Genomic DNA, 144,179 nt, shown 5'->3' on the forward strand with positions numbered 1-144,179 from the left:
TTTATAAGTTTCTTCTCTTTTATTCCTTTCTCATCCAGTCTCTGTCATCCCTTCGGAACTGTTAGCTTGTGGTGGAATCCACTGCCTCCCCTATTGCTGATGACAAGAGCCTTGGGAACCACTGACACAGAAATACGACTCTTCTAAAATAGGAAATGAGTCCCAGGACCTATGAATTACCATATAGTCTTTAAGTCTGATCTAGTTACATTTTTTTCACCCTATTTTCTTCTCCCAGGCACTCTGTGGCTTAACTTTTTTTTCTTTTTTTTTTTTTTTTTTTGAGAATCCATCTCTTTGCAGGACTCATGCCTCAATGTGGCCTCTTGCTATATAAGCAGGCCTTTCCCTGTCTGTTCTTGGAGTCTTACTTATATGGCTAAAACAGAACGTATTCTCCCTGCAGTTCTATGCTGCTGCCCTTTCTTACCTCCTATTTTGGACAGGACTCCTAGCCAGCCCATGATGTTCTATCTCTTTAAACATAAGGCAAACTTCTTTAGCTACTTTTCTATACCATGACACTCCTTCTCCTCCTCCTCCTCATCTCCACTTTTGAAAAAACAAATTCATATGCTTTTATGATTACAAGGAGGAAGGTATAAAAGAATATTGTGAATTGCCATTTTATTGTGTATTCACATCTTTTTACATGTATATTTTAAAAATGAATTTTATTAGTTTTAGCCTGAGCTCATAACATTACTATTTAAACATTTAAAACAATAGATATTTTACAAATATCATATTCTATTCTTCCGAGTGTTCCCTGGGTTGAAATTTGTGACCTAATCACTTATTGACGACCTTTACTCAAACAGGACAACTCCTTAATTGAGACTATTCTATCAGATTCTATCTAGGTAAGCTCAGACATGCCTGCATATACACATATTATATAGATATTTTTAAAGTCTTTGGTATTTATGTTAAATCAATCAATGTACTTGATAAAGTAATACAATTAATAAGAAACCCTTACCTCCCTTTTAAGATGCAGACTCTCCTCCCCCTCCCGTTGTATAAATGATTTGTAAAGAACCCTAGAGTTTGGCCTGCAGTTCATTTCATTCCCAGTCAGAGTGGCTGGGAGGGAAACATCTGTTTGAAATGTGGTTTTTCTTTTTGTTTACATTTGTTGACTTTGCCACAATGTTTTCTGAAGACCATGAACGGTAACATAGCTCAGTCATTTTTTCTTTTCCAGTAGTTATAATTATTGTTTCTTTAATTAAATCTCTGCAAACTATGAATTATTGAGTTACTTGCAGTTATTGGATTTCTTTTTCTTGCCTACCCAGAACTCACATTTCGAATCACAGAGCAGGCTGCATTTCCTCTGCGTTTCCCTCCCTTCACTATATCTTACTTGACAAAACCAATATAAAAAATATGAAGAAATCTATAATCCTAACATAATACATTTGAATTTCCTTTTTTATATAGAAAAATATGGATTTATAATTTATTTTTATATTTGTTTTCATTTCTTTCCTAGAATGATGATTTTTCTCAAGGGATATGCTGGTATCAAAGCCCTAAATAAAATCCTTTTACTCACATTTCAAATTTCCTATAGATTTTTAATAGCTTATAACCAATGTTAGAGTCTCTCACTTTCATAAAACATTTTGCTTATTTCTTACATCCCACTCCCTGTGCGAAGCTCATGCTCCCTTTGGTCGTGTGTATATATTCAGTTTTTCATTAGAATTTATAAGGCAGGGTAAAGTGCAGAGCCAATACTTTTTGTTTTAGGTAGAGAGACGTTTAACATAAAGCTTTGTCCGTTTCATTAGTTCTTTCTCAAGTTTGGTTTTATTTGATTGTTAAATTTCTCCACATAAGTTCTTCTTAAATTTTACTGTGCTTCAAGACTATTGTAATAATCCAGTTCATTTTCTATATTATTTGAAACTAAATAATATTTGAATCTATATTTTCACATAAAAATTATATTATTTTTTAGCTGTTTCTTAGACTTAATCTTGACATGAACAAGTTTTTCCATTATGTTATTCAGGCTCACTAAATAATCATCCTCTTTTATTAAGATGTTTTTCCTTCCAGTTGATATCAGTCTGGCTAAATTACACAATTTTATTATGCCTCGTTATTAAAAAGGAGATCATTTCAGCCATTATTAAGCTTTTTTGATATTTTGCTAGCTAGCTGCAAGTTTTTGTTGGAATATTTCTTATTGATGTCAGTGATATTTTAAAATATGTATTACATGAAATTCTTTTTGTGTATTAAAATCTTGATCAGTTTCTTTATTAGGTAAACACATATTGATGTTTTTTCTAATTCTGAGAGTTACATTCATTCAATTTTGGAAGACATTTCATTGTCTCCTGGTTTGCATTGTTGATAATTATGAATTTTCTGTCAAGCTAATTGTCATTTCTTTTCTCTCTGAATGGCTGTTTAAAGTTCCATTCTTTAATTTTGATGTTCCATAATTTTACTACTAGGTGTTATGTTGTGGATTTTTAAAACATTTATCCTGTTTCAAGTTTTTGTACTACCTGAATTTTAGGACTTATATATTTAATCGATTATGGGAATTTCTTAGCTAATATATTTTTAAATATTGCAACTAATCCATTATCTCTATACTTTTTCTTGCACTTAAATTGAGTGCACATGGCAAATTTTCTCGCTCTATCCTCTTTATCTCTTAAACCATCTCTTTTACTATTTTTTAGTTTATATCTTTGTGCTGCATTCTGTGCAATTTTAAAGATCTATTTTGTAATTCACTAATTATCTTTTCAGCAATATCCAGTGATATTTAATTGCCCGTGGAGATTATTTTAAATAAATAAATTAACTAATTAATTTTTAAATACTATACTTCATTTTTTAGAGAAGTTTTAGGTTGAGCAGAAAGTAAAAAGAGTTCCCATATACTTCCTCTCCTTTTGCCCACAGTTTCGTGTATTATTAACATTTTGCATGGGTGTAGTACATTTGTTACAGTTGTGATACATGATTATTAATTACAATCCATAGTTTACATTATCATTTACTCTTTGTATCGTACAGTTGTATGGATTTTGACAAACGCATAATGTCATTATCCAATATTACAATACATACAGATTAATTTCACCACCCTAAAAATCCCTTTTTCTCTGCCTATTTATTCCTCTTCATTCTTCCCTCCCATCCCGCCACCTAAACCCCACCAAACACTTGGAAAACACTGATCTTTCTAATGTCTCTATAGTTTTGCTTTTTTCCAGAACGTCATATAGTTGGAATCATACAAGGTGAACCTTTTCAGACTGGCTTCTTTTACCTAGCAATGTACATTTAAGCTTCCTCCTTGTCTTTTCATGGCTTGATAGCACATTTCTTTTTATCATTAAGTAATTAATATTCCATTGTATGGACGTACCACAGTTTGTTCATACGTTCACCAATTGAAGACTGTGTTGGTTGCTTCCAAGTTTTGGCAATTATGAATAAAGCTGCTGTAAACATTTATTTACAACTTTTTGTGTGAACATAAGTTTTCAAATCATTTGGGTAAATACCAAGGAGCGTGATTGTTGGATTGTATGGCAAGACTATGTCTAGCTTTATAAGAAATAGATAACTCTCCTCCACAGTTACAGTACCATTTTGCATTCCCACCAGCAATGAATGAGAGTTTCTGTTGCTCCATATCCTCATCAGCATTTAGTGTTGTTTGTGTTTTGGATTTTAGCCATTCTAATAGGTGTGCACTGGTAACTCGTTATTTTAATTTGAAATTCTCTGATGATGTGATTTTGAGCATCTTTCATATGCTTAATTGCAATCCATGTATCTTGTTAATGAGATGTCTGTACGTATCTTTTGCCCATTTTCTAGTTAGGTTGTTTTTATTAATTGTTGAGTTTGAAGAGTTATTTGTATATTTTGAATCTTTTTCAGGTAAGTGCTTTGCAAATTCTTTCTCTCATCTGTGGCTTATCTTTTCATTTCCATGAGACTGTCTTTTCCAGAGCAGTTTTTAATTTTAATACAGTCTAACTTATCAATATTTCTTTCATGGGTCATACTTTTGGTATTATATTTAAGAACTCATTGCCAAACCCAAAGTCATCTAGATTTTCTCTTATGTTATTTTCTAGAAGATTTTTAGTTTTGCATTTTACATTTTGGTCAATGATTAATTTTGAATTAATTTTTTTGAAGCTTGTAAATTCAGTGTCTAGATTAATTTTTTTTTTTTTTGCATGTGGATGTCCAGTTGTTCCTGCACCATTTGTTGAAGAGACTGTCCTTTCTCCATTGGATTGCCCTCGCTTCTTTGTCAAAGATCAGACGGCTATATTTATGTGGATCTATTTTTGGGCTCTATCACTGTTCTATTGATCCATTTATCTATTCTTTCACAATACCACACTGTTTTGATTACTGTAAGTAATATAGTAAGTCTTAAAGTTTAGAAGTAAGTCTTAAAGTTAGGTAGCATCTGTCCTCTGACTTTGTTCTTCTTCAATATTGTGTTGGCTATTCTGGCTATTCTTTGCCTTTCCATGTAAACTTCAGAATCAGTTTCTTGATATCCACATCCATTGAGATTTAAATTCTAATGTCATCTAATGATTTCATACATAGACAGAGATGGAGATATTTAGAAGTCCTATTCAGTTTGTGTGTGTGTGTGTGTGTATCTCTTCAAATCTTACTTATTTATAGACACATTCTTTGTCTATTTAATTAATTTAAATATTTTAAATATCATTAGTCTATATGATGCATCAGATAATTCAAATGTATGACATCCTAGAGGGTCTAATTGTGCTGCTCATTGTTTCTGTTGACTCTCATGCATGATAGCTTCTTTTTTCATGTGTTTTGTTATTGTGGATCATGAACTCATATTCATCACATTTTAAATGTGGGAAAATATCAGACTTTGATTAGGCAGGCGTTCCTTCACGGAGAATTTTTTTTGTATCTGAAAGGACTGAGGCACATAGGAGTATTACCAACATGTATCATATAAAGTTAATTTTTGAAGTTTATTTTGGAGTTTTTCCATATGATTTTTCTGGACCACATAGGCAATATGTGTACAAATTTTAAACCCATATGATGGTAGGCCTCTGGTTACAAATACTCAGAGAATTTTTCATCACTCAAATTTCAGTACAAGAGGACTAGTTTTTTGTTCATTTGATGGCAGGATAGTTTTATCTCCCACTGTCATAGATCAGGTACCCTAGATACAGAGTGTGAGATGGAGATCTTTGTTAATATGATTTATTGGGGAAGTTCTCTCAGGAAAAGAGGAGTGAAGGGAGCAGAATAGGGTAGATGAACTCGTCCTGCAACCTGCTTGTTTAACGACTCTTCTCCATAAGATAGTCTCTCATGGAAAAATGCTCACGATTTGTACCCAGTCTCATAGTTCCATCCGCATATTTCTTCCGCAATCTTTCAATATTGTTCCTTTCAGGCTCCTGATCAACCTTCTAAGGCATTTGCTACTGCTCAAGGATCTGAGTATACCTTTGGCCACTTCTTTTTCCAGATAAAATGGATAACTTGATTCATTGTCCAAAACTCAGCCCTTCAGGAGGATTTTCCCTCACTGTGGTCCTTCAGGGCACTTCCAAATGGGGTAGTCCAACAGTAGTTCATTTTTGGCTTGCACCTACATACCATGCTGATCCGTCTTTGAACTAAGATGGATCTTAGTTCCTCTTTCTTCCTCTGTCAGTTCATCACAGGGGGAAACCCCCTTAGGGACATGCATGTGAGCTGAGGGAGAGGCATCAGTGAAAGTGGGTGAGGGATATGGAGGGTCCTCACCTCCTATTTTCGCAGCTTACTTGTGGTCTCTAGACTTGCTTAATCACAATTGCAAATATACCACTTGCATATCATGAGAGATTATTGCATAGCTTCCCCTCTTCCCTGATCTTGTGACTTGGTGGGTATCTTAGTCCATTTAAGCTGCTATAATAGAATACTATAGATTGGGTATTTTGTAAACAACAGAAATTTGTTTTTCACAGCTCTGGAGGCTAGAAGTCCAAGATCAATGTGCCAGTAGATTTAGTGTCTGATGAGAGACCGCTTCCTGCCTCATAGATAGCCATCTTCTCACTGTGTCCTTGCATGGTGGAAGGGGCAAGAGAGCTCTCTGGGTGTCTTTCATAAGGGCACTAAACCCATTCATGAGGGTTCCACCTTCATGACCTAATCACCCCTAAAGCCTCCACCTCCAGGTACCATCACATTGGGGATTAGTTTCAACATACGAACTTTGGGGGCATGGAAACATTCAGTCTATTGCAGTGGGTTTGTTAACACCTACTTCATTTATTTATTTATTTTTTGTGAGGAAGATCAGCCCCGAGCTAACATCCATGCTAATCCTCCTCTTTTTGCTGAGGAAGACCGGCTCTGAGCTAACATTTATTGCCAATCCTCCTCCTTTTTTTTTTTTCCTCAAAGCCCCAGTAGATAGTTGTGTGTCATAGTTGCACATCCTTCTAGTTGCTGTACATGGGATGCGGCCTCAGCACGGCTGGAGAAGTGGTGCGTTGGTGTGCGCCCGGGATCCGAACCCAGGTCCCCAGTAGCGGAGCGCGTGCACTTAACCGCTAAGCCATGGGGTGGGCCCGACACCTACTTCATAATGAGCACTTCTGGCTGCATGGTGCTGTGATTGATGTCTTGTGGTCAGTCACTCAGCTTCTATCAGAGCTCATTAGCATAACAAGAGCTATTTCTCAAATGATGTATTGTTCTCTGCTATGGATGGCACGGTTTTGTTCCAGGATCCAAGTGGTTGCATTGCATATATCCTACTAGAATTTGCCAAAACCTCCACATGGTACTTTCTGTACCGCGGGTACTTATACTACCATGGAATATTTCGAATCATTTGTCCTAAGCTACAGGGCCCTGTGTTAGGCCCGGTCAGAGCTGTGCCCTCCTACCTCCTCCAATAAGTGGGCCAGGGCAGTATTGCTAAGTACAATATATGCTGCTTCCAAATCTCAAAGAGGTCTACTAAGTGTTCTGCTTTCTTCTTAGTGGTGTGAGGTGCAAGGTGCAGAACTTGTCCTTTACTTTGACTTCACTGATATACCAGGCCTGTGAATCTTTTTACTGCTTACTTCTCTTTAGAGTGCATGTATCTTATTAAGGTATTCAAAACCCTTGCCATTTCTTGTTCATCAGAATCAATTACATAATATCATCAATATAGTGGATTAATGCATTATCCACTGAATGAATTATATTCATTCATATGCCCAGGTAGTTCTCGTTCCTTCACAGAATATTATGATAGAGAACAAGATAATTAACAGCCTTCAGGCAATACCAGAAATATATATTGTTGCTTATTCCAGGTGAATGCAAAATGATTCTGATTTTTCCTCTTAATGATTAGTGAAAAGAAAATTCTCACCAGATCAATAGCCACACACTATGTAAAAAAAATTGTGTCAATTTGCTCTAGAAGAGATACTACATCTAGTGCAGCTGTTACAATTGGGGCTATCACTTGGTTAAGTTTGCAGTGGGCTACTGTTATGCACCTGATTCATTCAGTTTTTGCACTGACCAGACTAGGAATTAAATGGGGCTACTACTCCTCTACCATTTAAGTCTTTGAGAGTATTATTAATCCCTACCATCCCCCTAGAATGCGTTATGGATTTCCTCATTTGCCAGAGGGAAGATATTTCAGGGGCTTTTACTTGGCTCTTAACTTGCAGGTAAGGTTCTGCCCTGTGACCATTTTGCCAACATCTAAGTTATGTCTGTTCCAAATACACGTTTAGAAACTAGGGAAATGATCCATGTATGGGTTTGTGGACCCAGTGAACTCAGTGAGAGATGAGACATGTGAGGAAATAAGACATCATGTTAGAAAATCAAGAGAAACAAACAAACAAAAAACTGTAAAGATTCCCACAGAGGATCTGAATAATATAATATCAATTACAGACATTAAAATAGCTAGCTTAATATGATCAAAGGAACAGAAGACAAACTTGAGAATTTTAGTAGAGAACTAAAAAATATAGTATGAAACAAGAAGATATTATAAAATAGAAAAAAATAAAATGACTAAAAGAAATAATTTAATTGATATGGTTAACAGTAGATTAGAAACTGCTGCAAGATAGAACTGAAGAAAATTACCAGAATGAAGCATAGAGAGACAAAAGAATGGAAAATAGAGAAGAGAAAGAGAGTAAGATTTGCAGAGAAGAGATCTAATATTCATGTAACTAGAATTCTAGAAAGAGAGGAGAGGAGGGAATAGGACAGAACCAATATTTGAAAAGATAATGGATGAAATTTTTCCAAAAATGAAGAAAGATTTTAAGTTAAAAATTTAAGAAGACTTATAAGATCAGAAGCAATATAGTAAATTTTCATAGTAAAACTGTGAAGTAAAGAGAAAGTAGATATTAGGAGAAGCCAGAGGAAAAAAAGACATTATTTTCAAAAAAATAACAATCATTCCAACAGCTGACTTCTCATTGGAAACAATGAAAGCAGAAGACATTGGAATAATATCTTCAAAGTGCTGAAAGAAAAATAACCTATCCAGTGAAAAACATCCTTCAAAAAGGAAGCTGAGAGATCATAATGAAGAAGCTTGTATATGACAGCAATTATAAAAGATTGACAAAAAAATAACATCAAAAGAAAACTATTGTTGGGCTCTGAAGGACAATAAAACAAGAAGGAATCTGCAGGGATGAAATTCTTGAAAGAATTTAAGCACTTGAGATGAACTTCACACTTATGAATTTTCCCTTGAAAACATTTTCTAGTTTCTGAGTGCACTAGGGAAAAATGTTTAAATTTGAGATTTATTGTATTCTTACTAGACTGAGGAGACCAAAGTTAGAGTTTGGGGACACCAATATGACTGGAAGTTGAGGGACAAAATCCAGGAGAGAAGGGAGCCTCAGAAAATGCTTTTTCAAGTATAGGCATTCTGATATGCTCTTATTTCTTATTCCAATTCTTGGATTTTATGCCAAAATATTTTTCTTGAGTATGGAGCACAAAAGACCTTCCTTTATTTCCTTTTCTCATATATTAACTATATTTTCTCATTTTTTCTATTCTTGGTGCTCTGACATTTGTGGCCTGGAGGACTGCAGGACCACCCCTACGAGGGTTAACTAATTCCTAGAGATAACAAACAACTTGGCTGCCATCATGTCTTTGATATGCAAACCAAGCATCCCCAGCCTGGAGTCCATACCCCCACCCTCCCACCCCCCCAAAGTCAACTTTTATCAGACTTCTATAATCTGGGACTCTATCCCCTGCCCTAATCACTACAGGACCAGGTAATGGACAACTGGGAACCTCCCCTATAGCCATAGCCCGCTGAAATTATTCCAAGTAACTAATCATAATTTGTACCACTTGCTTATCTTGCTTTGCTCGTTCCTTTCCTGGAAAACAGAAACGTCAAGGAAGGCCCCGTGCCCTTAGTTCCTCTGTCTATCTGCCTGCTCATCTTGCTTAGGTGCTTCCCCACGTGATGCGCATGCCCTCTGTTTCTACGGAACTGCAAGTATAATAAAAAAACTTCTTCCTTCATGGCAATCATTTTTGTGTCTGTGTGTCTTACTATGCCTTCTCAAAACAAGTCAGGGGTACGTTTTTAGAACACTCTTCAATTTTAAGCAGCCAGCTTTTTTTCCCAATAAACTAAAAACTTTCTCTTGACTTGATGGAAGCACCAACTTACAGATCTCTTCTACTTCGATCTGAAATATGTGGACTGAAAATGCACAGAATTGGCCTACTACTGTACCAGTTTTATCCCTTCTAGCCAATTTGCGTTTTAGTATGATTAAACCATCCCTGATTGGGACCATTCAATTCTCCATATGGGCACAAAGAATCTCATATTTCCCAGCCCTTGGGGTAACTTAGGCGGGCTATTCACCGAATGTTTGTACAAGTTGGATCACCCTTCCTTTCTATAAATAGCACAAAAGAATATCCTGGTAAAATCTGATCTGGGATTCTGAGAAACAGAATAAAATTAAAACAAGAAACCAGATTGCAAAATACCTTGTGGAAACATCAAGAAATTGGCTGAAGATGCACTTGACGGGAATCTTATACCTTGTTTCTTTTTTCTGCTGCTCTTTGAAAAAGCTAGCTAACTGACTTACCTCTGGATAAAGGAAACAATTAATTCAACCAAATGGAGATTTACTGCCCACGCTCTCACCCCTTTTTGTCTTCTCTGAAAGTATGGATGCTGCCTTCCTCTTTGGCTTAGTATTCTTTTACTTATGTGCCCAAAATGTGTTTCACTCATAGCCTGGATTATGGATTTATTTTTATTGCAACAACTCATCAAAATAGATGGGGGAAATAAATATTTTGATTTAGATAGAGTATTCAAAGTTATAGCTATAACATTAGCATTATAGTGTAGGCCTTCATCTAATTATTTGGATTTTACAGCAATTTGAAAGTATACACTTAAGAACCATAAAGACAATCTGTTTTTGGAAATATTTTATGTTGCTTAAATATATTTCATTTTTCAAAAAATATTTTTCATTGTTTGACCACACTTCACCTGAGTTTGTGAGACTTTGTAGTAGAAACATTTATTTGTGCTTTGTATGATTTGAAAATGAGTGTACAATTAAGGCAAACAATAATAGTTATGACTAAGACATACTGAGCCCTTACTATGTGTCCATCCCTGAGGTAAATACTTTGTGTACATTACTCAAAACAACCCTCTGATCTAGGTCTCAACAGCATTCTTTTTTAAAAAAAAAAAAAAAAATTGGGTCATTGTTATTCTAATTTTTTAAGACTTTAAATTATTTTGAGAGCAGTTTTAAGTTCACAGCAAAATGGAGAGGAAGGTACAGAGATTGCCTATATACTCCCTGGCCCTACACATGCATAGACTCCTCTATTATCAACATCACTCCAGAGTGGTACATTTGTTACAATTGATGAACCTACATGGACACATTATAATCACCCAAAGTCCATAGTTTACATTAGAGTTCACTCTTGGTGTTGTACATTCTATGAGTCTGGACAAATGTACAATGATATGTATCCATCGTTATAGCATTATACAGAGTATTTTTACTGCCCTAAAAATCCTCTGTGCTTTGACTACTCATCCCACCACCACTCTCCCTAACCTCTGGCAACTGCTGATCTTTTTACTGTCTCCATATTTTTTGCCTTTTCCAGAATGTCATAGTTGGAATCATGCAGTATGTAGTCTTTTCAGATTTTGTTCTTTCACTTAGTGATATGATAAGCTTCTTCCATGTCGTTTCATGGTCTGATAGCTCATTTCTTGTTAGCGCTGAACAACAACTAAAGAATGTACTACCATTGATGTCTCCCTTCACCTATTGAAGCACATCCTGGTTGCTTCCAAGCTTTGGCAATTATAAATAAAGCTGCAATAAGCATCTGTGTGCAGGTTTCTGGGTGGACATTGGTTTTCAATTCTTTTGGGTAAATGTCAGGGAGCACAATTGCTGGATTGTATGGTAAGCATGTTTAGTTTTGTAAGAAACTGCCAAACTGTCTTTCAAAGTGGCTGTACCATCTTGCACCCCCAGCAGCAATGAATGAGAGTTCCTGTTGCTCCACATCCTCACCAGCATTTGGTGTTGTCAGTGTTCTGGATTATGGTCACTGTAATAGTTGTGTAGTGGTATCTCATTGTTGTTTTATTTTGCATTTCTCTGATGACATATGATGTGGAGCATCTTTTCATATGCTTACTTGCCATATGTATATCTTCTTTGGTGAGGTGTCTGTTAAGGTCTTTGGCTCATTTAATTGTGTTGTTTGTTTTTTTATTGTTGAGTTTTAAGAGTTCTTTGTATATTTTGGATAATACTTCTTTATCATATGTGTCGTTTGCAAATATTTTCTCCTTGTCTATGGCTTGTCTTCTAATTCTCTTGACATTGTTTTTAATTTTAATGAAGTCCAGTTTTTCAATTATTTCTTTCATGGATTGTGCCTTTGGTGTTGGATCTAAAAGGTCATTGCCATTCCAAAGATCATCTAAGTTTTCTCCTATGCTATCTTCTAGGAGTTTTATAGTTTTGCATTTTACATTTAGGTCTGTGATCCATTTTGAATTAATTTTTGTGAAAGGTATAAAGTTTTTGTTTAGATTTATTTATTTGCATGTGGATTCCAGTTGTTCCAGTACCATTTGTTCACAAGACTATCCTTTCTCTATAATATTGCCTTTGCTCCTTCATGAAAGACCAGTTGGCTATATTCATGTGGGTCTATTTCTGGGCTCCCCTCTGTTCCATTGATCTATTTGTCTGTTCTTTCCCAAATGCCACATTGTCTTGATTACTGTAGCTTTAAAGTAAGTATTAACATTGGGTGGTGTCAGTCCTACAACTTTGTTCTTCTCCTTCCCTATTATGATGACTATTCTTATATTTTATTTTTCACTCTATAAGAGAAACACCTACAAAAAGGAAGTATGAGAGAGCCTATATGTGTATACCTGAATGGTACTGCCAGGATGAGTGTTTCTGTGGATGTACTAGTCTGTCAGAGTAAGTAGATATGGTGACACATGTGTTTAAAAATCATTTAAAAAAATATCTTCTGTATTCATACCCCTGTGCCGTGTGTCAGTAGCTGGGGAAGGATATAAAAATGAATGGCATAAACTTATCTTCAATGAGCCACAATTCCAGTAGGACAGATAGATTTATAGCCCTCTCTCCACATGGATTCCATGACACTGCACTTGTCTGATTTTCCTCCTGCTTCTGTGCCCATACCTTTCATTTTCCTTAGGAGATTTGTTCTTAGGAGATTTCTACTTTGCTTCCAGAATGATGTTTTCAAAACATAAAGCAGATAATATTGAACATATCAAACTGCTACCCATCTGCCCCACCCCCAAACATGTACAGGTAATCAATATCCCCTTTGCTCTAAGAAAATCATAAAACTCACTAATGTAAAGCCTTATGTCTGGCATCTCCTCATTTTCCAGCCTCATCTCTGCTTCAGTCTCTGTGCCAACCACTGGAGAGTGTATTTTTTTCAGATCCTCATCCTCACCGTGCTCCTTCCTGCTATGGGGCTCTGCTGTATGCTTCCTTCTTGTCTGATGCAACCTTTCCTCCTACTCTTTATCCTCCAGCTCTTCAGTTCTATGTCACTTCCTCAGGGAAGTTTTCCCTGGCCCTCCTGGCTAGGAAAACTCTTTCTTTCCTAAGTTACTATAGCATTTTCCCTTCATGGCACTTATCATAGTTACAATGTTACATTTATCTTGTGATTCATTCACTAACGTCTGCCTTCCCCCATAAAATTGCAAGCTGCATTAGGGAAATTCCTTGCCTACTTTCACTCAATATTGTATGCCCAGTAACTACAAAGGCTGGCATATGGCTGACAATCAATGCATGTATGTTGAAGGAATGAATGAATTTAAACAGATGCATATGGTACCACATGAATAAAATGATAGTAAACATATAAAGTGGACAGAGTAATACTTGGCAGGATCAAATCTGGGTAAATGTCTGTTCAAGACTCAGTTGCATATTGCAGGATCTTAGGGTCTCAGCAGGAAACATGTCATGCTCTCCTGTTGAGTATTTAGACAGTTTGCTTACTTACATGGGTTTGGGCAGTGTTTAAAGAAACCAATACAGGATGTGCAGGGTGGCCACGAGGCCTGAAGGAGAGAGGATGGAGTGATTACTGGATCCTAGTGAAACTAGCTACATGAGAGGGGCCATTTGACAGGAGTTGTGGCCTTCAGTAGAGAAACTCACTCAGCAGATTGCAAACTTGCAGAGAGGGAGCTGAGGGAAGAAATATCCTGTGCTCGCTCTGTGTATTCGTTTCCTATTGTTGCTGTAACAAATCTCCACAAACTGAGTGGCTTACAACACGAATTTATTATGTTACAGACCTGTAGGTCCGAAGTCCTACATGGGTCTCACTGGGCTAAAACAAGGTGTTAACAGAGCTGTGTACCTTCTGGAGACTCCAGGCATCAATCTATTCCCTTGCCTTTTCCAGCTTCTAGAGAACACCTGCATTCCATGACTCATGGCCCCTTCTTCTATCTTCAAAGCCGGTAGCATAGCATCTTCAAATTTCTCTCTGCCTCTCAGACTTCTGCTTCTTTCCTCACATTGCCTTCTCAATTTCTCTCTCTGTCTGTATTGCTCTCTCTCGTGCTCTCGCTCTCTTTCTCTGACTCTAATCCTCCTGCCTCCCTCTTACAAAGAACCTTGTGAATACATTGGGTCTGCTGGGATAACCCAGAATAATCTCTCCATCTCAAAAATCCTTAACTTAATCACATTTGCCCGTTCTTTTTTCAGATAAAGTAACATATTCACAGGTTCTGGGGATTAGGATGTGGACACCTTTGAGGGGCCATTACTCACACTACCACATTCTCTTTGCCCTCTGTTCTCCTGCCAGTGCCTCCCATTAGCCAAACCCAGCTGTAAGCAGAGGGAAAGGGAACCCGTTGATATATTCTGTATGATTAGCCTCCTAGGGTACACTGTTTGATGGATTTGGAAGGGCAAACGGAATAAATGCAGAGAAGCCCGTATGTAGGATTAATATTATTACTCAGTTGTCTTCGGTTCTACCCTACCCATTTTATGACCTGAGTAGGTTCTTAATTCATATCTTCAATTTTTTAATAACATGTGCTATGCTTCAACTATATATTTTTTAAAATTTAAAATGGCAATGAACATAAAGAAGTTGTCTAGAATGTCAACATTTGATTTAATTTATTTGAGTTTTATTCCTCTCAAAAATTTCCTAGATCCAGAAAAACAGGAAAAAAGTCAGCTCATTACACTATTCTCTGACTTCAAATATTTTAAAAGACACAATCATTTAGATAGTTTGAATAAAATATGGCAACAATATGTTTGATGCATTGGATAGAGATCTTGTTCCTCTCATCTAAGATAATTGCAATTATGTCATTGGGTTCTAGAAAATTATTTTAAATTTAAATAAATATGTTCATATTTATGTGGGAAATTCTTAGACCAGATGTAGACTAATATCTTCAAATATTTAAGGCATATAAACCCAAGAAATATATAAAAAGTCATAAATTGAAACCAGTGTAAAGAATATTTTAAGGGGACAGTTCAGAAAAGAATAAAAGAGAATGGAAAGATTTTCTTGATTTGAGATTGAAAAGTGAAAGACTCATCTTGGAACTAAAGCAATGATTAATTAAATAGCCAAAGTGATACTTGTAAACAATTTTCTATTGACCAGGAGAGTGTTGGATAATTTAGCTTCCTTTTGCAATCTGGCTTCTCTGTCATGAAGGACTCTTGGTTTGCATGGTAATAGCTGTTATCTTATGAATTGTGGCTCAAGCTCCTGAGGATGTTTGTGAAATGTGTTACTGTAGTTATGAATCATCCTAGTTACTGCCAATATCTCTTCATTTTCAGGAGTTAGAGGAAAATGATTCAGTTAAGCCAACCTAATTGATGTAGCACATTGGTGAGGATTTATCATTATGGACAACTATTCTTGAATATTGTCTTTCTCTGGTCCCCCTCCCTTTTGGGGGGGCATATTTCCCTAGTATGTGGAGGTCTTTCATGCAAATTACTTCTTCTCTTAGGAAGTTAACAGACTAACCATAGGTATTGAAACGTTTAAACCTACCTGATTCTATAAGTAGGCTTGCTGGTACAATCAGAAACCAGTTTCCTCTGTCAACATTTCCATAATTTACACATAACTCATAATAACTGTACCTAAGAATCACTAAGATACACTTTGCTTCCAAAGATCTAGTCTTTTAATTCTTCTTTCTTACTCTAATCTTTCTTCTGATGTCTAGATGCTTGGTGGATATCAATTAAACCTTTCTTTCACACTTAAGGTTTGGCAAAATTATTTACCTCTCACAATTTTCTTTTTCATATATTTTTCTCTAAATATTTTCTAAATTTTATACCATTTATCTTATTCTATTATATTTCAGGGTGATAAAGAAGAAACAACATAATTATTACTTGTCTATTAATTGAAAGCTTCTATACATAAATTCATGTATTCAAGATGGACAAATCCATCTGGTATTGTTTCACACCTAACAATTATTCAAAATTATTATAACCATTCCAAGACGAAGGCAGAAACAATTTATTTTTCTCTGTTTTCATTTATTCATTCCATAAACATTGTCACATAGGTACTATGTACTTGCCCTGTAATATGATGTTCCCCTCTTTGTGGGGAGGGATATATTTAATAAATATTTTTGTTTCTGAAGGTGTCCATTTTACAACTTACATGTACATATTGTGTAATGTTTTCTTTTTACCCTCAAAGCTGGAGTTAGGTTTAAGTGAATTTAGTAATCAGTGGTATTGTACAATTAAGGAACCAAGGGATCAGGTACGGATAAGATGGTACTTTGTTACCTCAAAAGAGATAAGTAAATAGATGATTTATAATTCAGTTGATAATTTCAGTGACAGAGAAAACCATAGGTATTTATGGGAGGACGTAGAAAGAGGAGTCAAGAAAAAGAGAGGTCAATGGAGAGAACTTCTGCTAGGCTATACCATTTACCCTGCATTTTCAAGGATAATTAAGGCCAAGTGGGAAGGGGAAATAGTGATAAACTTGACGGGTATCGCTTGTTCATGAAACTAAAATATGCTAGCAGGGGTGACATGCAGGATTTGAGGAGAAAGGGAGGCTAGCTCCCAAAGAGACCAAGGACCATATCAGGGCAAGTCTTGTATGCTAAGCCAAATATCCCTGTTTAAACCTCTGGGAGGATGTGTGACTAGTGACAAGGCATTTACCCCTCTGAGCTGCAATGTCCTTATATAAAAAATGTGGATAATAATGCTGGCTACCTCAAAGGGTACTTGTGAGAATAGAATGATTTTACATATATCTCTCATAAAACAGTACCTGGCATGGTAAGTACTGGATAGAGGCCAAGTTAACTATTGAAGAATGTAAAGCAGAAAAATGGCACCATATATAAAATCTCAACCAGAGTGCATGTCTTTCTTTATGATATGTTTGGTATTTCCTTTATCATTCTGTAATTTTCCTGGTTTTCTTAGAATAATAGGGTAAACTAAGTGAAGAATTGCTTAATCACTAGGAAATTCATTAAAAATGGCTTAATTGAAATTAAATTTTAAGACCACTTAATATCACTCAAACTTTTCCTGTTAAGGATAATTTATTATGTTTTCCACAGTCTATATTTGGACAGCTACTATAAACACCGTTTGATCAGCTCAATATTCTCCATAAATCTAACAGAAACCAGAGGTTCTCTGGCTGTATGTTTCCTGAAGAGAACAGTTCATGCCACGTTTCTGTGGCAAAGGTCGGTGCTTAGCAGATGCTGTGGTACGCTTGGTAAACCTATGAAGTCCTGGATGTTAAACCACAACTTGGAATCACAACCCTATTTTTCACATGCATTCTCTTGCACATAGATTTAGATGCATAAACAGATTTCCTAAACGTTTCCACTTCTTTTCTTTCAAATGTATGCCATATAAAAAAAGATATGTTTTTGAGTTGTTTCCACCAATGCCACCCTTGTTTCTTTTATTTTCAGACTCTTTCAATGTAAAATTAGATTAGTAATTGCAAAGAAAAAGAAATCTCTTTATTGAATAACAAAGCACAATGGTTAGTGCTTTTCAAAACTATGTGAGAATAAAGGCAGCCCTGCTTAAGGCATTGCAAAATCTTCCCTTCCCTTCCCTTCTCTCTATATGAAATCATCTCTGTAGACAGAACTCTGATATTTATTCCATTAAGATGCTGGATGTTTTCCAAATCATTTTCCATCCAAAATTATAAAGGAGTAATTGAAAAACAATCAAATATATCATATTTACAATATATTTACAAATATGTAAAACATTCCACTTAAAGAAGAAATATTTGGAACTTTCTATAGCATGTTTACTCATAAATTAGGTGTTGTATATTGAGATGAATGTATGTTTATGTATATATCCTAATTAGGGCAATAAGATGATTTTTCCGATGATAAAGATGCTCTTTCCCACTCCATTTGATTGTCTTTTATACTTAAGTGAAAAAAGAAAGAATACTTTCTGTCCATAACATTGGAATTTGAATTGAGATTGTAGAGAATATGGCTAGCGCAGTGAAATTGCTAGAGGTGCTCTTTTGATTTCATATCTATTGATTGAATAGATTGCACTTGAATGGCGTCTATGTGAAATCTGATTATAGCTTTGAATAAAAAAGGGAAACAATCCAGTCTAGCTGAATTTTTAGTAATGTTCTTACACCATAGAACTGAAAAGACCCTAGGAGATCATCTAGCCCCACCCCCATAAGGAGAGATGAGGACACTAAGAACCAGGAAGGTGAGGTTGACCGCCATTGTTGTTGGAGTGTGGGGCCCCTACCTCAGATGGAAGGAAGGAACATTCCCAGGCTGCTGCCAAGTCCATCTGGTCTTTCCTCCTGTTTCCTTGATGGTCTTTACTTTCAACTTTAAAAATATTTATAAAGTAATACGTGCATTTCCATAAAGACAATGGATTATTTCTTTCTCACTCTGCCTGTTCCAATAGCCTGTCATGAGGTACTTTTTCAACTTTCAGGGAGAAGGTGACAAAATTCAAGCACCTTCCAGCTGCTCAGCTAATCATCCTCCAATCTCCTTATGTTATGTCCATCATTCTATAGTACACACTTGGAGGAGACTTTCATTTGATGGGACTTGAAACTATACTAATAATGTTGGGCACTGCCCTATTTTTTTACTTAGAATAATTTCTTCTTTTCCATTTTTCTAGTTAACTTCTTCTTACAGTCAAAGAAATAAAAACTTCTATTATTGCCTTTCCAACATCAAGAACACATACTAACTAACTAATGTATTACTCAGAACCATAAAAAATATTAGCTAGTCTGAAACTGTAGGATGGAACTTGATTTAGGAGGGCAATTTTTATGCCATGGGAATAGGAAAAGAAATATAAATAAAAAATAATATAATCTAACATGCTGAATATCTATGGAGGCATGTTGATCTATTTTATATGCATAAAATAAAACTGATATTATTGATTGTAAGACTAAATCTTCAAATTTTGTGTGCATGGGAATTTGTTTATCATGAAGTGCTCAACTCACTAAATCTCATAAAAAATGTTACATGATATAAATGAATAGAGTTAATGTGGTTTCCTGACTTCTGGCTCGTATGGACATTTCTACAACATCCAGAAGGAGAGAGTAAGGAGATAAAGAAGAATCAGAGTTCAGTGAGTGTATCATTTATCTAATTCCAACTTTTAAAACGTTAATTGAGAACATGAGCAATGAGAGAGGAGCTGGGGCATAGAGGCTCAAAACAGGCTGACCTTGGAGAAAGCCGAGAGTTCTTTAGTGGGTAGCACGCAATGTGATGTGCGAGGAACAGCTCTGAGAGTGAAGACTAGAGAATGAATCCAGGCCCCTACTGTAGATGGCCTCGTTGGCCACATTAAGGGACCTGGATTCTTTTTTCCCCTGATATTCATCTCTGCTTTTTTACATTTATTTTCCATTTTATAGGAGTATATCTTTAAATATACTTTTTTTTTAATCGATACCTGGGAAGGAAAATTTCTGAGGAAAGTTCTCATGCGTTTTCTTAATTATCTTCATTTTCTCTGGAAGACAGCATTTTATCTTGTTCATCCTAGGTTTTCTCTTTTCTAATGCTGGTTTGCATCAAATGTCCGGTGGTCATTGTTTGTTTCTTCATATTTATAAATGAAGAATTAGGTAGATTCATAGATACCCTCTGCTATTATTGGCTTTTCATCTGACAGCTCTATGTTAGCAAGCTATAGTGACTGTGAGGTTCCAGGTAGGATCCTGTGTCCTCTTAGCATCCAAAGCCACAACAGTATCTTATCCCAAGTTCTTTTGTAATGTGACCCTTCCAGGCTGAGTTAGTGGGTCCACTGAGAAGTAGATATCAAGATTGGATTACAGGTGTAAGAGATTAACTGGGGGAAAACATCTATAAGGAGGACAGAGGAGAGAGAAGAAGAAGATGGAGTGAGCGTTCAGAGCATGAGGCAGTCCTGACCCCAGTGATAGAGAAAGGGAAAGAAAGAACATCAAGTAGATCTTAGAAAAGTTGTGTCAGGTTCTTGAGGAGGTTTCAGGCCAACGTATCCTATCAGAGGATTCCCATATCATGTAGGAGGGGCCTGCTGTGGTGTCTCTGCCACTCTCAGTCATTGGCTGGGAGCGCCCACAGGAAGTGTGGCCTTTGCATGTACATGGTGGTGGATTCAGAGTACAACAGCTGAGAATCTCAATCAATGACTCTCCCTGTAGCAGAAGATCCAAGTGTTGCATTTTCATGGTTGCTATACATGTTCCCATCAAATGTAGAATTTATTTCCCTTCTACCCAGCAGTCTATGCTGGGCCTATGAGCTGTTTGGGCCGGTAGAATGTAACAGAAGTGACTGTGTGTAGCTTCTGGAACTGAGCCTTAGGTCTGTAATGTCTTCTTCACCACTTGTAACACTCTCCTTTGAAATTGAGATGCCTCATAAGAAGTCTGAATACCCTGAGATGACCATGAAGAAGCCCACTTTAGCCATATACAGAAAGAAAGTCCACATGGAAGGGCATGGTGGTGCCAAACATGTGAACAAAGCTTTTTGGAATTTCTTGCCCAGTCCAGATACCAGCAAATGCAGCTGAGAGCCTGACCCCAGACAACACTGCGTGGAGCAGAAGTACTGCTCGGCCAAGCCCTGCTCAAAATCCTGATCCAAAGAATCATGAAAAAATACAATGGTTGTGGTTTTATACCACTGAATTTGGGGTGCATTTGTTACTATATGGATGGACCTGCCTTAGCATCCCTGCCACACACAGTCATTGGCTATAAGCAGCCTGCAGGAGGCATAGCCTTTGCACAAATATCATGGTGCATTCAGAGTGCAGCAGCTGTGGATGCCAATCATCACACACAGGTAATCAACTGAAATAGAAGTCAGTGTCTTCTGCACTAACAAAAACTTTAAATATGTGTCATTGGCTTACGGACCAAATACAGGTGAAGGCCTATGAGAAGGAGAGGAGCCTGTTGCAGAGAATAGAAAGGCAGTGTTGAAGTTGTAATTGGAGGCTGGAGAAAATCTTGCCTGTTTTATTTGTTGGTAGAGTGTTTCACAACACTGTTATCTATGGTACCCTGGAAGATAGGAATATATCTAATTAACCTGTGGATCTGTCTAAGGGAGTTTCCAGGCAGAATATTGAAAATGTTAACTGACTTCATGTAACTGACTATTTTAAAGTAAGGTAAGAGAAATCAACAACAACAACAACAACAAAAAAGTAGCTTCTACATTTTTAAGCAGAATTTAGAAGAAGTATTTCTAATCTAACATACCAAGTCTCTTATTCCCAACTTCTCCAGCTGGTACCAACTCCTTAAAGTAGAAAATGGACACAGAGCCAAGATCAAATCTAGGTGCTGCCTATAGAATGTGGCCTCAGGGTCAATATTAAGTCAAGAGTTTTCTTGGAAGACTCTTTGTTAAGACTTCAGAAAATTTGGAATGGTAGTGCTTTGACCTCTTGGCTTGATAAAAAGGCTTCTAAAAATCTTAAGTGATTTGTACCATGGCATCCTGATTCACAACCCAAAGTCGAGGGGAGCGTGTCTTAAAGATATTTGTGGATTGGATTTTTGTCTAATGCAGTGTATTATAATTTGATGTATAAGAAAGGTACATTTCTTTTATAGGAAATGTACCAGTTTGGACTGAAAGGGACAAGAGAGTTCAAAATGAAAAGAGGCCTCTGGGCCCCCAAACTTCTACAGGCAGGAAGCAAACAGAGAAAACCACTCAACTGCAAACATGGACAATATCTTATGGAACATAAAGCAGAGGGCAGAATAAAGTTCCAAGGAGAACCACTTCCTGGGAGTAGAGATGGACTGTAATCAATATGCATTCTTTGTCCCCAGAGCAGTGGGAATTAGTGACATATGCTCAGTGGATTTCAAAATTGCTAAGGGTGAGTGACTGCTGTGTGCCTCTTGTTTTCCCTGCATTTTGAGTAAGAGGGTCTATTGCAGTTACTCTCTCTCTGTTTTCCCATTATGTGGGGTGTGCATGGAGGAACACACCTTTTCTCTTTTTATTCGTATATCCCTGAAGCTAAGATGCTGCACCCAAAGAAATGCACCCTCAAAAATTTATTCTCGTCTGGACCCGATTTAGTTAAAGAAATCCTGAAATCAGAAAATCTGAATCAGAGATTTCCAACCAAAGCTGTTTATATACAATGTAGTTAACATGAAAATTGTGGCAAAGGATCTTTGCCTGGGTCAGATACTTACTCTGCTCCTCCACAGCTGTGATAACATGATTTAGATTGTGAACTGAGCTGCCACTTAGTCTGATTCATTAAACATTTTAAAAATAGACACTGAAGTAGTAACATGAAATCTTAGCAAATGGCTGTTAATGGAGATCTAAAAACCCATTATCTGGTAACTTACTCATATTTTTTTCTGATAAAAATAGATTATTCAGACCATAGGTATCTCTTAATTGCATTTAAAGGAGTTCACTGAAAGAACTCATTTCTAGTGAAAATGCAGTGAAATTCTTTTAGCCTTAATCCCAAGAAAATCAGAAAAAAATGGTTGTGATGTTTCAAATTAAAACTAATTTCTTCAATTTTGTGGACAATTTTAAAAAATATATACAACACATGTACCTGAATTATCTGAAAAGGAATCCCACTGGATTACTAATAATTCTAATCTGATTAGTGTTTCTGGATCTTTATGCCACATATTATTTCATTGCTTCAAAACTTTCTGAATTGTTAACTTTTCTCCCACCTTACTTACTCCAGGCTTCTTACCTGTAGGTCTTCCTCTCTTTAGTATGTAGGTTTCACCTGTTGTCCACTTATAAAAACCTCCTTTCTATAAGAGATAAAAATCTTATTCAATGTTATGACTGAGTAAGAGATAAATGGATCTCTGGTGTCCTAAGCCTTGAAATCCTAGACAAAAATCAACTTTTTCTGAAGTGCAAAATAATCTTTTATTTCTTTTATCTTCATGTCACTCTGCCTTCTAATGAAACTAGGTTATGTTAAGGTGTCAATGGCTGGTATTTCTCCCTGGAGGGTGTTGGCATTTCAAAATCTTTTTGAACAAACTTCTAAAATGTTGAAATAAGAGTTTTTGGAAGATCTTAAAGCATAAAATTTAAGAAGTATGGAACAGATGAGAAATTGTCAACTCGAAATTTCATGAAGTAAGTTGTCTGGGGAAAGGAGTTTCATAAATGGGGAACAAGTTTGGGGAAACAGGGTCTTCCCAGATTTTGAAATCATATCATACTGGGAACTATGTACTTTTCCAATTTATAAAGGCACTATTTGGCCGGCTAGCCATAGTTCCTTGGATTTATGTTATGTCACCCAAACCATCTGAAATTTAACTTGAAATAGACTAGTGAAGTTATGGAGAATTATGAAGTTATGGAATTATGAAGAAAAATTAGACAAGGAAAATACCTTTGCTGAGAATCAATGAGAGTATTAGCACTTCTCTCTCCTTATGAATGCCATGCTATTGGGACATGGAGAGAGTTGATAGTGTAACCTGGAAATAGGGGCATACTATTAGATATGGGCATAAGAAAAATAAATGCACAATATGGATTTAAAATATTGACTTACACTAGGGAAATAAAATGGCAAGTGGCAATGTTTTATCATTGTACTATTAAAACGAATCTCCCAAATGTCCAACACAAACAATTCTAATATTAAGAAATCTCATTAGCAATTTATCATAAGAGTATATAGACACAAATGAGATTAGAAATAATATTTCTGGAAGGTACTTTAGCTCTATATCTGCATGGACATAGAAGCCTTGATCAAATTAACGTGACCTCTTGTAATTAAAACCCAGCCAAGATAGGGCACTAAAGACAATTTATGGGATTGGACTTGTATAAGAGCTACATAACCTGATGAATCATTTCCCCAATCTTTACTACTGTTCCATGGCTCTCATTATTATTCTAGTGATAAAAGCACCTAATGAATCAGTTCCAATGAGGAAGCATGTTTATCAAACTTTACTAATTGTATTATCCTTTGACCATCGATAGCTGAGACCTTAGGGGAAGACTGTCTACCATCAAAGGAAGACTCTGCTTCTTCTCTACTTAAAAGGAGTAATTTTTCTCCTCTAAAAAAGTTGGCAGTGAGGAGAAGATTATTCTTTTCTTTCAATCCAGGAGAAACTTTAACCTCAAACTAAAAAATAGTAAAAAGGTGTCTTTACCACTTCTTCCCTAATTTATGCCCCTTTGGCCACACTCCACTGGTTGAGCCATTAGTCCTAAATTCAGAGTAAAATAAAAGCTACATATCTGGATTTATTTTTAACTATTCAACTTGGTAAAGGTACATTAAAGCACAAATATAATATGCTATTTCAATAAGCCTTGTAAAATTTATACCCAGTATTTTCTGCTTCTCCTCTCCTTGATTTTATTTATAGATTCAGAGAAAAGCAAATGGAATTGAAAATAGGATTTTAAAAAATATATTTTTGAAGTCAGGTTTATTTAGGTATGATTTACATATGGTAAAATTCACCTTTTTTAGGTGTTCAGTTCTATGAGTTTTGACAGACATAAAGAGCTGTGTGGCCACCACGACAATCAAGCTATAGCATATCAAAATAGGATATTTGTTTTAAAAACTTCTTAAAGAAGTGGTGAGTTGAGGAATGATTGAAGGGGTAAAGTAGAGTAAGTTGATTAGAGTGAGTGGGGCCATGAGAAAATAAGGCTGAGAGCACAGAGGCAGGAAGAGAGAGGTGGTTAAGAGAGAAAAGGAAAATGAAAGGGAAGACAGAGTCAATAAAGGAGGTGGGCTGCGAGAATGGCATGCGTGTGATGAGGGTTGGGGATTTGGACCCCGTGAAGGAGACCATATATGTGTTGTCTCCCTACTACCCCTCTTGTGTTTTCCAGTTTTCTCTGTTTATCTTTCCTCTTAATGAGTCCTACATGTAGGACACTGCTTTAAGCCACCTATTCTTTACGTTGATTGTCTAATCCAATTACTATATGATGAGCAGTAATTTTCAAACTTTAGTATGATTCCAAATTGTCTGTGGAGCATGTAAAAATATATATGAATCGACCCAATTCCCGAAGATCAAGATTCAATATTTCTTATGTGGGACCTCTTTTGAAAAGTTGAAGAAACACTGCAGTTAGATGTTGCAAAAACAAAGTACTTTAGTATCAAGAATACTTAAAGACACAAAATATGCCATGAAGTGATTACACAGTGAGACCTATTCCTGTTAAGATGCTAAGATGTGCACCTACACAGAGAAGACCCCTCCAGGCCTGGCTGTTACTCCTCACCTCACACAGAGGAGGATGAGTTGGGTAAGTGGCTGCAGAATTGGAAAAGCTGCCAATTAGTTATTGGGGTCTTTACTCTTTAAATATACTTCCTGATGGAGAAAAGAGCTGGTAGTCATTTAAGTCAGATGAATACTCATTCATTTTGGTTTATTAAAATTCATTTAGTTTATTAAATTTCTTATTAGCATTTTCTAGCTATTTACCTCTAATTAAGAAAACAAAAAATATTTAAACTTTTATTAAAACAGGGACCACAAAACAGAAGCTTGCCAAATGATTGTGTGTTTTATTTGGTAAACATTTTTAAAAATAATTTGAATTAGGTGCCAATATTTAAAGATGAAGATTTTGACCAAAAAATATAAATATCTTCCTTGGTAAAATGTCTTTAATGTAAAATACTTCAGGGTAAGCAATACAAACATATTTGCATGTTAGTTTAATTTTTTTTTTTTTTTTTTGGTGAAGAACATCAGCCCTGAGCTAACATCTGTACCCATCTTCCTCTATTTTGTATATGGGATGTCATCACAGCGTAGCTCGATGAGTGGCGTATGTCCACGCCCAGGATCTGAACCTGCGAATCCTGGGCCACTGAAGTGGAGCGTGCAAACTTAGTCACTACACCACCAGGCCAGCCCCATGTTTAATTTTAATTGTAGGCATGGTCAGCCAAAGCTATTAATTCACAGGAAGGGCCATGCACCTGAGATAGCTGTTTAAGCCTCTTTTTTGCTTCCTTTCAAAAATGAATTTTTATCAGTGAAACTTTGGTATTTTTACTTGGCTTGAATGAATGTTAGAATTGGATTTGAGCAGTGACATTAAAGGCGTTCAGCAGGATATGCGCACTGGCTGCTCATATGTGTTTTTAAATCCTGCACAGATGATTATGAATCGTACCTGAGCCTGTGTCCTGCATCCCACTGGGGTGGACCCCAGGTTGGTCTCTCTGTTCTATGTATAGCCATTGCCTTAGGAGCTGCTAGGGTTGCATCATGCCAACAAGCGGGCACAGAACACTACCTCAGGAATCTCACAGTTTCTGCCTTGAGTAAACCTTTCCGAAGGCTGTGACCAGAGCACCTAAAGGCCAGAGTGTGGCTTCTATAAAGAGCATACTGTATTAACTTTTTTTCTTGCTTGCAACTTAGTGTTTGTTTAAAAAAAAAGTCTGTATGTCGCAGATTTTGGTCTGAAAGCTGCTTTCCTTATAACCTGATAGTGAGTTTGTGGGTGAGAAGCTAACCTTCATCACTCTAGACTTCTTTGTCAGCCACTTGTGTCAGAAAAAACCTAAGAATTGTGCATGTCCAAACTCGATTAGGTCCGTTTGCAGCACTCCTCTTGAAAAATAAGAAAACTAAGCAACACTGAGCCCCCATTATTTGAAAGGAAACAATCAGAAAGCTCTGAGAAGCAGCTGCATCCTTTACTGGGACAGGTAGTCTCTGCCTCCCACAATAAACACCACCTACTTTTGCCTTAATCCCAGCCTGGTGCTCTTATTTACATTTTCTGCCTGGCCCCTTGGGGATTGGGACCTGTGATCCCTGAACTGAAGAAATTTCAGATCCTGTTAAACAGATGTGGGAGCAGCTTTAAGCTAAGGCCACTTCCCTTGGTGTTCAAAATCATGTAAATGAATAATTCTAAAGATAATCTTGTGTTTATTCATTTTGGTTCTTAGAGGGAATGAGTTAGACAGGCATTCAGGACCACTGAACTGTCTGCATTCTCTTTCTTTCTCTTTCCTTTCCCTTTATCTTAATCTTTCCTATCCTCTGTCCCTAATAACACAAAGCTGGGGGTCCAGAGATCTTGCCCTCTCTCCCCCCATGGTGCTAATGGCAGCCAATGGAAGCCATCCTTAGCCCAATGGCCCATGGCTTTCAGTAGGCTGGCAACTAGGGCACCAGAGCTCAGAATGAGTAGTTGCTCCCAAAAGCCTTTAATGAGTGTCTGGGGGAGGGTGCATCAAAGGGAAGGACAGGGGCCCAGGACAAACACTACAGCTGGTGGGAAATCAGGTCAGGAGTCCGTGACCTAATGTGTGTGTGTGAATTACGGTGAAGTTGAAAGAGTATGCAGATACATGGGCACGGGGTCAGGGAAAATTTGAAGTTTAAATATTGAATGATTAAAATGAGAAGAGAAAACTAGGTATTACTTTACTATACAAAGTAAATGTTCATCTCTACCTTTTGAGTAAGCTGCCTTTCATGTATTCTTAAATCCCATTGGGACCATGGTTACGTATATCATTAAATATAAGCATAATTGTTATATTATTGATTTAAACAGAAATATCTCCCTTTATTGCCATTCTCAACATTTGTTGCTTGTTTGATATAGTCCCGTACAAGACTACATGAGCGATTATTTACAAGATATATAAGATCCATGCAAGTAGGGATTTGGTTTGGTGTATTCATAGTATCCTCAGTGCCTCGACTAGTTCTTGGCACATAGCGTGATGGATTCTTTTTTTTAATGAATGAATGACTGTGTATGTGATTGTGTGAGTGTGTGTGTGTGTGTGTGTGTGTGTGTGTGTGTGACAAAGAGAGAGAAGTATCTGAGCATTAGAGAAATATAATTATGTCTTGTTGCATTATTAGGTAAAATTATGGAATAAAAAGTATTTCAGTTCCTATGTACATGTTTCTTTACATAAAGATTCAAATTGTTTAATATTTGCACAATGATAATATTAAATATAAAATGTGTCTTCTTTTATTTGCAAATATAAGTTTTAGGTCATGAAATAGAAGTACCAAATCCTCACAGAGAATACTTTCCACTCAGGAGCTGCATGGTGGTAAACAGGTGTTCTGAGTTAGATCTCAGAAAGCAGAGCTCTTCTTCCCTTCCCCAAACAAAACAAAACAGTTGGTGGTGTAATCTTGAAATCATTTTCATCTTTTCGTCTGGGAGGGGGTGAATGAGTATGAAATGGTCATTATTTAGTGCGTGCTTGAGCTCTTTCAGTGAAAGACGTTAATTGGTACAAAATGCCATCATTCGCTAGCACTCTTGAAAATTAGTGTTGTACTGAATTCAAATTCTCATCATTTGATTGACATGTGTGTCAGAAATCTAGCCCCGTGGAATCCAAAGTTATGATTTGTAGTATTTTTCATATCGATCATCCTTGCCTTAAGACCTCAAAATATCGGGAGGAAAAAATTTAACATTGATTTTGAGCACTCTGCCAATGTGCTGCCAGCTCAGAGTGTGGAGAAGTGTAAAACAGGGAGAGATAAGAGAAAGGAAAAATCCAGAGGACAGGATTTAAGGCTCCTAAAAGTAGAAAAGGATACTTTGTTGTTTGTTTTCTTTTCTTATGCCACCTACACCTCTGTACTCAGGTGACAGCGCCCCTGTTCTATCTCTGCCCTGGCTCCAGGGAAACCTGGTTTACTCTGTCCCACTAGGGCACAGGGAGGCGTCCCTCTCCCACAGCCCTGCTGTTTTCCTCAGTGTCTAGGGCCCGACCCTCCACGTAAGAGGATTATGAGTGTCCTGGGCCATTGAAAAGGCAAACAGTCCAGAATAATTCAATGAAGCTGAAAAAAGTCTCAGGGGAGATATAAGAGGCTCTGATGCACAAATTAGGAGGTCTTCACCATGCAGCACCCATACACAAGCCAGAATGGCTCTTTGCTCCTAGCACTAGAGAGTGTACACTCGGAGGCACCCGGATCTGTGGGTGCTGTTTCAGCTTCCCTTTGGCTCAGCAAAGACAGACGCTGCAGGCCCAGGTGGAGGCAGTGCACTCTCTCCTGGCCTTGTGGACCTTCCAGCTAGTTTATTTCTTTTTCTCACCAACTTCTGTCATTTATTGCCTCCCCTATTTTTTCCCCCTTACCTCTAACCTGTGAAATACTATTTTTTCTAGCGGGTAGGTATCCGGGCTTCTTCTGTTTTCTCAACCTATGTTTATGGCACTAACTTTGTGTCCTGAGTTTTTCAGGGCTTGGGGTTTTGAAACTCACAAAGCCCAGTCTCAGTGGTGACATTCTGAGTTAGTTTAAGTTCAGTGCTATACGTATCCAGGGTGTAGTGATAACTGCGGACTTATTGAGAGATCCTGCTTACTTGATTTTTATTTATTTATTTATTTATTTTTTATTTATTTATTTTTTTTTGTGAGGAAGATCATCTCTGAGCTAACATCCAGTGCCAATCCTTCTCTTTTTCACTGAGGAAGATTGGCCCTGGGCTAACATCCATGGCCATCTTCCTCTACTTGATATGGGACACAGCCACAGAATGGCTTGACATAGTCTTTGCATTCCTGGGGAGCGATCCTGCGAACCCCGGGCTGCGGGGTTCGCAGGTTAACCTTAACCTTAACACTTAACCACTGCGCCACCAGGCCAGCCCTGTACTTGATTTTTAAAAATGTAGTACTTGATAAAAGGTCATTTATTGTCAATAAGTTAATATTTAATTATAACAATTATCATTGAAATCTAATTACAAGTTCAGTTTATTATAAGCAACATAAGATATAATAATTATTATACATGTAATTTTGGAATAATGTTTACACTTCAAATTATGCTTATTGGACAACAATCATGTATCAACTTTAGGTTTGTAATTATTCTTAAGAAATTATTATTATTTTCTTCCTAATACTAAATATTGTCCTATGTATAAAAAAGGGAGAGTTACCTCTACAGAAAGGACACTACAAAACTATTCACTAAACACAAAGACCAAACACGTCTTTGAATTAAGAGTAGATAACAGAGAATAGCAGATGAATGAAGAGAAGGGAAGGAAAATAGAGAAATGGGTGGATAGAAAAGCATGTAAAAAGTCAGAGACTGAGTGATTCCAAGATAAATCAGAGAGAGAGAAACACATTTCCTTAACCACACATAGAGGAAAGGAGACAGAAGATAACGAATGATCCACCGAGACACACAAAGAATGGGTTTAGCTCAGTGCACGAAGCATATTAGAAACTCAGCACATGTTTATTAACCGAGAGAATGAAAGAAATACAGGCAGAGAAAAATAACTTCATGAAATAAAAGGATCCACACTGTGACCTTTATATTGCATCTGAAGACTTAAATGCTGATGTGATGTTACAAATACTGTTTAGGCATAAATGCCTTTCAGGATTTGCAGTACAGTCTGGTTCATGTACAAGAAAAAGCTGTAGGGGCTGGCCCTGGTGGCGCAAACAGTTGAGTGCGCGCGCTCCGCTGTGGCGGCCCGGGGTTCACCGGTTCGGATCCCCGCGTGCACCGACTCACTGCTTGTCAAGCCATGCTGTGGCGGCGTCCCATATAAAGTGGAGGAAGATGGGCACGGATACTAGCCCAGGGACAGTCTTCCTCAGAAAAAAAAGAGGAGGATTGGCAGTTGTTAGCACAGGGCTGAACTTCCTCACAAAAATAAATAAATAAATAAATAAATAAAAGAAATATATAAAATAAAAGGCTGTGCTTGTTTAACCATAGTCAAGTTTTGACAATCTCTGATGTTAGAAGGAGAAAAACATGTGTCATTTAATACAGAAGATAATTTAAAGCCTTTTTAAAAGTACATCGTGAAGCAGTGTCCATAGTTACACATACATAAATTATCATGTTAATGGACTTTTCTCTGTTAATCATGATTTCCATAGGAAAATATTAACATTACTATTGTTTTTCTCTGGGACATAATGTTATTGGGTAAGGCACTTTAGAAAACTAAAAAGTCAACCTTGTCCAAAAAATTATCATAAAAGTAAATGTCCAAACGTTGAGAAATGGTTATATAAATAATGTTATATCAACTTAATTAAATTTTAAAGGATATGTAACCAATTATAAACATTCTTACAAAGAATAATGTTACAACTATGTATAAGAATAAATGCAAATACACAAAGGTTGGGAGAAAAATTGGAAAAAATAAAAATATTTAATTTATTAAAAGGGGAGGATTTGAGTTTTCCTGTTTTTATTTCTGACTGACATATTTGTTCCATAAAAAATGAAGAGTTGTCAAAGACTATTCACAAAATTTATTTTCTGTGCACGAATTTCCCAAAGTTGACATTTGCTATATGTTCCTTTGAAAAATTCTGAAGTGAAATTATTACATGAAATTAAACCTTCCAACTATGGAACTCACAGTTTTTCATTAGATGAATAAATGACTGTCCTTTTGTTTAGTGCTGGTGAGATCTAGCATTTACCTTTAAGGGCATTTTCCAATGTCTATTTCCTCTAGTGAATTTCTGATGCAGACAAGGTCAGGTATTTTCAAACCTTATCCTTCCTTCGGTCATATTTTGGTTGTTTAAGGTCATCACTCTGATGGACGAGAAAGATGATAGGTTCTTCAGAGGTGAAAAGGAAAATTAGTTTAATGTCATGTCATCAATATTCCTTATGCAAATTATAGAGCTGTGTAATTTTTACTACAATTATTGGTAAGTAGTTAATCTAACCTTTGGCATCAGTATGTGCAGTGAGCTGGAGGCATTTGTTTAAAAAATCAATGTTATTTTTTTTTCCTGAAATACAATCCAATAAATTAATGCTTATAATTATCCAGTTACAGAATTCTCATTACTTAGACATAAAACAAAACATCTCTACATTATCAGCACAAAGCTTATATTGTGACAGTGATATTAACAGATAGAATTGACACTTGGTCCTAATGGAACCTAGCAAATATACTTAAAAATCATTAACTTCTCTAAAATTGTTTTTGACTTGAGCAATTGTCATTAACTCCACCTCCATTTATCAGTGACACCACCTTTCCTCCTTGGTGCTCTGTTTCCTTTAATAGTTCTTGAGATCTGTAGATCACCAGATTCAATGAGAACCGGACAGCATCAAACAGAGTCGCAAGATGAAGGAGAAGCAGAGAAGGCGCTCTTGATTTTGTCCTGTTTAATTTTATTTATCTCAAAGATTAAGTTTCATTACATTTGAAATATATATTTAGAGTTTTAAGAATAAAGATATCTGATCTTGAACGTTAAACAAGTTAAGGTGAGCCTGGTGAAAATGGGAGGCCGTAGAAGACATGAAAAACTAAGAGGATGATGAAAGTTAACATAAATTGAGGTAGAGCACAATTATTAAAAAACAAAGGTGTTTGACAATAAGTTTTCTCATGTCTTGGATATAATAGGCATGATGCAACTATTACTTGGGTCTATTTAAGTAGCATCCAGCTCAGAACACTCAGTTTAATTCTGTTGATTATCAATCTAGTCTGCTTTGTAGATTGAGGATCTGAGCCACTCTTCAGTGTGATGGCTGCCTTGGGTGTCGTATGAGTAAATGTGGGTGTAATAAGAGGGAGGAAGATAAGCCAGGTCATTCTACTTTAATACACATACATTAGAGTCTGGGCTTTAGCTCTACAATCAAAATTTAAAAACATCATGAATGTTCATACTCAAACCCTCTATATCTGATATGTGATTATTTGACTATGGACACCAGGTCCACAGACTTTAGATACTGGTCAGCAATTATTCTTTATTACATTCTATTTTATCCCTCCTGTGTTCTTATAGTTAGTGACCATCTTCATCAAAAATGAATGATTTTTCTATTTTTGTATTTCAGGAGATTTTTTTTTAAGATCTGGAAGAGTTATTTTTAACTATACAGGATTTAGAATTTTACATATCTCTTTTCTCCTCCTTCCTTAATTAATCAGATTTTTTTTTTAGTCATCTGTATTCTACTTGGCTAAAGATATGAGAAAGGATGGGGATGAGAGAGTTTACTTGAAGGAGACACCTCACTGAAATGTGGTTAGAAGTAGGGACTCTGGGTAATATTTAATCTGGCAGATGTGAAACAAAAGATGAGTTTTTTGGAAAGTATAATCTGACCTACAGTTGCAAGTCAGTTATTTAATAAGAGTTTGTCAGAAGTTTTCTGTGATCTTGCTTCAGAAATGCATGAACCAAACATTTACATTTTTTATATAAATTAGTGAAGTCTTTAAAATATGCCTACTCTCTGAATGCTCTCTTTGAAAACTTAATGTTACGAGGTGCATTCATTAAAATTTATCTTTTGGTTTTGGAAAATAATGTGCATTTTATGAGATACTTAAACACATATTTAATAGCTATATATATATACATGTATATATATATAAACAAACATGCTGATCAACCTTTTTAGAACTTTGTCATAGTATACAGGTATGGTTTTCAGTACTTAACTACAGAGATTAAAAATATCTATGCTTAAACTAAACTCCTAGAAACCTTATTTAATGACTCTGAACTGGGGCCCAGAAATGTCTAGAGTCATGTGTTGCTTAATGACAGGGGTATGTTCTGAGAAATGCACCATTAGGTGATTTCATCATTGTGCGAACATCATAGAGTATACTCACACAAACCTAGATGGTATAGCCTACTACACACTTAGACCATATGGTACCAATCTTACGGGACCACCGTCATATATGCAGTCTGTCATTGACTGAAACAACATTATGTGGCACATGACTGTATTTTTAAGAAGGTTTATGAGTAACTACACAGATAGATTTGAGGCATACTGATTTACATAATGTCAATAGTCCAAACATTTTGGGATCATTTGATTATTGCTTTGTTCTATTTATTAAGGAAATCATTACATGTATGTATAGCTTTATATAACATTATAATGTATGCGTGTGTATAGCTCTATAAAACACTATATATATATAATTAAAGTTATCTACTACTTTATATAACTTTAGGTGTATATATCTCACCTATTATTTTCTGAGCACAGTGGGAGATAATTATAATTGTGGATCAGAGGACCATCGTATGTTTCTTGTGGCTGCTGCAACAAATTACTACACACTTGGTGGCTAAAACAACATAAATTGATTCTCTCACATTTTTGGAGGCCAGAAGTCTGAAATCGAGGTGCTGGGAAGACCACGCTCCCTCTGAAGTCTCTAGCAGGGAAGGAAAACTTCTTTGCACCTACCAGCTTCTGGTAGCTCCTGGCATTCCTTGGCTTGAGGCTGTATGACTCCAATCTCTGCCTCCATCTTCACATGGCTCCTCCCCTGTGTGTCTCAAATCCCCCTCACCTTTCTCTTGTAAGGAAATAGACATTGGATTTAGGGTCCAGCACAATTTTATTTTGAGATCCTTAATTATATCTGCAAAAGCCCTATTTCCAAGTAAGGTCACATTTACAGGTACCCAGGATCAGGATTTGGACTTATCTTTTGGGGGGACACAATTCAACCCACTACAACTGTATATTACATATGGTTATTTTCATTTTAAGCCAACTTGCATCAATCATTTGAGCAATCCATGGCTTTTCTCAGTTATTAAACAATAGTAGTGGCCCATTCCTTTAAAAAGTATCTGACTTACAAATCATTTATTTGTATTTCATCCAGTTCCTACCAAATAACCTGGATTATTAACAGCATTTTTTTATACCTGCTTCTGCACAGGACCATGAAGAATGTGGCAAGTGAAATTTGCTGGAAATGGCCAGCGTGTATTTGCAGGATACTGGTACATGGAAATCATGGATTTCCTCTTGATGCTAAGCTATCACAGGATCTTTTTTACAACTTTAGAAAACTGGAAAAACAGGACATTTATAAAAGAAGTAAACAACGGTCTTGTAAGAAATATGTAAGTAACTCATTTGTGAAGTTGTAATTTTACAAACCATTGGTAGAGATGCCCATCATTTCCTCCCTGCTTACACCACTCATTTTAGAAATGATATCATGTCTTAGACATAGATAATTGCATCAGGGGAGAATGAGAATTTCTAGTTCAATAGGATTATGTGTCCAAGAAATTCAAAAGTAACCTTCAGGTACAAATCAATTGCAGGGTGTTAGGTACTGGGTGAAAGATCATGGTGAGATCAGGCCAGATTTGATGATCTGGCAACACAAAACCACTTGAAAAGTTTACTGATGGGGAAGCAAAACATGAACACTTTGCTGAGGAAGCTGGATTCAGAAGGGTGAATGAAACCCACAAACGCGCACATGTGCACATGAGCAGGCATGAGATTCCCTGTGATGTGAGAGTAGCTGCCTGATAATGCTTCAGCTCCTGTGAGATTTCACAGGACCTCCTATGACTGGGGCCTCTGAGACTTCCCTAGATCCTTACCCCAAATCTGGTTTGAGTTGGTTTCTGCTCAGCAGCTAAGCTATTCCCAAGATCAAGTTTGACACCCAAAGTGCAAACCTCTAGAAGATCGAAATAGCTAAAAGAAAAAAAGCACTTAAAATTGGGGGAAGAAAAATCGTATAAATAAAAATGGATTTAATACCTTGACATGACTGTGTTTACTTGAAGTAAATGGTGAATATTATTACCAATAGTTAAGTCCTACCTGGCTGCTTTAAGAGAGACAAGTCTTATACAAAGCATACAATAATTGAAAGCAAATGGATGCTCACATTTAGTATAAAGTGTTTGAAAACAGCTTGCCCACCAGGAAGTTGAGCACTTCCTCTTTACATATTTACAGTATATACTTGCTTTTCAAAACATTTTTCACAAATAGCAAAAACGTAAATTTATATTCCATCCATGTCAAATAATCACAGCTCTTTACTTTTTGTAATAATAGTAACAGTGATATAATAAAAATATAATAGTAAGTATCATGTGTTATTGAGAGCTTACTAAGTGCCAGGTCCTGAAAATGCACTATGTCATTAATACTCAAAAGAAATCTCTGAGGGGCTGGCCCCGTGGCATAGTGGTTAAATTCATGTGCTCTGCTTTGTCAGCTCAGGGTTTGCTGGTTCAGATCCCCGGTGCGGTCCTATGCACCACTCATCAAGCCATGCTGTGGCGGCTTCCCACATACAAAATGGAGGAAGATTGGCACCAATGTCAGCTCAGGGACAATCTTCCTCAAGCAAAAAGAGGAAGATTGGCAATGGATGTTAGCCCAGGGCCAATCTTCCTCACCAAAAAAAAAACAATTCTCTGATAAGGTAATATTGTGTGTGACAAGGTAAAATGGTAAAATCATTTTTACCTGATAAGGTAAAAATGTGTGCTCACATTTACCAGATGAAGAAACTGATATTAGGAGATTTAAAACACTAACCCGTGGATACTAAGCTGAAACACAATAGAGCTGTGATATGGACCCTTGTGATTGCAAGTCGCATACTGTACTGCCCCACCAACATCACTGAGCTTTCATAACAACTCACATCAATATCACTCCATGAGTGTATTGAAATTACATTCAGGAACAAAAATGAAGAAAGCATTCAACTAGCTTCAGGAGACAAATATTGAGAGTAAATCTGGGAAACATCGAGCTGGAAGAGATTTGAGAAGATATTAGCTCCCACTCCATTCCTCTTTTACTGGACTAATTAGATGAGTTGATGGTAGGAATTAAGCTAACATTTTAGTTTTTAATAACAATATATAGTGTTTCTTTAGAAATGAAATAGTCACCATTAGTTCAAATTGGATGCTATCATATAGACCAAAAGCTTCCCTAATAAAAATGTGGGAACTGCTAGAAGGGAAGAGAAGCAGAGATCAATGAGTTCTTGTCCCAAATTTACCATATATGACCTTGAGCATACCTAATGACCTCTGCGACTCTCAGTTCTTTGGGTGTAAAACAGGATAATTAATTTTACTAGCCTTGTCTAGGTTTTGTGAAGATTAATGAGTTAATAATGTCCAGAACACACTCTGTAATTCTTTAATGACAAGTACATGAAAAATGTTTGGTACAATATTGAGACTAAGAAAGAAGGCTGTATTTATCATGCATACTATCTAATGGGCTGCCATAGGGGTTAGGATTAAGTTCTTTCCTTTTTAATGTTACTGATGGGAGTAAACTCTTCATAATGACAAGACCCTGCAAGAATGTTTGTGAGGTGGCTGGAAGGGAGTACACCACTCAAAGTAACTCTACAGTCAAAGTGCCCAAGTTCTAATCCTGGCTCTGCCACTAAATAGCAACCTAACAGCAGGCAATTTCCTCTACATTTCCAGGTCTTGGATTCTATTGTTGTAAAGTGAGAACAATAATGCCTATCTCAGGGGGCGTTTATGCCAATTGATTAGCACACGTTTGTTATCTACCATATTATCACATGCTGTTTAAGGTGCAAGGGACAAGGAGAGGGACAAAAAATCCTTACCCTAAAAAAAGCTTACATTCTAAAATAAAGAGAATAAAGAAGAGGAAAATAAATGAACAATATGTTTTCAGAAATAACAAAAACTACAAAGAAAATAAAACAAGTTAAGGGGAAGGGAGAATGATGTATGTTAGGAAGGATAGTTTATATATGGTCAGGGTGGCCTGAATGATGCAAATAAATAGGCCATATGAAGACCTACAGATGGAGTGTTCCAGACAGAGGGAGCAACAAGGGAAAGGTTCTGAGGTAGGCAGGAGCTTGACCTCTTTGTGGAAAAGCAAGAAGGCTGTAGTGTGTTTGGAGCAGCGTATGTAAGAGGGAGATTGTGGGAGATGAGGGGAGAGTGGCAGCTAAAAACCACAGGGCCTTCTGCACCTAGTAAAGAGTTTCTGTTTTATTCTAAGTGTTGTGAGAATCAACTGGAAGGTTTTAGCACAGGAAGAAGTTTCATAAAGGGTTTTCTGGCTGTGGGGTTGAGCATAGATACACAAGAACAAGAATAGAAAAACCACTGTAGTGATCCAGATGAAATGTGCTGGTGAATTGGATTGGGGGAGCAGTTAGGGAGATGATGGGTAGCTGTAAGACCTGGGGTGTATATGAAGTTTGAGTAGATGGTTCATTCAGATGGGTTAATGAGGGGATGAGAGAAAAAGAGGAATCAAAGATGGTACTTTGGTTTTTGTCCTGAGCCTAGGAGATAATAACTTAAAACAAATACATGCAAAAGTTTGTATGATAAAAAAATAGAAGCTGTGCCAATCCTCAACAAAAAACAAGCAAAAAAAGAGAAGACCCATGTTAGCAAAAATGCAAATATTGGGGTACTTTGGATCATGCAAAGCAACTTTGAATTCTTCCACACACATATGTACACAACAGCAAGCAATCATTTGTGAAAATAGATTCAGAGATGAAAGATGCCAATTATGTAACATGCAAAATGCTTCAACCATATAAAACTTTCTCACAATTTGTATCTTAAATTGTTAAATTGAAGTTGAAACTTCAAAACAAATTAAAAAAACTTACCAGTAAATATCAGATAGAGAGAAATTTGAATAAAAAAGAAAGAAAACAACTCCTGATGTGATATTCTGGTTTACAGAATATGGTTTGTTCTGTATCTGGTAGATTCCATATAGACATCTGCTAACCAGGAGAATATATTCATTTATCTGTCATTTTGGAGGTCTAGTCTAAAGGGCCATAAGTGATAATTTGTATAGTCGGAAAACAAAAGGCCGACATGTCACAAATAAACAATAGAGTTTGATTTGATCACAGGTGTTTGAAAGAATTAATATAGTTAGCAAACATGTATCTACAATGTAATTGGAGAAAAAATTCCCACACTAAAAAAAGAAAAAAAGACAGAAAGAGAGACGTAAATTAAGATCAAAAAAGAAAAAAAAAAAAAAAAGAAAAGAAACACTACTGGCTTTGGCTTATAAACAAAAAAAAATGATTTTTAATAGATATGAATGTTAGTCTCTCTTTTCACTTAAACACATCTGAAACATGCCAGTCTGCTGTTGGGAGAATGTGAAATTAGGGAAGATATAGCTTAGCTGGAAAACATTTAAGAAAAAACAAAAATGGTGTACAAGTGAAAAGGGGAAATAGTCACTGAAAATCTGTTTTTGACTCAAAAATTTCCCAAATTCGTACAGATGAGCCAGAACCATGAATCCAGTAGTTCAATACATTCCAGGACAGTTAAAACAATGTGTAAATTAGACACAGAGGCATAGAAGTAGGTGACAAATAGCAATCCTTCGATACACGTAAGCAGACAGAACAGGTAAAAGAGATTGCTACAGTGTGGGAATAAATTTGCTTACAATATGATCATCCACATCTTTCCTCAATGCAGTCTTGTATTTTCCTTCACTAATAATTTACTAGTATCTCAAAATTTGATATGCCACTATGGGTAAAGAGATATACAGACAATTTACATCTTTTATGGAAATAATATCCCTCTACTAGTTGTGAATGGGAAAAATATTTGCAAATAATAATATAAATTAAATATAAGCAGTTGAAAGCTATTATTCATTTTTCCTGAAAACCTAGAACTAAAAGTTTATAAAATCTCATTTTATGATAGAAAAATCAGAGTTTTTCATATTATAAATTAAATATTGAGGTTACGTGGTGGATAATGATCACAATTTTGGGCTCCTAGCTTGGTTTTCTACTTTTTATTTAAGAATATAGAATTAGTGAACATTCTGGAGATGGTGGCATGGGAGTGATGCTTTGGATTATCAAAAAAGATGTATATATGTTTATTAACTGGTTATATACCGCTGGTAGCATTGCCATTTATTTTTATTAAATAGTTTTTAATGGACTGTTTCTAAGAGGCAAGATATCTGTTACATTTTTCTGTTTCAGTCAAAGACCCATATTCTATACTCAGGGTCCATTCTACCAATGTAAGTGATTCTGATAAATAGAAATGGAAGTTTAGTGTATGCAAAAGATATAAAAATATTTCTCATTCTATCTGCTGCACATACATTTTCATCTTTATTTAACTGAGGGCATATTTCTGATTCTATTGAGGACATTTTGTATCAATCCAAAAATATGAGCAAGAATAAAATTTAGTATATTTTATTGGTGGTCCTGGTTCAGCCTAAGCTGGGGGCTGGAGTCCATTTACATAAATAACTTATATGAAGAATACAGGATAGGCCTATAACGAGAATGTTTTCTGAAGATATCGTTTGAGGCAAATAAAAGGTGGGGGTAGAGGATAGACTAGAAGTGGAAAGAAGATCATGTAGTCCCAACCTGGACTCAGGGATTTTTTCTGACTGCGCCAGAGAGAAGAATTTTCTCCATTTCTCTTAAGGTAGTATGGCTCTGCTCAGTGAGGAATGCAGGGAATGGAGCACAATCTTGGCACCCCTAACCCTCATGCTTTTGCACTGGGTAAACATGGGGAAAGTATGGACTGAGAAGGGTAGTGCTATTCTTGGAGAATCCATGGTGAGTGGGAAGACCATGACATGGTAAGGAGAAGATGAACCCTGTCAGGAAAGAAGTAGCAGCAGTGGGATAGAATAGCATCCAGGCATTAATATCATGTAAAGTAGTTATTAAGCACCTACCACATGCTAGACAGTAAACCAGGGACCGGAGATAAAGCACTGAATATGACATATCAAATTTCTGCTCTCAAAGAGTATATTAGTCTGGAAGAGAAGGGGAGAAGGAATAAGTATGAGTAAATGTGGACATATAATACTCATATTAAATAGTGTGATAGAGTATGTTCTGCGAGAACATAAAAGGAGCAAATAATCTAGTTTAGGAGATCAAGGATGGATTGTTGAAGTTCTATTATCAAATGGCTAGGGGTTGAGTAGGATTTTGCCTGGGAAAAGGGAGAGTATTCCAGATAAAGAAAACATCTTATACAAAAAATTACCGGTAAGAGGGAGTGTGGAGAGTTTAAGAAATTAAATGTTTGCCTGGAAAGCTGTAGTGTAATGTGCTGGTGGTGGTGGAGTAAAAGTAGTTAAAGATGAGAACAGAGAAGTAGTCAGGTGTTGGATCATGGAACTGTGCAGCCATAAGAAGGAGATTGTGCTTATCCAAAGAAGAATTAGAAGCCACAGAATGGTTTTAAAGCAGAGGAGGATTTGGTTAGATTTGTGTTTTATGGAGACAACTCGGAGTGGAATCTTGAGAATGTTTTGGGAAGAAGTTAGGGGCAAGAAACCAGGATGCAAGTTGCTTTAACAATAGTACAAGAGCAAATGGTGATCAATGAAAACTCACATCACAGGAAGAGTCTCATTGAGACTGGACAATCCAGCACTACAGTCTGGAGATGCTGGGAGCCACAGCTGCCATCATCAGTGTTAGAATGAATTCTAAACCATCTCCTGCTTCTTTGGGCCACTGACTCCAGATTCCGAGGCCATTGGCTTCTTCCCATTTCTAAGGCCTGTTTCCTCTTCTTTTCTATTGACAATGATGTTGGGGATAGCAATGAAGAGAAATAAATGTATTTGAGATATAGCGAGTAGAATGAGCATGACTTGGTGATTGGATGTTAGGGATGAAGGAGAGAAAGAATCAAAGGAAAAGACAGATTTGGCATGTAAAATGTCATGATTTTGGAACGTGTCAGTGCACTAGGTATGTGGGTTGAGGAAATGTGTATTTGGTTTGGGACTTTACAGTCGAATTTCATCACTTTTATTTACTCACCATCTGAACACCAATTAGAAGAAAACTTTAATATGGAAAGGAAATAGGGGAGGAAATATTTTTCCAAGCTTCTCGTCATCCAGAGCCCAGGTATATGAGCTGAACTTAGTCAACTGGATGCTGTCACCCAAGCCTCTGAATCTACAATTCAAGATTATTTGACTGTGTCAAACTCTGGAAGAAATAAGATACATAAGAATTGAAACATGGCCCTTGCTTTTAGAACAGGTTTTCCCAACCTCCACACATTTTGAGCTGGATAATTCTTTGTTTTGAAAGTTGTTGTCCTGTGCATTATAGTATGTTTAGCAGCATCCCTGTCCTCTACCTGCTAGATGCCAGTAGTATCCCTCAGTTGTGACAACTAAACTGTCTTCAGATGTTGCCAAATGTCCCGTGGGGATGTTAGAATCATCCCTGGATATTTGTGAGCTTGACAAGAACAGTTCTAGTGGCGTGATTGAGATGGAAACCGGACAGCAGCAAGCTGAGGAGGGAGGTGGGGGAGAGGGCAGGCAGACTGATGGTTATTGTAGATTGTTCTTTCAAACTATCTTGCTAAAAAGTGGAGCTGAGCTATACAATGGTGGTTGGAAGGGAGAAACATGAGCTTGCTTAAATGTTAATGAGAAGAAGTCATTAGAGGAGGAAAAGGATACAGGAGAGAGGATAATTAATATATCCAGGTCCCTGAAAAGATGGGAGTTGCCACACACTCATAAATGTTACTCAACTCAGGTCTAAGAACTGGTGCTGGGTCATCCACTTTTTTACTGATCTGTGATGCTGATGTACAGAAGTTGAGGATAAACATTTAGAAACTATAGTAATTTGACAGTTATTTTATATAAGTCGAATATAGTAAAAATTTTGGCTGGCATTTTGTACCTATGTTTTATTTTGTTTTTCTAGTTATTCACTTTTGTTGAATATTTTAAAAAGTGTAGGCCCATGATGGATTGACAATAAGAAAAATATAATTCTTTAAAGAGACTTTGAGAAACACTGCTGTAGAGCACAGGTAGAGTGATTAGACAAATACCTCACTCTAAATCAAGAGAAGGAGGAAAGAACAGTACAAGAAAAAGAAAGTATTATTGACTTCTATTTTCTTTGCAAAGTAGGCTAAATGTCATCTGTTGAAAGCGAGGCAGGAAGTGGCTGAGTCAATGGTCTGGGGGCGTGGAGTTTGGAGTACAGGAGAGCACCCTGACCAGAGGGATAAGGAAAACATGCCTGGTTTTTGAGGGCTCTCTGGAGGTCAGATCCATGCATTTACAGTGCTACCAATCAAGATGCCCAGGAAGACTTCCAGAAATGGTTAGGAGAAATGCTGTAGAGGGTAATACCATGTGTGAGCAAGTGGGAGATAATAAACCAATAAAATTGGTGAATAAATGCTAACGTAACTTTGGTTCATAACACGTTGGTAAGGAAGGAGAACAAATTTTTAAAATTATTTTAACATGCTTATTTAGATATATTACATACCAGGATCAGTGGTAGGTGTTTAAATGTTGTATTTTATCAAGTCTTGTGAAATACGCATTTTATACACATCTATAATCTAAAAACCAAGGTTCGAGAGACTGAGTATCCCTGTAGTCATGCGGTAAACTAGAAGTAAAACTAGGATCGATTCCAGATTTCTGCTTCCCTATCTTGGACTCATTTTTATAGTCCATATCCTGTGACAAAATAAAGGCACAAGTTCTTTTCAATGAGAAAGATGTCTGCGAGTTTTCTCAAAATTATTTTTTCAGATTGCTCATTGTGCTTAATGTTTCAAATACAAAAGACACCTGCGAATCAGCTCCAGAGTGTTAACGTTCATTGTCTTCTAAGAATGCCGCTTTACAATAGATTGAGCTGCCATTCTTCTGGTGTACAGTCAGGAGCATATAATAATGATAATAACACCTTCCATTTATATACTGCTTCACAGTTTCCTAAGTACTTTCACATACATTATCTTATATGAACCTCATCACAGCCCAGTGAATATATTTCTGATGCTTTGTTTTATTCATGACTGTCATATTGATATTAGTCAGACACCTTTCCCTTATTCATATGGTTGGTTGGCTACGAAAAGCTTTATTCAGACAAACAGAAAGATACAAAGCAAAGAGAAGTTAAAGTGTTATCTGTAGCTCTGAATTGCTTGGTTCCCTTCTTTTATTTGTTTAAACCATCAAAAGCATGCCTTATGCCTCTTTAGGAATTAGCATTATTTAAATACAAATTCTTCACATCTGGTCAGAGCTCCGCAGATCATTTACAGGGTAGTGACTGAATGAATATTTAAAAATTGAAAGCCATTTTCAAGGTATTATTTTTAAATTTGGAACAGTAATTATTTTAATAAGATATTGAAAAATTTCAGAAAAATATATTTTAGAATTTTGTTTCTCATTATGTAGGAAACTCATAGTTACCCAAAACTTTTGAAGAATATGATATTACTATTAATTAAAAGATTGCTTTTCAAGATTAGTCCCAGTGTACCAAGATCTTTCATTTGCATTAAAAAGAAATACAAGTCTAAAGTTATTCTAAGTATAATTTATTCTTTCTTTAAAATTCAGAAAGAACTATGATATCTTGAAAAATAATTAACAAAATACAGCAATGTAAAGTAAATCTGGTTGAATTTTCAGGCTATTTAAACATTCGTTTTTACATAGAGATTAACTTTTCAGTTTTTCTCCCCTTTTTTAGTGCAGGTTCATACTAACAGTAGACAGAAAAATTTTGGATTTATTTTTCTTTTTTTGTCTCATATTTCAGGGGAAAATATGTTTGAGCACAGTGGGCTGAAAAAACAATCTCAATGTTCTTTTCATTTATTTATTACTGGATTAATTAATTGCAGGATGGTCTCATAGTCTTTGTATGAAATTTGAAATACGAAAAAACGGCTAGTTGATGGAATGAGATGTTGATTTATTATCAAAATATCTCTTTCAAATTTGTGACCCTAAATATTGTTGAATGTACTCTTAAGCTGCATTAGGAAGTTATCCATTTCCCTGTAGAATGGTATTAATGAACACTATTTGAAAGAAACAATAGCCTACCCATTCGAAACTAATTAATGCTTAATTATTAAATTATTTAGAGTTCTTTCTATCAAAGTATTTTTTCCAGAATATTATATCATAAAATTAACCTTAGTGACTGGAGATAGGTCATAAAAATATTAAACAGATTTCAACACCCTTGGAAAACAATTGTTATTTATAAACATTATTTTTCATTGGGTTAACAGTGTGGAAAGAGTTTTGCCAATTTTGAATATATTGGCAGTGTGGAAAGAGTTAGCTATATTTTAGTCATTAGTAAAACAGAAAAGCTTTTGATAATCTCTTAGAATCCTGCTAATTGGTCTGAACTGTACTAAAAGATATTTTAATAGAAAACTGTAGCTATGCAGTTTAATATCTGACCCTCAAAATTTGATAGAAAAGAGATCATAGGTGTCATGAGGCTTGAATAATGCCCCTAATGTAAATAACCAAAGAACAAATTACATCATGAATTATCTCAATATACTCTAACTTCTTTCTTCCTGTATAGATTTATATTTATCATAGAAAATGGTAATACGTTTGGAACAAAATTCTGTATTTGATTTCAGTTGTAGTCAATGTTTGTAAAGAGGTATTCTTTCTGCATACTTTTAAATTCATGTAAATTAATAGGGATTTTAAAGAGTTTATGAAAAGAGATGACTATGGAAACATATAATTACTCTAAATTTTTATCTTTCCTTTGAAAATAAATCTCTCTTGAATTCATTCAGAATTGTTAAACAACTTGTCCTCTAGCTTTGACAAAATGGACCAAACCTGGTATCTACAAATAGACGCTGGCGCCTGCACATCAACTGCATAAAGAGCGGCAAAGTGGAGTCTGTGAAAGATGGAAGATGTTTAAAGTGATAAGAGGGTAAAATATTATTGCTTTGTGGATAAATTATGAATCCTCCTCTAAGCATCTAGTTAATGTCAAAATTTAAACAATTCAATGATTATTTTGGGGGCGAAATTGATTCCATTGCTGTTCTGTTACTTTTTGCTCTAGCTGTAAAAGAGCAGATGTTTGACTCACATATGAATTATTTTAATAGTTTTCATTAGGTCTTTATCTGTGATTTGTCAATGTGGTTCTACAGATACAGTCAACCATCTGTTCTTTGGATCTGTGCTTCATGTGACTTAACGGGAGTGTATTAATCTTATTGGATCAGTCATTAACACAATCAGAAGTTTGTTTACCCTGGGTGTGTTCCAAAAAAGACAGACTTCACCAATAAAAAATATCCAGTCTTTTGCTAAATGATCTTTCTACTTTTTATATAGTTTCTCCTATTTATTTAACAGTCACAGATTTTGAAAAAGTATGTTACAGAGTAGATTTGGTTTCTAGACTTTAAAATTCATTTTCCTCAGAGCTTCCATGAGCAATACTCAGAAACATCCACAGCCAGTACTTTTAAGAATTTGCTTTTTGCGGGAAAAGCTGTAACGTAATTTTCTATCTTTGTTATCACTTTCACATCCATTTCTGAAATGGCACAGTGAGGCCTTTATGGAATACTGTGGATTTCTGACGGGACAAATTTAAATGTGTGAGATGTGATATTTATCATAAAGGCAGTTCTCTCAAGATCTCAGTTCTACAGACTAGTGAATGAGACACCACTGGAAACAGCATCTGCCCCCTCAGTAACTGGGCTGTTGCCCAGAACTAGGCAAAATTAATCCTATCTTTCAGAAATTCGCTGCTAACACTGGTGGAGAATAATCTTAGGTCAGGCCTTTCTCTTGAGTAGCCTGCATATCTCGGTGTTCCCCAACTTTCTGAAGTCACTCACTCCTTGCTTTAGGCTTTGTAGGTGATGCCTTGAGTTCCCAGGCGCACACTAGAGGAAGTCTCATCTAATATTTTGATGAGTTTCCAAGGGGCTCATCTCATCCTGGTCTGTCTGGTCTGACCTGCTTCCTACCTATTATTCTCTCTGCCCTTTAAGAAGATTTTTCTGAGTATTTATTTAAACAAACCAGCCTGAAAACTTTTTGGATTCCTTCATTTCTCCCAAATTTCCCCAACACAAAGCTAGTTTTAACGGACTTTTGCTGTTGGTTTGGGAATAACAGAAAGAGGTTACAAGCAACAATATAAAACGGAATATTAAGCATCACTACCCTAAAATGCCATCAGGCATTCCCGGCTGTGGGAAATTTCTGCTCTTAGGCCTTGACTCTTAACTTCCATTTTCTTGAGCTCCTTTATATCTTTCTCTCCAGAAATCTCTCCTCCAAGCTCTTGAATCCCATTTCTTTCTTATGCAAAGTTGTCTACATCTTCACCTCATGCATCCTAAGCTCAGGACGGGTTTTTACATTGTCCAAAGTTGATGAAGGTTCTCTGCTAAACAAACGACTATTTATTTTGGATCCTCACCCTTCAGCATCAATAAAGAAAGAGCAGAAGCTTTGGTATTCATTTCTTTCATTTATAAAATTCTTATGCAGTGATCCCTCATTCCAATCTATGTAAGTGATAAAGATTTCTTTTTCCTCTAGCCAGAGCAAGTCCTTGCATTTTTACTATATAGTACATTCTTAGGATTGTACTAAGAATCCTGTACAAGCACAGGATTTAGCATCAGGCAGATAGGCTGTGTAGCTTTCAGAAATTTATTTAACTTCTCTGAGCTTGTTTCCTTTTCAGCAAAACAAGTGAAGTATATAACTTTCAAGAATGTTGAGAAACTAAAAATACTAAATGTAATGTAAAAACTCAGCAATATGATCTTTCTCTCCCCCTACTTCTTAGCCCAGGTGTCATTTTACTAATTAGAAATACTTTTTTTCTTCCTAGACATTATACTCCTAGTTTCCCAAACGCACAGCGCCTCCTCATCTCAGGACAACAGATCACTGACCCAGCCCAATCCAGAGCCTGAGAAGTCACCTGTGTCAGCTTTAGTTCTTGCCTCCTTGATTACTTGGAGCCAGTTTGTGGTCTTTGCATGAAAAAACTCACTCCAACTCTGGGATTTTAAATTCTTCTGGAAGAATGAGACCTTTTAAATTTCTTCTTTCTACAAATAACCTCCATTTCCTTCCTCTTTCTCCTACCTCTCTTTATTACAGTTGAATTCCTATTTATATCTCTTTGGCTAGGTGATTTTTTAATTACTGTCAGATGTAAACTCTGGATTAATTAATCCCACCAGATGGACCCTTAAGATTCATGAGTATTATATTTAAAGCATTAGCCCTGCTCATAAGACAATCCTGGTAATAATATGTAGTGCTCCATCCCTGGTGCTGAGCCTCAGTTGCCCCTGATTTTAAGCCTGACTCAGGTCTAAGGATTGAATGGCTTGTAATTATTTCCATTTGCCTCTGAGCAAGACCTGGTTAGCACAGTTCGTCTTACTTTACACTCACGTGTTTTAGTTTCACCAATAATTCTACACTAATTGTTCTCAATTTCCCATATTTTAAAATTAGGTATAATTTAAGGGCTCATATAGTCTTATTTTTAAAAATAGAAGCATATGATTAATATATCCTAGCAAGTTTCCTTGGATTATTATTTTATCCAGTGCTTAGGTAAGCATAACCAGTTTTAAGAGGTAACCATTAAAACTTAGTCACAAATCCAGACATTTCTGAGTAACTTGGAAATTATGGGGCAAACAGGCAGCTGCATCTGGGCCTTCCCAAATGAGAGAGTTGCCCTCTGAGTACAGAAGCATTGACCTATCTCTGTGCCATTTCTTTACCAGGATGAACATATTAAGACCTCAGTGGTGTCAATCATGAGATCCAGTTGTGCATATTGATTCCCAACTCTGAGTTCAGTGATGTCACATTCTTACCTAGAAATTGGCCATAGTGGTAGCTTGAAATTGGCAGCAGCTACAAATCTGATTGGTTTGTTTTTAATACCCCAGGTGGCCAGTTGTTTATCATTTATAAGCATACCACTGACCCTAAGAGATAGGCATGTGAGATTTCTAAGACTCGTTCCTTAGAAGTACTTCTTCCCTGCTTTTAAGTTGTGTCTGTAATAACTTTTCTGATCCCTGCTGGTGAGTGAGAGACTCCAGAGAGATATTTTAATGAGAAATTCTCAAACTTTAGTGATGCACATACAGCATTCTCAGAGAAGTGGTAAACCAAATAGCATGCCTCTGTATATCCTGAAATTCCTTTCCTGAAATGCTCATGATTATAATTTGGATAGAAAGGAAGTTATTACATACACGTGATGATAAAATTAGTAAAAGTTGGTGAAGCATGTGGACGTTAGCACAGATCAGAGAGAGGAAAAAGTCTATGTAAGAGTTTCCTCATTTTCCTCCTTTGACCCTTTGTTAGTAGTGAAAAAAATCTATGTGATTCTCTGTAAGCATAAACTTGATTCCCAGCACCCCTTGAGCTCCTGTCTCTGGCTTCCAAATTGTAGCAAGAGTTCACAGTTCTGAACCTACCTGCAGTAAGAATGGCTAAGTTTTATCAAGGTTCATAATGAATTGTGCTTAACTGAATCCATCAGAGATGTGTGGACACCACAGGCACACCAATAACCTGGGGCCCTTCAAATGAATATTCTTGAAATATTTGCCCAACATCTTTTCAGATGAAGAAAGAGAGCAGAGAAAGGACCACCGAGGACAATTCCAACTTTCATGCTCCACACACTAAAACCAAAGTCCTACTCTTTACCAGTTTAACGTCAATTGGAAAGCCAGTTAGTGACTGTTTTTACCTGGGTGTGCTTCAAGGAGCCTCACACTCATGATTCAATGCGTTTTATCAAAGTATTCCTTCCTATCTACTCAAGACAATTCTCCTAAGATGAATTACAATTCCACTTTCTCCATCACCCTTTCAGAGATATTTTATTGTTCTGTATAATTGTTGAGATAATAGCTTATGCAATGAGATTTTCATCTCAGCTGCCTTATTTGCTAGCCTGGTGATTTGGAAAGTTATCTAGACTTCATTGTACCTTAGTATCCCCATGCAAAAGTGGGGATCATTAAAACTTACAACATAGGCTTTAGGCAGATCTAATCATATGGTTATTATATGATGTGCCTTGCATATAGTAGGTATATAATTCAAAACATAATAGCTAGAGATTGGTGTCTCTGTCAACTGCACAGCTGATCTGTTTCATCTGGTGCTGATTGTCACTATGTTCTGCTGCCTCAGCTCTGCCTTCTCCTCACCGCTACAATGGCCTTTGTGGTATCTCTAGGGAAACCTAACTATGCATACTGCAAAAGAATTTTCCTCAAGAAAAATAATTTCTTTCTATTACTTCTCTTCTCAATGGTTTCTTACTCACTCAGGAAGAGTTTTCAAGAACGTTTGATATTCCCAGGCAATCTCCTTCCTTATGAATCTTCCATTCTAGCCAGACTTGTCTACTCACTATCTTTGTAACTTTTCTCACGACCTAATCACTCAATATGTCTCCCTCCTAACCATTTATTTAATCTTACTATCCCTAAAAGTGTAACTCAAGTCTTATTTCCCTCAGACCTTTTCCTGAAGACAATTTTTATTTATTTATTTGTTTTGCTGCAAGGCTGATAAAGATTTGTCTGCATTGACTATGTAGCACCTGCCATTAATTTTCTTGTATGACTATGATCTCCTGAAAATTACTTCTTCCATTAGATTGTAAATTCTTTGAGGGGCATCCTGTCTTTATTTCTGAGCTCTCCCATTACTTAGTGCAATGTCCTGTACATATCTTATTTATTATCAGGAACAGTGCATAACATAAAACATGGACCTGTTTATTTTTTACCCAAAATTTTATCATGAAATTCTCAAACATTTAGAAAAGTTTAAAGGTTTATGCAGTCAATACTCATGTATTCACCACTTAGATTCTACAGTTGTTAGACATACTCATTTTCTATAACTAATGATGCAGTTTCAGAACATTCCTTTTTTTTTTTGTGAGGAAGATCAGCCCTGAGCTAACATCCATGCTAATCCTCCTCTTTTTGCTGAGGAAGACCAGCTCTGAGAACATTCCTTTTTTGACTTGACTAATTTTTGAAAGGTTTTAGATTGAGGTATCAAATTTGAGGACATTATCCTTTATTAGAAAACACTTAATTCTGCTTCATAAATCTTTTCACACTTTTTCTCCAAGCTTCAGAATATATGAAATAAAGATGTTTAATTTATTACTATAAATCTTAGTTCTTATGGTCATTGCATTGTTCAAATTTGGGGGTCTACAAGCTATTTATTATTTTTAAACCCAGCAAAATTGTAATTTTTATTTCTATGGCAATACTATTTATAAATGAAATACTACTTATAAATGCTTTTTTGGGGAAGTATCTGTGATGTTTTAAACCTATTTTTAAAACTGAGTATATTATCTTACTTCTAAAGAAATGTTTACCTCATTGAAATCATAAATAACCCTAGTAGATTCGATGAATAAAACTGGTAAATTATTAATCTGTATATTAAAGTTAAGACATGTAAAATTAAATATTGGTTATGCTCGAGGTTTTTTTCTTTTTAATTTTAAGAAGAACAGATTAATGCAAGGTAAATTTTGTAGGTAAGGCCTGCTATTCTTAGGGACTCTAACAGAGAATTGCCTTGATCAACTTAAGACAAGATTGACCAAGAGGTTTAAGCTCCAAAATACTGTTTGCCTATTTATCTTTATGAAATTTCAGGGTCACTCTGAGTTGGTTTTACATTTGTCTCATTTATAATTAGATTATAATCTCCTTGAGGACAGATACTCTGTCTCATTCAAAACCCTCAGTGCGTTTCGTAGTACCTCACCGTAGTTAAAATATAGCTGTTGAATGAATACTGGGAAGAAAATAGGGCACTCTAGCCTTGAATTTGTCCTTATTTTAGTGAAACAAACATTTATTGAATCTTCAGTTTGCAGAGTTCTAGGGTACATTGACTTTGGTGCATTGTTGTGCAAAAAACATGAAAAAAATCTTTTCTTTCTTCTTGCAATAAATTGTATAGTCTTTTTCTTTTTCTTGAGGAAAATTGGCCCTGAGCTAACACTTGTGCCCATCTCCCTCTATTTTGTATGTGGGACACTGCCACGACGTGATTTGATGAGTGGTGTAGGTTCACACCCGGGATCCGAACCTGCAAACCCCAGGCTGCTGGAGCAGATCGTGCCAAACTTAACCACTGTGCCACCAGGCCAGCCCCTGTATAGCCTTTTTGAGAAATACCTTTCAACTGTCTATGCCTAGAGGAAAGAGAACTTTCTACTTACACATATTTTTCAATAGAGTGCAAAGGCAAGCAAGTAAATTTAAGTCTATTTTGTGACATTTTCCTAAATAAGTGGACTTTTTGGAGGCTGTATTTAGTTCCCAGATATCCATAGGAAATTGGTGCATGCAAATATTGTTAAAATTCCCCAATACAAACCAAAGGAAATAAAACGTGATATTCAAAGCAAGTATATTTAAAACTTTTCGCTATGGCAAGAAACTTTTACTGTTATTGCTGGAAAGGAGGAGAAAAATTATCACTAAAATAAATTCAATTATAAACATTTAACTTCTGAGTAGTTTTCATTTTATTTTCTTATGTATACAGGTGAGGTGTATGAGTGAATATAATTAGAGTAATTGTCAAAAGTGCTTCAGGCACTCACTTAAACACTTTCCTCCCACTAGTACTTGAAGAATGTAAAATACTTTGTTCACATATTCTTATCCTCTTTTGGGAGCTGATAAGGAGGTAAGCAGGAAATTCTTTTCAAGGCTCTATGTCCTGAAATGCTTTATCTTATTTTCATGCAGTCCATCACCAATTTACCCTACCATGTCAGGTTCTCCTCTTCAAAAGAGCAGCCGTTCTCTAGAGCCTACCTTTAAAGACCCAGTGTCATTGAGTTTTCTCAACATTAGATGCCCCATTAGATGGGTCATGAAGTTCTTTTCTCTCCTATATCTATCAAGAGCAACTTGGTCTAGAAGACATGTTAAGATATTACCAAATATTAGTTTAGCTATATTGGAGGTAAAGTCAAAAGTAACTTTAGTTCTATGTCATTCATAAAATTGGGGATTGCCTTCATTTTCTAACTGGTAATAGCACTGTATGACTAGAGGTGTTCTATCGTGTCCTTGCTTCCCAGAAACCAATGCACAGAGCAGAATATCCTTAAGAGGATCTCATTTTTTAGATGTCACAGGTTAATCATTGGGACAGTGGACTTGGCACCAATGAAATTATAAATGTGACCACTGTATATACATATATGAAAGCAATGATACAACTAAATATTAGTTTATTAATAAATGTAACCAAATATCAATAAATATTAGTAGAACCCAATGTTAATTTAAGAGGAGAAATTGTCTAAATAATTGAGCATCAGTTCATATACATATTAATTTTAAGACGTTTCTCTGGATACCACAATCGGTATTAACATATATAAAATACAACTCTGTTATATTTTAGTGATGTTTAAGAAATTCACCTATAAAATTTTTGTCATATTTAATTCCTAATAATTCATAATAATGTTTTAATAATAATGCTTTTCACCTTCTTTGAATTTAGAATTATTTTCCAAGGTTGGTTAAAATTCTTTCTCCAAATAATATTGATATTTTGTCTTCCTATTTACTAAAATTTTTCTTTATTAAGGGACAGATATTGAAAATTCTCCAATTTTATTGGAACTGTGCATTACAAACAATATTGATAATATTCTATGTGTTTGCCGCTCAATGTTCCATTGTACATCAGTAAAAATGGGGATCGAAATGAAGCCACTTTGCGTGTTGTAGAGTGAGCTTTGCAAACGACAGAACCTGGAGCCTCCCTTTGTAGGTGTGACTGTAGACTTCTGTGTGAGCTCAGCTGGAGACTTCCCGTTTTTTATAGGCAAACCCAAAACAAGCTTTTTCCAAGATAATTGGACTAAAAGGTTTAAGGCTCAGTAAAATGTGTACATATATATAAATATTTATTATGTACAAAATGTAAATACGTATCTATATATTTATTATATATATATACCTATATATTGGTACTTTGAATAGTGGAATGCGACGAAATACCTCCTGATAGTCAATACTTTTTAGCGACGTCAGTGAAAATCAAACCTTGTAGAAAATTTCCAGAGACATTAAGGAACTTTAAATTTATTTTTACCTTAATATTTTTATATTTGTTAATAGCACAATTTACTATTTTTGTGTGTGTGTCTGTGTGTGTGAGGAGGATCAGCCCTGAGCTAACATCCCATGCCAATCCTCCTCTTTTTGCTGAGGAAGATTGGCCCTGGGCTAACATCTATGGGCATCTTCCTCTACTTTATATGGGATGCCACCACAGAATGGCTTGAAAAGCGGTGCGTTGGTGCATGCGTGGGATCCGAACCTGCGAAGCCCGGGCAGCGGAAGCAGAGCGTGTGCGCTTAACTGCTACGCCACTGGGCTGGCCCCACAATTTACTATTTTTTGTACTAAAGGATCCAAATTTATTTTCAGTGGGCATTTAAAGCTATTACAATAATCAATTTGTGTTGTTTGTATTTTTAAAAAGTTATATGATTTCATACTTTTTAAAATTCATTGCTTTGTGAATATATCTTTTAGATATCATTTTGTGGCCTTTACTTTTTTGTCCTTCTCACCTTCACAGAGTAGGCATTGAGAAAAAGGAAAATTCATTTTAAAATAAATCAAATGATTCATTTAGATATTGTTTCCATTTTTTCTTCTTCAGAAAGAACACAAGACCTGTGTAAATAAAATATGACTTTCAAAAATTTACTCAAGTTCTACAAGCCAACAATGACTTAGGGTAAATACAAATCAGACCTGCACTTTCTAATATGAACACATGTGGTCTTGTGCACTTGAAATGTGGCTGGTGTGAGTAGTGTTGTGAGGAAAGTGTAAGATAAACACAGGATTTCAAAACTTAATCTGAAAAAAAGAATGTACAATATCTCATTAATAAATATGCCATAGTTGCACATCCTGCTAGTTGCTGTATGTGGGACGCGGACATGGCCGGACAAATGGTGCGTCGGTGTGCGCCCGGGATCCGAACCCCGGCTGCCAGCAGCGGAGTACGCGCACTTAACCACTAAGCCACGGGGCCGGCCCTTTATTCTTAAAATTAATTTTACCTGTTTTTAAATGCATAACCTAGAAATTTTAAAATTACATATGTGGCTTCCATTATATTTCCATTGGACAATGCTGACTTAGTCCCTCACCTCCTGGTGTTGACATGTATTTTACTCACTGGTGCATTTGTGAGTCGTTGCCATTATTCACTAACCAATGAACTTGCAAAGACCTTTCCACTTTCATGTTGACTGTGAGGGGTAGTCCAGGTGATGAATTATTCATTTGTAGCACTGAGGAAGCATTTAGTGGATCCCAAGAGGGGTGTTGAGCTAAGGTCAGTGTTAGGTAGACAGGCAACTGACATCTGTTTCAATCTAAGCATATATCACTATATTCCTCCTGCCACTCAGCCATGTATTTACTCTCAGAAAGAGTGAGCAATTGCTTTCCAGGTTCATGGAAAGAGCTATGTTGACTAGATTATCCTAAAATTTTCATCGTTTTTATTCTAACTCACTTTTTCCAGCTATATATATATGTATATAACATTATTATAACATATATATATAACACAATATATGACATTGTGTAAGTTTAAGGTGTAAGAATGATGTGATGACTTGATATACGTATATATTGCGAAATGATTACCACAACAACGTTAGTTAACACACCCATCACCTCACATAGTTGTAATTTTTTTAGTGTATAGTGAGAACTTTTAAGATCTACTCACTTAGCAACTTTCAAAGATACAATAGAGTGTTGTTAATTGTAGTCATCATGCTGTGTGTTACATCCCCAGAACTTATTCATCTTATAACTGGAAGCTTGTACCCTTTGACCACCTTCACCCATTCCTCCCACGCCAGCAATCACCAATCTACTCTTTGTTTCCCTGACTTTGGTTTTTTTTAGTTTCCATATGTAAGTGAGATCATATAGTAGTTGTCTTTCTCTGTCTGACTTATTTCCATAGTATAATGCCATCAAAGTTCATTCACGTTGTCACAAATGGCAAGATTTCTTTATTTTTTATGGCTGAATAATACTCTATTACATATATATAACATTTTCTTTATTCATTTATCCATTGACGGACACTTGGGTTGCTTACATGTCTTGGCTATTGTAAATAATGCTGCAGTGAACATGGGGGTGCAGATATCTCTTCAAGATAGTGATTTCACTTCCTTTGGATATACACCTAGAAGTGGAATTGCTGGATCACATGGCAGTTCTACTTTTAATTTTTTGAGAAACCTCCATGCTGTTTTCCACTGTGGCTGCACCAATTTACATTCCCAACAACAATGAGCAAAGGTTCCCTTTACTCCACATCCTCACCAGCACTTATTTTCTCTTGTCTTTTAATAATAGTCATTCTAACAGGTGTGAGATATTATCTCATAGTGGTTTTGGTTTGCATTTCCCTGATGATTAGTGATGTTGAGCACTTTTTCATGTATCTATTGGTCATTTGAATATCTTCTTTGGAAAAATGTCTATTCAGGTCATTTGCCCATTATTTTGTACCACTCACAAAAAATTAACTTGAAATGGATTTAAGACTTAAAATGTAGTACCTGAAATCATAAAACTCTTAGAAGAAAAGAGAGACAAAATGATCCTTGACACTGGTCTGGTAATATATTGCCAAGATATATTTTTGGATATGATATCAAAAGCACAAGCAACAAAAGAAAAATAAACACGTGAGACTATATCGAACCAAAAAACTTCTACACAGCAAAAGAAATGATCAACAAAATGAAAAGGCAACCTATGGAATGGGAGAAAATATTTACAATACTTGAAGAGGGGTTAATATTCAAAATATATAAGGAACTCATACAACTCAATAGCAAGAAAAAATCAGATTTTGACTCATTTTTGACACAATATTCTCAGTATTAATGTGTTTTTATTTGTAATAATTATTTTTTTGATGCTGATATCATTCTTGTCAATGTAATATTCCGCCCAAGGGAACTAAAATATTTTCCATCAAAGGAAAAAAAAATCAAATGGCAAATGAGATTGACATTTGTGGAAATGAAACTGACAGCAAAAGCATGGGTAAGTATCCAGGCCAGTTTGGCAGGGAAAAATTATTAAAATGCTAACAAGATTAACAATAGATGTGTGGAAAGTCTGGGTGCTCTCTGTCAGGCACAGCTACTGATGTGCTTTGGCTGAACTGTCAGGATTAACTCATTTGGCTATTTAGCCCTTCATCACAATGCTAGGAAGATGAATTAAGAAATTGATGCAAGCTATGCTCTTGGTGCGACTATTCTGATGTTATAGTTTCTCTAACTCAATATTTATTTATTTAAAGTAATCCCAAGCAAAATTAAGAACTCAAACTCGGAGAAAATATCAACCAGGTTGTCTTTTCACATAAACTAAACAACTATTGGTTTTACTTTCTATATCATTTTTTTAGCAATCCATTTAAGAGCTGTATAGGTTTAATTGCATGATAGATAAAATAGTCATTCAGAATTTACTTCATTACTTTGATAAACAGATTTTTATGAAGACTTACCTATATTTGCTCATCGCTAGGCTGAGCACTGCGGGAAATACAAAGAACAGTTCTTGACCTTACATACCTCATACTCTAACTCTGAGTTTCCTTCCATTTCAAGGGGAATGACTCTGTATAGATCTAGATAATAGGTGCATTCTTAATTATATAAGGGTACAGCCATCCCTCATTTGTGACATAAAGAGTAGAGGTAACTTGGAAAACTGAAATCCACAGATTATCCTCAGACTCTGAACCATTCACATTCTGTTTTAACCTTTTCCCTGTCTTACTTTTTTTCTTAAAGAGCTCTTTTAAAATTAGTAAAGGTGAGCTGATTTACCTTTTACTTCATTGGACTGTGAAAGTGTGGAATAAGTCATATTTATCATTTTTCTCCTGGCACCCAGCACAAATCCTAGTACATTATGTACCTCATCAGCGGAAGCTGGCTTTGATTATAGTGAGTAAGGATTTGGGTAGGATGAGGAAGCTGAAAAAAGGAAAACATCATGTACAGGTTGGCTTGTAGAGATAACCTGTCCATTTTTTTATTCACCCTTTTGTGTTTCTTATAGCATCTTGTAGGATACCGTGCATACAACAAAATGTTAAATGACATAGGGCCCTGCTTAATAACTAATAAAATAATGAAGAGTGGACTGTAGAGTATTCATGATTTATGGTACTGCTGTGTTGGTGAAGAAAAAACATTTATTGTTCTATTTTTTGTTTGTTTCTTTAAGACCCTTACAGGGGCTTCATTTAGTGATGTATATAGGGTAGATATCTTTAGGATATATATGGGATATATGGAAAAGCTATTATCTTATTTTTTCCGAATAAATCTATATTATTAAATTGTCTGAGTTATGCAAGCCAATATCGTTTCTTTCCCCTAAACAATATTTGCAAATTGTACTGAAATTTGCCCTGAGAATAAACTAAAAATTTAATGTGTTGTATTCGATCTTATCAAATATAACCCTTATTTCTTTTTACAGTCTCATCCTTCCTCTATTTCTCACTCTCCATACGAACTAACTTGCATGTACCATGTTTCCCTGTTTCTGGGCCTTTGCAGCCATTGTTCCTTGGCTAACTCCTACTTGTCTTCTGCCCAGATTTGTAATCACTTTAATTGAAAAACTGTCCCTGATATTTTGATCCTCAATAGGTCCCCATGTGATGTGTTCCCATTGCATCCCTTACCTACCCTTACCATAGCACCTACCCACCATATTGTCCATTTCCTTTGTCACCCACAATATACTTTCTCTTTGATGGTAGGGACCATGTCTTACATTGTGTACTCAGAGTTGTCAAATAGGATTATTCCAATTCAGCTTTACTTTAGAAATAAATGAATGATGTACACAGAAAAAAAAAAAAAACCCCAAACAACATCTTAACGGGGGAAGAGGGATTAAGCCGAAATGATTAAAATGACTTTGAACACTGCAGAAATTGACCAGATTATTGAAAATTTCTCCTCTTATTCTACAAGTCTCTAGAGTAGCATCATTTTCTATCTATATCTTGACAACAATTCTCACATGTTAATTTATTTGGATCCTAAACCATAATTTTTTTTTTAATATATATATTTTTTTTAATTTTTGTTTATTGCAGTAACATTGGTTTATAACATTGTAAAAATTTCAGGTGTACATCATTGTACTTCTATTTCTGCATGGACTACATCATGTTCACCACCAAAATACTAATTACAACCCATCACCACACACATGTACCAAATTATCCCTTTCACCCTCCTCCCTCCCCCCTTCCCCTCTTGTAACACCAATCCAATCTCTGTCCCTATGTGTTTGTTTATTGTTGTTATTATCTACTACTTAATGAAGGAAATCATACGGTATTTGACCTTCTCCCTCTGACTTATTTCACTTTGCATTATACCCTCAATGTCCATCCATGTTGTCACAAATGCCTGGATTTCATCGTTTCTTATGGCTGAGTAGTATTCCATTGTGTATATATACCACATCTTCTTTATTCATTCGTCCCTTGATGGGCACTTAGGTTGCTTCCAAGTCTTGGCTATTGTGAATAACGCTGCAATGGACACAGGGGTGCATGTACCTTTGCAAATTGGTGTTTTCAAGTTCTTTGGATAAATACCCAACAGTGGAATAGCTGGATCGTATGGTAGTTCTATCCTTGATTTTTTGAGGAATCTCCATGCTGTTTTCCATAGTGGCTGCACCAGTTTGCACTCCCACCAGCAGTGTATGAGAGTTCCCTTTTGTCCACATCCTCTCCAACACATATTGTTTCCTGTCTTGTTAATTATAGCCATTCTGACAGGCGTGAGGTGATATCTCATTGTAGTTTTGATTTGCATTTCCCTGTTAGTGATTTTGAACATCTTTTCATGTGTCTGTTGGCCATCTGTATATCTTCTTTGGAGAAATGTCTGTTCAGGTCTTTTGCCCATTTTTTAATTGGGTTGGTAGTTTTTTTGTTGTTGAGATGCATGAGTTCTTTATATATTTTGGAGATTAAGCCCTTATCAGAAGTATGGTTTGCAAATATCTTCTCCCAATTGTTAGGTTGTCTTTTCGTTTTGTTGATGGTTTCCTTTGCTGTGCAGAAGCTTTTTAGTTTGATGTAGTCCCATTTGTTTATTTTTTCTATCGTTTCTCTTGCCCGGTCAGATGTGGTGTTTGAAAAGATGTTGCTAAGACCGATGTGGAAGAGCGTACTGCCTATGTTTTCTTCTAGAAGTTTCATAGTTTCAGGTCTTACATTCAAGTCTTTAATCCATTTTGAGTTAATTTTTGTGCATGGTGTAAGGTAAGGGTCTACTTTCATTTTTTTGCATGTGGCTATCCAGTTTTCCCAACACCATTTGTTGAAGAGACTTTCTTTTCCCCATTGTATGTTCTTGGCTCCTTTGTCAAAGATTAGCTGTCCATAGATGTGTGGGTTTATTTCTGGGCTTTCGATTCTATTCCATTGATCTGTGTGTCTGTTTTTGTGCCAGTACCATGCTGTTTTGGTTACTATAGCTTTGTAGTATATTCTGAAATCAGGGAGTGTGATATCTCCACCTTTGTTCTTTTTCTGAGGATTCCTTTAGCTATTCAGGGTCTTTTGTTGTTCCATATAAATTTTAGGATTCTTTGTTCTATTTCTGTGAAAAATGTTGTTGGAACTTTGACAGGGATTGCATTGAATCTATAGATGGCTTTAGGAAGTATGGACACCTTAACTATGTTAATTCTTCCAATCCAAGAGCATGGAATATCTTTCCATTTCTTTGTGTCTTCTTCAATTTCTTTCAGAAATGTTTTATAGTTTTTGGTGTACAGATCTTTCACCTCTTTGGTTAAGTTTATTCCTAGGTATTTTATTCTTTTTGTTGCAATTGTAAATGGGATGGTATTCTTAATTTCTCTTTCTGCTACTTTGTTGTTAGTGTACAGAAATGCAACTGATTTTTGTATGTTGATTTTGTATCCTGCAACTTTACCATATTCGTTTATTACTTCTAAAAGTTTTCTGGTGGATTCTTTAGGGTTTTCTATATATAAAATCATGTCATCTGCAAATAGTGACAGTTTCACTTCTTCCTTTCCAATTTGGATCCCTTTTATTTCTTTCTCTTGCCTGATTGCTCTGGCTAGGACTTCCAATACTATGTTAAATAGGAGTGGTGACAGTGGGCATCCTTGTCTGGTTCCTGTTCTTAGAGGGATAGCTTTCAGTTTTTCACCATTGAGGATGATATTAGCTGTGGGTTTCTCATATATGGTCTTTATTATGTTAAGCTACTTTCCTTCTATACCCATTTTATTCAGAGTTTTTATCATAAATGGATGCTGTATCTTGTCAAATGCTTTCTCTGCATCTATTGAGATGATCATGTGATTTTTGTTCTTCATTTTATTAATGTGGTGTATTACGTTGATTGATTTGCGAATGTTAAACCATCCCTGCATACCTGGAATAAATCCCACTTGATTATGGTGTATAATCTTTTTAACGTATTGTTGTATGCGATTTGCTAGTATTTTGTTGAGGATTTTCGCATCGATGTTCATCAGTGATATTGGCCTGTAATTTTCTTTTCTTGTGTTGTCCTTGTCTGGTTTTGGTATCAGGGTAATGTCAGCTTTGTAGAATGAGTTAGGGAGCTTCCCCCCCTCCTCAATTTTTTGGAAGAGTTTGAGAAGGATAGGTATTAAGTCTTCTTTGAATGTTTGGTAGAATTCACCAGGGAAGCCGTCTGGTCCTGGACTTTTATTTTTGGGGAGGTTTGCGATTACTGTTTCGATCTCCTTACTGGTGATTGGTCTACTCAAATTCTCTACTTCTTCTTGATCCAGTTTTGGAAGGTTGTATGATTCTAAGAATTTATCCATTTCTTCCAGATTGTCCAATTTGTTGGCATATAGCTTTTCATAGTATTCTCTTATAATCTTTTGTATTTCTGAGGTGTCTGTTGTAACCTCTCCTCTTTCATTTCTGATTTTACTTATTTGTGCCTTCTCTCTTTTTTGCTTGGTGAGTCTAGCTAAAGGTTTGTCTATTTTGTTGATCTTTTCAAAGAACCAGCTCTTGGTTTTATTAATTTTTTCTATTGTTTTTTGGGTCTCTATTTCATTTATTTCTGCTCTGATTTTTATTATTTCCCTTCTTCTACTGATTTTGGGCTTTGTTTGTTCTTCTTTTTCCAGTTCCTTTAGGTGCATTGTTAGATTGTTTATTTGAGATTTTTCTTGTTTGTTGAGATAGGCCTGTATCGCTATAAACTTCCCTCTTAGAACCGCTTTTGCTGTATCCCATAAATTCTGGCATGTCGTATTTTCATTTTCATTTGTCTCCAGGTATTTTTTGATTTCTTCTTTGATTTCTTCATTAACCCAGTCGTTGTTCAGTAGCATTTTGTTTAATCTCCACGTATTTGTGGCTTTTCTGATTTTCTTCCTATGGTTGATTTCTAGTTTCATACCGTTGTGGCCAGAAAAGATGCTTGGTATTATTTCAATCTTCTTAAATTTATGGAGACTTGCTTTGTGGCCTAATATGTGATCAATCCTGGAGAATGTTCCATGTGCATTTGAAAAGAACGTGTATTCTTCGGTTTTTGGATGGAATGCTCTGTATATATCTACTAGGTCCATCTGTTCTAGTGTGTCGTTTAAGGCCAATGTTTCCTTATTGATCTTCTGTTTGGATGAACTATCCGTTGGTGTAAGTAGAGTGTTAAAGTCCCCTACTATTATTGTGTTACTGTCTATTTCTCTTTTTATGTCTGTTAATAATTGCTTTATATATTTAGTTGCGCTTACATTGGGTGCGTAGATATTTACAAGTGTTATATCCTCTTGTTGGATTGTTCCCTTGATCATTGTGTAATGCCCTTCTTTGTCTCTTTTTACAGTTTTTGTTTTAAAGTCTATTTTGTCTGATATGAGTACTGCTACCCCAGCTTTCTTTTCATTGCCATTTGCGTGGAGTATCTTTTTCCATCCCTTCACTTTCAGTTTGTGAGTGTCTTTAGGTCTGAAGTGTGTCTCTTGTATGCAGCATATATATGGGTCTTGTTTTTTTGTCCAGTCAGCCACCCTATGCCTTTTAATTGGAGCATTTAGTCCATTGATGTTTAAAGTAGCTATTGATAAGTATGTACTTACTGCCATTTTTTAACTTTTTTTTTTCTCAGTGTTTTAGTAGTGCTTTTCTGTTCCTTACTTCTTCTATACAGAATTGATGGTCACTTTAGTTTGACCTCTGTCTGAAAGCTGTACTCTTTAACTCCCCTCCTCCCTCCTTTCATGTTTTTGATATCATATCTAACCTCTTTTTTGTGCATTTGTATCCATTACGTTCTAATCATGGAAATAGATAATTTTTCCTATTTGTGGTCTTCTCTTTTCCCCTTAAATCAGTCCCTTTAACATTTCTTGTAGCACTGGTTTCTTGGTGGCAAACTCCTTTAATTTTTGCTTATCTGGAAATATTTTGATCTCTCCTTCCATTTTGAATGATAACCTTGCTGGGTAGAGTATTCTTGGCTGTAAGTTTTTTCCTTTTAGCACTTTAAATATATTGTGCCATTCTCTTCTAGCCTGTAAGGTTTCTGCTGAGAAGTCAGCTGATAGCCTTATGGGGTTTCCTTTGTATGTAACTTGACATTCTCCTGTGGCTTTTAGGATTCTCTCTTTATCTTTAATTCTGGACATTTTGATTATGATGTGTCTTGGTGTGGGCCTCTTTGGGTTTATCTTGTTTAGGGCTCTCTGTGCTTCCTGTACCTGGATGTCTGTTTCCTTCCTTAGGTTAGGGAAGTTTTCATCTATTATTTCTTGAAATAGATTCTCTGCCCCCTTGTCTCGCTCTTCTCCTTCCGGGACACCTATAACACGGATGTTAGTGCGCTTGATGTTGTCCCAGAGGTCCCTTAGACTGTCCTCACTCTTTTTAATTCTTTTCTCTTTTACCTGTTCACCTTGGGTAATTTCTTCTAGTCTTTCGTCCAGCTCGCAGATCCGTTCTTCTGTATCCTCTACTCTGCTTTTGAGTCCCTCTAGTGAATTTTTCATTTCCAGTATTGTATTCTTCATTTCTGATTTGTTCGTTTTTATATCTTCCATTTCTTTGTTGACATTCTCACTGAGTTCATCTATTCTTCTCCCCACATCAGTGAGCATCCTTAACACTCTTAGTTTGAACTCTCTGTCAGGTAGGTTGCTCATTTCTGTTTCACTTAGTTCCTTTTCTGGGGTTTTGTCCTGTTCCCTTACTTGGAATGTATTCTTTTGCCTCCTCATTTTGCCTCTTTCCCTGTGCTTGTGTCTACGTATTAGGTAGGTCAGCTATGTCTCCTGCTCTTGGATAGGTGACCTTATGTAAGTGATGCCTTAGGAGGTTTCCAGTGTGCTTCCCTCAGTTCTCAATGTTCCAGGGGCAACCCCTATGTGGGCTATGTGTGTCCTTCTGTTGTGGCCTGTTTGTTCTCCCTGTAGGCACCCAGGGAGGCTGAGTTATGCTCCTGGCCAGCTGTTGTAATGCTCAGCTGCTTGTAGTTGTTGTGGGCCCTTTAGTCTCTTTATCAGGTGTGGGGAGCCCCAGCACAGTTGGCTGCAAGTTCTAATACCACATTTGTGTTGCAGTATTTCTTTTAAGTGAGTAGGCCCCCAGCGTGGCAGGTGGTTAGGCTCAGGGCCTTACAATTGCTGTAAGCCTCTAGCCTATTAGGTCTCTTGTCAGCTCTCTGAGGATTGCAGCTGGGTGGGGCTGGCCTCAGGCACAGGAGCACCCAATTGTTTCAGGCTTTGGAAGGTGGGGCAAACCCCCTATGTGGGTCTTTGAGAAGCACAAGTCTTCTGCAGCTGACAAGCCCTGCTGCCCACAGGTCCACACACACAGTCAACACAGTCCTGCCCCGTGTGAGCGCCCCGACCTCCCCAAGCGGATCCAGTCTCACCACGGCGGGAGCCCCACACACTCCGCCACCGCCCCACACTCTCCACCTGCTCCTTGTGCACACCCTGCCGGCTCAAGTCGGCTCAGTTGCCAGGCTGCAGAGAATCCAGTCACCAATCTATGCAGGCCCACACGTTGCCTGAGGGCTTGTTGTTGGGTGGGGCCAGTCTCTAGGGTGGGCTGCCTGCCCTGGCTGAGCTGGATTAAATCGGTGCTCTAGTGGGTGGAGCAGACCCTGGGCTAGCAGGCCTCAGGGAGAACTCCAATGGCATCTGTGTCAGCACGCTCACACCAGGCCACAACAATGGCTGCCGCCAATGTCCCAGTCCCTGGAGAGGTCTCACCCCTCACCGAGATGCACTCAGGGCCTATTAGGTGAGTCTCTTGTCACCAAAGCACTGTGCACCTTTCTTTCTGGTGATTTTAGGATGCTTTCTGGAACGGGTGAGTTTGTGCATGGGCCCTTTAAGAGCTCGCTTTAGTTCCTTTGTGAACCGGGTTTTCTGGGGGTGCTCCCCAATGCTTTAGTAGCAGGCAAAGTCAGATATTATGCCACTGGTGTCGATTGTGCTGGGTCCACAAAATGCCCACAGTGGGGGCGCTCCCCGGCTCAGGGCCCCGCACCTCCAGGGAGGCTGCGCACCTGTGAGCTGCTCCCGGCGGCCGTGAAGCTGGCGGCTTGTGAAGGCGGTGTTTTTCCTCTCCGGAAGGGGGTCTCTGCCTCTTCTACCCCAGTTAGGATTGTCCGTTGTTGCAGGAGTTCCTCTCATCCAGTTTTCAGTTCTGTCTCAGGGGCAATTTTTCCACGAGTAGTTGTAAATTGGCTGTGTCCAAGGGAGGAGGTGAGTTCTGAGTCTGCCTACGCCGCCATCTTGACTCCGCCTCTCTAAACCATAATTTTTTATTACATAAAGTCGCTCTGAGTTGTAGACCTTTCACTTCTTTATGGAAGTACTATATATTTTTTTTCTTTGGGGAAAAGAATAATTTTCTGAGCTATAAAAAACGGTATTATCTTCCATGGAGCATTAGGTTCATCACTCTAGTTTAAAATTTTTTCACTTATGGTTAAAGAACCAGATGTTAAAATTGCTTTATTGTCTAACCATCTGAAACAAAAGCAGATTTTGTTGATCTCAGTTTTTTGGAGCTTTGTCTCTTTGAGAAAAAAAATCTACTTTATATCATATGTCACATTCACAAATCAATACACAGAATAATTAAAAACTATATAGTTATATACGTTCTTGTAGTTTTAAAAATATTAAATGATATAAATGAATGCTTATATATTTGTCTGGGTATAAAATATTTATGTTATTACTTTTATATGTTTCAGGTATCTGGGATAGTGTAAATCTGAAGTAATATGGTAATGCGACCGTCTTTAGAGAAATCTATCGAAAGGAATCTGCCTTCCACTAGCCACGTTTGAAGGGCTGATGCCATTCAGGTGGCCTGCATCCTTGATTAAGCTCACAAGCTAATGATGCCAGATCCCGATGCTTATCTATACTGGATTGAATAGCGCCCCCCACCCCCAAACTCACATTCACTTGCAACCTCAGAATATGACCTTATTTAGAAACAGAGTCTTTGCAGATGTAATCAAGTTAAGAAGAGGTCATACTGGATTATGGTGGGCCCTAATCCAGTGACTGATGTCCTTATAAGAAGAGGGAAATTTGAACACAGAGATTCACAGACAGACAGGAAGACATGTGAAGATGGATGCAGAGTTCAAAGCGATACAGCTACAAGCCACCGAACACCAAAGATTGAAGGGCAGAAACGAGGAAAGTGGCAAGAAAGGATACTCCCCTATAGCCTTCCAAGAGAGCACGACCCTGCCAGCATCTTGATTTCATACTTGTAGCCTCCAGAATTGTGAGAGTATAAATTTCTGTTATTTTAAGCCAGCAAGTTTTATTTAAAGGTAACTTACTTGATCATGGCAGCCCTGGGAAACTAATGCACTATCCTAGAACAACAGATGAAAAAGTAGAACAACTACCCTGTGTGGGTGCCTCAGGCAAGCAGCAGATAGACTGAAGTGGAGCTAAGTCAGGGCTTCCGGAGGATTGATGCCCTAGAATTCACTGAGAAAGGTGAAGGGAGAGTGCTCAAGTTCTGTGGCAGGCGAAATTAATTTAAGAAAAAGTAATTTCTGGTACCATGGGTAGTAATCAGTTTCTTATCTCCAAACCTGGAGAGTGAGAAGGAGTAGAATGTGGAATTTGGGGTCAGGGATAAACAACAAGGATTGTGACAGATTTTAAGTTGTGTGGAAGATGTTATTTGGGCTGTACCCATTAGAGACTCAAAGAGTTGATTATGAGAGGGTAGAACTCATTCTCCAGTTTTTATTCCAGATAAAGTTTGAATAAGAAATTGGGATGGGGATTTGGAGTATTAAAAATTATGAGTACAATTTAGAATCAGTGCGTTGTAATGTCATTTTTATGTTTGTGAGGTTTTAGTTTCTCTGTGCTTTCTGTTTAATTGTTTTTTAAAAAAATGTTTCAACCTTGCCTCAGATGAACTGGGAGAACTTATTTCACTCATCTCGGAAAGGATCCTCCAAATTCCATTTTACCCAGAGTCCAGGTTAGAGTGAAGGTAGCTCTTTCAACTCAAGAGACTGAGAGGGCAACAGAGTTGCCATAGACACCAAAAGGGTACAAGAGGGTCAGACTTGATGTGAGTTTGAGTGTTTATCAATTTAGTTCTGAGATTTTCCCTCACACTTCCAAATAGCCAGTTAGCAAATGTTCTTTTTTTTTTTTATAATTTTATTTATTTATTTTTTCCCCCAAAGCCCCAGTAGATAGTTGTATGTCATAGCTGCACATCCTTCCAGTTGCTGTATGTGGGACGCAGCCTCAGCACGGCCAGAGAAGCGGCGCGTCAGTGCACACCCGGGATCCGAACCCGGGGCGCCAGCAGCGGAGCGTGTGCACTTAACCGCCAAGCCACGGGGCGGGCCCAGCAAATGTTCTTGATAGCCAGTGATTTCTCCTGGCTGCTTGATAGCAAAAGAATAAGAAGTACACCTGATGTTGGCAAACGTCATTTCCCTCTGCTGTAGTCCAAGTGAGGATGTAAGGGATGACAGCAAAGGCATTCATTGTGACGTATTTTATCTAACTCATGCTGACAACTCACTCTGATTATTTATAATCATTGCAGTCTGCCATTTTTCTGTCTGGCTATAAAATGACCTGAATATTTTGACCTTTATTGAATATCCTTGAATCTCATTCAAATCCTAAGAACCACTTCAAGAAATTTATTCCAACATAGATTCCCTTGGAAGTCTTCCATTGAAGATGGACTTAGACTTCCAATGGAAAAATGTGTGGCTGCCTCAACCATCTATTACCAGTTCCAGGACACACCCAGAAGGAGTCCTAGAAGTGAGCTTTATGTTTCTTTCCCTTTTGTTTTCTATCTCTTTTAATCAATGAAACTTTTAATTACCTAGTGTCATGAAGAGAGTAGAGTTTATTTAGCTCCAATATTTAATAAATTGAGCCATATAACCATAGATGGAGGAAGTACAATCTGTAAAGGAGAAAATATTAAGCTTCTGAATATTGTGATGAAAAATCGGCCCTTACTGGGACATGTCTAATGTTACATAAAGAACTGTGTTGGATTTGGACTGATTTTATGTAAAACTGGCAATACTTAGCTATAAGATGGATAGCTATTAGACTTGCCAGAGATTCTAGCATCCATGTAATCTAATCTCATTTACAGCTGAGAAAACTCAAATTGAGAGAAGTTAAGGACAGATAGATTTAACCATTCCCTACTTTGTAGACATAAATGTTCCCTGGACACACTTCTAACGTGACACTTCATTGAACTCATTATTTATTTGGACTTCCTGCTGGACCATAATCTCTGGAAAGCCAGGGGCCACATTTAGAGCCTTAAAAGATTGAACAATGCCTATCTACTACTTGTATCTTGGGAATGTCAAGTAAATATTCTTATGCGGTAAGTATGTTGCTCTTAATATACCATTATCTTCTAATCCTATTGAGAGAAAGAACTTCTAGGAAAAATCAACGATGAGCTCTCAGCTACCACAAGTGTCTTTGAGAAAAATCAGACTACCTAATGGTAAAAAAAAAAAAAAAAAAAAAAAAATGTGTTTCATACTGTATAAGAAGGAGTTATTGGTGTAGAGATTGGGCCAAAGAACCCCAGAAAGGTGTATTTAAAACCTATGTTTAATATTTTAAAGCTTTTCTTGCATTATTTAAATTTTGATAGCTAATTCTTCTATATTGATGTCCTAGTTTAACAAAGCAAATTGTATTTCAGCAAATATTGATTTATTTTCTGAAATTTAAATCTGCAGAGATGAATTAATATTGTGTGAAAGCAACCAGGTCCAAATCCAAATTTTCTCCATTGGATGCCAATATTTTATATCTCTATTTTCTCTTCTTCCTAATTCTTCTTTTTTGCCTAGCACTTATATTGGGAAATTCTCATTGTTGTAATTTGACCAGATGACGCATTTCTGACTATTCCTTTTGGCGTTTCCAATTTTATCTTATAGCTCAAAGTCTGACTCCTTGCCATAGAATTGTGAAGGGAGCCACTCAGAGAGTTAGTGACATTCAGGAAATAAGAATAGTAATGCGTTTGTTCTTTTCTTTCCAAGGATCTCAAAAGATATTGTAAGGATTCTACTTGATTCTTTCTAAATATTAATGCTGTTAAAACAAATTCTGCAATATTGACCAAAAGTCTTTTTTTTTCTTCAACCTTCCTTAATAGCTTTCTCCTTGAAACAAGTGTTTGATGACCTCAGGTGAAACCTAGCTGCCTCTGTGGCTCTGTCCAAACTTATTGAGGTACGCTTCTAAGCCTGGAGGCAGAGGCCGGCTTAGACATCCTTATGAAATCAGGTTGGTTCCTGCCAAGATTCTTTCATGAGAAATGTGGACTTCTGTTCCCAAAATTCAAGAAGGAAAGAATTAATGAGGGGCTTTGATTTACTCAGCATTCGTAGTGTTAGAGTGCCTTCCGTTGGAATCACACATACCTGTTGTCCAAACTGCGCACTGGATCTTAAAAGGATTGAAAGGACTGTCTCAAAGCATTAGATAAATTAATGAGGTGGAGGAGATGCAAGATAAGACTGAGAGAGACCTAATCCTAGTGTGCGTCCTGGCCAAAACACTGATAGCTGTGCAGGATTAACTTCTGGGGCTCAGTTTCTTCCTTCTGAAACTGATTGTCCTTGAACAGATGATCTTCAAGTTATCTTCCAACATTTAACTTCTATAATTAATGGTAAATTAAAACAGCTTATACCTGTTAATCTATAGAGATGAGAGTAGCTGAAGTTCCAAAGACAGCGGTCAAGATAATACCTATCTTGATAAATGAGGAGAAGGCTTCCATGCTAAACATTCAATCATAAAAAGATTAAGAGTGATCTTTAATACAGCAACTCGGCCTCCTGCTAGTCAGTCTGAAATTTTGTACACTTTGCCGAATTTCTTTTTTGAAACAAAAGATAATAATTGAAAGTTCTGATTTCAAGACACTTCAATTCATTTTTATTTTTATGAGAATAAACACATTCTGATTGACAATTTTTTTTTTGTCTTGGAAAGCAAGCATTAATGTTTAAATAATATCTATGTGGATGTGGTGTTTTCAGTTGAAGAGATCTATTTAGTGAAGACTCTAGTGTCTGTACTTCAAACAGAATACAATCAAATGCAGACTTTTAGATGTGTTCATTCGCATTCTTTAACTTATTACTATAAAGACTACAAATATTTGAGAAGACAATCAATAAAGGAAAAGCATGCAGGGCATGGATGGCTTCTAAGGTGTCCAACACTTCCAACATCACATATTCCCTTGCTTTGGCTTCAAGGAACCCCCAAACTGAGACGATTACAGTAGTCTCCCCTTATCTGCGATATCTTTCGCTTTCTTCTGTTTCAGTAGCTGTGGTCAGCCTCAGTCCGAAAATATTACATGGGTGTTAAAGAGAGAAAGACCACATTCACCTTATTACAGTATATTATTATAAATGTTCTATTTTATTATCGGTTATTGTTGTTAATCTCTTACTCTGCCTAATTTATAAATTAAACTTTATCATATATATGTATGTATAGGACAAAACATAGTATGTAAGGGTTCAGGTGCTATCTGCTATTTTAGGCATCCGCTGGGGTCTTGGAAGGTATCCCCTGAGGATAAGCGGGGACTTCGCTGCTACCGAAAATGCCATGCCCCTCACCCTTGATACTCCTCATACCTACAATTCTTTACATTTCCCATCCCAGCATTACTTTTGTTAGAGTATGGAGAATCTAATGTCAACATCAGTGCAAGGTTTATAGCCAATTGCTTTCAAGAAGAAAAAATTAATCCTTTTTTCATGTTATGACATGCGTGATGAAGCTTGGGTATAAATGGCAAACTCATTGACAGCTGTTAAACTGCGCTATAGTTTCTGGATTTCTCTTCAAGTTTGCCAAAAGTATATTTTTTCTTTCTCATCCAAACTTCAGCTAGTTTATCAAATTGCCAAACAATTTTTGGGATAGGTATTTTTAGAATAGTCAGCCCTGGACGTCTAGTGGCTCAGATTCGGCGTTTCCGTCACCGCGAGTCTGTCCGTCTGTCGGTTGTCATTCTGTGGCGGCTGCGTGTTGTTGTGATGCTGAAAGCCACGCCACCAGCAGGGTCACCTATGTTGGACAGGTTTCAGTGGAGTTTCCAGAAATAAGAAAGACTAGGAAGAAGGACCTGGCCACCCACTTCCAAAAAAAGCTGGCCATGAAAACCCTGTGAATAGCAGCGAAGCATTGTCCGATATAGTGCAGGGGGGTGAGAGGGTGGCGCAAAAAGACGGTGCAGGGCTCCGCTCTGCTCCACACAGGGTCATTAGGAGTTGGAATCGACTTCAGGGCACCACCAGCAGCAAATTTCTTAAAAGGATTATTTATTGTTTGCTTTTGGTTCTAGATAGTTTTGCTCTGTTTCTTGAATATAGAGGAGATACAATTTTTCTAGATTCCCCTAATTCTATCATTTGGAGCATATGAATTAAATACTTACTATGTTTGATAACTTGAGTAAGACTTTGAGATAATATCAATATATTTAAAGGGAAAATTTTTTGAAATTTTTTGAGTATGGCTTTGTTTTGGGCTAGTTGTTGTTTTTACCCAACATATTGTTTCCTTTAGTTCTCTAAAAAAACCTATGAGAAAAGTTTAATGATCTTCCTTTTTATACACGAAGCTGAGAAGCTAAGAGAGGTTAAGTAACCTGCTCATGGTCACATTGCTTCTAATAAATGAGGAACCAGAATTCAAAGGTGAATATCTCTCTAAAGTTCATGGTTTTAGTAATTCTGTGCTGCTTTCTTCTAGATGCTTATGGGCTAGTGGAAGAAGTGAGCATATCGACATCCCAACAATGCCGAAAATTACACTATTGACTAAAAGTCCACCTGAAGAGTAGAGAGTAATCATTTTTAAAGTCTGTTTCATGAAACACAAGAATTCTGGGGAGATATTTCAAAGGGTGCACAAATGTTTGGATTAAATTTCATGAATGCTGTGGTTGATATGAGACCCCATCTGTCATCAAATAATCTCTAATTCCAATTTTCGTCTTCACCAAACAGCCTCATTCTTCTCATTGGCTGATTTTCCAATTAGGAATTAGTTTAAGTTTAGACACATCAATAAAATTATATGAACACATAACCACCTTTTTTCATTTTTCTTATATAATCATGGTAAAATTATTAAAGAAAATAAGACTATTCCAATGTAATAATTTATACTTTACATGCAGTCTTCTGGTATTTCTTTCTATTAGTTGTAATCAGAGTGTACCTGTAATTGAGTTTACTGCTTTTTGCACATATCACATAATATAGACTTAGCTTATGAAAATTTAAACTGAAAAGACTGAATTATGTTTCTAAGAGAGAATAATAAAAGTACTCTCATAGAACACATTTTTAAAATTTATGATTTAAGATCTTTGGTAGATTTCTTTTGCTTTAAAAATATTTCTTAAATACAGAAAACTATCAAGAATAAAAGAACAGCAGCCTATAATCCCCTCTACCAGATACTCTCTAGTGATTTTAAAATAAATAAAAGTATCAATCATTTCTGAAGAGAAAATTCAGATATTTAAGAAAGCTATGGAAAAAATGAAATGATGGAAAAATTACAACTCCTTCACCTTCTTAATCCTTGTCTGCAAAAGTAACCACGGTTAATTTGCTGTTTATTTTTCCAGATAAAAATAGGCACATACCACTATATGTACATATGTCCTTTTATTTACACAAAAGTGAGCATGCACATATCCTGTCTAGTCAATGTGTAGAATGACTATTTCCCTTAACAACACTTCTTAGGACTCTTTCTACATATCACAGATAGCTCTATCACATTTTTGAGAGCTTCATTCTGCATAATATTCCATTATATAAGTTTCTTATTTAAACAATGCCCTATTTATGAAATATTTCTTCCTATTTATTTGCTCTAGTAATAGATTTAGGCATTGAAGTAAGAAAGCTACAAACAGTATCTTTACACATATATTTCATTATTGTTTTTCTATCAGATCTGCATGGTAAGTTTTTACAAGTTTAGTTGCTAGATCAAAGGGTGTTGGCATTTTGAATTTTGGTGAATAATGCTAAATTGTTCTGCACATATGTTGTACCAATTTTGTCCCCCAAAATGAATGGCAATAGCTAATTTTCCATAGTGCTCTGTGCCAGGCACTTCCTATGTACAATATTTAACGTGTATTAACTCATTTAATTGACTCTATGAGTTAGATACTATATCACTCCTACATGCATTTTATAGATATGGAACTGAGGAACAATAAAGTGGCTATGTCACTTAGCCAAGGTCATTTGGCTGATAAATAATGGAGCCAGAGTGTGAACTCAGGTGGTCTAGCTCCAGGGTCTGCTCTCTTAACCACCCTAACATACTGCTGAATGGTGCGGAAAAGAGTGGATATTATCAACTTTTAAATTTTGACTAATATGATAAGTGAAAACAATAGGTCATTTTGAGTCTTTTTTTAATAAGTGAAATTAAGTATATTTTCGTATTTTGTTTACCACATCTATTTCTTTTCTTGTAAACTACTTTTTCATATCTTTGCATGGTTTTATATTGGGTTACTCAAGTTTCTCAGTCATTTTTACAAATGCTTAATTTTAAAAAAATGAACAGTACTACTTTGTCATATGTGTTACAATAAATTTTCCAGAGAGAAGTTTTATATCTCTAGACATTTAAATTTGTTAATTTTTGGCTTTTAGATTTTATGTTCTTCTTGAACATTTTATTTTATTTTAATTCTTCCTGTTGTAAGAATTCTAAGAATTCAGAGGAGGCAGAAATAATTTCTAGCTTTCATAATGAAAAAGAAAGATTGTCTTTGAGACAATCCTTGAAGGCTGATAAGATTTTTATAGACTGAGAATTGGTAAGAAGAGGAAGACAAGTAGGTGGGAAAGCCATATATAGATAAGGAAATGGCAGAGCGATCTGCCTCGGTCTGACTTGCTGAGTGAATAGGGAGAAACTGATCTTGACTGATAAGGACAGCTACTCTCTCTGCATGCAGCGTCACTGGACATATACACCTGATGGCCTGCTATTGCCCACTTTTCTTGGTCTCATTTGTGTAGAAACATAGCAGTCCAGAGAGTGGGAAGGGTATAGTAATACAATGCAGAAATTAGTCCATGAAAGCTAAGAAAATCCTTACATTCTTTGTTTGTGACCTGGAAGACATCTAAGTCTGTTGATGAAAAACCTGCAGTTTTTACCTGTCATCTTCCCCCTAAACAAATATAAAATTAAAATTCTCCTGTAAATATGGCAAGGGCATGATAAAGTGACTTTACTGTAGTGTCTGTAATTTTTTCCTACTCTGACATTTGTTGATTTTAATATCCATGACTGGTTTCTAGCAAGCTGCCTTCTATCTCATGTCTGAAAAAAAAATTAATAAAAGATTAGGAGGCCATTATTTGTTCGATCAATTTGTATGAGCCCAGCTGCTAGAACATTGAGTTTGAATTCAGATAAGAGAAAAAAAATTGGCCTCATCTCTCCAGACCCTTCTATTGTGTTGTTTTACCAATTATAGTTTATGTGAAAAATCAGATAGAGAAAACGTTTGGCAGTAATGAAGCAGCTGACAAAGGGAAAATGAGCATAGTTAAATTCTAAGAGCATCTTGGTTTTCTAGCCTTTATTCACACATTCTCTATCTTGTTTCCTCTGCTCTTTTTCTCTTTCTCTGTCTCCTGATGTTCTTAATTTCCCTTCCTCTCTTCCAATTTATATAAAATATCAATCAAAACTATTTTTCTTCCTAAGGAATGGAGACAATGGCTAATTGTTATTAGAATTACACCTTTCCCATTTTAGACTTTCTCTGAGAATTGACCCAGGTATGAGTTAGTCCTGTATTTTACTAGACAACTCTTTATATAAGACATTCATACAAAACCTCTAATAGAAAAAAATAGCATCAGATGAAAGTCCAAACACATAACCTCGCTAAAGATAGATAGAAAAGATTCTGTTGCATCCATAAAAAAATGTATTTAATTGGCAAAAGGCAGATGGGCATAAATCCAAGCTGCTCGCCAACCCTGTTCGAATTGAATAGCCTTACTGAGGTGTGGACTCAGGCCCTGGGGAATTCCTACTCTGAGTGCAGAGCCAGTTACAAATGTGTTTTCAGTCAAATATAATTACTGAAGAACACAAACATAATGTTTGCCATCCAAGACCTTTGCCACATGAAACCACTCAGATTAGCTTGCACTCAAGGCCTTTTGAGTGAATATCAATCTGAAAAGATTTTGTGGGAAAGATGGTGTAGCTAACTAGACAGAGAATCTGACTCTGGATCTAGCTGGTGGCCCCTCTTATTCACAAATATCAGCCACAACTATTACATGTTTGCTTCATTAACATGACAGAGGTGAGCAAACATAAAGAGGAGGGTATTATCTCTATCTTTATTGTAACATCAGTGTTACGTTTAATATTTTGGGACAGAGGATTAGGTTCATTTTCAAAGGAGGGATTTACACAATGATGAACTTACTCTGTGTTTAATAAGGTTTTTGTTCTTTTGTGTTCACTGTAACATGGAAGTAATTTCAGTCTGTCTGCACAGAGGTCCCCACTGGCTCACATCACCGTAAGGTACGTTATCGGCAGAGCTCCAGCCAGTATCACACAGTGAAACACATCATCTCTGGCTGCATGTGACTGATTGCCTTTGCAGGTTGGGTTTAAATTTATAAAGCATTTCTTCACCATCCAGTAATACCTGATACAACTGGGTTTTATTATATTAGTATTTTACTAAACTCCATAAAATCAAACTCTTTCCAGAAATATTCTGTAGTTTGTACCCTACCTCATAACACTTACATAGTATGCACAGACTTAATTTCCATATTATTAGAAAAATTAATATGCTTGCCTTTGAAATATATGTACACACATAAAAATACATGTATATACGTGTGCATATATGTGTGTGTAGATATATACATAAATATATATCAATAAGATACTGTGGTACAAAGGTGAATATCTTGGTAGATCATAATGTTGAATTTGTTGGACTTTTAAAATATGGAAATTACTAAAGGATTATCATTAATTATTTAGGAATTCTATTGAAAATGGTATTGCAGAGTAAGTGCACTGCTCTAGGTGTCAGGAGATCTGAGATCTTGCCCAAGTCAAATGTTGGTCCTACAACATTGGGTAAGTCATTTAAACTCTCTGAGCCTTCCTTTCTACTGTGTAAAATAAGAAAGCTGAACTAGCTAATCTCTCAGCTGCCCTCCAAGGCCAAAGGCTGTGGTCTTGACCAAAGGGATCCATTAATAAACTTCCCTTACAGAAGTTCCCATGTTGATGGAAGAACTGTAATGCTTATAGAGGAGCACTGCACTACTGAAAGTTATGTTTAACACTGCAGGATGCAAGAATGAAACTGAGTAAAGTAAAAATTCACACTTTTTGAAGTTCATAAGTGTCAACATTATTAGACTTAACAGAAGCTTTCTTCTCTCTGATCCAAAGCTATTTATATTCTTTCGGATACATGACGTAAAATACATGTCCCTAAATACATCTCCATAAGGTCTCAATAGCTTATTTAAGACTGCTTCGATTAACTATTTATGTGTAACAAACTACCACAAAATTTAGCACCTTAAAATAATAATCATTTTCTTTTTCTCACAAGTCTGAGAGTCAGAAACACGAAAGTGGCTCACCTCTGCCACAAGGTGTCAAGGGTCTCACTTGGGATAGCTCAAACAGCTGTGCACTGGCTGGGACTGCTTACTTGAGACCATGTTGTGTGACTTTAGTTCTTGCAATTGGCTGAGGTCTCTCACTCCCTTGGCCTTAGATGATGGCTATACTGGCTGGAAGGGCCAAGAAGTCGTCTCTCACATGTCTGGTGACTCAGTGCTTCTCCACGTGGCCATTCTCTCACTCTTTGTAGCTAGGGTGGGCTTCTCACAGCATGGCTGTCACAGGGTAGTTGGATTTCTTACATGGTTACTCCCTTCCAAAAAGGAGGAATCAGAAGCACCAATCCTGTTAAAGATTGGGCTGGAACTGGCATAATGTTACGGCCATCATATTCTATTGGCACAGACAGATTCATTGAGTAGAGAAACAAGCTCCACCTCTGGATGGTAGGAGTGCACAAGAATTTGCAGCCATCTTTAATCAGCCACAGTAATCACTTCTGATTTGGTTATTTCTCTAGAGGCAGAAGATGTGTTCAGATTTTGTTACCTATGTGGATATCTGCTCCTTTTTAGTTATATGCAATTTTAAACTGCTAGATTTTTGCCAAAGGCATATTAAACCAGAATCAGGGTATAACTAATATTTAGAAGGCCAATCGCATGCCTTGCTTGCAAAATTGTCTTTAACAGCTCAACATAGGCACCAGAATGTAAAGTGCTGTTTGCATCAGAAACTAGCACCTGACCCTTAAATGGAGACCATCTCATCTGGAAAAACTGTAGAGCCTCACTGTTGATGAATAAAGAATTAACCCTGTAGAAATCCAGTGTATTTGTTTGCTAGGGATGCCGTAAAAAGGTACTACAAATTGGGTAGCTTAAACAGAAATTTATTTTCTCACAGTTATGGAGGCTAAAAGTCCCAGATCAAGGTATCAGCAGGATTAGTTTCTTCTGAGGACTGTGAGGGAAGAATCTGTTCCAGGCCTCTCTCCTTGGCTTGTAGATGGTTGTCTTCTTTCTGTGTCATCACATCGTCTTCCCTCTGTACAAGTCTGTGTCAAAATTTCCTCTTCTTATAAGGTTACCAGTTACATTGGATTAGGGCTCACCCTAATGACCTCATTTTAACTTGATTACCTCATTAAGCCCTTATCTCTAAATACAGTCACGTTCTGAGGTACTGAGGGTTAGGATTTCAACATACAGATTTTGAGGGAGACAGAATTCAACCCACAAAACCCAGATACGCTGCACTACCTTTCTCTTCCAAGCCCCCATGCCTGTGCCCAGCACTTCATCTTCAAACTAGCTATATTAGAAAAGAGAGAGAGAGACACTGAGAGGAAGAAAGAGAATTTAGATTATATGCCCTAGAAACAGGCCTCACAAAACTGGAGCAAATGTTAACCAATCACTCTACCAAAACCTTTTGTTGATAAAGCATTGTTATTTGCTGTGAAGGCTGAAAGGAAATTCCATTTTGTTTCTTTTCAGTCCACTCTACCTGCTAATTAAAATCAACATGACATGTTGTGCTGTCTTTTCTACCTGAGCCACTTATAGTGTACTGCCAGGCTTGGTTTATTTGATTTTCTGGGTTTATTTGCCAATGAATCATTTGTTTTCATATTACAAAGTGGTTCAGCTGTGCTTCATTGCACACTGAAAGTATTGCCTGACAAGTGACTGTCCAACACTCACCATGCTGTGCTTATGCAGGCTGGCAAAGGATGCCCGGGGCACAGAGAGCTGACTTACTCATCTCACTGTCAGATCCTCTCATAGGCCCTGACGCAGGGAAAAATCAGAATGACATAGAGAATTAAAGGATAATGGAACTGGAATGATGTTGAGCATCTTAATTAGGGACTTTTGGCAGGATATAATCACATATTTGAGTTGAATATTGTGATTAGGAGAATATTAAAATATTTGAAAGAGAAAGATGCTTTAGTGATTCTTTAGCTAGCAAAATCCATTGTTGTAGAGAATGTAAAATAAACAACCTAGACAAACTTTTGTAAAATAACTTTTCCAAGGTTTATCAGTTTCTTATTGTGAGAGTATGCTTCCAATTTCCTGCAAACATCTATAGCATTATTTACTTATTTAGAAGAAAAATTTTTATTATTTTGCTAACATCTTTTGAGTCTTTCTCTGTTTCAAGATCTATCAATAGGTTGATGAATTCAGTGGAAACCGAATAAATATGCTTTTAACACATCCTGTGTGGGGCGCTGCATTTACTTGAATGAAGCTATTGCTCTAACATTAATAAGACATCCACTTAAAATTTTTTTTTCTTTGATGAGAATAAATAATAAACTTTTACTATTTTCATCCGTATTTAAGCCGTCTATGGCAGGCAATACATATCTGCTGAATAGATGCTGGGATGAGAGGTGGAGTATGACGCTAACTGGTTAAAGTGATGATTGGGTACATGACCCATAGCCTGAGGTTTGTAGCACTGCCCTAATATTGGCCATAGGGCTAAGATGTTTGAACATGGCTCTAGGTTTAATTTTCTGAATGGGATTACTTTCCAATCCAAGAAATTATTTCCAATGAATATAACTTTAGAATACAAAAACTCTAAGCATAAGATCATTGTAGGAGGATTAGAAAATAAAATTTACTGGGAGAAAATAGTTATTCTAAAATTTAATTTTATTATCTACTGAACAGCATGACTAATAAGCCTAAGAGTTAAAGAGCCAGTGAGAAATAAATATATTTTGATAACCTGTGACAAGCTGTGACAAGCACAGGGCTTGGGGTGGTGAATAAGGCAGTGCTGTGTAAGATAGACCCTGACATCGAGAAATCCATGGTTTCTGTCACTTATTTAAGACATTTTTATTGAGCACTACCTATACGGTAGGCACTGTGCTAAGTATGCCCTGGGGATTAAAGAGAAGATTAAGATACAGTCTTCTCCTGAAGGATTTGTCTAACTGCTTCACCTACCAATTTCTGGGAATTCTGGAACTAGGTTTGTATTTACCCAAAGAAGACACTAGCTAGTTGAACAGAAATTTTCTGCAATATTATTTCTCAGCCCCCAAGTAATCCATGTGTTCTTTCCCACTTCCTTCTATATTCTTAACTTACTACTTTGCCCAGTTTTTGTAATTGGTGTTCCTTCTGGGTCCTGTGTTTTGGAATCTTTGCTCAGGTAACAGTGTTTCCCACACTCTGCTCAACTTTTGAACTAATTCTTCTCTACTTTGACCACAGTTTTGTCAGCTGTCTTCTGTACCTGGTTCTCAACCTCTGCTTTCTTTGATCCCTCTTCTGTAGATCCTAGAATTGTGGTCTGCTGCCTAAAAATGTCCTTTCCCAGAAAGACTAGTTCTAGTCTTCCACTTTGTTGCAGTACTAGTGTGAGAACTATTCATTGTGTGATCTACTTGAGAACTGACTAAAATCCCTATTGAACAAATATTTTTAATTCTGATGCATTAAAATAAAAATGCTATTGTTTTTTAGCGTATTAAAGGAAGAGAAACTTACAAATGAAAACCGAGAAATTTAATTAATTCTACTTATAACTTTTCCTTGGTTATTTGAAAAATAAATAGAAGAAGATTGGAAAAAGAGACTTTACTTTGCCATTGTTGAATTCAAAGTTACCAGAAAATAAAATTTGACATTAGAGCATTTTTTGTTTGTCTTTTCAAATCTCCCACCATATCTTAGGCTGTTGTTTGTTAGCCACTGGAATGCTTCTGCCTTCCTAGATGTCCTGTAAATTTTTCCAAACGTATAAGTTTAATTTACTTTTTGATACCAATTTCTCTAGCTGGGGTATTATTGAGTACAGGTTTTCCACATCGACTTTGTTTCAACTTGTTACAGTAGCAAAAAGTGTTTTACTTATTCCAGTTATATTTAGAGGGGCGTCCTGCAATCAAATTAAATCTCCATTTTGCAAATTTGTGAAAAAAATTCTTTAAAAAAGCTTACTAGGAGAATCTGATTACAATGTCAAAATTACATGGCTGGTTTCTAAAGTGCTGTGCCCTTCTCTGCTTATAGTAAGAATTTAAAAATCAAAATTGAGTTAACTGTTACAGTCGTTTTTCTGATTGCCTTAAAGGGCTTGGTTGAGAGATTTTAAGAAAAAAATCGTGTATTGATGTCTTTTCTACCTGGACAATCATAGACCCTGGGCTTTTCAAATTTTGTTTTTATAAGATCTATATTTTCTACAAAATATCTTTTCCTAGATTACCAAAATCATTGTTAAACATAATTAATAAAACTAGTTGAAAAAGGAGACAAAATCAGCTAAGAAATGATTTCTTTGGCCTGTATGATGTTGAATTGTTAGTTTAAATGCTTTTCTACAGTGCACTCCTTCTCTCTACCCTTTCTGCTGCCCAAACTTGACTGTGTTAAACTGGGTTGACTATTCATTATTTTATAATTTACAAATACGTGAAATTTTAATTCAGAGTTAATGATAGTGGAGAACAGACTGGTTGCTCATTCATGTGAAAATGAGTCTACCAGACTTATACTTCAGAGTCATGATCTGGCTTTCTGGATTGCTTTGATTTTTACATTGAAGAGTTTGTCAAGAGCAATCTCTGGGTTGCTAGAGCCGTATCTTCATAGACAAACATAATTCTGGAAAAGTATTAACAAAATCACCCAACCTTGACAGATTTTGTTTATGGTCTATCTGTTAAGATATGAACCAGGCTTTCACTTGTTCAGAAAATTATTTAGTCTCTGAAAAATTGTAATATACCTTCGTTATGCCTTTAGAGATTCAATTAGTTCAATGATGTTTGAAAATACTAGTGAGGATTAGTAATGGGCTATAGACTTTTGCAATGAGCTTCCGTATATTATGATTTCCCTGCAACTGATATGCCAAAGAACCCAAAGCTATTAAGATCTGTGCTATCTGCCTGAAGTGGAATTGTAAAGGGGAAGTGGGCACTGAGTCCGCTATGCCAGGCATTGTTTTAGGCACTACTGATACAATGATAAACAAAACAGATAAAAATCTGTGCCTTCTAACGAGAGAAGATAGAAAATAATCAATAGAAAGAGATGATGGATAGATAGATATATAGACAGATAGATGGAATATATGGCATGTTAGTGATAAGTCCTAACAATACAATAATGCAGGTGAGGGTGATAAGGAGTATGGAGAAGACATTAAAATTTTAAATAGAGTGACAAAGGAAGGCCATACTGAAAAAGTGATGTTTCATTGAAGAGTGAAAGAGGGTGAGGGAACAAGCTGAGAAGAATATTCTTGGCATAGAAAAGAGGAAATTCAAAGACTGTGGGGCAAGAGTGGGTGTGTTACTTGTAAAGAAAAGCTAAGATGTCAATGCAATGGATTTGTTAATCTCACAGATGCCAACTCCCCATTTGGAAAGTTAATTACAAGAAAATATCACTAAAACTTTGAAGTATAAGAAAAAAATGCTTTTGTGAGATCTCAGAGCCATTCATGCCAACTGCTTACTTATTCCATCAATTTCACGTCTAAGTCTACTTTTCTAAAGCATGAGGATGTTTGTATATGATTATATATGTGTAAGCTATTTGGAAAGAGTTTTCTTGTAACAGGCAAGATTCTGGAGGAGAACTGAAAGTCAAGAGAGTTGAAATGGATTTTACATTAAATATATACCCGAGAATTTGTCAATCAGAAGATGATAAAGAAAAAACTCAGAAGTAAATTATAACACATTTTCACCGTTATTAATCTGCTGTTTGTAGGTCAGTGATATTTTAAACATTTTGACTATGTAATATTTTCCCTAGGCTACTTGCCCGTTTTGTTTATTGTCATAATCTTCTATAAATAAGGGCTGAGGAGTTTTATGTATATATTAGTAGTCATGTGTGTGCTTCATAAGATATATAATAATAATTATAGTGGCTATTATTTTTGAGTGCCAGGCACTATTCTACGTATTTTATGCCTGCTAGATCATTTATTCCCCATAATATCCCCATAAATTACATATTATTATTATCTTCATTTTCTAGAAGAAGAAACTCAGGCCTAGAGAGGTTATATATTGCGGCCAATGTTATCTAGTTTATAAACGGATAGGCCAATATTTGGTTCCAAAAAGTCTAAACAGGGGCCCAAGGAGGGAATCAGGATGCATCTGGTAACTACACATAAAAAAAGTGGCGTTCTGTTATCAGAACCAAAATTAGGAAAGGAATGGGGCAGGAGCACAGACAGCTAGAAAATACACATAATATAACCCCATGGTGCAGAGTAATTGGGTTCTTAGGGATAGGTAGAAGATGTAGGCTCTAGATCTTACAGACTCTATAGGCGGTGAAAGATGACTCCTAGAACCAAGAATTACTAAAGGTGATACATAGCTAACTAATGAACCAATTATAATGCGTAAGAGGCTGACAAACCTATAAACATATGTAATGTTTTTAAATTTTTATAATTTATTATTAATTATGCACAGTATACTATTTGAGGACAAACTTTTCATTGCAAAGAGACATTTAAAAAACGAGTTTTTAAATTTTGTTTTTCATAGTGTTTCTAGAGTAGAAGTAAATTTTGTTTTATGTTCTTCTGTTTAAGCCAGCAGAAAATAATTGATTTACTGAAAAAAAATTGTGACACTATCGTTCACTAGAACATACTGAAACAAAACACATTTTCAGGTTTTCACAACAAGTTAGAAATTCACAAAATTATTATTATTTATGGCCTTTGTTTCACAAACAAATTTCCCTCTCTCTGCCTGAATGTATTTTTTTCTTTTGTTTTTATTTGCTACCTCATTCCAAATTTATTTTCTGGAAGCACTAATATGTTATTTTATTTTTCATCAGAAAAGACAAATAAATTCCTACTTTTAAAAAGGTCAAGAATTCTGTAAGAATTGATCCGTGTGGAACAGTCTCCTTCTACTGGGTGATGACTGCATACCCAAGGGACAATCATGAATTTTTAAAAATCGAATATTAGTTTTGAATTGAAACAAGAACGCAATTATGCAAAGTAATTTTCTCGAAACAGAGTTGATAATGCATGGTGTTCAGGTGCAAAGGAGCATACTGGGCCCTAGGTATATGATTTAAAATCTTTAATCAGCTGTCCCAGACTTGGTTAGGGACTGCTATTCACTAGGGTATATTGTGCTCTCAGGGCCTCCTTCTACATTAACACAAATTGCATCAGATTCATCCAAGGTGAATGAGAAATTCTATTCCCCATGACACTTAGGTAATTTAGTGTGTTTGAAGAACTCGGGCTGTTATAAGAAAGATGATTACTTTGTATTGTGTTGGGAGGAGCTCATTGATTGTTCACTGCCAGTTTCTTCTATGCCAAGTTTATTTTTCATATTAATGCTGTTTTCGAGAATAATTCCAAGTGTATTTTTATAGTAAATTAGTAGAAAACCGAGAAAATCTTCCATGCTTGCAAGTCAACCAGCCATCCGAATTGCTGCAAAGGCAAGGGACTCAATATAAATTACAACCAGAGAGGGTATTGTGGAGAAAGGACCAAGTTTTTTGAATAGCAGAGATTAGCAAGTCTGTTTATGGGAAAACCATTCATTGCAAGTTCTTCTTTAAAATAATTTAATTTTAAAGTAAGAATTGGTAACTTATACTTCCGCCTTTGAACTGGCTAGCTATAAGTCTTTTATATGCTTGGTCTTAGTCCATGGAGAAATTTAAATGTAATAATTAAGCCTCATCTCTTTCTAGCTTTTTAACCACAGCTAATAATATTATGTTGTTGTTTCTATGAGGTAGAGAAAATATTATTGTTAAAAACAAAAGGTAGGTCATTTAATTATTTGATTCTCCACATTTTTCTTTCCTTTCTTACTTCGCCAGCAGCTATAGGGGACATATTTTATTATTTTGTTCTGATTGCACAGAACATTTTTGTTACAAACTGGGAGTTTTACTCAGTATTATTGGAGGAAGGCTTATAGAGTCTTCTGCACATTTTTATCCTTTTCATTAAAGTAGGTGCAGTTTGGAGCTTATTTTATTAAACATTTAGAAGATATAGGATACTGGCTTTGCAATAAATAAAACACAATTATAAAATTCCGTTGTGTCATAGCAGAATTTGAAACAAAAAATCTAAAATGATAGGATATCTTTTTCCTTCATATTTGCTTCACCAAAAGTGTGTAAATTCCATATTTATTACTCAAGGCTTGCTTGATTTGTTATGACATTGATCACTCAGATCTACTTATTTTCATTTAAATACTGAAGATAGATTTAGGTAAACAACTTTGGTATCAAACAAAATAAACAGATGAATGTTTCTAGTTGTGGTTTGAATATTATCAAATATAATATCTTGGAATCTGACATTATCAAATTTTTTATATTGTTGCTCAGTATTTGTATGGCAGATAGGTAGTCACCAGGCTGTTTTTGAAGAAAGAGCACTGTTTACAAAAATAATGTGAAATTATATTTAAGAAATGAATTCAAATCAAAGATCATAATTATTATTGTGGTAGGTAATTAGTAAAAGTATTTTTTTCCCTTTGAACTTTGGAGCCCATCTCTACAAAACTTCCATTTCCCAGATCATTTATACTCAGGGAAAAAAGAAAATCAGGCTTTCTCAGTTTACCAAGGGCAAAAAAATTTTGGTTATGGCCATGGAGTTAGTGTTCACAAATACGGCTCAGTGTGGCCCCATCATTTTTAGGCATCGTCTCCTACCACCTCCTCTCCTCTCTATTCTGCACCCACACACTCCTCCTTTCTTTAGTGCCTACAGAGACTTTATGTATGCTATTCCTAGCCTTGGGATACCCTTCCTCACTTCCCTTTCCCAACCCAAATCTTTTTTTTGTGACCTTCTTTAAGCTTTCTTAGTGTTTGGTAGATTCCTATAAATATTTCATATCATTTAGCAGGCAGTATTGAAATTGTATGCCTGCTCTTCTCTTTCATTCTTCCTCTATCTTGTTCCTCTTCATTTATAAATTATCCAGCAGAGTGTCAGATAGCTAATAAATGCTCAGTAAATGCTAATATAACTAAAATAAAAATGACTAGTCTCTTTAATAATAAATCAATGTACTTAACCATACAACTTCTGAATTCTGAAGCTCGTTTAAGGTCTTCTGCTCCTATACAGTCTTGTTCTGATGATTATTTATACATAATATGCAAATCATGACTTTGATCAAATGCAAAATTATTTGAACTCACATAAAAACTCCAGATCAAATAAAAAAAAATGGCTCTGCATATGATCTGAGTGTTTCTATTTTGTTTTAGCATGAAAAGCTATATGGATGCACAGAAAAGCTGTAGGCTAAAGCTTTCAAGTGCCTTAAATAGGTCCATGGATGGTATATTGGGTTAAATAGCATCCCCCAGAATTTCATGTCCACCTGGAACCTGTGAATGTGGCATTATTTAGAAATAGCTTCTTGGCATATATAATCAAGTTAAGATGAGGTCATACTAGATTTGGGTGGGCCTTAAATTCCATGTGACTAGTGTCCTTATAAGAAGAGGGAAATTTGGGCACAGGGACACAGACCCACAGAGGAAGCCGGATGAAGATGGAAGTAGAGATTAGAGTGATGCATCTACAAGCCAAGTAAAGATAAGGATTGCTAGTAACCACCAGAAGCTGGAAGAGGCAAGGAAGCATTCTTCCCTAGAGATTTTGGAGGGAGCGTGGCCATGCTGACATTTTGATTTCAGTCTACTAGCCTCCAGAACTGTGAGAGATTAAATTTCTGTTGTCTTAAGCCACCCAGTTTGCAGTACTTTGTTACGACAACCCTAGGAAACTAATACAGATAGTCTGCACTTACTGATAAGGAAATATTGTTTTAGATCAGTTTAACATTTATGAAGTTTGCATGATAGACATAATGTGATAGATATTAGGAATATATTCTTGAACACTTTCAAAAAGTGTGGGAAAGACAGACATAGCAACAGAAATGTCAATGTCACATGTGGCAGGCACTATTGGTTACCCATCTGTCAGACCATACTCTTCTTTTCTACGTTTGAATATAGTTGGATGAGCATATGAGGTCTGGAGCTAGGGTAGCCATCTTAAGAGTAAGAGAACTGCAGAAAAACTGATCCAGATACCTGACATTACTAAGCTGCCAATCAAACCTGAAATGTTTTCCCAACAATCATCTTATTATGCAGATAATGAACCATATTTAGTTGTATTCTTTCATAATTTCAGATCAAATATTCTAAGAAATACATTGAAATATGTTCAAGGCTTTTGGAAGCATTAAAAAAGGAGCTCTTGTCCCAAACTGGAGAATAGGCAAGGTTTCAGTACGGATGGAAAGGTGAGTAGAAGTTACCTGGACCAAGAAATGTGAGAATATCCTCCTAGGAAAAAAATAATAGGTGATAAAGGCAGAAAGCTATAAAAGAGCATGATGGCCACCTATAAGTATTTTGGCATTATCATAACACAAAACATAGAAGTAGGTTGGGTTAGGGAGGTTTAAGTCATGAAAACTTTTGTATGCTCTAATAAGGTCATTGAACTTTATTCTACAAGCAATGGGAATCTACAGGAACGTTTTAAGCAGAGTGTCTTGAACTTAATTAAGTCATAGTTAGATATTTCTGTTTATATTGTACACTTTAAATTTATACTATAAGACTAGAATCATAGTAACAATATCTCTGTAATAGTTCATGCATGAGATGATGAGGATATAAATCATAAGTTGTAATAGGAATATTAAGGAAGGAATATTTTCCAAAAAAAAGTTGGGAAGTATAATTGTAAGTGCATGATTTATTGGATATTGCAATAAGGAAGATAAAAAGACTTAGGATGATTCTCAGGTTTCTGGTTTGAGGAGAGGGTGGATAGAGAATACAGGAGAAAGAACTAGTTGTTATTTTAGGAGATGATAATTTAATTTCCAAATAACTAATCCCTAAACTCTTGTTTTAATCATTTTCTTTTTTTTTTTTTTTGTGAAGAAGATTAGCTCTGAGCTAACATCTGTTGCCAATCCTTCTCTTTTTGCTGAGGAAGATTGGCCCTGGGCTAACATCCATGCCATCTTCCTTTACTTTATATGGGACGCCACCACAACATGGCTTGACAAGCGGTGTGTTGCTGCATGCCCGGGATCCGAACCTGCGAACCCCAGGCCGTCGAAGTGCAACATGCACACTTAACCACTACGCCACAGAGCTGGCCCCTTTAATCATTTTCTAAGGGAAAGTTAAATAAAATACATGTTCCTACTACAGCACATACAGAATATAATTCAAATTTTCTTGATGACTCACGGTAATAATTGTGAATATCAATTATTGTTTGGGGCTATAAAATATTTGTACACTCAGGGACTTGAATTGATATAATACTTTTCTATAGCAAGTAGTTATGGAGTTCTATGGCATTATTTCAATTGTTCTGTATGGTTTTCATGATTACTCTTTATCCTTCATTATTTTGAGGCTATAGGTTAACACTTCATTCATTCCTTCAATCATATATTCAATCCACAGCACGTTAGACATTGTTCTAGACATGGAGCATATTGTGCCGAGCAAGACAGACACAGTCAATCTCCTTAGTGGCCTTACATTGTAGTGAGGAAGGACAGACAATGAAAAACCAGAGACATAAATATCAAGATAATTCTACATAGTAATAAGTGCTTTGAAGGAAATGAAACAGAAAAGGCAAAGAGTTGAGCCAATAGAGAGTAAGGTATCTTAGGGATAATCTGAGGGAAATCACCTTTCAAGAGGAAGTTTTTAAATGAAGCTAGCTAGATGACAAGGAGCTGATGGTGTTAACCTCTGAGAGAGAAGCTAGAAGCCAGAAGCCAATCAGAGAAAAGATGGGGAGGAACAAGTAATTTTTCTGAGTTTGAAGAATTGAGAGGTTGTTGAAGATGAGTGATCAAGAGGTTTGGGGTAGTAAGAGTTGAGGGTAGAGAGTTGGACATGGCGCACATCATGTAGACCTTCTAGGTTGTCCTGAGGAGATGAATATTATTCCAATTGCAATGAGGAAGCATCGAAGTATTTTAACATAGGACTGACATAATCACTTTTATACTTTAAAAAGACAATTCAGACTTCCCTGTGGAGAATGGAATATACGGAAATAAAAGTGGAAGGAAGGAAACCAGTTAGGAAGGCATTGCATTAGTCCAGGCAGAAATGTAACAATGGAAAGGAAGAGAAGTAAATGAATTAAGTATATATTTCGAGGCAAAACTAACAAAACCTATTGTTGATAGCATATTCTTCCCCTTTCAATTTTGCTACTACTTTTCTGTGGATTATTACTTTCTGATTATCAGGTAGTTAGGATTATCTAAAATGGATACTGAATGATAGTTAGAAGGGTTTCTTATAAGCAGAGTTTGAAATTTAGTGTATTATCTTTGACTTTACATTGATTTTTGGGTCCTCAGAAGGTTGTTGGAGAGAATCTTCTATAAAAATATGATATTGGTGTATTATAGAGCAATTTCAAGGTTTTTACTTTGTGGACATAAACATCATTTTGAAAAAGCTTGCTTGAGATTCTCAGAACACCAGGGCAAAGCAGTAAATGTTTACCAAGGAATTATGTCTCCTGGCACATAGACCAAAACTTGGAACCTTTGGGATATTCTCATTTTCACTGACCATTTACTCTCTGACCTTGCTCAATACATTTAATGGCTCTGTGTTACAGTTGCTCAGTCTTTGAATGGTAATAATGATCTTTTCCATCTAAGTTGAGATATATGTGTAAAGTACATGGAACTCGCAAACAGGAAATCACTACATACATGGCAGTTTATTGTTAGTTTTATGGCCAATTCAAATCCCAAGGGAACTGAAGTCATTGCCATTTGAAGGTTGTCCAGTTCACTTTTTAGACAGATGACTGACCCAATATAACAGTCACATAGTCCCTGAACAGTTACACTCAAGCTCTGCCTTGGCTATCATAGAAGAAAAATATGATTGTTGAATCAATGTGGGTATAAAAATGACCTGACTTTCTTTAAGCAGTTGGGAACTGTGAGAACATGCTGGGATTTGAGGATTGAAGAGATAGCAGTGTTTTTTTAAATATTGTTTCCATTTTGAGGTGAGAGAATTAAAGACTGCTTAGGGATTTTTTCTTAGGTAAGTATTCATGAGAAATATTTTCATTTAATTCAAAATTTACTGTATACCTCATGATAATAAAGTCAAAATCTGATGAGTGTGATGAGAAATACTAAGTGTTTATAGTAGCATGAATTTGTGAAAATTACTTACATTTGGTGAAATGAAGTAAGCTACATAGAGAAGGTGACATTTTGACTAGGTCTTGAAAAATGAAGAGGATTTCAGGAGAGATAAGGGCAAAAGAAGGCTTTTCTCATGAGAAAATAAGGTGAGTTAACACATTCAAATGGAAATACCATGGTTACATTTGAGGAGAGCTGGGTACTTTGATTTCACTGGAGCACAGAGGGGGCAAAGAAACCGGATAAATAAGAAAAAGAGACAGATTAGCCATATTGGAAATACCTTTAATGACATTCTTAGAATTTGAATTTTATATCATAGATGAGGAGCCTAGAATTGGGGTAATCTGATCCTTGCTTAATTAAAAAACAAGTCTTTTCAGTGGTGTCTGCATAGAGACACCATTACCTAATATTTCCCTTCAAATGAACCATGAGAAGTAGAAAAAAAATAGGATCAATATAAATGGTCAGAAAAAATTCATTCTATTTTTTAAGATATATTTCTTATGCTGTAAAATTCACTCTTTTACACTGTACAGTTTAGTGGTGTTTGCTATTCACAAAGTGTACAGGCATCACCACTGCCTAATTTTAGACAAGTTTCATTACCCCAAAAAGATACCCCATACCCAGTGGCATTCACTCCTCCCTCCCCCATCCCAAACTACCAGTAATACGTAGTATTACTATTTAATTAGTGGTAGAAACTACTAATCTGTTTTCTGTCTCTATGGATTTGCTATTGTGGACATTTCATATGCTTGAAATCATAAAATTTGTGGCTCATTTTTACTGGTTTCTTTCACTTAGAATAATGTTTATAGTTTCATCCATGTTGTAGCATGTAACAGTATATCATTCTGTTTTATTGTCAAATAATATTCCATTTTATGAGTACACCACATTTTGTTTATCCATTCGTCAGTTGATGGACATTTGGGTTGTTTCACTTTTTGGTTATTATAAATAATGGTACTATGAATGGTCATGTATAAGTTTTTGTGTAGACATATGTTTTCAGTTGTCTCTAGTATATACCTCAGAGTGAAATTACAAGGTAATAGGATAACTCTATTTTAAAAATTTTAAGGAACTGCCAAACTGTTTTCCAAAGTGGCTGCACTGTTTGACAATTCTACCAGCAATGTATAAGGGTTTCAATTTCTCCACATCCTCTCCAACGTTTGTTATTGTCTCCTTTTGATTTTAGTCATTATAATAGTGAGTGTGAAGTCATATCTCACTGGGGTTTTTGATTTGCATTTCCTTAATGACCAAAGATGTGAGTTGAACATCTTTTCATGTTCGTTAGTCATCTGTATATCTTCTTTGGAGAAATGTCTGTTCAAATCCTTTTCCCATTTTTAAATTGGATTATTTGTCTTTTTATCATTGTCATAAGAATTCTTCATATATTCTGATAAGTCTCTTACCAAATATCTCAGATATATGGTAACTGATGAAAATATATGATATATGTCCTCCCCCTCTCTGGGTTGCCTTTTCTTAGCGGTTTCCTTTGGAGCACAATTTTTAAAATTTTTGTCAAGTTCAATTTATGTATTTTTCATTTTGTTGATGATGCTTTTGGTGATATATCTAAGAATCCATTGCCAAATCTGAAGTCATGAATATTAGTTCCTATTTTTCTTATAAGAGTTTTATATTTTTAGCTCCTATATATAGGCTTTGATCCATTTTGAATTAGTTTTTTGTATATAGTATGAGATAGTGGTCCAAGTTAATTCTTTTGCATGTGAATATCCAGTTATTCCAGCTCCATGTGTTTAAAGACTACTTTTTTTCCATTGACTCGTCTTGGTACCCTAGTCAAAAATCAATTGATCATAAATGCAAGAATATACTTCTGGATTCTCAATTCTATCCCATTGATCTATATGTCTGTCTTTGTGCTAGTACTACGATGTCTTGATTATAGTAGTTTCTCAGTAAGTTTTGAAATAAAAAAGCATGAGTCCTCTTGCTGTGTTCTTCTTTTTGAACATTGTTCTAGGTCTTCTGGTTCCACTGTAATTCCATATGAATTTTAGGATCAGCTTGTACGTTTCTTCAAAAAGCCACCCGGATTTTGGAAAGGATCATGTTTTATTGGTAGATCACTTTGAGGAGTATTGCCATCTTAATATTGCCAATCTATGAACATGATATGTCTTTCTATTTCTTCGGATCTTCTTTATTTTCTTTCAATAATGTTTTGTAGTTTTCAGTGTACAAGTCTTGTGTTTCTTTTGTTAAATTTATTCCTGAGTATCTTATTTTGTTTAATGTGATTGTAAATTGATTTGTTTCCTAATTTCATTTTTGGATTGTCTAGTTTATAGAAATACAGTTGGTTTTGTATGTTAATCTTGTGTCCTACATTCTTGATGAACTCATTTATTAGGTTTTAACAGTATTTCTTTTGTGGATTCCTTAGGATTTTCTATAAACGAGATCCTCTCATCTGAAAATAGAGATAGTTTTACTTCTTCCACTCCAATCTGGATGATCTTTATTGCCTTTTCTTGTCTAATTCCGTCTATAACCTTCAATGATGCTGACTAGAAGTGGCAAGAGCAGACATCGTTGTCTTGTTCCTAATCTTGGAGTAAAGTTTTCAGTCTTTCACCATTAATTATAATGTTAACTATGAGTTTTTTATAGATGCCATTTATCAGATTGAGAAAGTTTAATTTTATTCCTCTCAGTGTGTAAAATAACTTAACCTCTCGATTTAAACAAACATAATCTCTTAATACATAAAATTTAAGTTCTGCACTGCTTCTTTCTATAAACAGGTTTTATACAAAAGATCCATGTGTCGTTCTTTTTTCTTTTCATGAGGAAGATCGGCCCTGAGCTAACTGTCGCCAATCCTCCTCTTTTTGCTTGAGGAAGAATGGCCCTGAGCTAACATGTGTACCCATCTTCCTCTATTTTGTATGTGGGTTGCTGCCGCAGCATGGCTTGATGAGTGGTGCAGGTCTGTGCCCGGGATCCAAACTCGCAAACCCTGGGCTGCCAAAGCAGAGCACGCTGAACTTAACCACTACGCCACTGGACCAGCCCCCCATGTGTCATTCTTACTGATGGGAGCTTGCTTAAGAATTTAAAATTTTTCAAATGTAATTTTTAAAATACTTAATTCTTCATAAAGGTTTAAATTAATCTAGGCATTTGTTATTCAGAAAAGCATTATTGAAAAATGAAACCAAACACTGCTAGTTTTAAAAAAGCTACTTTTCTGGATCTTGAGAAGAGGAGCTTGCAACGAAATGTTACCCTCCCACTCTTTCTGGGCACACTAAGCCACCCAGCATTCACCCAGAAAGAAATACTCCATAAATTATCTCAAATATATGTTTGTTTTTACTTTTGCATAGAAGAAAGTGAAAAAGAGAGAGAAGGAAGAGATAGACAAACAGAGACAAAGAGAGTGACAGGCATAGACATTCAATATTATTTTATTTTATTGTGAGAAGCCACCTTGGAAAATAATGACCTTTAATCACAAACCACATTCAAAATTTCCTCAATGCACTGCAGAGTTCCATGTCTCCCTTTATTTTCTTTTAATTTATAGCTTTTAGTCTTATTTGGATAATCTGAAAGTCGAGAGGTAGGATGTGTGTTTGGATATTTGCCTAGTTCCTAGTGAGCCAGCATTGTATTGTTGTCCTTAGAAAAATGATTATTTTAAGAGAAATGGGTTGGAGTTCCCCTTCCCCCTTTTTGTACACTGCAGGCAACTGTTAATGGACCCCTCCACCCAAGATACCTGTACTGGCAGAAAAGCAATAAAATTTCTCATATTTGTTGCTTATAAAATTTTGCTAATAGTTTTAAAATTCATAAAAAGTCAATACTTTGTTGCAGTCCTTTGTAGTACTTATTTGTATTTCCCTATCCTAATTTGCAGTCCAAATTGTTACATGTCTTCATTATTCTATTCTGCAGTGAGTGATTTTAAATAGCTTTTACCACCTACTTACTAGAAAGGAATAATAAGATGATTAATGAGAACATGTATAAAACATTTTGAATGCAGATAGGAGCAGTATTTAAAACTAAAAATAATGAAGTATTTTAGAGAGCTTTCTTAATTTCTATGTCTACAGAAATACATTTGTTTTGGTATAATAATACATGAATCCACACTTTCAAGATGCTGTATTTTAATTAATTAATTTATTTATTTCTTTATTTTACATTTTTTTTTGTGAGGAAGATCAGCCCTGTGCTAACATCTGCCAATCCTCCGTTTTTTTTTTTTTTATTTGCTGAGGAAGACTGGCCTTGGGCTAACATCCGTGCCCATCTTCCTCCACTTTATATGGGACGCCACCACAGCATGGCTTGCCAAGCAGTGCGTCGGTGCGTGCCTGGGATCCGAACTGGCGAACCCCGGGCCGCCGCAGTGGAGTGTGTGCACTTAACCGCTTGTGCCACCAGGCCAGCCCAAGATGCTGTATTTTAAAGACGTGTCCTCTATATGAATGGAAAATCTATAATTCTTGGATTAATTTATTTTGAAATAAAATTTTATTTTTTATAATAGTTACATTTATAAAAGAAACATTACAATAAGTAAAAATTAAAAGTGAAAATAAAATCCCCTATATTCATCCCTCCTCAAAGTGACTCTTGTTAATCAATCAGCAAATGTCTTTCTGGTTGATTTATCAGTCTATTAATCATATAGACACCTATTAGTCTGTCACAATAATTATTAAATAAATGAATGATATACATATAATTTTATTTTTTTGCTATATAGTGTTATTATACTTTACATATTTCTTTTCTACCTCTTTTTTTTAAATAATGTATTAAAACTTTCTATAATTTCCAGAATTCTAGAACCCCATGGCTAAATAGTGTTCCACAGCTAATATAACCAATTTCCTAATGTTAAATACTTACTAGATTGACTTTGTTGTATTTACAATCTATGATGAGTATCTTGGCAATCAAGTCCATTGTATAACTTTAGGAAAAATTCTCAGAACCAAAACTACCAGGTTCTGAGAATACACATGTTTTAAGGAAGTAATACATACTGACAAAATACCTTTCAGAAAGATGATACCAACTTACACTCCCACCAGCACTGTATGAAAGTTCCCATGCCCTGTGACCTAGGCTGGATCTCTGTATTATTTTCCATTATTGCCAACTGCATATGAGAGAAAACACATCTGGTATCTCATTATTTCCTTTTATTTGAATTAAATCCCGAATTAACTAATAATACTTTTTTTCAGTCTATTTTAACTCTCTTTAAATTACATGTTTTGCTTGAGTTTGAGGCTCAATGCCAAAAACTTAAGACATGAATAATTTAAATTATTTTTTTTTAAAGTTGGGGGAAAAAAGAAAATCGTTTATTAAATAGAGTAACTTGTTACTTGAAATTCTTTTTTTATGAGAATACTTAAAATGTTTTATTTTATTATCAACATTTGTTTTCCTGCGATTCTTTGGCTTGCAATTGGGGATGGGAATGTTACTCTTACTCTTTTCAAATGTATTTATTTTTGGGCTTTATAAGATTTTAGTTAATACTTAGAGTATATTATTTATGATTTCTTAGATATAGATACTTCAGCAATAGTTATCTAAAAGGTATGTGAATTACAGAATTGTGTAAGAACAATAAATTTCTTTTCAAAATAGTAATCTTTCCAGAATGGATATAGTATAAACTCCTAAAAATATTGGCACAAACTATGTAGTATATCTAAAATATTATATATAAAATAATACAGTTGTTGGTGCTCAGGTATTTTGAATGAATGTACAATTCATTTGATGAAACATTGTGCAAGTAAAATGTATGTGGATGTGTATGCTTTACTATATAGGCTAAATGGGAAAACTATTTCCTGCAATACTGACCTAAGCTAATGTCCATGCTGTACTATTTAATGAATTTCAGGTTATGGAAAAATCCAACTTCACGTGTAAGGGTTTACTCTATCATTGCATTTTGGAGAATCACTTTATTTTTTAAGACCCTGACCACATCAGACAGGAAATTGCTCAAAATATAATATAGAGCTTGAAAGGTGTTGGACATGTCACCTCATTACACCTATTTGGAATATTTGTTGATCTTTAATTGAACTGCCAAAATACCATGTGTCTTTTATAGAATGTGGATCTTTACAATGAATCTCGGCTTCACAGTATTCTCAGTTTAAAGAAAGATAATAGCAGCAAAAGTATACATTCTTCAAAAGAGCTTAGCCAACATCAAGTTTTGGCTGGAACTAAATACATAAACTAACTAATAAACATCTCCATTAAATAGGATATTCCATGTCTTTTCAGAACAAACTTGAATAAGAGGTAAGGAAGTGCTTATCGAGTATTGTGTAGTGGCTCCTAAATTTTAGCTTTAACCAAAAGATTTTTTTTTTTTCTTGCTGAGGAAGATTCACCCTGAGCTAACAATGACTGCCAATCTTCCTCTTTTTGTACGTGAGCCACCACCACAGCATGGCCAATAACAGACTGGTGGTATAGGTCCACGCCCGGGAACTGAACTTGGGCTGACAAAACTGAGTGCATCAAACCTAACCACTAGGCCACTGGGGCTGGCCTTAACCAACGGAATTTTAAAGGAAATATTGGGGATCAACATTCATTAGCCAACTTTTTATTTTTCCAAATGGATTTAACAAACTAAAAGTACCCTCAAAACTTACAATCATTGCATAAAAAAAGGAGTATTTTACATGAAAAGAGTAAGACATGCATAATTTCTTTGTAAAGCACATTCCTCTAAATTGAAAATATTAATCTTTAGGGAGATATAATTATGATGTCTTGATTTTCTTAATTTGTGCAGATCTACAAAACAGACTTTAGGAATGACTGACTACAGTTTCCTTTTGAGAAGCTCGAATTAGAAGATTAGAAAAGAGATGTTTCTTGGGGGAGTGGGAATAGTCTTGATTAAATAAATGGAATAAAGGCAATTCCATTAATGAGCATTTCAAGAACGTAAGTCTGGATTACCTCAAATCAGACACATTGGGGCATGTGCCTAGGTCACATGTAGTCTCTGTGAATGTCAGTTTATCTTTCCATGGGTAACCCATGTCATTAGTTTGAAGAACTATTCCTTTTGCATTATATCCTGTCCCAACACCCACTTCTCCTGACTTGAGTGACCTTAGAAACATATAAAGTATGGAAAGGCTTTTGACCCAAATCTCTTGTTATATTAAACACTAGGTTAATTGAGTAGAAGTGTGTAATGTAAAGTTGGATGTGGAAACTGCAGCTCTCTGGGCCTAGAAAATCCCTATCTTTGGAGTGATTTCAGCTCACTCACAACTTGTGAAGATCTCGGTACCCTGGTTTATCTTCTTCACTGGCATCTGGTATAGAACTCTTGCCCACTTGGTCCTGAGAAGTTTCCAAAACTATAGAACTGTTGCCAGAAATAGGGTCATCTACTTGTTGTTGTTATGCCCTGGAATGGATTCCGACTCCTTAGCAATCCTGTGTACTACAGAGCTGAACCCTGCCCAGTCTTTTTGCGCCATCCTCTTATCTTCCGGAGCTGTATCAGACAATGATCCATTTGCTGTTTATAGGGTTTTTATGGTCAATTATTTTGGAAATGGGTGGCCAGGTCCTTCTTTCTAGTCTGGCTTAGTCTGGAAGCTCCACTGAAAGCTGTCCACCGTAGGTGATCCTGCTGGTATTTGAAATACAATGGCACAGCTTTCAGCATCATAGCAACACGCAGCCACCACAGAATGACAACTGACAGATGGGTGGTGGGGTTCCCCCACCAAGAAACTAACCTGGGTGGCAGCGGTGAGAGCACCAAATCTTAACTGCCAGACCACCAGGACTATCTACAGTCTCGATTATTTGAAATTTACCACTCACAGTCATTGACAATGAAAGGTGAGAATTTAAAAAATAGATTTTGGGGATATATTTGCTATTTACCCTCTTTTGCCCCTTCACAGAGTGGCTCTTATGTATCTCTGGGATATTCTCATTGAAAAATGCATTTTTATCGGTGTATAACATATACACTGTGAAGTGCACAAATAAGAAGACAAAAGAACAATTTTTATGACCCGTTCCCGTCATTACCAACCAAAATATAACCAGTATTTTTACTTCTATCATCAAATATTAGTTTTGTCTATTTAACTTTATATAAATGGAATCATAAATAATGTTATCTGTTGTGTCTGGCTTATTTCACTCAACGTTATTTCTGTGGCATTCATCCATGTTGTACATGACATTAGTTTTATATTTTTCCATCACTATGTAGCATCACATTGTATAAATATACCATGATTTATTTATTTTTTCTATTTTTGATTGACCTTTGGATTGTCTACAGTTTGGTACTATTATTAATAATGTGACTATAAACATTTTGTACGTCTGTTGGTGCATATGTTTATGCATCTTTATTTGGTTTAGTATTTCCTTTATTGAAACTGCTATTTCATTGCTTTTGTCTATGTTTAGATATATTATATATTGCCAAATAATTTTCCAAATCAGTTTTCTATTTTATACTCCCAGAGAATTCCAGTCGGTTAATGTTCTTCTCAACACTTGTTTTTGGCAGCTTTTAAGATTTTATTTCTAAATCCATCATAGTGAATATGTATTGAATAGTTAAGAATTTAACTTTCTGTGTGTACTTAGGCACATATTTAAAAACTCTGAGCTCTATCAACTGACCTAAACTTTCAACCGTTTCAAAATATGTGTTCTTGAACATTCATATTTACAACGTTTTTGATAATTTTAAAAGATTTAGTGTGCGTTAGAACTTACATATTTTAAGTGACTTTGGAGTAACTGCAGGATAACCCTCCCCTTGGTCTGCCATTTAGGAATCTCTACCATCTGATCACATCCTTTTTTCCTGTGTTATACAACCCATGGTGTCTCAACAGCTTCTGGTTGTAAAATTAGGTAATGTTGACAGAGCTAAAGTTTGTCAGGTGAAACGTTTCTTCCTACACCTACCAAAAATAAGACCTTAGCCTTCTTCTGAGATTCCCTTCCCCATCTAGAAAACCTTGAGGTTTGGGGACTATATCACATATAATGGAGAGCAGTGATTAAGAGCCTGAGTTTGTACAGATGTATCTGAGTAGATTTATTCTACTAAAATCCCTGCTTCCTTCACTTACTTGCTATGTGACTTACGCATGCACACTCTTAAAATGTTTCTCCTACAGGATTGTTGTTGCAATTAAATAATATAATATAGGCAACACCAACTTGTGTTTTTAATATATAATAAGTACACAATACTTATTAGTTACATCTTCCTATACTTCAAAGTTAAGTTTAAGCCATTTATTTTCCATTAAATCCATTCTGTGCTGTGCACTTTAAATTTTTTTAATTAAATTATCTTTAATTATTCCTTTGATAAATTTCCTCCTTCAGATTTATTTTGCATATTTTTAATCTCTATCACATTTTTAATTTCCAAGAGCACCTTTCATGCCTTGCCTGCTACTTTTCGTAGCATTATAGCATCCTGTTCTTGCTTCACAGATGAAAAATTATAATAGCTGTCCTGAGGCTATTAGTTACAGATTTTTTTTAATAAAAATAATCTATGAGCTTTGTGTTGTGTGTTTCCTCACAGCTTTGTTTTTCCATTTGTGTGCTTTGTTTTTGTTTTCGTTCTCTATATTTCCAGTTAGAGGCCTTCTTCACATGTCTGATGACCATGAGCTATCCACTCATATTCAAGAATGAGAAACAGGAAAGCAAACGGGGCCACCTGTGTGCATGGACAAGGCTTGTTGATGGGTGGGTTTCATCGAAGAGTGGTTTCATTAGGAGATTCTTTAAAACTTTATTATTTCTTTTTAGGCTGGTCAGTTTTCACAGAAAGTAATGGCCGGTTTCTTATCTTGGAGATATAACCTTGGATGCCAGCTTAGAGAAGAGAGAGATGGGAGCCAGTATAATATATAGACTTTCTTTTTTATTGAAATAAAATTTATATTTAAGAAAATGCACAGACTTTACATGTATAGTTCAATGAGTTTTGTAACAAGCAGACATTTATGTAACTGCCAGCTCAAATACAGAATGTATCCATAACCCTAGAAAGTTCCCTCTCGCCCCTTGCTCATCAGTCACCTCTGCTCAGAGGTAGCCACCATGCTCATTTCTGTCAACTCACCCAAACACTGTAAGCTTAACGTTCTTCGTTCTTCAGGTCAGCAAGTCAGTTGCCACTTGTCTCTATGCTTTCTAGGTTTCAAAATTCTATTGCTATTACATCTTATCTTGTTCTCTTTGCTTTGTTAATTTGTCCCTTTAAATAATCATTTTGTGAGATTTTAGAAGGAAGCAGAAGTAATTATGTGGTTAATCTTACATTTTGAATAAACTTTTCAATGTAATATCATAATTTTTCTGATTATTGTATTTATTTAATTCTTGAGCCATTATTCTCATAGCCAATTATAAGAATGCATTAAGTCTCTTACTGTTCTAGTATTGCCATATCTCTTTTGAGTAATTGGATGGATATTTTGAGCATTTTTATAGGTATTACTTTTACAACTCTAATCCTTTTGTGTCAGCCCAAAATAATTCACTTTGACATTGTTCTGTTCCTATAATCTTTTTTTTTACAATGTTAAGTGTGTCTCTTGCAGATTATTTTACTTTCATAATTATTCATATTTGATAATACTTTTCCATATAAAGAGTTGTTTATTGATATAAGTACAAAACCCCTCTGGATATAGCTGATGGCTGACCTTGAATATGCTACTGCAAGATAAAGTGGATTGTGACATGTCAACACATTTATTTTTCTGGATATGACCACATTTTCTCAATCCTCATAAACCAAACCAGTAAAGATATTGATATTTTATAGCCATACACAAATATATCACCAAAACAACTTGATTATAATTTCTTTCATAGCAAGAACTAGGTGATTCATCTATCACTTTATATATATAGATATTCTATAAATGCTTAAGTTATTATGCCTTTGGATTCAACTTTCACAACAAATACTCATGGTCTTGCTTTATAGATGAGCAAACTGTGGATTATGGAGATTGCAATTGCTCCAAGCTAATATAGTTCTTTACTAGCAGTCAAGATAATATACAGGTCCCTTAAGGTTGATCCAGGGATTTTTTTTTTTCTTTAATTTCCAATTTTACCACATTGACTGCCTACCTGGGCAGAGATCAGAATTAGTAGAAAAAAGAAGAATGGTTATCTGGCAGAACACTGACATATTCCCTGAGTAGGTTCTTATATCTCAGTGACTCTGAGACTGAAGTCCAAAACGTAACACAGTAGAGCTTCTAAGTAGAGGAATATTGTAGTTTTGTCATAATTAGGAAGCTTTACTCAACTCTCTAGGTGGTAGAGGATTCCTGATTCAGGAACAAGGCTCTGAGGTCCACAGGCCTTAGCCTTTATTGCTCATTACTTACACAGTCCCTGTCCTCCTCCTCCTTCTGATTAATATCCCCAGTGAAACATGGTGCACTGAATCAAGCATTTCAAAGGTATGGGCTATCTTAATGAAGCATAAGAAAATCTTGGAGAGACAAATTTCCAGAGATCAACAATGTACTTAGTGAGTAGTCAGAGCCAACTCAAGGGCACATGGAGGGGCACCACAGAGAGACTGATCAAGACACATCGCTTCCCAGAGATTGGTCCTATCATGGATTTTCGTGACCCTAGATTCAGTTGTTCAGAATAAGGTAACAGTGAGGAATATGAGAGCAGTGAATCTAGTGCCACTGCCAATGCTTGACACCAATAAACTAAAAGTTACTATCATTAAGAATATTAATCCTTTGAAGCTCAGCTTGATTTGAACTCTGCCTTCTTGCTATTTGAACTTCCTTGTGTCTCCATCCCCGAAGCCTTATTCCAGCTAATGAGGACTTGCTCCCGTAGACTCTAAGTGGAGTAGAGTCTACCCGGCCTGCCATTAGCTGGTTAACAGAAGCCCTAGCGATCTCTCTCAAGGTCAGAAACTCAGTTTCCACTAGGGATTTTGTCTTTGAATGTTTCCTGTGCATTATTGTTGCTTAACTTGCTAAAACAATGTTACATAACAAAAAAGGTACTTTAAGATGCTATTGAATAAGAGTCTAAGAAACACAAATCTTGCCAGCTCATTACACAAGGTAATTGAAGGAAAAAATAGATGTAGAGGGGACAATAGCTTGGTCTCAAACCTTAATGTAGAACCCAGTGAAAGAGACCTAATTTCAGGTAGAAAATCTTTTACTTTGCTAGAAGCATCCACAAACCTTAAAACAAATGCAACCAAATGGCTTATTCTGTCTTTTTCCTTGTGGAAAGCTCACAGGTAAGCTTTAGATCTTATCACATCACCCGAAAAGAAAACTAGGAGAAAGAGGGTGGTTGTCCAAATACCCAGGTCAGAACTAGTCTAGGCTTCTCATTCCAGATTTGTCAAGGATGGAAAACAGTTCTCAAGAAAAGCAACTCTGTGCCCATTATACCTAGTTGCATAGCAGTAAGTATTGAAAGAGAGGGGGAAGTGTTAGCGAGTCTGAGTCTTGAAAGACTAAGCGAAATAACCGAGTTTGACAGGCCCCAGAACATTTGATCTCACCACCACCCTGGGAAAAGAAAATCTCGAAGGTAGAAGGGATCCTGGAAAGAGGACAGGGCCTCTAGTAACTGAGAGTGGGCCCTCCACTGTTTCAGCTCTCCAGGATGACAGAAGGGAAAGTATCTTAAGAGGTAAATCCTCCATTGTAGCACTGATGCTTAACCTTTGGATAAGAATGGTGAAAATCTTTATCCACTAGCAGAGTGGTCCACAAGAGGTCCAAAAATAAAGACTGAACCATAGCGAGGCTTCACTTCCTTGGAAATGGAACCAGGGCACAAGAAGCGGAGCTTTCTTATACTAATATTACAGTGATTTCCTCTCCCTTTGTCTGACCTTTACTCTTATCACTATTACAGGGTTAGGATAGTTTTTTTCCTGTGATTTTTTTTCTTCTGGGAGTGATACCCACACCCAGCCTTAGATTGATATCGCTTTCTAGCATTTCACAGGAACTCGGTTTCTAGTCATCAATTCAACTTCTTATTTTTGCCTTTTCCCAATTCCTTTCATACCCCTTTAGTGATGTGAAGTTCATACAATTATCATATTTACAATTTATGGTCAATTTCATTAGTGCAGCCACAGACAGCCTGGTTGTGCTAATTCACATCTAAATTTGGTAAACAGATCCGCCATCCAAGGATGGATGTGCAAACACACACAGAACATGGGATTGAATAGTTTAGTGATGACCCGTTGCCTTGAGACTGAAAAGTAACATTCCTGGGTAGGTTAACAATGTCTAATTACTGTCTCCCGGATACCAACTAAAATGATCATTACAATGTAAAATATAGTCACATCAGTGTTAATAACTGGGAACTAGTGCTAAAATGATAATCTCTAGCATTATTAAGGGATAGGGAAAGTGGCATTTGAATTTGCTTAATTTGTTACTATTTTCTGGAATGTAAAACGTTATACATTTTGATTTGGTCATTCTACTTCCAGGGATTTATCTCTAATATATAACTGGACAAAGGCACAAAGGTATGTGTAAGTGAATATTTTACAATATTGGTTAAATATACATAGATAAAAAAGTAATTAAATAAATAAAGCCATACAGTGAAATACTATGCAGCTATTATAAAGATGATAGAGAACTAAATTCTAAGGATCATGACATATACTTGAAGAATAAATCATGCTACTGTGTGGAATGTAGAGTACTATCTATATCTGGATTTTGATGTGTGTTTGTATATATAAATATATTTGCAAAAAGAGATATCTGGAAGAATTATATCCAATATATTATGAGTAATTAATTCTTATTGGTCAAATTTAGGTTGATATTCACTTTTCTTTATATATATATAAAGTTATATATATATAACTCCATTATTAATTTTTACAAATGAAATAACATATGTATAAATCACATAAATATCAAATGTGAAGTGCTTTTTATTTTTCACATGGGTTATTTCAGTCACACTGGTGGTATTCAAAGACACTATCTTGCCATTTAATATGGTTTCTTCTAGTAGATTTCTTGCACAATCCAGGAATAAAGCTTAAAACTGAAAGTCATTTAGGAGTGGTAAAACCTAAATGAACTAAAGAAAATGTATTTCCTACATTTAGTCATTTTATATCTTGATATTGAGTTACTTATATATACTTATTCAGAGTTGTTCATATACAGTTGTTTACAATTTTAATTCTAGCACCATGTAGGAAGAATCCAGGCTAAAACTATCTTTCTCAAGGCAGGGGGGTGGACAATCATCACACCTAACTTTACCCTGTTGGCCTGATTATTAGGCCAGATTTGCTTTGGCTTTATTGAATACAGAAAGTAATTTACAAGACTGACACTCTTCCAGTTGAAGGACAATTGATACCACTCTTCAGTCTAGTGCAATGAAACAAGACAACAAATGGTTCCAGGACAGCTAAGAACTGGTACATGAGAAAGAAAGACCTTTGGAGAGTCTTATATAAATCCTTATAACATGATTTTGATCTAGCACCATTTTAAATTCTAGAAAGAATAAATCCTGACTAAACCCAAACAAGATTACTTAAAGCAAATTATCCTGGAAACCTAATGATAGTAAACCCAAAGAATTTGGAGTTTGCTTGCTACTACAGGAGCACATGAAGATACTTAGCTGTAACTTTTTTTGGCTTTTGGATCTGTTGTTATGGGCTAAAACAATAGCAAAACAGGCCTCGAAGATCCAAAACTACAGCAGATGTGTCCACCTGTAAATCAAAAAGTCCAAGTCAAAGATAGTTGTAGCACTGATTTCCTTACAGTTCTGGAGAGAACTTCTGAATTACTTAACTCTATGGTGCATTGAATCCTCTCTGAGTGACACCCATTGAGCAAAATACAATGAAAATTATAAAGTTACTCATAATTCACCAACAAAATCAATGCCACTAAGACTTAGTTGTTTTTTTCTAGACTTGTTTTCTCTCATAGTTTTATTTTCCTTTTAGTGTAGCCTTTTAATACTCATTGGAACTTTCAATATGGTGGTGTACTGTGCCTAAGGAAAAGTCTTTTCAGGGGAGAATTTTCTATTTCCAACAGGATTTCTTGCATTGGGAAGAAATACAATGTATAGTGAAAGTCAGCATTTGACAAATATTTATCAAATTCCTACTCTATGCCAGGCTCTCTGCTAGGCCCTGAGGAGACACCAGTGAACACAACAGACACGGTACCTGCTCTGATGACACTTTCATCCAGATGAAATGCGTTTGCTCTTAGGCATTAACAGGACACTATTTTGAAGAAAGCACATTTCAAGGTAGACTGACAGGATATCCTTCTCCACCACTTACTAATGAGTGCACATGGGAACTTAGCTAGACTTAGCTTCACCTTCCTCATCTATGAAATGTGGATAATGATAGTGCTTGCCTCAAAGGGTTGTTCAGGGAATGAAATGAGATAATACATATCAAGTGGTTAGAACAGTCCAAGCACATGCTAAAAGTACAATGGATGTTAGCTTTTGTTTGTTTTTATTGAAACTTATTTGCGTCGTTTTGGAAATCAAGAATGGTTTGCAAATATTTCTCATCCAGATTCTGTGAATAGAGATAGAGGTGTTTCTTGTTGGAAGTCACACCAGGCAGTCCTCCAGCCCTCTATGCTACAAAGCCCCGAATCTTTAATACTCAATTCTGATTCATCACTTATTCAGCTCTTACATTTTCTTCAAGTAATTATTTTAAAGATGCATTTTCTGAACTTTTGACTTGCTTGGCCACATCCTTCTGCTGCCTTTACATATAGAAGACAATTGTAGTGACTAAAAAATTCTTGGGTGTGACTTTGAGGCAGATGCTGTTGGTGCCCACTCGAATCCCTTCAGCACTTAGATTTCAGTGCACATCAACCAGGCTTCCAGCTGCCAGCATTTGCATCTGTTTGCATAAAGTCCTTCTCTGGCTGGTAGAGCCCAGCCTGCTCAGGATGCCTGTGTATGCAGTAAGGGGGAAGTGAAATTAACACTGCCCAGAAGCCTCCCTCCACCAAGGAGTGATAGAAGTTGGTGGATAAATACCTTGGCTCCCTTTCCTCTGGGATGGGATGACTGTGAAGGACTTGTTTTACGCCATTTCTCAGAGTTCCCTGGAAGGAATAGGTTCCAATTGCCCATGGAGGAAACTTGCTTGATAATGCACCGGACATCTTTCCTGTCTCACTGCCCCATTCCTCCATTGGTGTTTCTTGGGATCATCTCCAAGTAAACTACTTGCACTCAATGCTTTTTCTGAGTTGCTATTGAGAAGAATTCAATCTAAGAGCATCCTTTTACTCTGAAAACTGTAAACCTTGCTCCATTTTTCTTGTGGAATCTAGAGTTGCAGAGAATCATGAGAAAAACTTGAATATTATTTCATTGCTAATTTTTCTTTACACTCATAATTCTAAAAGTTGTCAGCATGTGTATAAATGTGGATCTTTTTCCTTGTATATTGTCTGAAACTTTGTGAACCATTTTAATCTGCATATTCAGATTTCTAACTATCACTAAGAGTTTTCCTCTATTAAATATTTTATTATTAATTCTCTTTCAGTTGTTCTGGTCTCACTTTCAGAAATATCTATAAGTTTGGCTCAAATTATCTATCCTGTATTTCCATTATTCTCGTTCTAATTATTTCTAACATTCAATAAGTTTTCTCCCTGCCTTTAAGGAGAACTTTGCTTGCCTTTCATATAATTGATTCAATTTCCTAGTGTCGATTTTGTTGTTTTCACAACTTGTAAAGCAGAATTTTGCTTTCAGTTTCCCTGCAATTTTTTCTAGTATCATTCTTTTCATCACAAGGAATTTTCTATTGTTTCTTTATATTCTATTATTTCTCTAATTATTGATATTTCTGCCTGCTCCTTAGGCATATCTGCCCCTGTTACCTAGAGATCATGACATCTAGCATCTTATTAAGGTAAAAAATTATTTTCTCAAAGCTTTGTAGATCTTCTCTGGGTTCTGTCAGAAACTGTAGTAATACAGTTGGTCTGTTGTAATATTTTCCAGTATCTCATATAACATTTCTTTGGAAATACAAGAGAACTCTATCCTGTGTGTACAGCTTGCCACATGCTGGTTTGTGAATTGCCCTTTTCCCTCTCTTTCTGCCTTAACGCTGGTGAAATCCCCCCTCAGTTCTATAGTTGAATAGCCCTAAAATAGGCACAGATCTTAGTTTCATTTCTAGAGGCTGGCTTTTATCTCCTAAGGCTTACTGGCTGGAGATGAAAACTTAACAGGACTCCATCGTTTGGCTCTCTGATATTCAGAACATATGGAATACATGAACATAATTCTCCTATGTGTGTGTATGCATATACGTCTGTATTTCCTGTCGTATTTGAAAAATGATTCATGACAACCCAATACCAGTTATGCACTCTAGCAGATCTGTCTTTGTGATCGATCTTATTTATAGTACTTTAATTTGGTGTCACGCGTTTCAGTATAAAATATACCTCTTCAGGCATACTTCTTTCCATGTAGTTTTTCTTTCTTTTTTTTTCCCCTGAAGGTTGAAATTTCTAAATCAGTGCAGGTACAAATAAACATGTGGGCTCCTTGGTATATCCAAAGGCAGCCACACAGTAGAAGGATTTCTGCTCAATTGTCTGATTTCTTAATCAGGGGTCAGACAAATGTGCATACTAATTACTCTCTATTGGCATAATAAAATGGTGAGTAGCCAATTATTTTTATTTCACTTGTGTCACCCTTCATGAGAGAAATTATATATATATTTTTGAAATATTGATTTTGTTGTTATGATATGATGCTTCCTTTTGTCTTCTTCCATGCCTTTATATTATTTTAATTGCTAGAGATTTCATAATACCACATTAGAGGATGCCAACCACTTTAAACTAGAAGTTGGAAACTTCAGCTTTCTTTTTTTTTATTTTATTGACGTCACATTGGTTTATAATATTATGTAAATTTCAGCCATACATCATTATATTATGGCTTCTGTATAGCCTGCATCATGTTCATCACCAAAAGTCCAGTTTCCATCCACCACTGCATATATGTGCCCCTTTGCCCCTTTTGCCCTCCCACCACCCCCTTCCCCTCTGGTAACCACCAATCTGTTTTCCATATCTATGTGTTTATCTTCCACATGTGAGTGAAGTCATATGGTAATTGTCTTTCTCCATCTGACTTATTTCGCTTAGCATAATACCCTCAAGGTCCGTCCATGTTGTTGTAAATGGGGAAATTTCATCTTTTTTTATAGCTCCGTAGTATTCCATTGTGTGTGTGTGTATATATATATATATATATTTGTGTGTGTATATATATATATATATATATATACATATATATACACACCACATCTTCTTTATCCATTCATCCATTGATGGACACTTAAGTTGCTTCCAAGTTTTGGCTATTGTGAATATTGCTGCAATGGACACAGGGATGCATATATCTTTTTGAATTAGTGTCTTCATCTTCTTTGGATAAACACCCAGAAGTAGAATGACTGGATCATATGGTACTTCTATTTTTAATTTTTTGAGAAATCTCCATACTATTTTCCACAGTGGCTGTACCAGTTTGCATTCCCAACTACAGTGTATGAGGGTTCCCTTTTCTCTACATCCTCTCCAACACTTGTTATTTCTTGTCTTTTTAGTAATAGCTATTCTAAACAAAACTTATGGTAAGAATACTGATGGCCTAGAGTCAGAAAGAAATGAGTTCAAATCCTGACTCAAACACTTCACTTCTCTGTGAACATGAGCAAGTTCAACTCCCCAAGCCTCAATTTTATCATGGGAAACGAGATTAATGGTATTTACCACACAAAGCTGTTGAGAGGGTTAGTTAAGACAGTGTCTTGTAAGGTGCTTAGCAGAGTGTCTAACACAATAACTCTCGATAAGCATGGCTGCCATTTGGCCTTGAGTCTGTTGGTGAGTGAGATGACTTCTGGATGGCATCAAGGTACCTCAAAAATTTGTACCTTGATGAGTGAGTGAGTGAGATGACTTCTGGATGGCATCAAGGTACCTATTCCAAATCAAATTTATTATCAATTCTCCCATCTGCAACCTATTTCTCTTCCAGAGTTTCCTTCTGTGTGCATATTAGGTAAAAAATCAAGAAACTAGTGAAGTGATCTGTCACACCTTGTCTATACTCTCCCATCAATGTTACATCAAACTACACAAGGGATATAAAATGTCATTCAAATTGTGTTATCTCTCTGAAGCTTCATTTTCCTACCTGCAAAAAAAGAGACAAGTCCAGATGATTTTTGACATTCTTCTCACCTTAAAATGTCTGTGTCTTTAAATAAAAATGAGGTACTCAAAGATTATTGCTTGAAGTTTCTGTGGAGGAAGGTGGGGGAAGGAGAATAAATCCAGCAGGTCAGTTACACCCTTAGAAATACTTTAGATAATCATTTTGATTCTTTGGAATTTTGTTTTTACTGGATTGTTATTTGATACCGGATCATATGCTGCTTTTTATTGTTAATATTTTCATATGTGAAAACCTCTTGTTCCTAATTAGATTAGAAGACACATAACCTGTAAGACCCTGACTTATATTTCTTCATTTTTGCCAGCAAAGTCATATGACCATAGGAGGCTCTCAGTAAATTCTTATAGAATTAATGAAGGACTAAATTTGTAGAATTAATAGTCCCTGCAGGCAGGGATGTATCTTAAATTTTTTTATTGTACAAGTCTTTTTTGTAGACATACGTTTTTGTTTATCTTAGGAAAATACCAGGAGCAGAACTGCTAGATCATTAAATTGGTTCATTATAAGTAACTGCAAAAACTTTTTTCAAAGTGGTTTCACTATTTACACTTCCACCAAAAATATTTGACAGTTCCAATTGCTCCACATCCTCATCAACATTTGATATTGTCAGTCTTTTAATTTTAAGATAGTCTAGCGTGTGTGTAGTGGCATCTCAATGTCATCTGTTCAAGTCTTTTGCCTATTTTTATTGAATTACTTGTTTTTTTCTTATTGAATTGTTAGAGTTTTTTATATCTTCCAGGTACAAATCATTTGTGAGATATCTTTATTATACTTTCTCCCAATCTGAAGCTTGCCTTATTAATTTTTTCAATGATGTATTTTGATAAGCAGGAAATTTTTAAATTTAAAACATTTTTGTCTTCTATGATTCTTGCTTTTTGTGTCCTAAGATACCAGAGTTTATCCCTGGGTAGTAAATATTGTCATTTGGAAGATTTATAGATTTAGCTTTTATGCTTTAGGTCTATGATCCAATACAAATCATCCATTTTCATATTTGGTGTGATGTATGGTTAAGGTTCATTTTTTTCCCTATAAGGATATCCCATTGTTCCAGTAGCAATTATTAAAAAGACATTCCTTTCCCCACTGAATTGCTTTAGTGACTTTGAGGAAAATTAATTGGTTATATATAAGTGTGGATTAACTTCTTCAAGCATTTTATTCCTTAATAGATTGTTTTAGTGTGAACAGTACTGATTGCTGAGTTAAATACACAACACAGAGGGACTATTTTTATATTAAATTTGCAAGTTATTATTTGTGGACTAAATGTACTGTCTTAATAAAAAATATTTACATTTAAAGTCTTCTTATATTTGCAAGAAGCCACATGAGAAATAATATGATGGGCAAACACAGTGGAAAGAAATGGCAAGAGATACAAATGAGCCATAAGATGCTGTAGTCAAAGTAGTTAGGGAGATCAAGAGACAGAGAAGGAGAAAGGGAGTAGACCAGATACATAACACTGAAGAACATGGAAGGTAATTTAAATTTTTGGTAGAGGAAAATAAATTTTAGTTTCTTTGAAACACAACCGTTATCAGAGATTTAGGTTTTTTGTGTTACAGTTTTTAAATTAAACTCAGTTTGTCAGAGCGATGAACACAAAATGTGACAAAAGGTCATGTAAGCCGTAATTTACTGTCACACTTTTCCAGTTTGTTGTTCCAGCCACCAAAAATATAGATTGTTTTCCCCCGGATATGAATAGATGGAGATCCCTTTTTTATCTTTAGGCACTTTTCTACTTACCTGGACACTTAGTCTTTTATTTGAGGGGAAACTATGTTCTGGTGGTACATTTAGTGAGAAGTTTAAGGCTGCAGTGGTTTTGATAGACGTCTGCTTGTAGTAATTCATGACGGGATACTGATTAGTCAGCTGTGCAAATGACCCACTCTCTTCTTGCCTGGAGATTTCTTGTCCCATTCCCATCTTTACACATACTCCAAGGTTCTGCTGAGCAGTATGGATTGAAGACAAGTAGGCATGTGGTGCTGTCAGTCAGTTGGCCATTTTCCATCTATTTCATCCACACACTCTCTAGATATGCACTAAATTAATGGCAAATTGATTATAAGAAAATGTTTAAATGAAGCACATAGTCTGTTGATCTTTTTGGAGAAAAATTGCCTCCTTAAGAAATATCTATTGTTGGCAGATGGAGGAGAAGTTGGACATCTCCTGGGCTGCTTATCAAGTTAGATCCTCATCTTTCTCACAGTGCCAGTTATTTTTTATATTTCCTTAATTTTCTGTCAAAAATAGTATTTTTATTTGGAAATAAAATCCTTAATATGGCATGCATGATCATTCCTACTGAACTTGCCTTTTTGAGGCAGTAGTATAAAATAGACTACAAATTACTCATAGAAGAAAAATGTAAACATATACCAGAGAGACTTTATAAGCCAGAGAAACTTAATTTTGCTTATTTTGTCATTGTTAGATGTGTCATCTCAGGAACTTCTTTTTCTCCTAAAGAGGTGCTTGAATACACTAATCTTGACTGGTTTTTGTACATGTAGTTGTACGAGTTCAATGCTTCATAAATAGTGTCATGTACTATAAAGTAGCAGAAATATTTTTAACTGTGAATATCATTTTAAAACAAAATAAAAATAAAATAGTGAAGTCCGGTTTTTTTCCTACAGGATAAAATTCAGTCTAGTTAGGTACTTTATGACATTAATTTTTCACTGCGTCTCAGGAGAAGGAACTACTTTTATGATCTATGAAATATGAAACACAAACCTGAAAAGATGTGTTTGTTTTTTTATAGTCACGTTATTAAGTGATGTATTTGATGGTTTTTTTAAAGGATTTTTGTGATTTATTTATAGAATGTTATTTTGTAAATGGACTGCAGGGAGAGGTAAGAATTCTTGACTCTGAAAACTGCTAGTGCTATGGGGAATTATTAAAGTTACAAGCTAGATAAGAGGAATATTTTCTCTTTTCTAAACATAATCACGGGTCTCTTCGTTTAAAATAAACTTTTTTTATTTTTTTCATTCTAAAACTAACACCTGTGTACCAAATGAGGCAGAATGGTGATCTGCGGGTGGCCTTCCACTACAACTTAATAAGGACTTGACTTATTACTGGCATTAAGGTTTCCCTGCCCTGGTTCTCACCCCGTTTCAGCTTAAACCAATGCGGAGACGCACACACGTGGAATTACCTTCTTCCCCTTTCTTCCTCTCTTCTACTGCTTCCAGGAGATGTTGGCTTTTGTGGTAATTCCATGCCGCTGAAAACTAGCGGAGTCTTATGATCCACCCAACAATCTGAAGAGATGTGTGTTTTTTATGGAGCTGACCTTGTTCTCTCTCTCATTTAATTCAAATCTTTCTTTCCTTCTTCAGCGAAGTATTCAATGAGCTGATATTGCGTGTCCACTACTAAAATTGATGCAAAAAATATTATTTTGGAGTTTTTAGAATTTTATTTAGAATGACTCTACAATGTAAAGGAGTGATGCTCTGATTGTTTGCATTACTTTTTCAGGGACACAAAAACAGTACACAGCCATGATTAGGAATCAGGTGCTTGATTTCTAGTTTACAGCTTTGTGCACGGTACTCACCATTGCCTTGAAATCAATTGATACCATTTGTTTTGGAGACAGGAAATATATTCAACAAATAGATACTACAATATGTAGTTTACTGTCAGAAAGAATGGAATAAAGCTTCAATAATATAAACAAGCTCTTCCAACATTTTATAAAAGTTTCCAGTTTTTACTCTAATCTTGAACATAGATGCCAAATGAATTTGGAACATCTGGGTTAGACAATCTGGTTTCCTTACAGCCAGACTTTACAAAATCCTACACCAATCTACATTCCCACTTGCAATATAAGAGAGTTCCACTTGCTCCACATTCAGGTCAATATTTAATAATGCTTGTCTATTTAAAAAAATGTTATCATTCTAATGAGTCTGTGTTGAAATCTCATTAAGTTTCTTAATTTGCATTTCTCTGATAACTAATGATATTCAGCATCTTTTCATGTACTTATTAGCCTTTCATTTAGGTTCTTTTGTGAAGTGTCTGTTCAAATATTTTGCTGACTTTTTTAATTGATATTTTTTTGTATTGAATTGTTCTTTGTATATTTTAAATGCAAGTCGTTTGTCAGACATATGTCTTTTCTATCAATCTGTGGCTTACCTTTTCATTTTCTTAACAGTGTCTTGACAATAGCGGAAGTCTTTCATTTTTACTAAATCTAACTTATGTATAAGTGGTTCTAATTTTCGTGTGTCCTATATAAGAACGATATGCCTTCCCCAAGATCACAAAGTTTTCTCCTGTTTACTTCTAGAAGTTTTATAGTATTAGCTTTTATATTTAATCAACAATCCATTTCAAGTTAATTTTTGCAAATGTTATAAGGTAGGGGGTCCATGCTCATTTTGTTTTTCCCATATGAATGTTTAATTACTACAGCATCATTTATTGTAAAAACTATGCAATCAACATTGAAATACCTTGGCACCTTTATTGAAATTCAATTCACCATATCAGTCTGATTGTATTGCTAGACTATCTATTTTGTTCCATATATGTATGCCTATCTATACACCAATATCACACTGACTTTATTATGGTTATTTTCTAATATGTCTTGAAATCAGGTAGGATAAGTCTTCCAACTTTGTTTTTCAAAATTATTTTGGCTACTTTAGATCTCTTGCATTTCCACATAAATTTTGGAATCAGCTTGTTAATTTCTACAAAAAGCTTGCTGGACTTTGATTTTCATTCCTTGGAATCTATAGATGGATTTGTGGAAAATTGATGGCTTTACAAAACTAAGTCTCTAGATTCATGAACATGGTACATCTTTCTATTTATTTAGGTCTTCAATTTCTCTCATTAATAATTTGTAGTTTGCAGTGTATGGATTTTAAATGTATTTTATTAAATTCATCCCTATTTCTCGTTTTTGGATTCTTTAGTAAATGATATTTAATATTTATATTTTATATATATATTTTTTATGTGTGAGGAAGATTAGCCCTGAGTTAACAACATCTGTTGCCAATCCTCCTCTTTTTGTTGAGGAGGATTGGCCCTGGGCTAACATCCGTGCCCATCTTCCTCTACTTTATATGGCACGCCGCCACAGCATGGCTTGATAAGCAGTGCGTAGGTCCGCGCCCAAACTTGTGAACCCCGGGCCGCTGAAGCCGAGTGTGCGAACTTAACCACCACACCACCAGGCTGGCCCCTACATTTTATTTTTTTGATGCTAGTAAGTAGAAATATACAAGATATTGACCTTGAATCCTACGGTCTTGCTAAACACAGTTATATGTTCTACTAGCTTTTCTTCTTCTCTATAATTGTTAGGATTTTCTATGTACATAATCATGTCATCTGAAAATAAAATTTGTTTTTCTTCCTTTAAATATGTATGATTTTTTTTTCTCTTTCCAACCTTATTGCACTAAGATCTCCCATAAAATGTTGAATCTAAGTAGCGAGAGTGGACATCCTTGTCTTCTTCCTGATCTGAGGGAGAAAGAATTCAGTATTCACAAGCAAATATGATGTTACCTGTAGGTTTTTCATAGATGCCCTTTATCAAGTTCAGGATATCTAGTCTACTAGTATAGAACTAGCCAGTCCAAATCTAGATCAACAGGTGTATTTCCATTATACAGTATTTAATTTTAGTGAGCACTGTCTTTAAGGGCACTTATTTTGTGGGTCACAGGACAGTCTTGATATGTATTGTCCTGCCTATCCAATAAAACTCCATGTTATATTTTTCATATTTTTTTTACAATTATTACCATTAAGGTGTTTCTTCCTCATTCTACATACACGTGGGGGCTTTCCCTTTGTATTCTCTTATATTTCCTTACCTCTCCCCCCTTATTTGGCTAAATTCCATCTTTTAAGGTTGCATAGTTAACACAAGAGGTCACAATCTTATCGGCTTTATTTTTTCTATGAAAATTTAACTCCATATTGATATGAGGGTATAAAGTCTTTTAAACTTGAATGCTATTGTAAAGTAAAATTATCACAACTCTTAATATTTACAGAATTAAAAGCCAATAACTTTTCACTAGCTAATTATCTTCAAATTCAGATTAAAATTTTCCTGTTATGAAGTAAATTTTTTAATTCATTTTTGTTGACCAATTATTATTCCAAAGATTATAAAACCTCATCCATTAGCTGACTGCAGTTGCATGCCAAGGTACTTTGCCTTGAATGTTTAAGTCCCTTGTAGCAGTCTTTCTTGTTTTCTATATTCATTATGTCACTTATGTAAAGCATCCTTATGGCAATACTCAGATTTCATGAATTAATGAGCCTCTTTTTCTTTTTTTTTTAATTTTTATTTATTTATTTATTTTGCCCCCAAAGCCCCAGTAGATAGTTGTATGTCATAGCTGCACATCCTTCCAGTTGCTGTATGTGGGATGCGGCCTCAGCATGGCCGGAGAAGCAGTGTGTCGGTGCGTGCCCGGGATCCGAACCCAGGCCACCAGTAGCGGAGCGCGCATGCACTTAACCACTAAGCCACAGAGCTGGCCCTCTTTTTCTTTTTTTAATGGCATTACTAATTTCAGGAAGGCTTTAAAACTGCCTTTATTCATCTAAATTATATTATTTTCTTCTTAATCTAATCAGATAAAAAAAACAAGAAAGAAAAATATTAATCTTGTCCACTTGTTCAGTCTGCTTAAAAGATTACCTCTCTCTCCTCTCTACAATGATTTATTTAAAAAAAAATGAAACAAAACTCTTAACTTAGCTACCAAGTTAATAAATAGAAGAAAAACAATTTATTTATATAACTTTTTCATTTCTCAAAGTAAATCAACATTGAATAATTTATCTACAATATTTTGAGGTTTTACCTCTAGGTGCCAATATTCTTCACTTTATATGGTACCTTAAATATGCTTTTGGACAAATAAATTTATATATGAAAGAGTTTTGAGGTGTCCCATTTAGCCTCCCGCCTTTTATTATTTAATCACCTAAGAAACAACTTTTTGTTTCAATCCACAGGAGGTAGTATAGTCCCAAACATGCAGGCTCTAAGCATGTAGACTGCCTGGGTTCAAATCTCTGCTTCTTCACAAATTAACTCTGTGTTTTTGGACTACTTATTTAATTTTTTTATATATAAAATTGTATAACAATATCATCTAACTCATGATGTAGTTCCTAAGAGTAAATGAGATATTTTTTATAAAGTGAATATCACAGTGCCTAGAACAAAGGACATAGTAATTTCTACCTTAAACTCATAAACATACACAAAGGGCAGATAAACATGAAACTAATTAGACCAACACCAAAAATACCTCTTTAAACACTTTATTGTGTATCCTTGCAAACTTTTCATATGCAGATATAGATTGACAGATACTGTCATGTGATACATCTTTTTATAGTACAATGTATTATGAACAACTTACCATGCAAACAAGCATTATGCTTAATGACCGTGTGTACCAAATATTTCTTTGAGTTTATTTTTGAGCATGGAAGTTGTTTCAACGTAAAATTAAAATACTTCTAAATATAACATAACTTTTAAAGCAATTTATAATGATAAACACTGTATCATCCACCTGTGGACATTAGATAAATATATATTTTAAAACAATGAGCTTATAGAAAAACAGGGCAATCCTTGGTTTTCTTATTTATATTACTCACTAAATGGACCTTTGTTGTGCTTTCAGGGTTTCATTTTACAAACCCTGAACTGAATGTCGATGAGAGCCATCAATTCTTGATCCCTTCTAGGACCTGATTGAGTAATTACATTAAAGAGAGGCATCAGCAATACTAAATAATCCTGATTATACTGAATGGGAGATGAATGATTAAAAGCCTGCATGAGGCATTAATTTACTACCTAATTGTCACGTAATACCAATTGACTATTCTACTTTTCCCTCCCTTTGGGTAAAGTTATTTTGGATGGAATAAAAATTGCAGCGGAATCGTTGGCAAAGATCATAGATAGAAGCACTATAATGCATCAAGGGACCTAGTTGGACAGCCTTGTCAAAGTAGGTTAGGAAATTTCTCATGACTGGAGCCAGTGTTGCAACATTTTTAAAGATAGCAATCCATTATCACTTCTATTCTGCCACCTGAAAAAAATCATCCCACAGAATCTGATTTCCTCCTGGGTTGACATGACACTGCTCAGAAGGCAATAAAATATCCTTTTTCTAGAATATCAACTATTGAACGACATACTCTAAACCTGAGCCATGTTATTTTGTTCCTCAAGTCTGTTGTGTATTACTAAGGAAATAGAAAACTTAACTTTGATTATCCTATATTTGGATTTAGTTTTGTTTTGATTATATCAGTAGTAAAAATTAAATCAGCTGCAATTATATTCTAAAAGATATAACATGTCCTGCAGATGTCATAAAAAGAAATGTATGATATATATATAATTATATATATAGTTTTACATATATAGTTATATACAGGAAGGGTATAGCCCTTGTTTTATTGGTATGCCTAAAGCCAATGAATTTAAGCCAAGTGAAAGCTAGGATAGTTATGGAGACGACTCTTTTTTGTAACAGGAAATTGGTAAGTTTCAATTTTTGTGTGTGTGTGTGAGGAAGATCGGTCCTGAGCTAACATCTGGCAATCCTCCTCCTTTTTTTTTGCTGAGGAAGATTGGCCCTGGGCTAACATCCATGCCCATCTCCCTCTCCTTTATACGGGACACCGCCACAGCATGGCTTGACAAGCGGTGCATCAGTGTGTGTCCAGGATCCCAACTGGCAAACCCTGGGCCGCGGCAGCGGAGCGCATGCACTTAACTGCTTCTGCCACCAGGTCGGCCCCTGTAAGTTTTAATTTTTTAATAGCTACCATTTATGCAAGTCAGCAAGAATCTTAGGCTTCATTGTGATAAAACCACTCTAAGGACTAAATTGAAAATAGTATTTGTTTTTCTGTTATAGAAATCCATTCGAGGATGACTAGATTTCTTGTAGTTCTTATAGAACTAGACTCTTAAAAAGGAATTAATATGATGACACTCAATTCCAAAATTATACTTCTCTTTTCCAGAAGAAAGACTCATAAAAAGCCTTTATTAAAAAAATCTCAGAATATTTCCTGGTTATCAAATTAGTTTGTTGCTTATGGCAAAGACAATCACTGTTTATTGATTATCCATAAGCAACCCCATATTTCCCACATCCTTGGAGTGAGGCAGGACCTTGGAACTAATTCCTGCCAATGGGTTGTGAGTGGATGTAACAAGTGTCACTTCCAGGGTGAAGCCATTAAGAGCCAGTGTGCCCACCTCCTAACTTCTCTTTTCCTTTGCCATCGAAACCATGGAGGGCATGGAGAAGCTACAAGATACTGGAGTTTCTGACAACTTGTGTCACTGAGTGATTGTGTAGGACAAGAATTCCCGCAGCAATTCACACTGGAGGTGTCCTGTGATCCAGAAACACGAAACCTCTTGTCATAATAAGCTGCTGGGATTTCAGGCTTGTTCTGTTACTGCAGCATGATCTGGACTATTCAAATTAATTCGGTGAATTACACCAAAGAAAATATGACACACGAATCAAGTTTCCCTAGCTGTAAATATGGTTTAAAAACGGGAAAAACAAAACAAAATAAGAACATCTTGATTGTTCGCAAAATGTGAACTCTATTGAAGAAAATTGTGCCACTCCACTTCCAAGAACTGACCTGATGCCACGTTTAGAGCCTCACCTAAGAGTTAAGGTTTTCCTGTCTGAGGGGCTTTGCTCCTCAGAGCAACTGATTCAGGCAGCCTGTGGAACAGCAAAGATACTTGTGAGTTCAGGGCAAAGGTTCTCAACTTTGTCTGACTCCTCTTCAGCTCTTTTCCACTCTGTTTCTCAAGCAGGAAGTGTTAACGCTTGTATCATACGTGTCCATATGTTGTTAGGATTGCTCAAATAATGTTTTACTTACAACTTCTCACTACTCCTGAGGAGAAAAAAAGCCTAAAAATGCACTGTGTGTATTTGTAAAGAACTATGGTTTTCATTGGTCATACATGCAGTACTGACATGTGGAATTGTCCACATATAGAACACCAGAATGTGAAGGCATATGGTGAATATTTACGAAATTAAGGCTTGACATTTACTGGATACTCATGTTTGGTTTTGGGAAAATTGAGCTTATCCAACTCTAATGCAACATGTCTTGTTTACTTTCAAATTTAATATTCATATTGTATTCACAATAACATCTGACCCAAATTCATATTTATAAAATATGCCCTCCTGGTCTTAGATCTCTTGATATGAAAACAAACATTCTTTATATTAACAATAACTTTCCCAGAAACTTCAGAAGTAATTGCCTACTTATTTGTAAATACAGTGTCTAGTTTTTGCCAAGTTCTGTGCAAGAGGTTACACACACCACCTTTCTCCTGCCCCACCTCCACAGATTTTTTCATCTTTTCCAGAAAAAAACAACATAATAATGACTTTCTGGTAAAATGGGGGTTTGAATAATAATTTTCCATTCCTCTAGTTTACATACTAAACTCAGGTCTATTTTTATATCCCAAGCAGAAACTTAATTCAAACATCCTGTGAATTCATTAGCATTGTTTTAACTGCAATATCCATCCCATTCTTTGGGTTTCATACTGCCTTTAAATTCTCTTTTTCTTTTGCCTCTTTGGGATTTTAAGCAATTGTAATGAATAGTTATCCCCCACTTTTTGCTTCTCTCTGGACCACATTATCAGGGTTAACATCCCTGCTGTATCTTTACCAGCTGAATGGCACTGGATGGGTTTTATCACTTTCCTGAGAATTGACCTCCTTAGATGTCACCTAAGGATCATCAGGTAGTGATGAATTCAAGCATTACTACTGTTGTTGATATAGTGAATCCTCTACCCTCACCCTTCAGTTCTACCCCAACTCAGTCCCTCACCCCTCATCCCAGTCCAGGGAAGGGGAGGCTTGAGATTGTTCTTGTAAACTTTGACCCCTTCTGTGCGGTGTGGCTTTGGGCAACTGAATCTTATTCAAAGGAATTTACCCACGTATGGATATGGATATGGATATGGATATGGATATGGATATGGATATGGATCTATTTGCTAAGGAAGACATGCCAAGCTTCTAGTTGCTCAAATTCCTGTAAGCAGCTGCACCGTGAGGAACTGGGAAGGCTGTATTACACATGGACATCCTATTTAGAAATCTTGGAGTATTGCCAGCTATTCTTATTTCCCAGTACGTACAGCTATGTAATTTGGGATGGAACCTCCCTTTCTCACTTTGTTTTCTCTCTCTCTCTGTCTCTTGATTTTAAAATTTTCCAGACTAGATCTGAATCTGTTTCTAAAAATTAGAAGCAGTAGGAAAAGGCTCAAAGAAAGAACTCTAATAAATAAAGATTTTGGATTTGGCAGAAGCCACAGAGTGTTCAGGGAATCAGATGCTTTTATTTGAAAATGTTGGCGATACTCTCATTCTGCACCTCTCATATGTGTCTTAGTGTTCAGTGAGCGCTGATGTTTGAATTAGATAATAGAGTATAAAAGGAGCAGCTGGTAAGGATAGTATTAGTATTTGAAATTAGAGAGATGAGTACTTCTTGGACTGTGGTCCTTATGCCTGAACAGCAATCGAAGGTGGTGGAATGCAAATGATTCTGCCTTAAAAAAAGACCTTTTACCCTTTATTGAAAAGGTCTGATTTGTCCACCATCATCATTAAAAGTCACTGCCATTTCAGAAAATATTTTTTTAAAACTATACTTTGCTTGGGCGCTTTAAAATTCTCTCTTGCCTTATTATATAGGTAGGTGATTGTAGGTGCAGCCTCTAATTTATCCTACTCGGATAGACTTCTTGAGGTCAAGGGCTGTCCCTCACCCAGAATTGTACACTGTGCAGTACTAAATGCCTCATATATAATGCCTAATAAGTAGTTATTTAATTTTATATCCCTGGGCATTTATAATATAATCTCCAACGCTGGTCCGGTATTTAATTTACTTTATTAGAAATAATTAAAAAAGAAAGTTCAAGAAAATACTAATTGTTTCTATAAAAAAGAAATTACTCTAAGCAAATTATGAAATTGCAATAGAAAACCATGAGTGCAGAGTACACACTATCTGCTGAATCAATCAACCCATCTCAATTTCGAAAACCTTCAGCTTTTTTAGAAATTCTCCTTTTCTTAAAACTTGAACAGCTTGGTACCAGTTTTATCCGTTGATGCCACCTACCATATAGCTTATGACTTACCTAAATAAGACATCTGCAGACGACCGCTTGCTGTCTCTTCCTTTCCTTGCTCTCTTGTTTCCAGCTTAAATCATAATGACAACTGCCTTCTCTCCTTAGCTCCATTTTCTGACACTTCTCCCCTTTTATCTTGATTCCAAATAATAATCATAACCATGACCAAAATCAAAATAATAGTAATAAATGATTCCGCTATCATTGGTACCTCAGCAGCATCATCCATGACCATAATTTAGCAACTTCGGGAGACAGCCTGGGAAGAACGGATTTTGAATTTCCTTATCCGTCTTGGACTGCATCTTTCTCTCAGTTGTTTCCTTTCACTCTTTTTCATCTGAAATTTATTTTTAACAGAAATGGCGGCAGAAATATATGACCCAAGGAATTCTGTTCTCTTTTTGTCACACATCAACGTTTTAAAATTGACCCAAGCAGTGGGCCTAGACTACTCTCTTTGATTTTATCTGAGGGCTGATATAGTTTAAAATCATAGCAAATAAACAAACAAATAAAAATCTTGGCCAAATAAAACCCTAAAACAAACAAAAATACCACCACCAACACCGCCAAAACATTTTCGGTGTGTTTTGCTTTTATTCTATGATCATGGACAAACTCTGATTCTAAGAAGCCACTTTTTAGCTCCCTGAGACCTTCATATTGTTTCACCCTAATGAGACGAGGAAAGTAAGGAGTGTTTCCTTCACTCTCTAAAGTCACAGGTCTCCTAACTGGTAGAGGTGGATGTCGTTCTTTAAGCCCAAATCTAGTGCTACTTCCATAACGTTTTTCTTGATGTCAGTCCAGACTGTGGTGCCTAAAAATTCAGCATTGGACTCCTTAGGAGCCCACTTTGGGTGTAATAATTGTGGGTTACACAAGAAGTATGCTTCTAATGATCAATTTAAACTATTGTGAATCACTACTTAAGTTAACCTATTTGTTTGCCATTCTGACTCCTTTGTCCTCATACTTGGAGAGGTAAAGCACCGCCAATCAAATGCAAGCTTCAGCCTGGTAGGGTGTCTTTAGGCTGCTTAAAAATGATCTGAACTGTTAATTGCTTTGCTGCTGACTTCAGTCCCCTATCAGAGAATCTTGTCTGTAATATTTCCTGCTAATCTCATTCTTTGCACAGGCAGGAGCTGCTTTCTTTCCATTTGGCTTTTAAATATACTAATGTTCATTTAATTTATTTTCCTGCACTATTCAGCTTGGGTTTGCTACATCTTTTCCATGACAAACAAGAACATTAAAAAATAAAGAAATAGAAAGAAAAGTCAAGTGACTTATATTTCTTTATACGTTATGTTTTTTTTTTTTCTACTAGGAAGACACTACTTTGGTAAGTATATGTCTACTACATTCCAATAGATTGTCCCATCAATAAATTATCCAAATTTCATATTTAAAAAACACTTAAATGGCAAAAAGTATTATTTGCTATGGTATTTACATCTAATAAATATTTTTATGTATTATATTGTTTTATATTCTATTACTATTATTTTCTACAGCCTCTAAAGACAAAATAATACAGAGAAATTTATTCCCATGGGAGACATTGAGTTACATATCTTTAGGCAGATTGCATAAACTCTCTGGGCTTCATTTACTTCATTTATATATTAATCCAACAGTGATCTTTGAACCCCTTTCTCATGTACTGTTAGAGATTGGGAACCTGAAAGTAAATAATCACAGCCACCCTAAGGTTCTTACATTCTAGGGAGAGATGGAGTGAGGAAGGTGTGAGGGCAGGTGATTGAAACATCTCAGAGACAGAACATCTGGGCTGACTTTTAAAGATGAGTAAGAATTAGCCTACTGAAAAGGACATGCAGATAGGGATGGACAGAGGCAGTCCAGACAGAGAGGATAGCTTAACCAAAGTCACGAGTGGAAGGAAGAGCCATATATTTAGGGAAATACAAGCAGTGAAGAATTCCCAGCTCAAAAAGTGTAAGGCAGAGGATATAGGGAGAGGAGATTAAAGAGTGATAGAAAGCAATAAAATAATAATATGTATGCCATACTAAGTAGTTTGAAATTCATTTGGTAGGTGATATAAGGGAACTGTTGAAATGTTTTAAGCAGGGAAATCATGGGGTTATATCTGTGTTTAAAATAGGTAACTCTAAAAGTGATATGGTGAATGGGTTTGAGGAGTCTAAAAACTACATTGATGAGATAGTCCAATTTCAAATATATCCCATTGTCCCTATGAATCCATGTGTGTTCATCAGACAACATGAATTATTTCTTTTGGTTTAGTAAATGTGGACATGATATTACTCTGGAAAATGGGGACAATAAAATTTGCATGGCTGGACTGAAGGAAAGAGATTGTACCTTATCATCTTGGAAGTTCTAATACCTACAATATATGAATTTAGTAGAGAGTCAACATCTGTCGTATATTTTTAATAAATGAATACATTTTTTGAGTATCTATGACATGTTAGATATTGTGTTAGGTCTTTTCATCTAAGTACCAATTTAATTCATACAATAATCCAATATGAAGATGTAGTATAACTACAGACTGCTATGAAGTGTAAGTGCTGACTACATGCTATCTGTGCTATAATACCTTATTTTAGTCTCACAGCAGCCATGTTTGTGGTTATTCCCATTATACAGATTGGGAAATTGTGGTTCAGAGAGCTTTATGCAAGATTATATAACTGGTAAGTGATGGGAATGAAATTAAATCCAGGTCTCTGTGCCTATGAAGCTCACTCTATTGGTATAGATTGGGTCCACAGAACAGCGTGTTGTACTGTCCTTCTGGGGGGAAATGAGAATTAGAGTTAAAATAATTTACCCAGGGATTCATAGCAAGTGACAGTGCCGGTCTAACCCAAATCTGCTGATTTTAGGTACAGTGTTCTTTCCATTACACCAGAGCTGTCTTCCTACTATATCCATGGAGCTGCACTCTAAAAGCCAGAGCTCTTCACGAACATCCTTAGACTTTGGGGCTCTGATTGCATTCTGGATTGCCAAACAGAGCTTAAGCCTGAACATCTCCCATCCCCACATCCCCTCCACCGTGATCAAAAAGTAATCATCTGATTTCTAGGTTAGGTCTCAAAATACCTTATTTGTATTTTCTTGACATGTATTTTTTAATTGATAGTGTAATTTGATTTGACAGACTGCACAATTAAACAGAATGCACCATCCCCCAATCATTTACTCGATGCTTATCTTAAATTACAGAGATTTTTTTAAGAAAATAATATTTCAGATCCATTTCAGTCTTATTTTCTACAAAGGATCTAGAATTTGTTAAATTTTGGGGAAAGGTTTAATCTACAATTTACATTGCCCAATTAATTTTTTCAGTATGTCAACCCTATAGATATTGAAAAGTAGATAATAACCATCTCCATTCCAATGAGGGAAAATAAAATACAAATATCTTCATTCACTAGCTCATTCTACATAAAAATCATCTGATTGTCTGCTCTTTATCAAGTCAGTGCCTCTGGAATTATGCTTTTTATGGCCACCAAAGGTACTATCTATCTTATTTTTCATTTTCCTTAGCTTCTTTGAGACATTGTCACTGTTGAATATCTATGTGACACCCTTCTTCCACAGGGCCCTTCTGTTGCTTCAGGGATGCCATACTCTCATGTTCTCCTTCTTCCTCTATAGCCATTCTCTGCTTATTTTCTTTTAATTGGTTATTTAATTTTATCTTATTTAAATTGTCAACCAATCCTATACATACTCCAAGAACTAGGATGTGATTATGAACTAACCTGCAAAAAGAGGTACAATTTATAAGCTATTAAAATAATATATTACATTCTTGAAAATCTCTTGATCCAAGTTGTCCTGGAGATTCCCACTTACTGAAACTAATGCATCTGGTATTGAGGACAAATTGTTTGTTGCTCAGCTTTGAGTATCAAATCATAATTATTGCATACATGGTGGGAAGGCCAAGTTTCTAAATCCTAAAATTAATAGGAGCTTCCAACCTCCAACATGAGAACAAAATACTCTCAGTAGCATTTTCCTGGTAGCTTCCAGGTAGCTCCATTCTCTCTAAACTGGGGTCCAGAATAAGACATATGAGGGAGAGTTGTCCTAGTTGATCTTCAGACCTATAGCCAGAAGCCGAGGCACTCAGTGAACCCACAGACAAGTGAGTTAATGCTTTATGCCAGTTAAGTTTATGAGTGATTTGTTAAGTAGTATTATTGTAGCAATAGCTAGCTAATACAGAAATTGAAGCTTGAAGTCTGAATGTAGGGTTTTATTGTAAGATAACATAGAGAGGGCATTAGATTTGAAGTCACAAAAGCTTTTGGCTGAACAGCAAAATGTAGTAAAAGTTTGAGCAACAGGTAGGAAATGGAGATGTTGTGAGGAAAGCAACTGGGGTTGAGATGTGCTCTATATACATTAAATTATTTAATCCTCACACTCAGTGGAAGAGAGGCCCTTTCAGTGTGCCATAAGGTATAAAAAGATAAACTCGTGGAAAATTTCTCCAACTGTAGTTGGAAAAATCTGTACTGTACCAAATCCTTGGCTCAATTCTGGACATTTCTTCTCAATGATTATCCTAGCTGAACACATAGAGCAATTAGGAAAAACAACGGTACTAACAAAACCACCGTTACCATTTTTACCCATACATTTATGTGACATGCAGGCAGAGGGAACCTGGCTGTAGGCAACCTTCAGCTCAGCCCAGGTTTCCAAATCTGAAGAGACGATGTGGTAGCTTCTCACCCACCAGACCATGAGGCAGTTCATCTCTTAGGTGAAATGACTTAAAATACAATATTTTTGGTTCACTATAAGTAGGATAAAAATTTTACATGAATTACTAAGAAAATGTATACAATTTTATTGGAAATTAGTGCTTGGTATGTAACAGCGATTTTTCAAACCCTTTCCTTCTCCTGTTTTAATAATTAAAAAAGAAAAAAGAAACAAAGAAACTATTTACTTCTCTAACCTCTTGAAATTGATATTAAAAATGTTCCTTATAAGTCTAAATTGGTGGAAAGGATTCAATCTCCAGTGCATTATACATACTCACTTTAAAAAATCAAACCATCCTTTTTTTTTCATTCTTTTGCTTATGTGTTTCTTTATTTTGAAGAGGAGAAGACAGATTCAGTTTTTTTTCTTTTTTTCTTTTTTATGAGCAAGATCAGCCCTGAGAGAACATCTGATGCCAATCCTCCTCTTTTTGCTGAGAAAGACTGGCCCTGGGCTAACATCCATGCCCATCTTCCTCTGCTTTATATGGGACGCCGCCATAGCATGGCTTGACAAGCTGTGCGTCAGTGTGCGCCCGGGGCTCCCAACCTGCGAACCCCAGGCCGCTGAAGCTGCACGAGCACTTAACCCCTGTGCCACGGGGCCAGCACCCAGAATCAGTTTTTTTTAATTTAATTTATTTATTTATTTGTTTATTTTGTGAGGAAGATCAGCCCTGAGCTAACATCTGCCAATCCTCCTCTTTTTGCTGAGGAAGACTGGCCCTGAGCTAACATCCGTGCCCATCTTCCTTTACTTTATATGGCATGCCACCACAGCATGGCCTGACAAGCGGTTTGTCTATATGGGCCCGGATCCGAACCGGGCCGCCAGCAGCGGAGCTCGAGCACTTAACTGCTATGCCAAGGGCCAGTCCCCCAGAATCAATTTTTTTAAGAACCAGATTTTTCAACTTCTCACCTTCTTTTCTTTTTAAATTTTATGCATTTATTTATTGTTTGTTTTGTTTAGAATAGGTTATATCTTAACTTTTTTCAAAATCAAAATAATATCATAAGGCAAACAATGAGAAGTCCTGTTACTACACTTGTTCCCCATAGGTAACCACTTTTATCGGTTTCTTGGTATAATTCCAGTGTTTTTTTAGGCATATACAAGGAGACATAAGTATATGTTCTTCTGCCCTCATTTGTTCTTTTATAAACGTGTTGATGTTTTTTCTTCTAACAGTGGTATTAGTTTTCTATTGTTGTAACAAATTACCATAAATTTAGTGGCATAAAAAACATACATTTATCACCTTACAGTTCTGGAGGTCAGAAGTCAAAAATCAGTCTTTCAGATCTAAAATCAAGGTGTATGCAGGGCTGATTCTTTCTGGGGGCTCCCAGGAAGAAACTGTATCTTGCCTCTTCCAGCTTCTGGAGACTGCTTTGACTTTTCTTGGTGCCCAGCCAAACCACTCCAATATCCCCTTCCATCTTTGCAGTGCCTTCTCCTGTCATCAAATCTCCCTTTGCTTCCTTCTTATACAGATACTTGAAATTACATCTAGGGCCTACCTGGAAAATCCAGGATCATGTCTGCATGTCCCATCCTTAATTTAATCACACTTGCAAATTATCTCTTGCCAGATAAGGTGACACTCACAGGTTCTGAGGATTAGGATCTGGGTATTTGGTAAGAGTGAATGATTTAGGCTGACACAGCAGTCTGTCCTAGAAATCACTCCTATCGGTCCTTAGATAGGCAACTTGCTTATTTTTTTTTTTTTTTTGTAACTGCATAGTATCCCCAGGTGTAACTGTACCATGGTTTATTTAACTAATTTCCTACTGATGGACATTTTTTTGCTTTTGCAGACAATGCTGCAATTAATAAGTTTATAAATACAATATTTTGGACCTACATATATATGTAATATATTATATGTAATATATTTAAGTATAAATGTATATAATAAAAATATAAGGATATATAAATATAAAATATTGATTTTAATACATATTAAACATTATAAGGAAAATTTTATGAAAATACACATACTAATGTGTTGGATTGACTTTTTATAATTAGCTCATGTTTCTGAGGATAAGATGTGTTACTTATTAGAATGAGATAGTATTCAGCATCAATTCTATTCTATTTTTCTTTTTGTAGATGTAAACTCTGAGAAACCTTGTTCACACAAATAGATAGGTGAGAATTAAAGGATTTACAGCAATATCTTCAGATTCTTTAAACTCCTTTTTAATCATACACTTAAAACCACATAGTGATCTATCATCAAAAACTATTTGATAACTTGTCAGATGACAACTCAGTTATGTGCCCCTTTAACCTTTGTTAAGGATTTACTTATTATTTATTGTCCATTCATCAGAGTCAATCACTTTTTCAAAATCAAAAGCAACATTTTGAAAATCATTGTTATGTTTTGCTATTCTGGAGTTTTTAGCTCCTAGAATAATGGAAGATGGTAAAATCTGGAAGACAAGAAATAAGATCTAAGTTGGAGAGGAAAATTATGAAAGGAAGTTAGGAAAGGGAGCAAAACTCAACTACGTGTTTCTTCTTGGGCGGATCAATTGTGTTTACATGTGCATAAAAGAGTTGAAGATCTGAAAATTGATTCCTTTAAAATATTCCTTTGGCATACTCCTCGTGAATTCTTCATGTACTCTCACAATATACATATCCCACCCAATATTGAAGGCTACAGCTGTTTGCTACTTCAGAATGTATTCTGAAACACTGAAGGCTATTCTTTGATTCTCTTCTTAATGGCATACATAAATTTTAGAAGCATTGTATTAGAGCAAAATGTCTCTAAAATAACCTGTCTTCAAGAACAAGGATGATCTCTTTTACTTAATAAATTATTAAGAATGTTCCTGGTGCTTGCCAAATATATGCAGATAATAAATGCTTATCAATTGACTAAGAGAAATTTATCAAGAGTATGCAAACACAATGCATAAACACCTAGTTAAAATTTGGTCAGCTTGCTGTTCACCTGCCAGTTCCTTCTAAGGTAGTCAGGGTCTTGGCCCTCCTAGGAAGAGTCTACCCAGTTCAGCTGCCTTTATATAACTGTAGCAGGGCAGTAAGTGAGACTTTTCCTGCTGTTTTAGATGTCTGGCTGGGGTTTGACGTGTGTGGGTGTTAAGTGCCCACACATTCTACAGAGGTGCTAGACTGTCTGTGCAGAACTTGGAAAGTGGCCCAAATTGGTTCTGCAACATTTAACCCATCATCGCCTTCAGCCTATATATAAGAGGAGGCTAGTAAATTAGTGAGTGAAGACTGATGAAGGAGGATTTCCTTGAGGAAAATTTTGGAGTGCTATGCTTTTCCTCTCCGATTTCTTGAGGGGGAGAATGTGCTTCTTTTCAATTTAAGCCATGTGAATAGAACTTCAAGGAACCATCCAAAGAGCTTGGAGATATATAAGCTCATGCCTGACTTTCACTGGAAAAGAAATAGTTAAACACTGTCTGGTATTAGCTGGGAATCAGAACAAAGAGAGAGGACTTCATAGGGGATGGCTCTTATTTCTAGTATTTGATGGAAAAGGATATGAGTTTTCCCTTAGATTAAGAGGAGGTGGACTTATGTAGCCAAGTTTAAGCCAGGATGATGTGACCCCAAGAACAACAGGCTGTGTGGGACATTACCGAGAAGAGACCAGCTGAAGAGAAACTTAAGAGGCGGTATAGCATCTAGCTGAAGAGTATGCAAGTGGGAGATACTAGAAGAACTTTTGAGAGAGAGCTGATATTTAGGCATTGACCATCAAGAGGGCTATAATTTTCAGATTAAAATAGCATTAGTCAATTCAGGTCCTTTGCCCATTTTTTTAATCAAATTGTTTATTTTTCTACTGAGACATATGAGTTCCTTATATATTTTTCTAAAGATGTTATACGAATGTCCAGTAGGTACACGAAAAGATGTTCAACATCACCAATCATCAGGGAAATGCAAATTAAAACCACAATGAGACAGCGCCTCATACCTGTTAGGATAGCTATTATCAAAAAGACAAGTGATGACAAATGTTGGCGAGGATGTGGAGAGAAGAGAAAAATTGTACAGTGCATAATGTATATTGGTACAGCCATTATGGAAAACACTATGGAGGTCCCTCAGCAAATTGGAAATTGAACTACCGTATGATCCAGCAATCCCACTTCTGGGTGTAAATCTGAAGGAAGCAAAATCAGTATCTTGAAGGGATATATGTACCCCCATGCTCACTGCAGCATTACTCACAATAGCCAAAACATGGAAACAACCTAAGCATCCATCAATGAATAGATAGATAAAGAAAATGTGGTACACACACACATACAATGGAATATTATTCAGCCATAAAAAAGAAGGAAATCTTGCCATTTGTGACAGCACGGGTGAACCTAGAAGGCGTTATGATAAGTGAAATAAACCAGACATGGAAAGACCAATACTGTATGGTATATGTAAATGTGGAGTCTGAAAAAACTGAACTTGTGAAAACAGAGAGTAGAGTGGTAACCAGGGCCTGCTGCCAATGTTTCCTACCACTGCTATCTACTCTTAGTAAATGCCAATACTTAAAAATTAAAATAGACTTGCCTCGTGAGAAGAACAAGTGAGTACTTTCTTCTAGTAAAGTCTTCTCAAGTATCAGTGTAGAGAGGGTTCTTTTTCTCCTCCATCATTTTGTTTTGTTTTCTTCAGGTTTTAAAGGGCCAATAAGATAAAGTTGCTGATTTTCAGGGGATATTTTCAGCTTCAGATTTCTGTGATAAAAATGAGAAGACAGAAGTGCATAAACTACCAGAAGATGCTGCTGAGGTAGGAGACCCAGAATAGGAAGAAAATGTAGAGAGCAACTTAGATGGAGGAGGTGATGAACATGCATCAGCAGACAGTTACTTCTCAGCTGCCTCTGTGATCAGTGCAGATATAACTAAATGGTCCAGGTACTCATTCCGGTTGACCCTGGGTGGGCTTTGCAAATACTTCCTAATAACATGACAGTGGCATCTACTGCCAAAGCATGGATATTATGAGGAATCTAAAGAGAAGACACGGCCAGGTATGTTGATCAAAAGCCACATACTGTCTCTACTTATCAGCCTCTCCGCACTGCCCTTCCTTAAAAACAAAATCTTTTCTCAGGTTAATAATTTAATAATTGTACCTATTTTGCGCTAGGCAGTCTGTTAAGAGTGTTTATATACATTAGATCATTCCATATTTACCACAGGCCTAAAGAGATAAGTGTTATTATTTCCATTTTTTAGATGAGTCTCAGAGAGGTAAAACAACTGGAACAAACAGAAAGGTGCAGAATTAAGAATCAAACTCAGATGCTAGACCCCAAAAAGCATGTTCTTAGCCTCAATACTACATCACCGTGTCTCTTGGGTTTAAATGCATGGGGCATTAATATCAGTCTGGAATCTATACTCAAGTCTACTGTCGTAGTCCTAATTTAATTTACTTCTTAACTGCGTAATCCTTGAAATATATCAGAAGCAAATGGTAAAGAAGTAAATATCTCTAGATATTTTTTTGCTTGATTCAAATATCTAGATATCTCTTTGCTTGATTCAAGTGTATCCCGTTCTCTAGGTTACCTAGTCTTAAAATCCAGGTAGCTAAGTTAATTCAAGTAACTAATGTATCGAGAGATAAAATACTATAAAAACGGTCGCTTAGCAGGACAAGACTCTTTCCAAAAGCAGAGGTATTCGTATGTCTATATATTATCCATCCCTTAGCATTTTCTAGAAAATAAAGTAGCTGAAACATACAAAATAGATGATAATATAAATTTAAATAGAAAAGAATAAGAAATGCTTTTGAATTTCTAATGTCAACTTATTACAGAATTTTTAAATAAAAAAATACCTCTAAAATATCGCTGTTTTAGGGGCTACACATAACTGCATATAACTTGTGTTTCTTTCAAAGTGATAAATTGGACATAATTAAAAACAATTATTAAAGCATATAGACATTGTGACATTGAGAAATGATTGGGAATCATGTAAAGGCTGATATTTTGTATTTTAAAATAATACTAATTTTTAGGGCTAATGACTACATAAAAATAAATTAGTGAATACTCTTTTTGAACTCAATTTCATAATCTTTAAGTGCCAGAGATAGCTATTCAGTTGAGACTTTGAGGTGTGAAATGGTCAATGGAGAGGCGAACAATGCTTAACATGAAGCTGATGACTCATCAGATTCTTCAAACTTCACTCACTAGTTGTGGGGTCTTCCAAATTAGCATATACCGTTGATATTTGAAATATAAAACCAAGTATAGATTTTAAAAGTTGTGTTGTTGATGTTGGTTTTCTCCTAATCCATTTTTCTTTTTGAAATTGTGTTGTTACAAATTTGCATGTCAACTTGCATGTTCTCAAATTTGCCTTGTTACATCATCTACAGATCATCTTTTATTTTTAAGGAAGTTCATAAGGTTTGTATATTCTCAGCTAAGAAATCTATGAAAAACTAAGAAGCCTCTAAAAGGTTCATGTGAGCATAAATAGGAAAAAAATATATCTGACTATCTCACTCTTTTTTTTCTCTAATGCTTCCCTTAGAAATATATTGGAAAGAAAATTATCCCTGTGGTGCTAGGTTTATCCCTAGGTTTCATTTTCCTTGCTTATGTATACAATAAAGTGATTAATATTTATAGAAACCTGATTTTTAATTTGTAGCCCTGATTTCCCTCACTTGAGATTTCCACTTAGTACCAGTATACTAATGTGATGGAACTCAGTCTTGTATTTTAGAGCTGGATACTCTTCCAAGTGTTTCCACATATAAAACTCCCCATCTAAACACCAATTGTTGGACTCTAGATGTTTAGAATTCAACTGATGTCCAAAAGGTCAAGTTATCAAGGCAAACAACCAAATGAGTATCATACTGGGGCAGAGGGTCAGGAGGTAGAGCTATTAGGACTAGGATTTCTGAAGTATTTTTATCATATGCAGCAGGAAAATCTGCGTGGAAAAGAGGTAATTGGTATAGTATATTCTGCAGCTGGCATGAAAAGTGTTTGCCAAAAGTAAATTACACTTCAGTTCAATAACGCTATCACAAGAGTCTATTTGTATAAGTGTCTATTTAGAGTTTTGATACACTTTCAATAAAAATTAAAACAATATTTATTCTCATAATATGTGGATTAAATTCATATTATTTCATTTAATACATCTTGACAGGTATTAAGATACTTAATTTCAAGCATTTAATACCCATTAATCACCAATTTAAACATTATAAGTGCATGTATGTTTCTATGTGTATTATCACATACAAATATGATTAATCATGTATATGTATGTGAACATACGCATGTATAAAATATTTTTATCAGCTATTCCTGGCCTCATACCATAGGGAACAATCTGTACTGTCACAGAAATTGGACCTTCAGTAAGAATCTCTGTTATCACTTGTTGCTTCCATTTTCCCAGATGCTTTGCAGCTACCCAAATAGATTGAAGGATTAAAGAAAAAATCTTCATCAGAGATAAAGATATGGCACTGTTTATAGAGTCAGCTATAGTTCCAACACGATATGAACAAAAAGTGTCCAAATAACTTGAATTATTATTATTATATTTTGATGATGTGTGTGTGTGTTTGGGAGGAGGAGGGTATTGTTCCATATCCTTCCTTAGGGGACATCAATATAGTAAGTCTGTAGTAAGTTTAGACGAATCAGGAAAGATAAATATTTCTCTTCGTGATATCTTAGGCCAGAAGAAGTAAAAATATAATTGATTAAATATATAATCAAATGTCTATAAGCAAATTAAATAACTACCTTTGCATCCTGTAAGTTATCCCAACAGCTTTATAATATGTATCTCATGTGGCGGGAATATTCCATTAGTGAGGCATGCATCTAGTTGTTAGCTAGTCACTACAAATAATTTTTTTTGACACAGATAATCTTTCTTTCTTCTTTCCTTCCTTCCTCCCTCCCTCTCTCTCTTTCTTTCTCTTTCCCTCTTGCTCTTCTTCCTCCTTTCTTTCCTTTTAAATAAATAGTCCTCATAAATTTTTTTGTGTGTGATTTTTGTGTTTGTTTATAACCCCCTCTTTTGTATACATTCTTGGATTTTCCAAGGAACATATAATTTGCTTCATTTGTGGAGAAGTGTATATATATTACAAAAGATCCTTGCTCAACAAATATTCAATTATATTTAAAATTGAATATATATATTCAATTATATTTAAAATGTAATATAAAAATATCAATATATATATATGAATCTTTTGTAATTTTTTGCAGTTTTTGAATGAACCTTTTGTAATTTGTGCATGTTGGAAGACACTGCTTACATATTTCAAACTGGAGATTGTTAAAGTTATGGTTTATGCAACTGCTATCACTGATAACATCTGGATAATGCTTGGCAGTATAAAAAGTCTGACCATATATATCAATCAGTTAAGGCTCTTTTCTCATTCCAAGAGGTCATAGTGAAAGTCCATGTGGAAATTAGTCTATACAAGGAAAGATTATTGTTCAAATTCGAAGGGGGCAATAGAAGGCAAGTGAAGTATGCAGGAATTTTATGGGATAGGAGACGAGGAACAGCTAATAAAATTATGCCTGCTGACTCTGCATGAGAGGAGGGTCAAGGAAGTTGAATGTTAAATTACCAAAGGAAATATTTCAAAGAAAATCACATACTTAAATGGAGTCAACCCTTCTTATAATTTAGACCTAGAAACTTAGTGTTTTAAACTCAGAACTGCTGACTTGACTTGTGAAAGTCAGTTTTCAGATAGGACAAGACAGCTATCTGGGTTTCTGAGCTTGAATTAGATGTCCTCTGGGGAATAATTTAAGGAAGAGTTTGAGAAAATGAGGAGAAAAGAATCTAATCTGCTGTTACCTACCAGCTTTAATATCAACTAGTTGTATTTTTATCCCATGTCAGAGTGGTCTTTAGAATAAGGCTGCAGTCTTCTCTCCCAGTGCCATAGTGCAAAATCTCACAAGCTCTTGAGAATCGTGTGGTTAGAGGGACTCTTCTCAGGGTGATTTTCAAAGGTCTCTGAAAGGACATCTCCATTCTGTCTCTTCTCTCTGAGGTGAAAATAACCACAATCTCCATTTTTTCCCCCTGACATACATTGTCTTTACATCCAAAATGGATATCAATAGTCAAATAATACGACAGCCTCTCCAAAATAAGCGAGCTGGTCACCTTCACATTAGCTAGTGAATTACATTTTTTTTTACCACCAAGAATCTCTTCTACTATTTACTCCCCACTCTATGAAGTTTGAAATTTGAAAAACACAGTCTATATAGAGAATTTAATCACAATAAGTAACAGTTTAATTCCCATTAATTTTTTCCCCTAGGTAAGAGTCAGTTGGAGATTCTGATAATCATAAATAGAGTCAAGGGCAAAGAAATTCAAGAGATGGTATAGCACCCTTGTGAAGAGTATGAAAGCTGAAGACCAGTTTTCTATCCTGCCTCTGCAACTTCCTAGCCGTGTAATCATGGACAGTTTATTTAATTTTATGCCTCTCTTCCTCATCTGTGATAATTGGAAAACAATTTTACCCACATAATGTCACTGTGAGGATTAAATATATTTATGTGTATAAAGCACTTAGAATGGTTCCTGGCACATAGAATCCACCATAAGAGTGCTTGGTGCTCTTGATATTTTAATTAGCCTAAGAAGACTTACAACAGGTAAGTGTATGACTCCCATAAAGTTTTATTTTCTTTAACGATTAGATCTTTTGAGAAATAAAAAAAGAAGATTCCTTGGGTCTAAGAGGTCTCTGACCAGAAATCACTATAGCAGGGTGTGCACCCCTGGAGAGGAAGTGCATTAACTGTACTCATTTTCATATCCCTGTTCTATGTAACATGGGTTTTTGTACATAGACATTCAATAAAGCTGTTGATATGTTTATATTTTCATGATATTTTTGAGGCAATATTATGTATATGTATCTATTCTAAAAAGTTCATGATGAAATTTGGTTATAAAGTTTTATAGTATACACTGTTAGTGTATAGTTAGTTATTTGACTTTTACCATTTGAGCTGGTCACATTGCAGCAACTTGCATCACTTACAGTTAACACTGGTTTGCCAAATTTCTTAATAGTGACAGCGGGAAAAATTGCCCCAAACTAGAACTTGATCATTTCCTTAATTAAACAATACAGAAATAGGAATAGTTAAGAAACAGGGAAAAATTTTTGAGAAGATAAAGGGCATAGAATAAGCTAAGCTTAAACTCTGAGGATACTTAATTAACTTTTCATCCTTGATTTATATTGCATATTTGTAAAGCCCTCTGTAAATTCTACGAGTAACATAAAAGAAAGATATCTTTACTTTTATTATTTTACTAGTAATATTTCCATTATCACTGTCCCCAACCAGGCTACATCTGTAGAAAAGGAATCACTGAGACAGATTTCCAGATTTTAGCTGCATTGGCCAAATGTTTTCTTTCCCAAGGCTGAGAATAACAGCTCTATGAAGCTGGGGTCTAATAGCATTCAGTGCACTGAGCCTATTCTTGGTCAAAATCAAACATTCAGGGTTGTGACAAATGTTGGCAAAGACCAATCAGCTGGAACGGATAGCACTGTGTGCAGTTGGATCATGACATAGTATCTAAGGACACATCAGCCAGAACTGATTGTGTTAAAACAGAATTCTCTAAGTGAGAGCCTTAGAGTCAGCACTTCCTAAAGGATAAACAGCACAGAATGTGCCTGTGTAAGGACTCTGAATCTTATCTTGAGCGCTGAATGGTGGCTTTGAAATCTTCAGTGGCTTAGTTAGACTCTGTGTGTTGAGCATGCAGATATTTCCATCTCTTTTTGTCGTATCTGGACATATTTCCTTTTAAAAGTGTATTTTTAATAGCACATTTCTTTTGAGATGCTCCAACAAGTTTGTTAACAATCTGTGGTCTCCTGTCACAAAACTACTGATGAATTACACATAAGGTCAGTTGTTAACTTTATGTTAAATACAAGAGAAGTAAGATACTTAAGGAATATGAAGGTGGGCTGGAGGAGAAGGGACTCATTAATGTAGTGGAAGAATTCTTATCTAACTTGAGTCTTCTCTTTATCCTCTATAATAATTACATACTCTCTACCACCAACATCTCTAATTATGCACACACAAATCTCATGACATATTGTTTAGTTGCATCACTTTCTCATTAATCCAAAGCATTTCTCCAATCTTTTTTGGGTGGAGGACAGTAAAACTCCAGTAAAATCTTACATTCAAGAAAATATCCCTAATGTCTTTTAAAAAATTAAAGAATGCCCAGGATTTTTGGAATAAGGCATGCTTATCATATCATAAAGAGCATTTTTTGTTTTACCATTCTTTTCTTCTGTCAGTACACATTAAAATCTGCTTAAAGAATGTGCTTGATTTCCAGTGGAACTGCGTTTGAGTATCATGGATTGCAAGTGGGAAATGAACAGTATTTTAAATAATTATTTTTTATATATATATACTAAATTGGTAATTACTATATAATTATATATTTTAAATGGAAGCATTCTTCCATTAGTATGTTGAAAATGGGTCATTCTCAAGAATATCCAGTAAGTGAGTGACAAAGATGAGTCTTACAAGTAAGACATTTGTAAATGAGAATTTAATTTTCTGTGAAAGAAAGTACTTATATCTCAGACCTGACAAATCAATTGGTAGGACCTCTCTAATGGAGAAGCAAAAGAGGAACCCAAGATGAGCTAAGTCAACATCTCTAAATTTTTAATGACCAACTTGCGTATTTCCTAAATTTATGTAATTATGATATCATATATTGGTTTATCTGATCATTCACTCAGATAAAAACTATGATTGGGGTTTATTCTATAATAGTTAAAAGCACCCCGTGTGAGAATAAAAAATACATTTTATTCTGTTAATAGCATTATTAAAAGCTAGAAGTAAAATCCTTTGATTTGATTACATTTTGTATTTTTGGAAGATTTTAAAAATATTTGTTTTCTCTCTTTTAAAGACGTAAAATTACTAATTTGCCCATCAAAATAGTGCCTAATGCTCAGACCAAGTAATCAGTGTATCCTACCAAGAGGAAAATTTTTCTGGGTGACTGGTGCTCCGTTTTCTCTCTTACAAATCTCGAAAGCTATATTGACCTTAGCCAATTTCAGATGTAAGTTTGTTTGGTCCAGAGGGATTTTTGGTTTTAATTGTTAGCCCTAGACCAGTGCTTCTCAAACTTTAATGTGCAAATGAATTACCTAGGATTTCATTAACATGTAGACTGACTCAGAATATCCAAGATGGGGCTCGGGATTGTGCCTTTCTAACTAGCTCCCAGGTAATGCTGATGTTGCTGGCCCGTATACTACACTTTGAGTAACAAGGTCCTGGGACATTTCTTCTTTAAAGTTTGAAATGCCATCAGTATTATTTTATAGTTATGTCCAACTTAGATTGTTTCCTAGTACTGCTTCCATAAATCAGCTTATCTAATATAGAGATGATTTAAGCCTTCTAAGTACTCCTCCAGAATAATGTACATCAACTAGGCTGCCTATGGCTATGTTTCACCTTCTGATAATGAGAGAAACTGACTGCTAAGGATGAAGATTGGGCAATATCAAAGACTATCAATCCTTTAGAAATAATTGTGGTATTAGTGAAATACAAATAATACGTGTAAGCACCACAGGAACACATGCCAAATATCTTATTTATTTTTAAAGAAATACTTAGTCGCAAAATATGTGGATTATAAAGAACACAGCTCTAAATTATACATGGGTCCAAAAAGAAATGCCAAGAGAAATTAAAAAATATTTTATGCTAAATGAAAATGAAAATAAAATTTATCAAATTTTGTGGGACGCAACAAAAGCAGTGATTAGAGGGAAATTTATATCATTGAATGTATATATTAGAAAAGAAGAAAGATCTAAAATCAACAGTCTAAGTTCTTACTTTTCAGGAAACTGAAAAAGAAGAGGAAATTAAATTCAAAGTAAGCAGAAGAAAAGAAATAATAAGAATTAGAGCAGAATTCAGTGAAATTGAAAACAGGAAATCAATAGAGAATCAATGAAAACAAAAGCTTGTTCTTTGAAAAGATCAACAAAATTGATAAACCTCTAGCCAAGCTAACTAAAAAAAAAAAAAAGAGAGGGGCCGGCCCGTGGCATAGTGGTTAATTTTGCACGTTCCACTTCAGCAGCCTGGAGTTTGCAGGTTTGTATCCTGGACGTGGACGTATGCACCGCTTAGCAAGCCATGCTGTGGTGGGCATCCCACATATAAAGTAGAGGAAGATGGGCACAGGTGTTAGCCCAGGGTCAATTTTCCTCAGGAAAAGAAGAGGATAGTTAACAGGTGTTAGCTCAGGGCTAATCTTTGTCACCAAAAAAAAAAAAAAAAAGAAAGAGAGAGATGACGCCAAATTTTAATATCAGAGGGGACATCAGCACAGATTCTATGGACATTAAAAGGATATTAAATGAATACTTTGAGCAACTCTATGCCCACAAATTTGATAACCTAGATGAAACAGACCAGTTCCTCTAAGGATACAAGAAGAAATGGACAATCTGAATAGGCCTATATCTATTAAAGAAATTGAGTGAATAATAAATAACTTTCCAAAAGAGAAAGCACCAGGCCCAGATGGGCTCACTGGTAAATTCTGTCCAACGTTAAGGAAGAAATTATACTAATTGTCTATAATCTCTTTCAGAAGATAGAAGCAGAGGGAGTACTTCCTAACCCATTCTATGATGCTAACATTACCCTGATACCAAAGCCAAAAAAAACATATTACAAGAAAAGAAAACTATAGACCAATATCTCTCATGAACATAGATGTACAACTCCCCAACAAAATATTAGCAAATCAAATCTAACAATGTATAGAAAGAATTATACACAACAACTAAGTAGAATTTATCCCAAGTGTACAAGGCTGTTTCAACATCCAAATATCAATTAATGTAATCTATCATATCAATATGCTAAAAAAGGAAAATCTTCTGATTATATCAATAGATGAAGAAAAAGCATTTGACAAAACGCATTACCAATTCATGATAAAAAATTAAAAAACTCAGTAAACTAGGAGTAGAGGGGAACTTCCTCAACATGATAAAGAATATCTACAAAAAACCTTCAGCTAACATCATACTTAATGGTGAGAAACAAGAAAGTTTCCCAGTAAGACCACCACTGCTTTTCAACAATACACTGCAAGTTCTAGCTAATACAATAAGACAAGAAAAGGAAACAAAAGGCCTTTAGGTTGGGAAGGAATAAATAAAACTGTCTTTGTTCACAGATGACACAATCACCTACGTAGAAAATCCAAAAGAATCAACCAAAATATTCCTGGAAATAATATGGGATTATAGCTATGTTACAGGATACAAGGTTAATGTATAAAAGTCAATTATTTTCCTATATACTAACAATAAACAAATGCAATTTAAAATTTTAAACCCAATACTACTTACATTAGGACTCCAAAAATGAAATATTTAGGTACATATCTAACAAAATATGTACAAGCTCTATATGAGGAAAACTACAAAAATATGATGAGAGATGTCAAAGAAGAACTAAATAAATAGATATTCCATGTTCGTGGATAGGAAGACTCAATTTTGTCAGGATGTCAGTTCTTCTCAACCTGATCTGTAGATTCAATGCAATCCCATTCAAAATCCCAGCTGGTTATTTCATGAATGAACTGATTCTAAAGTTTATATGGGGAAGCAAAAGACCCAGAAGAGCCAACTCAATATTGAAGGAGAAGAACAAAGTCTCAAGACTGACACTATCCAATGACAGGACTTACTACAAAGCTGCAGTAAGCAAGACTATGTCATACTGGTAAAAGAATAGACAAACAGATCGATGGAATAGAATAGAGAGTCCATAAACAGACCTAGATTAATGTAGTCAATTGATCTTTGGCCAAGAAGCAAAGGGAATACAATGGAGCAAAGATAGTCTTTTCAACACATGGTGCTGGAAGAACTGGATAGCCACATGGCAGTAAATTAATCAAGACACACTGACCCTACACCCTTCATAAAAATTAACTCAAAATGGATCATAGACCTAAACGTAAAACACAAAACTATAAAACTCCTAGAAGATAACGTAGGAGAAACCCTAGATTACCTTGGGAATGGTGATGACTTTTTAGATACAACACCAAAAACATGATCCATGAAAGAAATAATTGATAAGATGCATTTCATTAAAATCAAAAACTTCTGCTCTGTAAAAGACAAATCAAGAGAATGAGAAGGCAAGCCACAGTCTGGGTGAAAATATTTGCAAAAGACACGTCTGATAAAGGACTGTTATCCAAAATATAAAAAGAACTCTTAAAACTCAATAATAGGAAAACAAGCTATCCAATTACAAAAAAATGGGCCACAGACCTTAACAGACATCTCACCAACGAAGATATGCAGATGGCAACTTAGCATGTGAAAAGACGTTCCACATTATATGTCTTCAGGGAAATGCAAAGTAAAACAACTATAAAATACCTCTACGCACCTATTAAATGGCTATAACCTGGACACTGACAACACCAAATGCTGTTGAGGATGTGGTGCAACAGGAACTCTCATACACTGCTGGTGGGAATGCAAAATAGTACAGTCACTTTGGAACGTAGATTAGAGGTTTCTTAAAAACCTAAACATACTCTTACCATACAATCCAGTAACAGCTCTGCTTGGTATTTACCCAAATTGTTGATAACTGATATCTACACAAAAACCTGTACATGGATGTCTGCAGTAGCTTTATTCAATTGCCGAATTGAATTCAAGCTTTATTTAATTGCCAAAACTTGGAAGCAACCAAGATGTCCCTTAGTACGTAAATGGATAAATAAACTGTGGTTCATCCAGACAATAAATATTATTCAGCAGCAAAAAGAATTGAGCTGCCAAGCCAACGAAAGACATGGAGGAAACTTGAATGCATATCACTAAGTCAAAAAAGCCAATGTGAAAAGGTTACATACCAAATGATTCCAACTGCATGACTTTCTGGAAAAGGCAAAACTATGGAGACAATAAACAGATCAGTGGTTGCCAGGGGTTACAAGAGTGGGGTGGAGGAATGAATAGGCAGAGCACAGAGGATTTTTTAGGGCAGTGAAAATACTCTGTATGATATCATAATTGTGGGTACATGTCATACATTTGTCCAAATTCAGAATGTACAATACCAAAAGTGAACCGTAATGTAAACTATGAACTGTGGGTGATTATGATGTGTCAGTGTAGGTTTATCAATTGTAGCCAATGTACCACTCTGGTGGGGCATGTTGATAATGGGGAAGGCTATTCATGTACAGGGACAGGAGGTATACGGGAAATCTCTGTACCTTTCTCTCGATCTTGCTATGAACCTCAAACTTCTTTTTAAAAAAATAGCCTTAATTAAAAAAATACTTAGGGGCCGGCCTGGTGGCATAGTGGTTAAGTTCGTGTGCTCTGCTTCTGCGGCCCAGGGTTCACGGGTTCAGATCCCAGGCGTGGACTTACACACTGCTCATCAAGCCATGCTATGGTGGCATCTCACATACAAAATAGAGAAAGATTGACACAAATTTTAGTTCAGGGACAATCTTCCTCAAGCAAAAAGAGGAAGCTTGGCAATAGATGTTAGCTCAGAACCAATCTTCTTCACTAAAACATAAAAAAAATAAAAAAAATACTTATCTGATCATGGAATATTTTATAATGGGATTTAAGACATTTTTACTCATCTTTCATGTTTTCTGTAAAGAATTCTTGCTTCTAATGACTTTCCTCATTACAAAATAATTCTCCCACTTCATAAATGGTGCCAACAATTAACATACTTCCCAGGATTGCAACATCAGAACCATTTATATTTCCATTTATCTGGAAATATAAATTATCTATTTATCTGCAAGACTCTATCAATGATTCTTGCTTC

Source organism: Diceros bicornis, chromosome 1 (genome assembly GCF_020826845.1).
Source record: "Diceros bicornis minor isolate mBicDic1 chromosome 1, mDicBic1.mat.cur, whole genome shotgun sequence".
NCBI lineage: Eukaryota > Metazoa > Chordata > Mammalia > Perissodactyla > Rhinocerotidae > Diceros > Diceros bicornis.